General features: G+C 48.7%; 1 protein-coding gene and 2 long non-coding RNA genes across 4 annotated transcripts; 2 read left to right on the top strand and 1 right to left on the bottom strand.

Annotated features, from left to right (window-relative positions):
• Positions 1 to 2,849: 2,849 nt before the first annotated feature.
• MAP1B (microtubule associated protein 1B) lies at positions 2,850 to 86,040 on the bottom strand. Its single transcript, XM_025446907.3, has 7 exons — positions 85,793 to 86,040; positions 77,842 to 77,943; positions 26,387 to 26,469; positions 24,241 to 24,381; positions 11,756 to 18,263; positions 8,596 to 8,834; positions 2,850 to 7,389 (listed from the first exon to the last, which is right to left on the bottom strand). Exons 1-7 carry the CDS (start codon positions 85,974 to 85,976, stop codon positions 7,234 to 7,236), a joined length of 7,413 nt encoding a protein of 2,470 aa, XP_025302692.3. The 5' UTR covers positions 85,977 to 86,040; the 3' UTR covers positions 2,850 to 7,233.
• LOC112659804 (uncharacterized) lies at positions 7,388 to 10,946 on the top strand. The gene is made up of 2 exons (XR_003136512.3): positions 7,388 to 7,702; positions 9,916 to 10,946. It is a non-coding gene; the product is annotated as an uncharacterized LOC112659804 (long non-coding RNA).
• LOC112659803 (uncharacterized) lies at positions 28,422 to 46,298 on the top strand. Of its 2 annotated transcripts, XR_007407026.1 has the most exons (7): positions 28,422 to 30,488; positions 31,666 to 31,806; positions 37,219 to 38,199; positions 38,391 to 38,575; positions 39,032 to 39,107; positions 45,364 to 45,629; positions 46,058 to 46,298. It is a non-coding gene; the product is annotated as an uncharacterized LOC112659803 (long non-coding RNA). The 2 variants fall into 2 exon arrangements; XR_003136508.3 differs by lacking the exons at positions 45,364 to 45,629; positions 46,058 to 46,298 and adding an exon at positions 40,582 to 45,326.
• Positions 86,041 to 121,978: the final 35,938 nt, after the last annotated feature.

Genomic DNA, 121,978 nt, shown 5'->3' with positions numbered 1-121,978 from the left:
GCTGGAACCCAAGGTACACCCGATTCCAAACCCACTTTTCAACAACCGCACCATGTGGCCACTGTGCCAACCTAAGAGAAGTACGTTCGTTCATTCAACAAACACTGAACGCCGATTATGCGTCAGGCACTGTAAAAGCAGTCGCCGAGGCTACAGCAAGGAACAAAGTAGACAAGGATCCGTTCCCTCGTGGTATTTACATTCTGTGGAAGGAGACTGTTCCTTCATGAGCACCCAATATGTCATGTGAAGAGGGAAAGCGGAGGCTGGCTAGGTGCTGGAGGTTGCAAGTTAAACCAGGTTGCTGAGGGACGCCTTCCCGGGAAGAGAACTTTCTACCAGAGACCAGTGAGGGTGAGGGTGAGCAGCATGGCGCTACCCGTGGAGAAGTGTGACCAACAGAGGAACCAGGCCCAAAGGCCCAGGTGCAAGCCTGCCTAGAGCGCCGGAGGTAGGCTGGGAGGCCAGTGTGGCTGCAGCAGGAAGTAGAAGGTGGAGGGTAGCAGGGGATGAGGCCAGACGGTGTTAGTAAGGACGCTGGCCCTCACTCTGGGATGAGAACCCGTCGGAAGTTCCCATGGCGTGCTCCGACCTAATATTTTCGGGGGCTCGCTAGTCTAGCTGCTGCTATGTGGTGAACGACCGTGGAGAGCAGAGTTGGGACACGGCACAGTCAGGAGGCTACCACGAGAATCCAGGGGAGAAACGATGGGCTTCGACAGAGGTGGTCACAGTAAGTGTGACGGGAAGGGGCCAGACTGGGTGTATTTGGAAAGAAGAGCCAGCAGGCCTGCTGACAGGCCAAGCACTTTTATCTGAGCAGCTGGAGTAACGTGCTTGCCATTCAGTGAGATGGGAAAGCCCTGGGACAGAAGTAGTTTGGGGAGCTCAGGGGACATGTTAAATTTGATTTGGGTTTTAAAGATCCTTATTCACTGCATGGGGCTCTTAATAGACAGCTGGATGTGAATTTGGAGATCAGAGAAGAGGTTCGGACTGGAGACCCCAGTTGCAAAAGTCAGCTTAAACCCACGGGAGTGCATTACAGTGACTGCAGTTTGGATTTGAGTAGAGACTTGGAGGGGGAAATGGAGCGATGCCTACTTTTTATGGCGAGATCATCCCATGAAGCCATCCTCATTGTGATGCTCCATCATCTGTGAAAATGTGGCCAGTAACACCACCCGAACCACCCAGGACACCTGCTTGTCTTCTGGGAACTGGGTGTGACCAGGTCAGTCTGCACGTATGACTCCATGACTTTTCAAGACACACGGTGTAACATGAGAGAGGAGATGCTGACCTGGCATTAGGCAAGAGAGCAGCAATTCCCGAGTGAGGAGTTTGTTGAAAGATCATTGTGGGGACACAGAGAAACATCTAGAATGAGCAAGGCAAGTATAAAGAGAAGGTGGAGTCGGTACTTCAGCAGACCTTTGTTGATTTACCCGGAAGACAGGAAAAAATGAACCCAAGAAAGCCACCTCCAGGGTCTAGAAAAGGACCAGCTGGAAGCGCATGACGTCCCTCCCCGCTCCTGCTGTGCCCGAGTCCCAAGGGAGGGGGATAGGAAATCCAGGGAAGGGTCTGGTTAGGGTGAACAACTGGCAGGGCTTCCCGGGAGCCCACAGCCTCCTGAGACCCAGGACTCACAGGGCCAGGATGGGGCCGTGCTGGCCCCGCACCCTCTGTTCCAGCCAGGACTTCTGGCACCGAGCAGTTTGGCGGTGGGATAGGAGGAGATGTACTTGGGCAGGTAGGATGGATGTACACAGATGTACATCTGGCGTGAGGCCTTGCCGGCCTGACTGCTCCCGTGCTTGACCCCTCAGGTCCCGGAGGCAGCCCCAAACCCCTTCTGCCAAACAGCAACTTCCGTCGGGACCAGTCGGGGAGTCACAGTGTTCTGAGGCACAATCGAAGACAGAAAGGAGCGCGTATCACAAAGGGACATCCCCAGGACTCGGGACAGGCTGCAGGAGCCCTTCAAGGCCAAAGCATCCCCTCTGCAGACAGACAGGGCCAGGGCTGGAGGGCTCTGTTGAGCCCGGCGTGGGCAAACGTCCTGTGGCCCCTGGGGGGACTGAGATGCCAGGGCCCCCCCACCTAACCCTCTGAGCTGAGTGCCCCACCCCCGACGTAACTGCTCCTGCTCCATTCGCCTGAGCTGTTGCCCCTGCCCAGAGTGTGCTTTCTGCCCGACACCGCGTGCGTGACACACACCCAGCAGGCCTCAGCTTAGTCCTCGCTTGTGGTGCTTTTCCCACGTCCCCAGAGCCCACCCTTGAGTTCTGGGAGCCCTGGCACCCCAGTGGAGGGCAGCCCTTAGGCTTTGTTTGCCTCCACAGGTCCCCACAGGACTAGCCACTGCGGGTGTAGAGCGAAGGTCGTGGGTGCGGGGAGCCCAGAAAGTCCGTCTTGGGAGGGATCACCTGGCTTGACCATCGTGCCGAGTCTCTCATGTTACAGGGAAGTAAAGGAGCTTCCGATGGATAGAGGGAGGTCAGGCAGCCGGCTGTGGCCGAGCGAGGGTTGAGGCTGGTTTTTGCTTTATGTAAGAAACCCCCCCTACCCTCCTTCATCTACACTGCTGTGCTTACTCGTTCCGGTCTCCTTCACCTCCCAGTTTCTGCCCTTAGACTCCCCACATGCTCTAGGGGTGGGTTAGAGATGGTAACGACGCAGCAGTCATCGGAGGAACACAAGGCCCTCTGCCAAAAGCCAGGGAGCCACTGAAAAAAAACACAATCAGCCCTCATGGACTCGTTCCCCCGCCGTGGGGGGCAAATCCCAACTCCCCATGAGCCCAACTCAGTGCAGAAAACAAGGGACGGCACAGCACACACGGGAACTTTTGCCACTTTTGTATTTTATTGTGGAACTGAGTTTTTTTTTCTTTTACATCAAATATCCTCAATGGAAGAGGGGATATTGCACACAAATATCATAAAAGCACTACATATTACTTTCACTGAAAACTAATTTTCTACATTAGATATGACTGGATAGGATAGAAGTGATGCAGGATTATAAGACATAATACCATACACAGCTGCAGACTGACACAAACACCATTCAGAACAAGAGAGAGGAGTGGAGGTGCTTCTCAACCGGGCTCAAGACCACTTCTTTCCGGGGCCGGAAAGAGAAGGGCTGCATGCAGCGCGGGTAAGCACGACTCAGAACGGCTGCACGGTGTTCTGGAAAGGGCAGCCCGGTCTTGATGCCTCATCTTGATGGCTCCTGTTTGGGGAGCTCCAAACGAGTGCAGAGAAGCTAATTATTTTTCCCTTCCTTTTCAGTTTTTGATGCTGCCTTTTAAATTAATAAAGTCAGATTTTTTTTAATAGTCAATAGTTTTAATACCAGGTGAATAACCTAATTGCTTTCAAAGAAATGCTCATCCCTAGGCTGCTTTTGGTGTGTTGTTCAGTTGGTTAGAAGATAAAAGCTTACAGTTCCTTTCAAATGGAAACAAATCTTTTCTTCTAAAATCCGAAGCACAAAAAAAAAAAAAAGTCATTAATCTAACTCACAATATCATTACCGAGCAAGAACCTCCTGTGACAGGTGACTAAAGAGAGGCAAGAAAAGCAATTTCAGAATTGTAGAGCAGCTCCTGAGAGCTGAAATTTGGTAATAGAGAGAAAAATGGAAGGTGGTAGATTTTCATTAGCAAATGATTGAATCTTATTAAATGAGTATTGAAAAGCTCCTAAACTGCATAAGCTATTGGAGACACTTAAAACATTCATATACACTGGGGAAACCATTCACTAGGATATGTAAGGTCTTAAAAAAAAAAAAAAAAAAAGAATTTTTTTTTTTTTTGAACTCCATGGAAAATGGTGTTGGGGGTGGGGGAGGGGGTCAGTCATTGTATCCAGTCCCACCACAAGACTGAGAAAGCATGCATGGGGGTTGGGTTTTGAGAAAGGGGATAGAATTCATTAAAATTGAAAGTGGAGGATCACCTCTAACATTTAGTCTCTGTAGAATTTTTGCTTAAGAATACTACCAAAAGTTCATGATCATGAGTGCCCTCTCGATGGAATCTCATCATTGAAACAGAGCGTAAATTCCTTTCACTCGAATATTCAATCTGTACAACTGGATTAAGTAATCAGTATGAATAAAGCTCCTAGAAGTCTGTGTCCATCTTTAGCCCTCACCATGAATGTACACGGTACATTGTCATGGCTGTTACTAAACCAATTGTGTACTTATGGAACTAGCAAAATTAGGTTAGTCACACAGGTAGGAAAGGTGTCTGGAAGGACAGGAGGAACCTGCAATGCAAATCTCGACTTTCCTGGTATATTCCAGCTCTGTGGTCATCACTGAGAACAATGGATGGAAAAAGGTACTGATACATTTCATAGGAAAAAGAGCCAGCTGACCGGTGTCAGCTTTTGTATATTTGTCCCATTAAATCCCATAGCAAAAAGAAAAGAAAAAATAAAGGAGTAGGATAGAATGGTTCTAATTGAAGACTGGCTATAATTCTCCAAGATGTTTGTTGGTTTAAAGGCAAAATAATGCACATTAAGTAAATTGAATTTGGGAAATTGGAAAATAATTCCTTCTTCTATCAAAGAGAAATCAAGCAGAGGTCTGGATTTGGCAAGAAGGCTGGAAATCAGTTTCTCTTCCCATGTATTACGTGGACACAACCAACTCAGCTTAATAACTAATCAGTAAATAATTATCATGAGTTCTCTTAGGTTGTCTCATGAAAGAAGTCTGAAGTAGGTAGTTTATACTCAATAAAATCCATTTTTGTCACCTTGAGTTTTCCATTTTCTGTTAATTTTTTGTACCCTTTATCAATGTGTTGTTCTTAAGGACTCTAAAGAAATGGGGTAATAAATAAAAGCTGCATTTCTAGAGAAGCCTAAAAAAAATAGAATATTAATTAAAAAAAATTAAAACATTTGAAAAATGTAATTCACAGCATTAAGTAGACTGCAGAGGTCCTCCGCGAGGGGACCCTGAAGAAGCATTGTTTAAACCCTCATAGTCGTTAGCAGTGCAAAACACACACTTACCAGACAAAAATCAACTAAAATGTTAATCTTGAAATAAATAACTAACATAGAAAATAAAATGAGGTCACTGTTCACTACTCCGTGGATCTTAAGAGTCTGCAGGAAACACAACGTGACAGAGCACAGCACAGGTGTCACTGAGAAGTTTGCCACATCTGAACACTGGGCGCATCGATCTGCAACTTGGAACTGGACGTCCGCTTAGACATGATCTGGTTTCCGGATTCATAGTTCAATGACGACAACGATGGAAATGATCTCTGAACTCTACGGGATGAATCGTCGGAGATGGGAATTCATTTGCTTTCAATGAATTATTTCTCTTACTTCCCTCCCCCCCAAAAAAAAGAAAAAAAAGAAAATCCCAAAGCAAATTTTTGCTAGGGTTCTTTGAACTTGCCTTGGCTCTTCTACCTCATGGTTCAAGATCCTGAAAGAAGTATGTGGAATACCACAGGGTGACGTTAAAGGCCTGGAAAAGTAGCCTACCATGCCATTCTCCCCCACTCTCAAATAACACGTACTCAGATTTTTACGTTAGGGGGGACCAGGGGGTGGGATGTATCACTATTCCTGGTAGTTATGGGTTTTAATAAATATTATTACTGCGATATCAGACTTCAATCTCACCAGAACTTCAAAAAACATTTTTTTCTTTTTTTTTTTTTTTGTCTTACGAAGGACTTGGGGGAAAAGAAAAAGGCTATCACTTGAAATTTTCTTTGCATTTTCCTGTAAATGAAAACATTTGTTAAAAAGTTCATCTATGAAAAGTTCTCACATATCTAAAAAAAAAATTCTTCTGTACACTTGTTCCCATGATGCTGAAATTAATGAAAAATTAAAAAGAAAAAGAAAAAGAAAAAGCCAATGTAAGACAAAGGAAGGTAAATACTGTACACTTGCCGAGAAACCTCTTCCACCATAAGATTCACTGTTTTCCCAGTTCTGATCATAGAAGCCATTTCAATCTTGGAACTTGCCATAGTAAAGAAGCTACGAAAGGCTCAACTTGTTTGGCTGAGGGGCCATGGGCGCACGGAGGTGGTATTCAACACGCATGACTCAGCATCAAACCGCTGCACCGATCAGATCAGCTTCTAGGACCCCCACACGCGCACACACTTGCTCCGTGAACTGGAGTATCTATAATCCTACACGGATGTTTTATAAACTTGCGGTCTCACGTTAAAAAATAAGTGCATCAAGTATCTTTTGTACATTCAAGTCACTTTCTAAGGCAAATTGTCTACCGTATGTACTCCCAACCGCTTTGGTATTTGCTTGTTAATCGGGGTGGACTTGGGTGTTTCCGCATGCAGGTTAAGTGACTCCGAGTGGACTAACTGGGTGGACAAATGCTGGGAGCATGCCTTAGATCAATCTACTCGTGTGTCTGAAGAGTCTGAGAGTTCCGAATGGGGTTCAAACCACTCGCTCTTCCAGTCTGCGCTCTCTACATCATGTCGGTGCGCAGCCTTCAAACTGAAGGAGCTTAATTAAGGCGTGAAAAATCTCACATGCCCTCAGAACAAGTTCTGTTCCCTTCTTTGTTTCCTTTCGGCTAACTCGTTCTAGAAAATTGAGACCCTTTTTGATGCCTCAGACTGACACAAGTTGAAAACTTTGCCTATGTAGACTATAGAATACAGGCTGCGTGAGAAAACGCGGCCCTAAGTGCTGGTTATTCCCTCCTCCTTACCCCACCTCGCTCTGTCTCCCTCTCTCTGGGTATCTCACCAGCACTCTCTACCATTACCTCTCCTTCTCTTGCATCCTTTTCCTTTCTCATTCTCCCTCCCTCCTGTGTTCTCTCTCATTGTGCGTGCGCGCTCTCTCTCTCTCTTTCTTTCTCTCTCTCTCTCTAAGACAAATGCCTCTACCTAGCGGAAGTCAGTTGGGTTTGCTAGTGCATGGTTTCCAAATGTTGAGCAGAGATGAACTGGGGTGGGTATTTTTGCAGTAACTTGAACCCTACTGTGGGAATACTGTTACTTCCCTTAGCAAATCAGCGAAAACTAAGAAATATTAGTGACTTGCATCACCATGACACAGTATAGCGTTTGGCAGGTAACAGTTCAGTGACTTATTTAGACGAATTGACTCTTTAGAAAAGGTGGCGTTTCAAATTGAAGAATTTCTGGAAACAAAGTTCAAATCCTGTGGTGTGGCTGGTCTTGGTTTTTTACAGTTCAATCTTGCATGCAGGAAAGGATTCATCTTGCATAACCACTGTGCTGCTGCTTGCTAAGACCATGATGTTGAGGTCCTGTTGTTTCTCATGGGTCTCTTGGTACCATTCCCTCATCACTTCTGAGTCATGAGTAGGGATCAGGGTTACCTGCAGGGAGACAGAAAATAGTTGGTCAAGAGCAGAGCCAGAAACCAGAGGGGAAAAAAATAGAACAATAATAAGGCTATGAGTCAGACCATTCAAAGGAGGGTGAGGAGTGGGCAATTTCCTACTTTTTATCCAATATGAAGGATTTTTCAACTTACATTTTCTAGGAATCAAAGCAGCAATGAATTAAGGTTTTCTGGGAGACTTGAAGACTGGGACCAAAAAAGACCTCATGACCAGTCAATCAGTTCATCTACATTCACCATCAGGTGTTCAAATATTCAGTGTTAAGAGAAGAAGGGTTTCCGTGCAGGTGAGATCACTTATATTTCCTATCACCCAGCTGAGCAATTTTGCATGAAAGATACTGTGTATTGAATCCAAAGAGCTTTAGTATCATTGCTGCTCCATTGTGCGTAACTGATACTTCATCCTGAGATTAAAGATTTGTATCTTTGTGTGTGTGGCTGGGGGTGGTGGAGTGGCTGGCTGGTGGCTGGCTGGTGGCTGGCTGGCTGGGTACTGGCTGGAATGGTAAAAATTCCATCTACTATTTATTAGGAGGCCACCAGGTGTTTCTCATGAGATGTAATATGCTTAACTAGCAAATAATTCTATTTAATATTATGCAAACAGTTTACTAGGTGACTGCAAAACCAAAGGTAAAACTGAGATAAGCAAAGATTCACAGCCAAAATAAGAGAGTGGTTCATAGCCCGTTTATGATGTTTGGGAGCTAGGAGGGGTCCTGTTGGGGACCATCCTCAGCAATGCTCCTGCGGGATTTCACATCGACAGGTGATTTTCTAAATGGCTATATCTCTTGGTTTGGTCACATCCATGAAACACAAAGGAGAAAAGACAATTCCTTTGTAGCTCTCACATGGAAATATCATTTTGATTCATACATAAATATCCTTGGTATATTAGGGGGAAGGGCAAAGCATCTTGGGCCCGTTTTGTAGATAAGTGAATTATGCCTTAGGATGGTAAGGCTATGATTATTGGTGGTGCCAGGAATAATATTCTAGACTTATTTTGTGTGTGTGAATCCACTTTGTCCTCAAGATATTTCACGTGTAAGAGACCCATGGGGTACCCCATGCGGATCCATAATCACACCGGTGGTTCTTTAAACATGTTTCCTTCCCTCTGCCTCTGGACACAGCTCCATGTGTGGTGTAGACACTGTCCCGGGGCTCTTACCTGCATGTTGCTGCCCCACTGGGCTTTCCCTTCCAACAAGGCATCCAGGACAGCCCGGCTGGGCTCCTCAGCAGCAGGGTCATTCCCACTCACCACGTAGTAGGATGACCTCACTCTCTTGAAAAACTCGACATCAACATTCTTACTATTGCTGTGATTGGGAATATAGCACAGGTCCAAATACACAGGGGGGCCTGGAGGCACAGCTGAGGGCTTGGAGGGCTTGGTGGTTCCCGGTCCTTTGGCAAATAAAGAGAAAAGCCAGGGTCACAGAAATGCGAAGAGACCCACTAATCTGGTACTCCTTCCCTACTTATCCCCAAAAAGGTACTGCAGGACATGCAGAGAGTGTACTGGGCATTTCCCTCTCTCTCTTGTAAGGGCAACTGGAGAAAACAGAACATGGCTGTTTACCAGCTTAGCAGGAGAAACAAAGAATGGGATCGTTTCCCTCTGTGGACAACCCATTAGAAAGAAAAAAGAATTCCAAGGCCTTCCTAAACTATGGAACTAGAGAGCCATACTCCTCCTAAAAGAGCTGCCAACGTGCATCCTAATTTGAAAAGCGATCTAAGAAACATTTTCTTTTTTTTTTTTTTTTTTTTGAAAGTCAGAAGGAAGACTCTGCGTGTGGTAAACCACAGTGGAGCAACGTTAGCCATCCATGTTAGGATCTCATGTGATAACAGTTCTGCCGATAGCAGAATATTATACCCCAACATTTGACTTAGCAAATGGCTCAGATATAAACTTCCTCTGACCTCCAAGGCCCCCAGAACTTGGCCTTGTTCATAAAGTGATGAAACACTGCATTCTGTCCTAGCACGGTGCTCTGGAAAGGCAGACATCTCTCCCGAGGCAAGCTGGCTACCAACCTTGGACGAGAAGATGGTTCGGAAAGGCAGCTTTGGCTAACCACTCAAGACCTATCAGACCAGGGAAAGGGGCATCTGGCCGCCGACATTCCCGGTCTAAATCAGAAAGCCCAGGCCAAGTCAAGATTCGGATTAACTCAGAACTTTCCTGGCACCTTGTCTGCTGAGTTGGCTTTCTGAGTTGTCCTGGCTAGAGGGTTTAAACTTTTTGGAACATTCTTAGAACTTGCATTCTAAGGCAGTGGTGCTCCAACCTAGCTGGGTAGTTAGCATCACCTAGCAAGCCTGATACTGATGCCCCAGTCCCACACCCCAGGGTCCAGCTTCACTGCTTTAAAAGCATCCCAAATAATGCTAATGTGCAGTCGGTTGAGACTGCTGCTGTAAAGTCATTTAAAATATCAGCTGGATCCTATGTACTTAATCCTCTTTCCTTTCTCCATAGGATAAAGGCTGTCACCACAGAGTCAAACCACCAGCGAATTCCACAACTGTCCAGCTTTACTTTTAGGAGTGGGGGAGTCACAAGAATCAGCCAAACTGCTCTTTGGATACACTAACTCATTTTAATGAATAACCAGCCATTTTAATGAATCTGAGCTACAAGGACTCAAAATGTCCATATTTGGGCCTACCAAACCAATTCTGACTAATCGGAGGAGTCCATGAACTACTGTCCTAACAATTAAAAATGGCCACGGCTTTGCCTGGCACGCTCCATGGCGACCATCAACACCGAATGAACGTTGCTCGGACGTAGTAGAGAACTGACAGCCGTTGGCAAAGGTTGGTTTTAAAAATCACTTGATAATGCGGTTTTGTTGTTTTAGAAATCTATTGGAAAAGTACCTTCAACATAAATTCAAATTAACTCCTCTTTATTTGTTTCTTGGCCTTAAAATTAATCTCTTTAAAGGACACCAAAAAGAGAAAAATGTCTTAAAAACCCCCATTATGTGGGCTAGAGTGGCTATATTTGGCAAGTTTGGTAGCAAATTTCAGTTGGTTTTTATCTGTTTGAAAGGATTTCATGTTTTCTCCCAAGTGCGGGTCAGTTGCCAACTCTTTCAGACCAAGAGATTCATTATCTGGTGGTTTTCCATTAATTCTAAGCATGAATAAAATCAGTTTGTTTTCTGCATGCATGTACAAAGGAAATGTGATGAGAACGCAGGCTGGAAATTGATCTTCCATGTTGCTCAAAGTAAGACTTTGCAGCTATAAGTGATAGTTCCTAAAATGCACTGAATTTGAGAGTCCCAAGTTTCATCAATCAGATTTTTCCCCAAATAAATGAGAAATGTTATTCAAATTATTTTTTGCTGTACATGTTTGGGTCAATTAATATTACTCTGTGAACTGCGGTCTGAAATCCCTGACTACTTAAAGCAAATAAAATGTATTAATGGAAATCCCTGTGATTGGTTTGAAGCAAAGAAATAAAGCCGGGCCATTAAAGACCTGTTCCATCAAAAACCCAAGTCATTGCTGAGAACCTAATGAATAAGGGAATTAGGATCAAAACAGAAATGATCAGAAGTCAGGGATATCTCCTCCTAAGTGAATTTCAACCCTTAGGTTGAAAAGGGGGGCGGGGAGAATAAGAAGAGCCTTTGACGCTTTTCTCTCAATTTGAACTGGGGACTGGTCAACTGAAATTATGATAGTCATTGGCCAATAAGAAAACAGAGCACTGCCTTTAATGTGGACGTAGCTCTAGCCTAGCAAGTTTTTTAATTTTTCTGATTCTTAATTTTAAATGTTCTAACTTCAAATTTGAAAATGTTATAATTTTACTTTAAAAAATTTTTTATAAAAAACTCGAATCTAAATCTTGGGCCTACACTGGTCACGCCAAGCTTGGCTTGGCACTCTGGTTCTCCCTAAGCCTTTGGGAGCTCCCAGACTGTCACCTTGGCTTGGTTCTGAGGCCAGGGTGCCTGAGGCTAGAGCCAACACAGTCCTCCGGGGGAGCCTGAAACACACATCCTTGGTTCTGAAGGTTTAGAACAAGGCTGTGGTTGCTGTGTTGCAGGATGGAGCAAAGCCAGGAAATCGTGCCTGGTGAACCCAAGCTGCTCCGGGCCACATGCCGCACCAGCCTCAAGCCTACGTCTACGCCACGTCTAGGCTGAGATCCACGCCTTCGGCAGAAGAGAACAGTTAAAGGGACGGGATTGTGGTACTCTCTCATCTTCCCAGTATCAAGCCACATGGAAATTCAGAGGCTCCAAGCAAAGTGGAATAGTTGTGGCCCACATCAGGGTGTCAGCCCTTCTACCTACCTGCAGCTGCAGTCTTTACCGATTTAGATGTGGAGGCATTGGCGGCATTCTTGGTGTCCTTGTCTTTCTCCTCCCCACGTGCAGCTTTGACCTCAGGAGTGGTAGTGGTTTTTGTTGCCTTTTCCACGGATTCCTTCTTCTTAGGAGAAGCCACTCTGGACACCTTATCTGAGGATTCTTTCAAGCCCCCTGGTTTGGGGGAAGCTGCAGAGGGCTTAGACTTCCCATCACCCTTTTTGACAGGTGACGACGACTTGGTCTTTGTACCTGGCTTTTTGGTTTTGGTCTTCTCTTTCAGGTCTTTCTTCAGGGCTTTGCCCAGGTTCTGCTCAATAGCCAAGGCCTCCGGGTCCATCATGGACACGTCAGGGTGGCGTGGAGAAGGGCTTCGGTCCTGCATGGGGGCAGGAGGTGGGTCCATGTGTTTGTATGTGACGGTTTTGTCCGTGGGGATGGTTTCGGATTCATCTTCAGAGTCGATATTTGCATCTGCCGTGATGGAAGGGCACTCTTCGGTCTCCGGGGGGACATCAGAATCGGTCTGGGATGGAGCCGACTCGCTGACTGAGGTGGGAGGGGTTTCGTCACACTGTCGCCCCTGTGGCTTTCCTCCTGGAGGCGGTGGGGCACCCCCTGCTTGGGTGAGGGGCTTCTCGGATTCTTCAGTTGGCTCCTCACTGGCAAACCACTCGAGAGGATTGGGATTAATGAAGGAGGGCGAAAGTTCTGTCTTGGGATGCTTGTATTCACAGGAGGACACGAGGCATAAGTCGACATCCTGGCGGGCCTCTGAGGGGGACTTCTTTTCTGCAGTGTAGCACTGGTCTGAAGTCTCATAGGAATACGTCGCCGCTTGGGGGGTTCTGGTGATCTTCTCTGCCGTCTCGTAACAGTACGTGGAAGCATCAGGGGCTCGTGTAGCTGTCGTAGACGCCTCATAGGAGTAGCTCTCGGGCTCAGGGTAACTGGCAATCTTCTCAGTGGTCTTGTAAGAGTAGCCGGAATCCCCAAGTGCGTGGCCAACATCTTCAGAGTCATCGTAGCCATTGCTGATGTCATCCAGGAGCCTCCTAGACCTCTCAGTCTTTTCATAGCTGAAACCACTCACTTCAGGGGTCCTCATGGTCTTCTCACTTGTTTCATAGCTGTACTCCGCCTCTTCAGGGGTCCGGGTGGTTTTCTCGGCAATGTCATAGGCATAGCCACCATCTTCAGGAGTCTTGGTGGTCTTCTCAGTGGTCTCGTAAGGGTAGCTGCTGTCACACGGCGATTTTGTGGTCCTCTCTGTCTTCTCATAGTAATAGTCACTCACGTCTGGGGGCCGGGTGGCTTTCTCATAAGACTCATAGTCGTAAACTTCTTCATCTGGGGACCTGGTTGTCTTCTCGGGCTTTTGATAGGCATAGCTGAAGTCACCAGGCGTTTTCCCTCCACTGTCCTCCACACCAGACGAGGTCAGATCTCTGTTCAAGGCTAGCTGGTGTTGCATCGTATCGAATAACATCGAGGCACGGAAGCCGTAGGGCTCTGCGGATGCGGCATCCATCGGTGGAGGAGAGGAAGTGTGGCAAACTGCTATGTTCTCTTTAACGGCAGAGGTAGAATCTGAAAAGCTGGGTGAATACAAAGGAGAGGACTCTCTTGGGGTCAGTGGAGAGATATCAGATTTTGGTGAGAGCTTCTCTCCTTCTAGACTTTGCACTTTTTCTGAGGTGAGTGAGGCATATAAGGATATATCTCTGGGAGGAACGACATCGGATAGGGTGTCTTCTTGGAGAGGAGATGCTATCTGAGAGGGGGTGTGTGCTGAAGAGGTGGAAGGGGAGGCCTCAACCTGAGACACTGAGATGAGCTCCGAAAGGTCATTGTCTTGGGTGTAGGAGGGCTCCTCCATCGGTGGTATCTTATGTGATAAACTCGAGTCCTGCATGTCGGAAGGACTGTAATCTACTTCGGTTGGCCCATTTTCAGTGATGTGAAGCATACCTGCACCCACTGTAGGGTGATCTGGGGACTGTCGACTAAAGTCCATAGCCAGGGAGTGCTCAGGGGACTCCTGGCCAAATTCAATAGACATTGAGGACTGTTCCGACCTGTGATCTTGGACTGGTGTCCTGGATTTGGCGGTTTTAGGGGAGAAATCCGGTGGAGAAATTGACATTGGTCTTGGACATTCCTCTTTAGATGGAGACATCTCTGTCTCCTGGAAAGTAGTCGGCGTTTGCACAACAGACACTGAAAGGGAGTCATCGACCTCTGTGGAATGTGGGGAGCCAACCTCGGCGTGCAGAGAAGGGGACACGTCATCTGTAGTGGGCTCTGGAAACGAGCTAGTAGCCACGGAGGCTGTGGAGACCGAGGCCACGCCCTCCATGTGAGAATACGTATCCTCTGCCACACCTTCATCCACCGGCGTAGCTGACTTGTCGGAGACCGTGCCTTCAGAAATGGACATCTTCGTGTCTTCCTTAAAAGACCCAAACTGGCTGACATCTATCTGTGTAGGAGACACCTCTCCCCCTAACTTCCTTTCATCCAAAGCCAGTCCAGATTGCGAACTCGTGACGTCGACATCATCGGTTTTCTTTTCTTGACCAAAGTCTTCCTTTATCGGTATAAAGTCTGTGCTTTTCCTTTCCTCTTTGTCTTGGAAAAGACCAGTAGAAGTCATGTCAGAAACTGGACTTATTTCATCAGCAAAGCCTTGTTTTCCATCCTTTCCCTCAAAGGGGCTCTCGGCGCCTCTGCCAGAAGCCTGGTCATCGGCACTCAGAAAGCCTTCGTAGGCAGATTCGGATCCAATGAGGGGAGGGCTCCGTAAGGGAGACAAAACTTTTTCAATAGGAGATTCCGAGTCGGGCACAGGTTCATCCATGGGGCTTATGGAAGCCCTTTCGTTCTCATCTTTGGCATCACTGAATTCAAAACTCACGGGAACTGCTTGTGGCTTTTCGATTACCTCTGTGGGGAGGTGCCCAGATTTCTCTTCAGTGGGAGACTGGTAGTAAGGTGTATGGCCAGCACTGCCGGTCGCAGACTGAGACGGAGACACCACCTCCAGGGTCTTCTCCTCGGGACTAGCACAATGCTCTTCGACTACTTGGGTCACCTCGGGAGACACGGGGGCTGCTTCCGCCTCTGCGGAGACCTGGATCTCATTGGGGGTCAGAGAAAAGTTCACGCTGCGTTCACCCAGCGGGGTCTTTTCTACGGGTGATGGAGGAGATGGACTCGGGGACGGGCTCTTGGGTGGACTAAGTTTTTCTTCTGAAACTGCTGAGATGGTGTCTCTGATCGCCAGCGTGGCACCGGCCTTCAGGTCTTTCTCGTCGGCGCAGTAAGCATCCCGCAGGGCAGACTTGCTAAACTTGTCCTCCTCCATAGACGACGGTGGGGAGATGGTAGAGGCTGATGCGTTGTAGTCCTTCCCATCCGTGGCATCGGTTTTCGACCCTTCAGATAATCCGTTGAGGGATGCGACAGCGGGTTTGCCGTATTCCTGAGAATACAGCGAGGACTCGTATTTGGTGATGTTTACAAATTCTTGAGACGGGGACTCCGTCTCCTCGTTGTTGATTTCATCGCTCATCACGTCCCGAGGAGTAGACATCTCGTCCATCGGGGTGGGCTCACTGGAAATCTCGATGGTAGACTGCGTGTAGCCGGAGGTGGCAGTGAACTCCTCAGGCTGATCTTCTCGGTTCTCCTCGTCAGAAGCGGTGGCCTCGCTCTCCGAGCCGCCAGGTAGAGTCTCATCGTGAATTGAGGATGCGGGTTCTCGGGCAGGCGACTGGGCTCCCGGTTGCTTGATGGCCGAGGCGAGGAACCCATACTGGTCCTCGACGCCGCTCGCCTCCGCGGCCTTGTCCACCACGGCCATCACATAATCTTCAGCCTCCGCTTTTTCCGGCTCGTATTCTTCTTCCCTGGCATCCTCAGCTCTGTCCTCCTCCTCACCCTCCTCCTCTGATTGTTCGGCTTCTCCTTTCTCCACCGCCTCGTCCATGTCTTCTTCCGCTCGGTCATCTCCGCTGGCCAGAGACTCCCTCTTCTCCTTGACGTGCACATCGGCCTCAGCCTTGGCACTTTCCTCCTCCTCGGTGAGGCTGTGCTTGGAGGTGCTCACGCACACGGTTTCTTCCACGTCCTCTTCCGGCTCCTCGGCCTCCTCGGTCTCGGCCTTCTCTTCATAGTCTCCGGTCTCTGAGGATTCCTCAAAGCCCGCTCCTTCGTCTTCAAACTTTTCAGTGTCCTCCACCCCCTGCTTCTCGACTGGCTCCAGCTCCTCGGGGGTCTGTTCACACTCGCCCTCGCCTTCGGTGGTGGTGATTCCCTCGTCGGGAGACTCGGCGGGCCCTTTGATGACTTCGGTCTCTTTCTGGAGGACATAGGCTTCGACGGGCTCGGCGTCCTTCAGCTTCTCCTCGTCCTCGATCAGCTCCAGCTGAGGCTTCATGTCTTTCGCTACGTCGACCTCTTCGGCCTTTAACTCTTCAAAGTCCTTGGTCAGATCCTCAGGGGAGGACATGAGGGACCTCTCGGCCTCGAGCTCTTTGGCCGAGCCGGCGCCTGCTGCTCCAGCTGCTGCCACGGCCGCGGCGCCAGCCACCGAGCCAAGGGCGGCGGCCGCAGCTTCCGCCGTCTTGCCCTCCTTCTTGACGACCTTAACCTTCCCCTTCTCCTTTGGCTTCCCAGCAGCAACAGACTCTTTTTTGACCGGCTCTTCCTTCTTGGGTACTTTTGGTTTTAATGCAGCTGGTTTTTTGGCTTCAGAGAGAGGAGTAGTTGATTTCTTTGTGTCTTTAGGAAGTTTCTTAATTTCCTTTTTGGGTTCCTTTTCTTCTTTTTTAATCTCCTTCTTCTCCTCCTTCTTAACCTCCTTCTTGGCTTCCTTCAGTGGGGTTTCTTTCTTAACCTCTTTCTTGGGTTCTTTTTTCTCTTCTTTCTTGACTTCTTTTTTCACTTCCTTTTTCACCTCTTCCTTTTTTGGTTTTTCTTCCTTCTTGATGGGTGTTTTGTCCTCCTTTTTAGCCACTTCTTTCTTTGGCTTTTCCTTCTCCTCTTTCTTTTCCTCAGATTTGGCCTTTGTTTCCTTTTTCACTGTCTTCTCCTTGGTGACTTTGGGTTTGACGTCTGTGGTGGGCTTTTCGGCCACCTCGGCCTTCACGGGAGGCAGCTCTTCTTTTTCTTTGCTGGGTACCTCCTTCTCAGTCACTGGGGGTTTGGTCTCTGTTTTTACCGGCTTGTCTTTTTTCACCGTTACCTTTTCTTTGCTTTCAACTTTGGGTGGCTTTTCCACATGATTGGCCTTGGTGACTTCAGGGGTTTCCTCTTTAGACTCCTTGCGTACAGATTTGCTCGGCAGTGGTTTTGCGGCTGGCTTCAGACTTTCTCGGCTGTCCGCTCTCTGTTTCAGCTTCACCTGTTTCACGGCTGGAGCCGCCACCTGGCCAGTTAGGTCCTTCTGGGTGGCCAGCGGCTGTTTCAGAAAGTCTAAATGTTTGAGCTTTTCCAGTCCTTCCAGGATATTGTACTGGGTGCTATTGCCAGGAAACAGGACTCGAATGATTTTCTCTGCAGGGTTTGCCGGATGCCACACGATCAAAGAGGAGACTGAAGTTAGGTAGGAAATTGGGATATCTATTTCTTGACCATTAGGCAGGATTAGTTCAGCCTTGTCTTTGTTGGTACCAGTCCACTGCTGCATAAAATACTGCATTTCCTTGCTGCTCTTGACTGGGTTAAGGACATACATCTCCAGTTTACCAACTCCCATTTTTTGGAAAAGAATGACAGGATCGATGGTATTGCCTACACTTCTGAAAAGAGGTTCTGGCTTCATGGACAACTTATTTAGGTATTGGAGAGTGAAGCAAGCTTCCTCTATGCTTCTCTTCATCTTGATGTTTGGCTCTGGATTTTTCAGATTTTCAGGTACATTGAGAAATACAACTCCTAAGTCAGGGGAGATGAGGTTTTTCATCCAGTCACTATTTGTGGTGGAGCCCTGGGACTGTTCTTCCTCGAGCTCTGCAATCTTCCGCTGTAGCATGCTGTTTATTCCAGGCAAATTGTCATCCCCAATGTGGGTGAGTAGGATGGAGTCCACTCGGTCCAAGTGTCGGATGAGCTTCCAGAAGCAGGATTTCCTTTCGGATCCTCCATTGATGAGCATATTGAATCCATTCACGGCAAACAATGCAGAATCACCCCTCCCTCCTGGAAAAATGTAACAACACGGCTTGGAGAGCTTTAGAAATCCCCCCGATGTGGGAGGTTCTAGGATATCAAAGGGAGATGGGACTTCCACTGATTCTGAGAGATACTCGGTAAACTCGGAAAGTCCTTCCATTTCCGGCAATATTGAAGCTGAGTTGAGTTTAATGTTGATGAAGTCTTGGAGATTGTGTCTGTCGAGATTGGAGTTCTTCCAATCCCCTTCTTCAGGACAGAACAGGGTTAAGCTGGCTTTGTTGGCAGGATGGGTGGTGCTCAGTAATTCCCCAATCTGGGATTTAAAAAAAAAAAACAGTAATAAGGGAAGAAAGAAAAGTTTTAAGTGACTGTCATCACCAATCCATTACTACACATCACAGGGTCAATGTGTGCACAAGGGCTGTCTTTAGAGAAGCTAGCTGGGTAAATGCAGAAATATTTCCATTGTGGTAGGTGATCAGCCTCCATCCTGACCTCTCCCACTACTCCCTTCTGCCTCAGCCACCACTCCCCAACCACCAGCACCTCCTCGGGGACCCCTCCAGCCTGCGTTCCTGCCCAGCAGGGAAACTCCACACCCCTGCTCCAGTTTGAGGGCCAGTGACCATCTGAATGGCTGGTTATGAAGTACTCTGGATAGCACCACTAGGTGCCTGCCATGCAAAAACAGCCTTTAAACAATCACAGAGGAGGTGCCCATGTGAGTCATTTCACCACTTTATAAAATGTTTTCTTTTATTCCACTAGGCTTGACACACTAAAGGAGTTTAGATGCAGTGTACTAGTTGTTGACCACTTTTAGAATTTGGTGGATACAAAAGAAAAAAGTTTGATGTGTTTTTCTTCCCCCGGGAGACAGGAGGTTCTAGATTGCAAATCACTACAAAAAAAAAAAACTACTGGCTCTGGCATCTTTAAAACACCAGTGAATCATTCAGTGGATTCTCTGCAAACCCATATACTTTGATTAAAGTCATGATGATTCAAACAAATGGATAATTTATCATGTGAGCAAGTGGCCATATTTGTCCCTTATTAGCCCATGTTTAAATCCACGGTGAAACATTCTACTTTCTCACACCTCCTGCTTTTCTCAGGGCAACTTGGGTGTGAGTAGCTAAGATCAAACTCGGCTCAAAACTCCTCCAACGCATAGGATGGGACCATAGGATGGGAAGGCAGAGGAGCAAATCATGATCAAAACAGAGACCACAGTTTAATGAAAATGCTATCTTCTTTCTCACTGTGCATGATGGCCATATGTTAAATGGTCTTGGCTTACTACACATAGTGCGGGAGAATCATGTCATCAACTCCAGTCTCCTGCCAGTTGCAGCACAGCTCATAAATCAGCCCAGAGTTCCAGTGAAAAGAGCTCTGAGTCTTTGATGGTTAACAGGGAAAGGGAAAGCAAAGACTTCGCTTGGCCCAGGCATCCCCAAGCCAGCAGGTCTGAACTCTGACCTTCCTGTATTAGAGTGGTTTCCTCCATCTCACACAACCTCCTGGACACTAACATCCCGAGGTGACTAGTGTGCATATGTGTAGGGGGCTAATTTATAGAATCTGGGTTTTCCTACATTAGATTGCAGTAACATAGCCACTTGTGCTTTGTTAGTATATCTGTCCTACATTTTGTTTGAAGGGTCACAAAAGAGCAAAATAATAAATCTTTGACTTTGCTGTTTTCCCCCGACTTGACAATTTCCTATAAAAGGGAGAAGAATCAACTGTTTCGGAAGGTAAGACAACTGAAAAAGCACATCTCGGGGGAGCCTCTGCTCAGAATATCTGCTGAGCAAAGCAAACAGGAGCACCAGATAGGGTCTGTCATCCAATGATTAGCACAGACCCTCATCACCCGTAGTGTAGCACAATTAGGGTTCTCTCCATCCTTATTTTCATACAGAGTATGTGCACACTATCCATGCTTTATAATACATCTTAGGGGAGGAGAAATCTAGGAAAACCCAAAATGCTGTCTTTAATAATGAAATTTTAAAATTTAGTTCATTTCAGTTTTTAAAATTCCACCCTGAGGGGTGTGGCAGCTAAGGGTATGATCCAGCTATGTGTAGAGGGTATTGAAACACCAAGTTCAAGGAGAAGGTAAAAAAAAAATAAATTAAAAATAAATTTAAAAAATCCTTGGGAATACCTCCCCATCTTTTCATTTCCAGCTGGGAAGTTCCTATGCAACGAAGGTAATGTGACCCCAAAAGAAAGCAAGTTTGCACAGAATTTTGAGGAAGTCAAGGATACTAAAAAACAGCAGAGAGCCTGGTGAATAGAAAACCATGGAATATAAGGGAAAGTGGAGAAGAAAGTCAGCACACGTTCTTTTTTGGAAAAGGAAAATCTGGTCTCTCTGGAGAAGCAGCAGCATACTGTGCACGATGAAGCAGAGAGCAGAGCTAGAGAGAGGCCTTCGGGAAGGAGACAGATGGACTAGGAGGCACAATCACCACAGTCTTGGAGCTACACCATGGAAACAGAGTCCCCGCTTCCCCCCATTCCCTGAGCCAGCTTCCAGGCCGGTGTACCCACATGCACGCTGGGATGAGCGCCTCAGGCCAAAGACTACGTCCTAAGAGAGCCCACTCAACCCACGCTTATGCAATGCACAGATGAGAGCAATGAGGAGCCAGCAATGTTAGCAGGGGCCGGGAAACTCGTAAATCTCAGACTTGGAGACAGAGCCTTCCTCTAAAAGAGTTTGGAAGCTGTCATCATAATAAATGGTAGTTAGCATAGCCCATTGTAGTAGAAGTTCCTCAATGGGAGGAAACACACCGTCTGTATCTCTGGATCGTTATGTGTGTTTCCCTGATACACCATCAGCTCCAGAGATGTTCATTAAACTGCACTGACACTGGCCACTTCGGTAGGTCCTGTCCTCCTGAGGTGGCTGCTCTGACCATGAACCTGTCAGTGCTTCTCAAGCACACGGATTGCTACCCTTCCCTTGTTCTTACAAATACAGATGAGACACATGACCGGAAGAACTATCGCCTGGGGGCAAAGACAGTCTTTTTTGTTAAATGTTAATGTCAAAATTCTAATTAAATGCAGGCATACTGGAAGAGGAAGGAAGATATGGGGAATAAATGACTTTACTACAGATAATGAAATAAGATTTGAATTTCTAAACCACAGCCTACTCTAACTAGATTACCTTTTTGATTAGGTTACTTGCTTGAGCAATGAGGAAATACAGTGGACATTGTATCTCTGGGTTTTAGCAAGACATTTAACAAGATCTCTGAATGGGGCGATAGCAGAATTAGGTGGATTTGTAGCCAGTCATATAAATCCCGCTGCTTAGTGTCAACCTGGACGGAAGTCAGCAATGGGATGCCTCAGGGCTCATGTGTGTCCTGTCGAGCACCGACTTGGATAAAAAATGGTAGAAACAGGCTTATCAAATCTGTGGGTGGCATGAAAAAGGGAGGGATAGCAAAATGTGGGATGGAAGCATTAAAACATTCACAGGGGCCCTTGACATTGGAATGATGAAGGCTGAGTCAACTCTAACAGGATGGCACACCAAAGGGACACATGTAAGGGCCACTAAACCAGGAGGGATAATGCAAAGGATTGGGAGATGCTGGCTTAACAGCAATATGCAGGGGGAAGACAGGGATTTTAGATGACAGTCAAATGGATTTATCATAAAGCTAAAGAAGCTTAAACTTCAAGGCTCCTCACTGGCAGGGTCCCCTCCCAAAGCCCTGTACTGAATCATTTTGTTTTCTTTTTCTGAAAGTGAGCCCCCCGATTTATATAAATTACAGCACTCCCCCAAGGTGGCATCCCCTCCCCACTGACATTTAATTATGGATGTTGATGGTCAAACCTACTTATTAGTAGGTTGTATTGAAAACTACAGGAGTCCCTACCACAGCATCCTAACCTGGTTAGAGACCCCTGGAGCATGGTGTCCGGTAGGAGTCATGACATTTTAAAGAAACTAGACCCAAACCAACCAACCAAACTGAAATTGCTGGCTCCATCTCCTTGGCCATGAACCTCTAAACGCTAGACCTGAGCCCCTTGCTCTTCGAATACACTTCTCCTCGTAGATCACTTCATGTGTTTTTTAACATGCTGACGGCTTCCACACGTCTCCAGCCCAGCTGTTCGTTCCCTGAGCCCCTGACTCATGCATCTAATTGTCAGATGAGGCCAAGGCCCTAAAACATGACCAAGACAACTCATGATTTTCCCCCCATCCCTTTCCTGCCAACAGGTTTGAAGGACAATGACCAAAGAACCTAAGAAACGTTGACTATTATCTTCTTTTATGAAGAACAGTGTGCAGAACTGAAAATAATTGATCTGAAGGAAATAAAAACAACAACTGGCAGTGTTGGTGAAGGGTGTCTGAGATATCAAGTGGAAAAGGGAACATATTCCTTCCTTAAAGATACAAAATGAGACACATAAGGAAAAAAACTCTCTTCCAGAGAGACTGAAAAATGTCCCAGGAGACGTGACTTCACTGTCCTCAGGTTTCAGGGAGGAATGGCTTAGCCAGATGACTCTTCTAGCTGTAAGTTCTGGTTTTGTAGTTGACCTCCGATGACAAAGATTCCTACAACCCGAAGCTCAAAATGCACTGGTAATTGTTATTTTTCAGTCCATTTATTTTTAGCTCTTTTCTTTTTTTTTTTTAATGTATCATTTTTGTGTTTCCTAAATGGTATTTCTGGTTTCTCTGGAGCGACTAGCAGATATCAAGGACTGGATAAAAGGAACAAAACTAAACACCAATGACCTTAAAGGTCCCTTTGTTCCTGAGTCATTCTGTACTCAAACCCTTTCTCCAAGGCCACACACCATAGGCAATGGCTCTAAACGGCTAGCGACCATGGTCTAGTCCAGTGACTTCCAGTCCTGTGGGCTGAATTCTAGAGGCCTTGGGGGGTAGGCAGATGACAAACTCTGGAGAAAGAGGGACAAAAGCCCTCGTTTTGAAGTGGTAAAGATGGCACCAGCCATGAGTGCGCCCTGGGGCCCCTTCCTGGGGGGGGGGGCGGTGGGCGGCAGGGCTGTCTGCCTCAGGCCCCAGCTGACATCACACCTTCTGAAAGTAGGGGCTTTAAACACTAAGTGAGTTGATCCTTTTCACTGTTTTTCATTCCCCCCTCCCCCAGGTGGGTGGAGAGTGAAAGGTTGTTAAGTCACCTGGCCCAGAGTTTGAGTTTTCGAGAAGCCTCCAGGCAAGCCAAACAAAGCCGGGAGGTTTACCGGTGATGACAGGTACCCAGAGACTTTCCTGTGAAACCCAGGGCTAAGGAAGCTTAGATGCAGAAAGACAGATGGCCTTTTGCAACACGGGAGACTGAGAGGCCACCAACTCAGCTGTCTTCCTGAGAACTTACTTCAAGTGGAACGTGGAGACTCCTCCTGGGCACGCATCCCTGAACCCCTCTGTGTAGAAACCGGTCATCCATCCACCGTGGGCGGACGGGCCCGACCCCTAAGCTGATGGCCCCGAAAGGCCTAACTACCACACGAACAAAATGAAAGAGGCATGTTGTTTTGGAAAGAGAACTTCCCCTGCCGGGATACACCCTCAAGCAGAGATCACCAAATTCAACCCTTCAGTCTGATTTTACCAAATACCACTGATGCCACATGATATTCAACACCTCACATGCATCATCTTCGAATAAGATCTGCTCATTAGAAATACTAATGACCCAGGTTCAATCTGGCTACTTTAACCGTCTTGTTCTTGGGGCATGGATGTGCCCCATTTGGCTACATGCCTTCCTTTCTTGAGCCTTCTGTTTGTTGGGCTGCTCAAGCAGCCCAAGTTCAAACACCGGGACCAGGCATTAAAAAGTAAGAGCAAGCAGACCAGGAAAAGTATGTACAAATGATGAAGGACATGGGGGCAGGGAGATCCTACCCAAGACGAAGAAATCTTCGGAGTATTCTTCCAGAGAAGGAGACCCCTGGGTTTTCTTTTGGGTTCTATCATCCCAAGTTTCTTTATTATTTTTGCCATCTGTGCAATACGGACTGTTCCAGTCCCCTCCACTTCATCCCCGGCACATTAAGAATGGCTCCAATTCATTATGGATGGGTGCCCCGAATCCTTTTGGTGCTCAGTCATAGAACTACCAAATGTTGGATCATGCAGCTCTGCATATTTCAAAAGACGTGTGACATCCCCTCCCCTCCAGCTCCATCCCCTGCTTTCAAAGTGGAGCCTAAGGCCACAACCAGAACAAAGCAACTGTGAAGCTTAGAGAGCCCACCTCTTGATCGGTGAAAATCTCTATGAAGTTCTGGAAGGAGAAAGAGCCGGACTGGAGAATGAGCTCTCCGGTATTCTCAAAGCACTGCCCGGTGAGCACGAGCAGCTTGTGTCGGGCAGCGTCCGTGATCATCAAGCGCACCTGAAACAAAGCACAGGGAACAGGACGTGAGCCACGCGCCCCGCCACCCACCACCCCACACTTCGTGCAGAGCTGGCCCTTGTCAGGCTCCACATCCGTTGCCCACCGAACCCATCCGTCCCCCCCGGGGAGGCGGACAGAGCCAAGGCTGTGGTCATGTGGTCAACTGGCCCACAAACGCCACGTTCCATGTTCACGACAACCAAGCCACGAGTGGGGCCTGACATCCTCCTAGATTCCTCGTCCTTCTCACAGCAGCCTGCACCGCTGAGTCACTGGCTCCACAGCCATGTCCGCTAGCAGCCCGCGGTCTGTGAGGCTCAGGGAGGTCCCACAGGCTGAGTCACCAAGCGCAGCCCCGCTCTCCCGGCTGCTGCCCCAGGAAGCAGAGGTTTCCACAAGGGTCCCCGGCCAGCCCCTCCCTCACAGGACCCCTTTCCTTCCACACCACCCAGCAAACTCGCAGCTCCAAACACCATCCCCAGTAGGATCAGCAAGGTGCCTGCCACTGAACACGAACAAAGGGCTCCCCCTAAATGGGAATCTTTCTTTTTTTTCTCCAAATGAGAATCTTTTAAATAGAAAGGTTTTGTAAATGGTTTGCACGAAAGGACTCTCTGTTCTTTGAGTGGCAGGAAGCCAGCCTGTCCTTCAGCAGAAACGCTGCTCCAAGCACCAAGGTACTGGTTCTGAGCACAGCTTGGCTCAGCACAGATCCACTGCCAGGCATCATGCTGACACCAAGGAAGGGGGACAAAAGTAAACAGGACATGACACATGGCACCCAAGGACCCCAAATTCCAGTCCAGGAAGCACCTGGCCCCAAGAGTCCCATCTGCTCCACAAGCAAGCCTGCATTCCCTTGAGGAAATCCTTTATTTTTCCTTTCCCACTTCAAGTTGTCTTTACTTTCTGATTCTGTGAATTAGACCCCCGTTGGCCTCAACCTTGCGCCTTCATGGATTATCAAAGAGGCCCTGCTGACCTTGGAGCCGATGGAGGTAGGATCACGACAGGCTCCGTAATGATCACCAGGAAGTGGAAGCGACCCACTCTCCATCAACCGATACATGAATGAACAAAATGTGGTGCATCCACATCATGGAATAGTACTCGGTGGTAACAAAGGAATGGTGTACGGATGGAGGCCACCGTGTGGATGACTCTTGAAAACATTATGCAGAATGGAGGAAAGCCAGACACAAAAGCCACCTCCCGTGTGATTCCATCATCCAGAGTACTCGGAAGGGCCAAACCCACAGGGGCACAAAGTTGATTGGAAGTTGCCAGCAACTGGGAGGAATGGGGCGTGTTGGCTGACGGGCTCGGGGGTTGTAAGGGGTGGTGGACACGCTGTGGGACAGACAGTGATGATGGGCACACAGCTTTGTGAGAATCCTAAGAACCGATGAATCACAAGCTTCAAAAGGTGCATTTTATGGTATGGGAATTAGAGCCGAATTTGTTGAAAGAGGTTCAGAGCAGGGGCGGCAGGGGAGATGGAGCTAACGGAGGCCCCGCGGGCCATGGCCCTTCCGTGTGCACGAGGCACGGCATCCCGAAGGTGCTCAGCCTGATCCAGAGCTAGGCAGAGGGAGCGGCTGTACTTGCTCCCGCCTGGGGGCCCGGGGCTCTGGGACTCGGCCCAGTTCCTAGCCTACCGTCCTCCCCGAGACCCCAGCCATTCTGGGCAATAATTCCAAACGCCAGTGACAATACATGAAGAAGAGCCACGGGCGGGTTTCAATGGTCACAGCCCCAGCCCCGTGGCGGGTGGGCCGTGGCGCTCCTCGGCACCCTGCGGGGGCTGTCGTGATCCCCGCTCCACGGAGGGCAGAGGGTGGAGGGTGGCCCGAGGGCACAGGACAATACACGACTTGCTGGAGGCCCCCAGCAGCCGGGTCCGGTGGGGAGGGGGTGCAGAGGGCTGCGCAGCAAGCCATTCTCCGGGCTACACCCCGCCCCGCACCCCCCCAGGCCCTGCGGGGAGACGGGCCCACCTTACCTCAGTGCTCACGGCCTCGTCCGAGGGGTTGATCAGGACCACGGTCTCCAGGACATCACTTCGGTGATGAAGGATCTTTTGTCCTGCGGACACAGGGGACAGACCGCAAGGGAGCCCTTAGCTTTCCCGAGGGAACGTGAGCTCCCGCCCCCCGTTCTCAGGCCGCCCCCCCTGCCGGGGCTTTCAGCCGAGACGGGCCCTGGACGCGGCCTTTGTCATGGTAATGGGGAGGCGCCCCCCACCGCCCTTCCCTGGAGATTAATTAGGAGCCGCTGCTGAATGGCAGCCGTCCCCGGGCTGTGGGGGACAGGCGATGGCGGTGCCCCAGGGCCTCCCTGAAGGGGTGGGCTTGAGCCTGCGGGCCTGGGGAGGACGTGGACAGACTCCCCCCTTCAGCACGGGACCCAAGGTGCTGCATAGGGGCGCGCGTGGCCAGGAGAGGCCTGCTGCCCGGACGCAGCGGGGACGACACCCGTGGAAGGGGACTGGAGGGCCAGGAGTGCGAGGCACAGGGCAGCTGGCGTCCCTCAGAGCTCGAGCGTGCGCCACGTGGCTGCTGCGTGGACTGAGCGCGGACTCGGGCGCCACGGGGAATGGGGCACTGGGCCGCCACTCAAGGACCCGCGGAGGCCGAGGGACGTGCGCCCCACCCAGAACGGGCCAGAGGGGTGGCTGGAGGGTGAGCGAGCAGCGGGGGGCCGGCAGCTGGGGCGGGGGCTCTGTGCGGGGTCACATCACCAGGCGAAAACCTAACTAGTGCCACCGAGTTGTGTGCGTGAAAATGGGTAAGGTGGCAAGTTCTGTGGGTGTTTTTCTCGATTTCCTCAGAACTTAAAGCAGAGTGATGACAGGCCCGAAGGGCGGCCCAGCACCTCTGGCTGGGTGGCCGGGGACACGTGAACGGCACCGCAGGCCCAGCTGGGGCCGCGCCAGGAAGGCCCCCGAGGGCCCAGAAAGCGCACGCCGACCTAGCCGGCCGCACCCGCGAGCCCGTCCTCCCCGCTGTCCCATGTCGCCCATGAGCCAGCAGGTGCCCACCGGCGATGGAAGCAGCCCCCGCGACACCTGAGCAGCATCGACCGCCCCCTGCCCCCCGTCAGCACGGACACCCGGGCCAGCGACCTCGGTGGGGGCGCTGTGGGGACACAGAGGCCGTGAGGGGCGGGGGCCAGCTCCAGGGCCACGCGGCCGGCACGTGTGTGGACCCGGTGCCCTGGGTCGGGGGGGGGGGCAGCCGCTGGGAGGGGGACGCGGCAGGGACGACGCCAGACCCACAGCGGCAGGGACGCGCTTACGAAGCAAGCCAGAAGGCATAACAAGGCTGTTGGCAAAAAAGCAAAAAGCAAAAGAAAGAAAAAAAAGGTCAAAGGTAGCAGCAAACCCACACGAGGGAGGGGACAGTAAGAGAAGGTGTGCAAGGTCTTACTCCGAACGCCTGGAAACCAGGAAAGCCGCAGACAGGACAAGGCCGCATGGCCCGAGCAGGCGGAGCCCCGAGCTCCCAGCAGGATGCCCGCGCTGGGCCGTGGAGGGCGCAGGCACCCCAAGAGCCACAGCCCCCGCCCGCCGGGCTCAGCTCTCAGGGCAAGCGTGCCCACACCCCGGACACGCAGCGGAGGGTGGCCCCGTTCTCCCGAGGGCCCCGGGGCGCCCCGCTCACCGCCGCTGCACCGCAAGCGCCGAGTCACGGCCGCGGGGCCCTCCTCCCCCACAGCCACCTGCAGACCCCGGCGGGCTCAGGGGTTCCACGGGCGCCGCTCCTTAGGCCCATGGCTGGAAATACTGGGAGCAGGGACAGGGACGGCCTCGCCACCACCGCAGCTCCTCCAACAAAAGCCTTTTTATAGGATTGGATTTAAATGAAGGAGGGGATTTAGGGGGGGTTGGGGGAGAGGAGCTTGAAGCCCTTGCCCCTGGCCAGCTGCTGGCAGAGGCCTTCCTGGCCGACTGGGCCTCCTGGCGCCCCGCCTGCCCCCCGCCAGCTCTCCGGGTCACCCGACGCCTGCGAAGCCGCATATTTGCGGAATGTCTCACGCCGGGCCGCCGGCCAGGCGTTCTGAGGGAGAGGCCACCACCCTCGCCTGCAAAGGTCTCGTTCAGCTGCTTCAGAGACGAGGTTCCCAGGAAAGAAAGACACTGGGCTGTGGCCTGCCCCCCCCCGCGCCCCGCTTCACGACCACAGGAGGCTGCCCGCACAACACGCGGCCCCGCTCAGCCTCGGTCTGCGGGAAGCAAACGCAGGGGCTCGGCTGATGGCACGGGCACCACTTTGATAAAAAAGCTCCCCCACCCCCCAAAAAAAAATAGAAGAGAAAAAGAAACCACCCTTTGATGGCTTCCCCACAGAACTCAGGGCAGCAGCGAGGGCCCGACCCTGGGGCGAGGGGCAGGTGCACAGCGGACAGAACAGAGTCCTGTCGCGCCCCAGCCCCGACGCGGCAGGTCCTTGAGGCCACAGACGTCCGTCTGCGTCCCGCCGGAGGCTCGGAGGCCCGAGCTAGTAATGGCTGAAACGCGGGGAGGGGTTTCCAGTCGTGCCAAGCCTGATCGATCATCTGAATCCGTGCGTCTTCCAGGATTGCGCGGTTTCGGGGCTCACAGGCTCGCGGCCCCCCCAGGGACCCTGAAATCTCGGGAGGCCAAGGGTCTTTGCCAGGCGATGCTTCTGGGGCCGCCCCCCGCGGAGCCGAACGGCCGTGTGCAGCACAGGCTCTGCCCAGGTTCTGAAGAGGCCACCAGGACTCGATCTGGGGACACCCGCCACTGAGGCACGGCCACCACCAACCCCCGTCAACCCTGGAACCTGCCGATCGCCCACAGCCGACCCTGCGGCCCACATGCCGGCCACGGGAGCCCAGGAGGTGACATGATCACAGGGGGGCCCAGCCCAAGGGAGGGGGCGCTGGATGCAAGTCCAGGATGCGCTGGTGGCCCCAAAGACACCCCCGGGCTGCAGGTCCCTGCAGACGCCGCACAGGACGGCAGTGACTCCGTGGGTCTCAGGATGGACACCGCATTCCCGCTCCCATGGGCAGCACCACCCGAACGTGCTACCTCCAGCTTCCCACGCAGCATGCCCTAGACACGGGAAGAGAAGGGACGAGGGGAGCCTCCGTGTCCGCTCAGGACAGGGTGCCGGCGCCGCTGGAACAGACGCCCCGGGGACCGGGAGGGGCGGTGGGGCCGAGGGCTCCCCGGCCCACCCCCGTGGCCCAGCCACACCTGCCCGCCCCTCCGGCCCCCCTCCCCAGCTGAAAACCAGACCCGATTCTTCACGGAAACGGAATCTGATCATCGTGATCAGCCCCACTAAAAAGTCCGATGCGAGGGAGCAGAAACTTGGAGAGGGTTAAAGAGGACTCTGGAGTTAGAGGCTTGGGATAAGGGACTGGGATTACTGGGATAAAAGCGAGGGCTGGAGGTGAAGCAAAGGCCACAGGCACAGACTGTTGTGGTTGGAGGGAGAAGAGAAAGGAGGAAGGGAGGGCAGCGGGCAGGGAGGGAGGAGACAGAAAATAAAGGCCGGGCATTGTCCAGCTCTCCCTCCACGCACCCAAGTGGATTTGCAAAGACGAAACCTCTTGCCTCCAACCTCCACGTCCATAAGAACACTTCCCAGGCCAAAGTTTAGCTAAATGGAGGAAATCAAGAAATGCAAGGAACTCTGTGCAGGGACTAAAAATTATTTACCAATAAGTCTGCCTGCAGCTTTTATTTTATTTATGTATTTTTAAAGATTGTATTTATTTACTCATGAGAGACCCAGAGAGAGAGGCAGAGACACAGGCCGAGGGAGAAGCAGGCTCCATGCAGGGAGCCCGACGCGGGACTCCATCCCGGGACCCCGGGGTCACGCCCTGGGCCCAAGGCAGACCCCTCAACCGCTGAGCCCCCCCAGGGGCCCCTACCTACAGCTTTTAATGACAGGTTTTTATTTGGAAGCTCGGACAGGCCTCGTTTCTGCAGGAACCCACGTGGTAACGAAGCAGACACGCTAAGCGAAGGAGGAGGCGTGCAGACAGCGGGCTGGCGTGGGGTGGGGGGCGCCCACAGCAGCAAAGCTCTCCGGAATCTTCTTACAACTCAGGGGCCCGGTGGGAAGGTAGGTCCTGGGCTCCCTGGGGGGGGGGGGGGGGCGGTTCATGCAGCAACCCTGTTTCCAACAGCCTCTGTTGGTTCTCCCCGACTCCCCCTCATCACTGCTAAGCCAGGAAAACCGAGGGCGGGGCCGGGGGTCACAGCTCCCTGGAGGCCACAGGAGCCCCCACCCAGCAGAGGCCTCCCTGCTCCCAGGAGGGCGCTCTCCCCACGGACGAGCTGTCAGCGACCTGGACCGTGATGCCACGGTCCCCAGGGGTGCACAGTGTGACCCAAGGTGGGTCCCCGCTGTGCCACAGACTGTCCCCCTGCCCCCCGCCCTGCTCCGAGGCGCACCCCAGTCCCCCCTACCCCGACTTTCCTGGCAACGGCGCTGCTTCTCTATGGCAAACAGGCTCGTTTGCTTCTGCCTCTGTTTCCCCTCTGGCGTCATCCCCGTGCCCGTCGCATGGCTCTCTAGCCCCGCGTGTGTTTAAGAGACAGAGAACCTGGATTCCACTGCAAACAAGCTCGGGAGCCTTCCTTCCTCAGTGATTCTTTTTCATTTAAACAAGTCGATCGTTGCTTAGGAATGAGACAGCTTCTCGAAGATTTTACCTTCAACACCTTCTGTGCAGCACAGAACTTAATCGCTACAGCATCTGAGTCCGTGACCATGTAGTTTAGTGTCTCGTGTGTCTGCCCATCCCTCCACCCCATCCTTCTCGGGTTCTGCGCCGCCTTCTCCGCTACGTTTCCCTGAGCACCAGACGCCCAGCTAAGCACGTAACCCAAAGGGCCCGGCCTGCCAAGGCTGCCCCCTTGCCCCAACCACACACACTGCGCACGGTACAGGCGGAGCCTTGCTCCTGGGGCAGAGGGAGCCCCACCTTGCCCTTCGCATCCCCTCCTGTTCTAAGCTCTGGGGGACAGCTTGCACTGGGCACAGACCCGACGGGGACCCTAGACTCCAGGTGGCGGCGGGTTCTTGTCATACCCTCCCTCTCAATCCCCTCTATGGGGTTGTTCTCCCGAATTCCATTCTCCTGGGGCCTCCTCTTCCCTCTTCTCTCCCCCACCCCGCCCCTTTTTCAAAAGCCTCAAGGCCGAGGAATGAGAATCCAGGCTACCAAGGGTTCGAAGCAGGAGAGAGTGAAAGAAGTTGGATTTTTTTTTTCTTTTGCCCCAATGTTCCGGCCCAGCTGAAAAAAGCAGAAAGAAATAGCATGGACGGTATTGATGACGGTCTGACTCCCTGGAGAACAGCTAAGGAGAAACTGCAACACCAACGTGGGCTCCAGCCAAGGGGGAGAAGACACCCTAAAAGTCGTTTCTTCAACAAGGTACAGATTTTAGAAGGCTGCCACTGGGGGTTGGGGCGGGGGGGGGGGGCGGGAGGCACACGGAGCCAAGGGCCCTGGGCTACCTGTCGGGAGACCAGCTGTCACCAAAACCAGATCCACATGTGTCTAGTGCTCTAGTATTCATTCCCACAGCACCTCCCTCCGGGTCTGTGCCCTGGAGCCCTGATGATGATGGTACTTGTCCAAGGGTGGAGCCGGGGCCTCTGGGCCACCACAAGCTGGGAGGTCCCAGTGCCTGTTCCCTAAGCAAAACCTGCTGCAGACAGACACACACACTGATGCCTCTCAGGCACAAGAAGGAAAGACCTTCTGCCTTGAAGATTCGAGGAGTCCAGCAGCCATGGGGAGAACCTCCTACCCCTGAGCCTGTGGGAACCTGTCACTCCTACAGCATAAGAAACCAGAATTGCCTCATCTCGTAGAATGGGGGGGACCTAAAGGAGCTCCAGCGACAGTCCCATGCCCCCCCCCCCCCCCCCGCTGTCTTTAAAGATGAAAAAGACAAGCCTCGGGGGTGAACAGTGGCCTGTCATAGGTAAGCGACTGTTCTACCTGTATGGCTGCCAGGGCAGATCCTATGCCCACTGCAGACAGTTCTACTTGGGAACAGGTGCTAAGCTACTAACAGCACTACCTTTCGTTTGTGCTGCACTTGACCATTTATAAAGTCTCTGCATGCAGGTTACCTCAGGGTATCACAAAGATTATTATCACCCCTTTTTTATTTTACAGATAGGGATAAAATAAGCTGTTAAAAAAATTAAAAACTAAAACCTAGTTTAAGATTTGATTTATCCATTCATGAGAGACACGGAGAGAGGCAGAGGCACAGGCAGAGGGAGAAGCAGGCTCCCTGTGGAGAGCCCGATGCAGGACTCAATCTCAGGACCCCGGGGTCACGCCCTGAGCCGAAGGCAAGCGCTCAACCCCTGAGCCACCCAGGCGTCCCTTAAACTAAGTTTTAAATCTAGCCCCTCTGACTCCTGATCTCTACTCTTGCCACCGACCCTCAACGCTTCTCAGACTATGTTAGGAGTTTACTTGGTCTAAATCTTTACTTTTTAAAAATAAGATTTGCCTGAGATACATTTTCCTCAGAATGTTATAGAGTACTCGCTGCATTTGGGATATGGGTCTGGGGAATTCTTTGTTTGGGGGATACCTGCCATGTGCCTGATGCCCTGCCAACTAGTAGGTTAAACCATGAGATTGCCAATCTCACCCTCATGTCAACGCAGAAATAGCACTTTCCTGTGGCTCAAGAAACAATTAGACTTCACCTTCTTGAGGTCAGAGCAGGTTTTTTAATTTTATTGGTCTTCTCCTGGCCTTTTAAGAGATGTCGTATTCCCTGTTTACTAAGAAAGTATAAATTAGGGATGCCTGGGTGGCTCAGCGGTTGGGCAGCTGCCCTCGGCTCAGAGTTGGGGATCGGGGTCCCGGATCGGGGTCCCTGCATGGAGCCTGCTTCTCCCTCTGCCTATGTCTCTGCCTCTCTCTCTCTCTCTCTCTCTGTGTGTGTGTGTGTGTGTCTCTCATGAATAAATAAATCTTTAAAAAAAAGTATGAATTATTTAGAGGACACAGTTTTCTAGAGACTAATTTAGGCAAATTAGTGTTACCCCTTCATAAACTACCACTGAAATGAAAACATGGCTGGGATGCCAGCCCTATCCTGATGGGGAGAGAGTTTAATGGGGGTGCTGGAGTTCTGACAGTGTCTCACTTGGAAAGCCTAAGTCAGAAGTGATGTCTGAGACACAGCAGGAGCTCAATCAATATTTGATAAGGGGATGAATAATAAAAATGGCTAAGATATACTGAATAACTGCTCTGGGTCAGCCACCAACCTAAGTTCTTTATGTAGGGTCATTGCATTCAATCTGCACATTCATCCTATGACGAAGGCCCTATTCCCATTTTATAGACAAGAAAAGTGAGACATTGGGCAATTCAGCAACAGCCCTAGGGAATAAACAGTGACACGAGGCTGGAAGCCCAGGAAGTCACCATCCAGAGCCAGGCTCTTAGCTCATGAAACACTTTAGTTTAGTTTAGTTTTTAAAGATTTTATTTTTAAGTAATCTCCACACCTACTGTGGGGCCTAAACTCACCACCTCAAGACCAAGAGTCACATGGTCCACAGCCAGGCGCCACCCCCACCACCACAAAAAGGCATTTTAAAGGGACAAAGGAAGACAGATGACAGCTGGTTTGATTTGGGGTCTGTTGAGTTTGAGGTTCCCATGGGAGAACCGGGTGGCCCTGTCCAACACGCCAGCAGAAACGTGGACGCGGGGCTGAGGCAACATGTTGGACCAGATCTGGGAGCCATCAGTGTATTTTTAGGTGATGCTCTTGGAGCGAGAGCAAAGGGTGAGTACAAGAAACAGAAAGCCCCCAGAGGTGATGGAGAAAGAGCACCAGAGAGGTGATGGCACCACCGCCTTCTCTGCTCGCCTCCTCCCCAGTCCCCGAGGTGACCTGTGACTGTGGTGCCTTCTTGATTTGTAAACTTAATCCACCTCCACAGAGAAGAGAGTTGAGGCTGACTATTCCAAAGACTTTAAATAATCCAATAATAACTCGCATCTGCTTTTCAAATCCAACCTCAAACATAGTACTTGGACCCGCACATCACTGCCACGTTACACTGCTTAGCCCTGTGGGCATGGCCTTAATTTCTGTCTGGGACACATCTGCCTGGTGGACAACAGACGGCCGGCTGGCACTTCCGGGGGTGTAAGATGCCCCATGGTCATCTGGGGAACTCAGTACATGCACAGCCCACTCGCAGTCTGATTCAGAGGCCGGGGGTAGGGCCTGGGGCTCCGCATTTCTGCAATCTTTCAGATAATTCTGATCGTCCTGAGGCCCCTTCTTTGAGAATCAAGACAACATAGGCCAAAAAATACGCTACTGATCAGCAACAACATAGCAAGTGATCTTTTTTCAAGTCACCCTCACGCTGGTCTTCATGTGTTACTAGCCCAGTGTCCCAACACACTGCCAGGATTATTTCCCTTGGGAGCCCGTGTGCTCATTAAAGACTCCAACAACTTTCCCCAGTAAGGGCTGATGCGAGGAATCACCTGACACTTTTATCCGACACTTAATTTGCCATCAAACTCCGGCCGCTGATCGAATCCAGGGAAACTGCTGACCTTTCACCCCCGTCTGTTACCGTTTAGAACCAAATCATCAGAGTCTTCGCGCTCCAAGCCGGATCCCCTAAACACAGAAATGAAACGAGGCCTTCTGGTGCCGGCTTTCGAAAAGGTGACAGAAAAAGCGGAATGTGAACAGCTGCCCTAAGAGACGTCACACCTGCATCAGACCCCTCGGACACCTTAGCTCTAAGCCGAGGCCAGAGGTGGCGGGGGGGGTGGCCCCGGCGGGGGGTGCCCAGCGCGGCCAGACCCACTCCTGCCCCGGGCTGGGGGCCAGGAGCCCCCGCGAGGACTTGCCCTCGGAGCCGCCCAGGGGCGCTCACGGCCACGCTCGGCCGCGTGTGTGGTGGCTCCCGCTCCGCCCGGTAGAGCGCAGGGCAGGAGGTTCTCGGGACTTTCTCCGGCGAAACCCTTCACCGGCCACCGGGCCCCCCTCGGCCCAGTGCAGACCCTGGCGCTTGGCAGGGGACGCCGAGCGGAGGGAGCGGGCACGCGACCTGCCTCAGCCTTCAGCGGCCCTCAGCGGCCCTCAGCAGCCTCCTCAGGACGCCCTCGCGCTGCGCCTCCACCCAGCCCGCCAGGCCTCAGGCGGGGGCTCCTCGGCTTCGTCCTCCCCCCTCACGGCATCTCGTTTCCCGGCCCTACTATTAACGCGCCCGCGAGGTGCCCCGGCCTTCACCAAGCCGCCGCGTCCATTCAGTTGACGCCAAGTAACGGACACTTTCAGCAAATCGGGTGCTCGTGCTAACGGGTCGCCGCATCGGCCTCCATCCCCGGGGCACAGCTGGCTTCAAGGGTGCTAGCGGATGACCCCGACCACCTTGGCCCCACCTAAGGCCTCAATCCTACTTACACCTCACAATCCATGCCCTACAGACCCGGTTGGCCTGTTGTCCCTCTGGGAACATCTCCTGTCCCCTTCGGCTCCCAGAACCGTCTCCGTGGCAACATTCTGAGGCTGCTGGATGGTCCCCGTACCCTAGAACCCACTTAGAGGAAGCGTATGAAACCGTGCACGAGCCCTCGGCTCCGACTGAACGAGGCCGCCTCAGCTAACAGAACGCTGTCGCGGCCTGCGCACGTCTCGGGGCAGCCCGCCTGGACTTCCCGGGAGGTGGGCGCTTGCCCTGTAACCCTCACAGGACCCAGGCCAGGCGTTCCACCCACAGGCATTCAGGTACGGACGGCCTTTTGCACAACAGGACAACTAAAGATACAGACCGCCGTCTACCGCGCACGCCACCCACGTCATTTCGGAATTGGGATTTAACACAATCGTGCAGATTGAAATCCAGCCTTTAGGAAAAGGAGTAAATCAAGAGATGGACCTTCCAGAACCTGGAAAACATACCCCTGAGTCACCACTAGCAGAAAGCTCGCCACCATATGTAATTAAGAAGGAAACAGGGTCTATCTAGTTCCTTTTATGTGATCAGGGCCACGAAAACATCCCCAAGGGTCAAGAGTTGTTTGCCTTTTTTTCACAAGTAAACAATTCTGCCTCTGGTCACCAGCCACCACTTATGGTTCCTAAAAGAATTAAAATAGGGCATCGTTGGGAAGATTTCGTTTTGATTTTATAGTCAACTATGAGGTCACTGCCAATGGGGTGCCACCGCATGTCCCCACACCACACTTGACCTTCTCGGAAGATTGTTGCCAAACAACTGTATCTGCAGACCTAGGATAATTTGATGTAGGAAACGGAATAAATTCAGGGTCACGTATTTAGTTAATATTCACTCGACAGGCAGAGATTTGTTTCTGACACGGGTCAACCTAATCTGGCTGAGGGGCATTTTCAAGGCATCGATAAATGTATTCTGAACCAGCAGACATAGCTTCCCTGAAGACAAAGGCGCAAAACCTACCGTGCGGACGGGACTCCGACAACAAGTAAATACTACCCTCTTCCATCTTCTTTTAAGAAAGACTGAAATTCCAGAATGACTTCAGAATGAGTTCAGGGAGGAAGGCTAATAAACTGGGGACTAGGGCAAAAACTAGCTTTTCAGAAAAATCTCCAGATTTCAATTTCCATGAGAAATAACAGGTTTTCCTAAGAAAATTGCCGTGCAGAAAATGACTTCCTACATTCCTATCTTGCGTTATCCTCTGTTGGTTGCTCTTTATGTATTGACACCCTTGGAAATAGATGCAATTACGGATAAGCATGCTAAGCACAGTTCTTATGAGGCACCACTCTCCGTTCTTTCACAGGAAAGCGTACCCTGGGAGCACATCCTGTCCCAGGAGAAATGCTGACGGGTAAGCCAGCCCCGCGGAAGAACAGACTGACTCGGACTCCGCGGCGTGTCCCCTGCTGGAGCTCCCGAGTATCACCCGAAGAGAGCATCTGCTTCTGCTCCCAAGAGCAGCACCGAGCACTTCCCCACCTATTCTGGAGTCGAGGCTGGCTGTCAGAATGAAGGGTTGGAGAAGCAGAAGCCAGAGCACACCTGAGCCCTTGGGGCTCAGGACCCGGAGGGTAGCCCGGGCTGCACAGGGATGGGGGCCCCAAGGGGGGTGAACAGTGCCTGCCTGACCTGCTCCCTGAGGTCAGCAGCCCAAAGAGGGGAGGACCTAACCTGTTCCTGGTCACCAGCCCCTGGAAGGACAAAAGGGCCCCCCAAGCCCAGGAAATCGTGATGTAAATCCCGGGTCAGGTTTAAGGCTTCGGCATTCTTTTTCTAAGAGATTAGAATGGCCCGCTACTTTCCCAACTGCAAGGCTGGAGTGCAGAAGGCCAGAACCTGGTGTGCTGGTCACAGTCGGGGATCGCACTAGAAGGGTCCGGCACTCTCCCCAATCTGGGTTTTGCAATTCAGTACAGGCTGATATGGAGAGGCAGGTACCGGTGGGCTCACCGCACTCCAGGTAGGGGCAAAGCACACGGTTTAAGAAAAGGGACCGTTTTCCATCCTCCCTCCAGGCAAATGAACGTGACCCTTCCATGGAAGCCTCGCCTTTTTCAATGAACAGGTACCAGGCCCTGAAATGCCTCCCCTCTTGCAGAGGACAATTCCGGATTGGGCTGCGGATGCGGCTCTGGAAGCAGCTTCCTAATTGAAATCAGACCAGCACACCAGTTCCAGGTGAGGAGGATGCGCTATCTTTTGCGACGTTAGGCCTCGAGAAAAGGAATCTGCCCTCAGACAACAAGGACAGAAAATGGAAAAGAAATGAAGTTTCATATATAAGGTAGGTCCCCTCCCCACCACACACACACACACACACACACACACACACACACACACACACACAGGCATTTGACTACATATTGTGTAGCTTCAGGGTACTGCGGCTAAATAGCGAATCTTTAAAGTTTCATAGGAATTTCAAAACATCTGGGGAAGCAGCTCAAATTTATGTCCCTTTTTTTCCCCTAAAAGGATCTGAGCTGCTGCTCTCAGGTGTCTTCTGTACCATTCTGGAAGATCTCTGCACTGCCTTTCTTTCAGAGCCAGTAAAATGCATGATGAAATTTTCTAAATGTCTCATGTCTACAAAACCGCTTTGAAGATCAAGTTACATCTTTTTCTTATTATGAAAAAAATCAAGGGTTCTTGCAGCAAAGGTAAGAAGTCCACTGACCAATACTATGACCTCTGGACTTCTGATGTCAGATGTGGAAAAAAAATATTTCTCTTCCCTAGTCCATTTTTTTTTCCAACATGAAAAGCCTGTGCATTTTGATAAGCCTCCATTAGAGAAACCATTATTTTCGTGTGCTGGTCTGTTTTTATTTGATTTAAAGAATGACAGCCACCCAAGGGTATCTAATCGGACACTAGAGTTACATGGTTGGACGAGCTTAAAAAAATATTCTGAGTATCTCCTATTAATAGATATTAATTTAAGTGGGCTCGATCGTGTGCCCTCTCGAGCTTGCATCTGAGTCTTACGATCTACAGAGAGAGGTGGCTTGTCCAGGGAAGTCGCAGAGAGAGAACCACCTCATCCTTTATTAACATTTTCTGGAAGTTATGATGACTACTCTGGGATTTCGTCTTACTTTCTATTCTCCCCATAGGTGAAATTTTTGCCATGGTTGAAAAAAACTCAATGAATTTCAGACTATGGAACAGATGCTGCGGAAAACATCACAGGTAGGAAAGCATACCCTTCTGCTCATGTGTTTCCTATAAAAACTTGTAAATCCTTATAAATTTGCATCCTCTGTTCCCCTCTGTTCTCTCTCTCTCTCTCTCTCTCTCTCTCTCTCTCTCTCTCGTTTGTTTTTGGCAATATCAGCACTTTGGCCTTTTCTGCGTTGCCTCTTTGGTTTCCAAGCTTTCCAACTCGCAGAAGGCTGTGCGTGGCCACGGAGGCCAGGACCCTGGGACACGCCATGGGGGAAGCGTCCTGGGGCTGAGCACCCGAGCTATGCCCCACAGGTGGTTCCATCTCTAGGTCAGCTGCGCCAACCACAGCCGGGGGCCGGAGCCTCGGGTGCCTGGTCTGGAGCCTTCGCACATGCCGTTCCCGCTGCCTGGGGTACCTGTCACCTCTCGTTTACTTGACTGCCTCCGATTATTCCCCAGGTCTTAGAGACACGGCACGACCGTTTGGCAGGTCCTAGAGTGCCCCATCCCAGGGCACCAGCGCTCCCGTCCTGTGCCCACGAGCACAGCTCGGGGCTTCGGTGCACGGTTAGCGCGGAGGCCCACTGTGACGTCAGGGGTCAGACTGCACGACGGACTCTGGGAGGCGCGGCCAGGGCCTCACTCACCAGTGGAGAGGGCCGCGTGGAAAAGCCTCCCGACCTGAAACTCTAGTTCAAAATTTCTGAAAAGAATACGGTAATATTGGCTGAAGTACGGATGGAGAATAGTTGAAAAGAGGCTTTGCCAATGAGGCAGATGGAAGAACAGAGAGGCTGATTTAGGCTGAAAGTCAGAGTTAGAGATTTTTAAATCACTGCACAAAATGTATCCGGCACAAGCTATGAGCCCACCTATTTGTGAATACCCAGGAACTGGCTGTTAAAATAGGTCACTGACTGAACTTAGTCATTAAATAAATGACTATTTTGCTTACATATACGGGCCCTAAACCCAATCGACTGGCCATTTAAAGGATCTTAGAGCCAACGAGGCACATTCCCACAGACTGGCTGAGGGGCTGGTTATCTTAGAGGGCGTCCGGCAGCCGCCGTGGAGAGGGCTATGAAGCGGCAAGCTAACGGCTCGCCGAGAACCAGCAGGCCTAGGACGGTGGCTCATGACGCTGCTGACATCACAAACACGCGTGGTGCTCATGAAAATGACACAGGACGAGGCCCGATGGAGACCGAGTAAATCAGGATCCGTAGAGTCAGGGCTGACACCTGGAGGTTGGCCAGGTGGGGATTCCGATCACCAGGCAGCTTTGGGAGGGTTTCGAAGGGCTTGCATATAAGACGGCCCCTGGATGGGCCCGAAGAGGGGAGAGAGAGATGAGGCAGGACGGCAAGCAGACAGCAGGGAAGCTCCAAGCCCTTGGGGATGAGGCCGCACGGTCCAACTGGGGGCGTGGAGCCAGTAACCCAGGTTTATAGAAATGTCCGTCTGCACAAATCTATTCCAAATCCTTGTTTTTCAGACACAGACATGAAGTCTCAGAAAGGCTAAGGGACTCGTCCAGAGTCAGAGAGCAAGATCACAGCCAAGCCGGGAGTCAAGTATGCGTATCCTGACGTCCAAGCCTTTTCTTTCCAAAAGGACGACTGCAGAAGCCAAGGAGGCTACCACAGGGCCTCCTGACCCCAGAGCTGTGTGATCTAGGCGCTTCCCTCCTACACCTATACCCACGCAGCAAACGGAAACTGTGTTTTTATCATCCATTAAGTGGTGTCATCTCAAGTGACCTAAAGGGTCTCTGATTCTTAATCCAGATGTTGCTCAGATTCCGGAAGCCAAGGATGGGCTGCAAGAGAAGCAATGTAAGCCCAAGGTCTCAGGTTACCTGTTCGGGGCAGTGACGGCAGAAATATGGACTCCCATCCACTCAGGCTAATACTGCTGATGGTTCATCCTCTCTTAGAGAAAGAGCGGAGCGGCAAGCCTGTCTTACCTACAGAACGCTGTAGAGCGGCCGCAGGGATCTCCAACACAGAGCGTCCGGCGAATGTCCTCTCCTTGGCTCCTCTGGTTTGCCCCTCGTGGGAAACTCCAAAGGATGGATGAGATGAAAACCCTCGCACACTACCCTGGAAGTCTTCGCACCGGGTGGCATCACCACCCCGAGCAACCCTTGCTGCGCTGTAACCAGTAGTCCCCCGTGCACGTGCAGAGAACGTGCAGAGAACGGTCTCCAAGTGGAGGGTACACAATTTTTTTTTTAAATGACAGTGATTTCATATTTACTAAGTCCCTACTATGCTGGGTCCCTCACGATGCATGGAAACAGCACAGCCCCTGGGCTCCACTGTAATGGAATCCGAGGTCAGAAACAAACATTTCGTGACCATCCTTGTATTTCTTCAGAACTGCTGCACCGGCATAAGCATGCAGTAACGCACGTAACTACCAGCAGTAAGGTAGTGAGCTGTTTATACAGAGCTCCTTCCTTCTGTTCTAGATTAACACCCTTGTTTAAAAAAGAAAAAAATGCTTTCCTTTTCCTTAGAACCATTTTCTTTTCATCTCTCCTCCGAGAAGTGAGATAAAAAGGGAGAAGAAGAAGATGCCCTTCCCATCATGTCACATCAGAGATCGCTCAAGGTGGTAACTTTGAGAAGACGTCAGAGGAAATGAAGGGGCCTTGAAGCTGTCCCAGCACCAAGGACTTGAATGGGGGGTAAAAAAAAAAAAAAAAAAAACCACTTCTGCCTCTGTGTTCGGCTCTTCCCTTTCTCCCCAGCTCAGACACCTGTCAATCACCCCGGGTTTGCCCAAGTGACGCACCACATCCTTGATCACAGAACGTCAGCCCTCAAGCACCGCCACATCAGCCGAGTGCCTGGGCACCTAGCGTGGAGTGAGGCTGCCTACGGCGCTGCCTCAGACTTAAGAGCCCATCAGGACTCCCAAGGGGCTGTCAGTTCTGGCTCCTTCAACACCCGTTTCTCCCGCGCCGTCAAGAGAGCCGAGTGTGAGCAGACAGTGCAGAAGCCCCAGGGGTAGGAAAGAAGGGCAAGAGGAGGTCAAGAACATTACCAACTGTGCCAACGGCAACTGTCCCGGTCCATCCATCTGCCAGATTTCTTCCTGGCTACAGGGGCAGGAGGCCCTTTGGGTTGAAAAGAGTCTTGGACAGAAGCACTCCCAGTTCACTCATCCCTCCGCTGCAACGCCGGCGCTAGGACTAAGATCCGTGCAAACCAGACAGCCACCATCTACTGACTGCTCAGATATGCTCCTTGCATATTGTAACATTAATTCTGATCGTCAACAAGAGCTACATGATGAAATTCACTGGTTACGTTGAGACACGAAGTACAGAGAATTTAAGTCACTGGGCCAAAGCCATGGCTGGTGAGTGGCAAAGTGGACATTCAAACCCAGGTGCACCTGGAATCCAAGTTCATCTTCTCGGCCCCCAAGGACCACCAAGTCAAACACCCTGGCCAACTCAAGCTTATCCTCTTCTTGTCATCCGACTCAGACCTGGGATTCTTGTGGGTGGAGCTACCAAAATCTAAAGGAGAAGTGGTATGTTCCTACTAGGGCCAGCGTGTGGCCGAGGTCTGGGAGCACCATGGCTCTTCACGTGATGTAAACAGTGTGCTCTGCAGTTAAACAACCATGGGTACGTGTCCTGCAGCCTTCCTGGCACATGAAACCTCCCTTTCTCTAGGCCTAAGGCTAGACCTCACCTATCTCAGTAATACCCCAAGGCCCAGGACCAGTGAGCACTTAAATTCTGCGGTCTGTGTAGCTTTTTCTTGAAGATCTCCAAGGACAAAGACTGTCCAATGGCCTCTAGCAAGTCACACGGAGGATTCTGGTCCCTGAGATGGAAAGTGTGCAATCCCTTCCATTTGCCTTTTTTCTACTTGCTGCGGATGGAGAGAGGTCTTACCAGTCCGAGGTCGCCTCTACACCCATCTCAAGGAATACAGACCAGCCCTGTCACTCTCTGACTGACCTACAATAATATACATTCTAGCATAAAATGGTTGCAGCCCAGGCCACTGAAATGATAAAAGGTGGCACCACGAAACGATTAACCACAGGCACATTTATCAACCCTTCCCACAGAAAGAGGCTCATTTCTAAACAGTGCCGTCAGCCAGACTATTTCCAACCTATACTCAATTCCTAGACAACAGTCATGGTTGCTGAAATAACTGCAGCTATTTCTAGCCGGGCAAAATAAATACAGGCTGAAAGAAAAGTATAACTTGTAGTAAAAGATCTAACACTATTGCTCTTGATTAAGGATGCTCTTTGCTCTTCAGCATCTTCTCCAGAACAGCTGGGGAGTGGCTCTCAGAAGCGGGTTGTTTTGCTTTTTGCTTTCAGGGCTTGTGTTTGTACGTCCTCCACACGCAGGACAGTTGCCCACACGGCCCATTCTCTCGTTCCCTCATCGACACGATCTTTCCTCCTGCTTCCGGATTCTCATCCCAAGCTCAAAGGGAACATGGAAACACAAAACCAAAGCAGTGGCGGCACTCCTTCCCTTGCTCGGTCCCAAACCATGTTTCTGCCTTGCTCCACAAAAACCGAAGTGGCCATGTGTTTTAGCGCCAGCAGACCCCACGGACAGATACAGCGAGGATCAGGGGCTGGTCAGGTGCTGTTCCACCCTGTTCAAAGTCGGACTTTACGTGAACAGAGCTGCAGGCACCACCACCCCCCCTCAGGGTCAACCAACCACAAGAAAGGTCTGGATCCCACACTGCCCACAGAAGACGTTTCCTCTTAATATTGGGCTCAGACTCAGATAGGAATTTGGTATGAAACTTGAGTTCTTGGGGTGCCTGGGCGGCTCGGTAGGTGAAGCGTCTGCCTCTGGCTCGGGTCATGACCCCAGGACCCTGGGATGGAGCCTGCATCAAGCTCCCTGCTCCTCGAGGAGCCGGCTTCTCCCTCTCCCTCCCACTCCCCCTGCTTGTGCTCACTCTCTCGCTCTCTGTCAAATAAATAAATAAAATCTTAAAAAAAAAACTAAAGTTCCTGTAAGGCCCCCAAGACCCATCTGCAATCTTTACAGACATTCCTTTCTTGGCTTTTGTCATTCCATGCCTAGGCGGCTCCCTCTAAAATCCATCAACACCAGCCTTTAATGAACAGTAAGAGAGTCTAGAGGGCCCCTCTTCCTCCAGGGCGTAAGGATGTTTCTCTACAATGCAAAATAGCACCCGAAACACAGAATTTCATACACAAAGCCAGGCTGGAAGATAGCCAGCCCTTGGGAAGCAGCCCATAGTGATACTTTTCCTTGTGGTAACGTATCCTATTTGCCTTTCCAGAGTGATAATAACTAGCATCGAGTGCTTTCCACTTTCCACTTCCCAGGAGCTTTCCAGACCCTGGAACATTTCTGTTCCCTCCAAAGACACAGAGAGTTGTTGCTGCTTCTAAGGATTCCTATGAAATGACTCTAAATGTAGGCATAATGGGGTGTGATCTGTTGTCCTCGTGTATTAAGTGTATCATGTCAGAGGTTTGTCGTTTTCATAGATCAGGCCTACATTTAAGATATTTAATGTACTCTCACATAGGAATACCATGGCTGACCCCTACATAGCCGCCTTCAAGGAAGCACCTCCGGTCATGGTCTCACAGGTGATAGGCTCGTTCCGTTTTGCTTTGTTTCGGTCTAGACCACACACAGCACCTTCTCTCCCAGAGGCAACAATGAAAGAAGCCAGGGAGACGAGTTCAGGTCCAGACATTGCGGTTTGCCGGCCACAACCCCGGGGAGATGATTTAATCTCTCTCACCCTCAGGCTCCTCATCAGTAAGCGAGACTCTCTGCACACACACTCCATAGAGCTCTCGTGAGGGTGAGATGAGGTCTTGGGGATGGCAGCCGGGCACGGTCGCGGCCCTAGTCACTGCACTAACCCAACTGGATGTATGGCCCACGTCCTAGACTCCGCCCCTGGGCTCAGAGTCCTCCTGTGTGTCCCAGAGATGCCCCGATCACCTCCGCTGGGCACCCTCCGCCCCACAGCCTCAGTGCCTTGGACTGCTTCCACCTTGCCTCACATCTCATCCTCCTCTTTCACTTCCACCAACCACAGGTCTTGCATCTCGCTAGGAAATGACCCAAGCTGCCCTTGCTCTACCAAAGAACACGCTGGTGATGCTCTTCGACTTGGTCCTCCTAAAATCACAAGGCCCAAACACCGTCGAAAACGTCCCCTGCTGTGTTCAAGGGAACCCAGCCACATTTTGCAGACACCTCTCTCCTTCTCTCCAATTGCTTTAGGTTTCAGGGCCAGTCAGGACTGCACCCGTATGATCCATCTCATTGTAAGGAGCCCAACAGGCACCAGGGGACAGAGAATGATAATAACTAGCATCTAGGAAGAGCTTTCCACTTTCCACGTGCAAGGCAGTGTCGAGAGCATGTTGCCCGTGTTGTCTCCTCCACTCCTGTCATCCCCCAGGGTCCAAGAGCAATGGCTGGAAGCCTTGGACTCGGCTTCCCCGGCGGTGACCCATCAGCCGAAGGCCCTGAATCTTCTCGGGCAGGTATGGGCCATCTAGTCATTCTTTCTACTTCCAGGGGCCGAAATCAAGAACTCCTTCTCAATTCTGCTGCTCACTTGCCCCCAGACTCCCCTGCCCCCCCCCCCCCCCCCCGGTAACGGGAGACGTCCTCTCAGGCCACCCGGGGGGGGGGGGGGGCGGGGAACGGGGGCCGTGGCCAGCCTCTGGATCCCACGGCTGCTACTCCCAGCTGCAGCTGCTGACCTAGGTTTCGCTGCTCTTTGCGTTTCAAATAAGTTAATAAAAGCAACAAACTCAATAATAAATTGGAAATTTGTGCTTAAATCAACGATGACAAAGGCCTTTGCCTAACCCAGCATGCCCGGGCCAGCAGGTCAGTGATGCCCCTGACCATGCGGGACTCCCAGGGGTCACCCCGGGTTCTCACCAACGCCGCCCTCTCCACGCAGGGGGAAGAACGACACCTCCGGCAGGAGAGCGAGGTGGCGACAGACAGGAAGGCACCGTGCTGCCCTGTGACAGACACAGCGAGTGAGCTCGGAAGAGCAGACCAGGAATAAAGAAAAGAACCCCGGGCCCCTGCGTGGAGCCTGCTTCCCCCTCCGCCTGGCTCTCTGCCTCTCTCTGTGTCCCTCATGAATAAATAAAATAAATAAATAAATAAATAAAATCTTTAAAAAAAAAAAAAAAGAACAGAACCTCCCCAGGGAAATAGAAGCAAAATAGTAGAAGTAGTAGTAAAGCTTTTTGCTTTCAGGGCTTGTGTTTGTACGTCCTCCACACGCAGGACAGTTGCCCACACGGCCCATTCTCTCGTTCCCTCATCGACACGATCTTTCCTCTTGCTTCCGGATTCTCATCCCAAGCTCAAAGGGAACATGGAAACACAAAACCAAAGCAGTGGCGGCACTCCTTCCCTTGCTCGGTCCCAAACCACGTTTCTGCCTTGCTCCACAAAAACCGAAGTGGCCATGTGTTTTAGCGCCAGCAGACCCCACGGACAGATACGGCGAAGATCAGGGCTGGTCAGGTGCTGTTCCACCCGGGGCTGCTCACGGACGCCTCGTCCCAGGAAACGCTGTGGGAAGCAGCAGCACCCTGCAGTTGCCGTGGCCCCCCCTTCCATCCCCTCCTCACTCAGAAGGGATGTGGAGGTCAGCAGCGTGGGGGGCGGCGAGGGGGGCAGTCGAGCCCAGCCTGTGGGCTGGAGCCCAGTCCCGGTGAGTCCCCAGGTCCACGATGCCCTGTGGCAGAGCCCCGAGTACCCGCGTCTGTCCTGATGGTCCCGCCGACTCTCCGGGTTCCTTCTGCCGATCGTCCCACCAGGAGACAGGGCTCCCCACCTTTGGGGAGGGACGGTGGGTCTGCCCGTGAGAGCAGAAGTGCCCGGGGCGCCCCGAGCCCCGGCCGCGACTCCATGGCCAGCGTGCTGCCCACGCCTCTTCCCACAGCCTGAGCCACGGCGTTTGCGTCCACCTGGACACCGGGGCCCGTGCACGATGCTTCGGACACGAGGCCAGTTGCCAGTTACCACCAGAGAGAAATCTCAGCCCATGAGCAAAGGAGACGCCAACCCCGTGCCCCGCGGGCCGTGGGCGCGGAAAACCCGAAGTGGGGTCGGTAGTTGGTGTATAGTAACATCCTCTAGGAAAAGCAGACACGGGCCCTGGCAAGCTGAGGCGTTGGTTTAAATGGGCCAGTCTGCTTGTGTTGCACACGAAGCCGATACATTCGTGTTTGTAAAAACCAAGTGAGAATGAGCATCCACCCAATTTTAAGGAACAGATGAAAACTTAAGCACGTAAAAGATGTGGAAACAGCCAGGCCCCGGTCCTATTAGGAAAGTGGGATCCTGTGGGATCCCCACACACACCACGCGCAGCCAGATCCTGAAACAAGCCTAATCCCGCAGAGATGGTCCCCCCCCCTCCCCACCCGTGGTGCATGCAAGTGGCTACACGAATAGTCAGGAAGGAAAAGCCAACAATCCCAGAGACGCTGGCTTTGAGGAATAAATTTAAATTCCTATTTTGAATTTCATTTGTCTCACTTCCTCTGGCTACGGGGTGTATCTAGAGGTTCAAGAGAAGACCGTCTGGGAGCCCGGGGGGCTCAGTGGGTGAAGCGTCTGCCTTGGGCTCAGGTCATGATCTCGGGGTCCCGGGGTCGAGCCCCCCGTCGGGCTCCCTGCTCAGCGCGGAGCCTGCTTCTCCCTCTCCCTCTGCCCTCCTCCCTGCTTGTGAGCTCGCGCTCTAAGTAAAATCTTTAAAAAAGAGAGAGAGGACACTTCCCTTGTGCTCCCACCTCCTGCCCCACCGCCACCCGTTGTCCGCCACCCTGCTCAGCTCCATGGCTCTGAATGCAGCCCGGACAGAGGAGGGACACAGGAGGACAGAGGCCTCCCCACTGAGCGGGCTCCACCCGGGGGCGTCCAGGGGAGCTCCAACAACCTGTCTGCAAACTCAAGCTCTGCAATCCCAGGAAGCGGGACCCTAGGAAGCTCACCAAGGACCTAACCATCTTTTTAGCCCAGGCAGCAAATCGCCACCATGTCCTGTCGAACATAGGGACTCACCAGGTGTATGCTGAGGATCCGCGGAGAAACAGGCCAGTTCTGAAGACGGGGAGGTTAGATTCTGCTTACCGCCCCTCCCAGGTCTAGTACATTTTTCCAAGGGGAGATAAATCGTTGGGGTAGAAAAAGGAAAGGTCTCCCAAGGTAGTGTGAAGGAACAGTGTTGCCTAAGACCTCGGGGCGGGGGGGGGGGGGGGGCGGGTGGGCTCAATTCTCAACCGCGCAGCTTCCAGAAGACTACAAAGGGCAGAAACCATGTTGGGTTGGACATGAGAATATCCGTTAAAATAAATACACACATTTTTATATGTGAAAGTTGCTCTTGTGTTTACAGAGAATGACCACTTTCCAAATTGGCTGATTTACCCAAAAGAAGTTTTGGGAAACCACAGTCCTGAACGCTTCTCTGCACAGGCCCTCTACTTCTCACACTGACTTTTTATTTGGGTTTGGGTAAGAAGGCCTTGTTTTTCAGTCTATAAATCTGTCAGCGATGACCCCAAACTGGATCCTCCTTGGGCTCACTTTGTCATCGGTAGGGTTTCCCAGGCAACAGCCTCCAACCCCAGTCCATCTAATAGCCACCAATTTCCTCCCTTGACATCTCTTCCAAGGCCTCCCCGCTCCCAGCTGGCCACCCCCATCACCCCACTAATCCTCCGGCTGTACCCGGAGGAGGGCATGGGCAGTGCTGGGGAGGCCCTGTGAACACCAGCCAATTAGTCATTGGGCAGGGGGTCCTCTGTGGGCCTCCCTCTGGGCTTCCTGGGGCTGTGCAGCTATGTCAGGGCTGTCAGGGCTCCCGCATTATCTCCACCCTCTTCTTTTTTTAACGACTACAAAAGCATCTTCCAGTAATTTCTAGAATCTGGAATATCCATAGTGATGGGGGCAAGTGATAAGCACAGGTATTCTTCAAGATGTTGGCTCGGTGACAAAGACAGGCCTTTCTGATATAGCGGTGTTGATGGTAAGCTTTGCTCTTTTTTCATTTCTTTTTTTTTTTAAAAAGAGGATTTTGATAAAATAGATCCTTCCGACAGCGGTGTATAAGAGAATATCCTGTAGCATATCCCACTGCCAATTAGGCTCTGCTTTAAAAAAAAAAAAAAAAAAAATAAGGGCAGCCCGGGTGGCTCAGCGGTTTAGCACCACCTGCAGCCCAGGGCATGATCCTGGAGGCCTGGGATCGAGTCCCACGTCAGGCTCCCTGCATGGAGCCTGCATCTCCCTCTGCCTGTGTCTCTGCCTCGCTTTCTGTGTCTCTCATGAATAAACAAAAATCTTTTTAAATAATACATAAATAAAAAAAAAAGGGTTTAGGGACCCTAGATAGAGGCTGATGCCGTATGTCAAGAGCATGTGCTTCTTATGCTTGGAATCCAGTTGCCCCAGACCTACCAGGTCCTCAGATTCTCTGCCCGGGGATACGGGAGTTCTTTACCTATTGAAGGCTTTACCTATTGGTCTTCAAGGGGATTCAAAATTGAGTAGTGGGCTCTGGAGCCAGATTGCTAGTCTTAGCCCCATCTCCATCATCCGCTGGCTGTGAGGCCTCAGGCAGGCTACTGAACCATTCTGTGCCCATCTCGTCAGGGCTAATGGGGAATAGTAACAGTGCCCTTCCTCTCGGGAGTCTACGCAGAACGCACCTCAACCGGTGCCTGGCACACGGTGAGCGTTCGGCAACTGCCATTTACTATTCACATTCGCTGTCATCCAGAACGAAGATCAAGGCCGGCAGGCGTCATGGAAGAAAAGGGAACAAACCCAGACTCAAGAGCCACCAGCTCTCTAAGAAACGCAAGGATTCTTGCCTAGAATATGATTCACCATAGAAATCCCTAGAAAGGTGGCCTGCCTGAAATTATTTTTAGATTTAATGAAAAAAGCAATCTAGTCCAAATTAGATGAGCTGGGTAGCGGCGAGATCCAGCCCCGGGGCACTCCTCGGGTTTTTGGTTCTGGTGTCACACTGGGCTGAAATAAATGGATTTCAATAAGTTAATAATAATAAAAAAAAATCAGTGTCCCTCTTTGCAAGGGTTTCTGAAAGAGCTCGACTGAACAAACTCCTTCCTTCTAAAAGAGACGCTCTCCATCCAGAAGAAGCGTGTGCATTTAACCTGCGTAGCTTTTCTCATGTCACTCCCAGTGAGTCCCTGACTTGGCCTCTCTCTGTATCCAGTTCCAGCCCTTCAGGTAGGATTCCCAGGAAACTGCCCACGTCCCCAGGTGGTACTTTCCTCCTAAAAGGAACCTAACGGATCTGGCTGGTTGTTCATCATCCCTGGACCCACGGAACAACACACCATGCCTCACACCTAATAAAGACGTGGCATTTCTAAAACAATGGTGAGGACTGCGCCTGCGACCTAGGGCAAGGGCCCTAAATGCACCCCGGGCGTTATCGTGATTAGGCAGCGGTTTAGAGACTCAGTTTCCTCCCTGCCACTGCCTTGTGCCTTAAGGAAACCCACCAGCACTTCACTGCTTCTTGGAGAGGATGCTTGGCATCTGAATGGAAAATCAGGTGAAATCAGGCCACTTCGGAGTTGTGCAACATTCCCCTTCAAACTCTTGCTGATTAAGCAAACATCGGATAATCACACCGATTCGCGCATTACACTCCATCAGAATGACAGAGCATTCGCACTGGCACCCCATTTCGCTTTGCTAATGAAAACCAGCAAGCTTTTAAGACCACCATCCATCAAGAGAGAACTCATTCAGAGTAATGACAGGTGCACGACAATGAAAACGGGATTTTTTTTTTTTTTGAGTATGTAGGCTGCTGCCAAAGATTAAAATCACTCTGTGTTTAATATCATTCCCTTTCTTTGTGTTCCTCTGAGGTTTAGTATTTTCTTTCAGCAAAGACGTAAAAAAAAGGTTGATGCAAAAGATCTCAAATTCCCAGGAGGATCTTTCTACAATTTCATACTGTGTCGATGAACGTCTTCCATTGGGGCTTTCTATCTAGAGGCCAAAGCCCTTCCCGCCCACCGGGTAAATCTGCACAAGGATGGTTCTCAAAAATATTAATAAATTGAGTGGAGGAGGGAGTGTGTGCCCCCCACAGCTGTGCAGAATGTGATCTGTGCCGATACAGAGGGTAATTCACGGGCAGCTCTAGAGACAGGCAGGGATGGGGCCCTTCTCTAAAATCACGCACAAGTGGCAACAGTCTCCAGCAACTCACATGGCCAAGAGAAGAGAGGGATTTGTGTTTTAGTCGTAAAAAGGAATTTATTCTGGGATTTTCCCCCCTTGCCGCCTCCTCGCCCACATTTCTAGTTATGGCTTAGACTGCACCTCAGAGGCATTACTTGGCTCACTTTGTCCCCAGCACCCTGAAGGCACTCAAGAAGATCCAAGCATAACAGTTCGTGTGCTCAAAAGCTCTTCATCCAGCAGTCTCCACTGCGAGACATTCAGCCTAGAATCCAAGAAAAACAAGCGGGGGCTGGAGGGGAATGTTCTAAAATAGATCCCACGAAGTTAAAACACTATAAAGTTCACAGACCTTATTCCAGGGAGATCCCTCAAGGTTTATCACACAGAATAAATCTGTATCTCTCTCTCTCTCTCTCTCTCTCTAAGATGGGTTTAATAGTCTACACATAGTAAAAGATTTGAAGGAATAAAATTGATGGAAGGTCCTGGGTGGAACACGGTCACGTCCACCTGGAACCTCAGAATGTGACCTTATTTGGAAACAGGGTCTTTGCAGACATAAATAGTGATGGTGAGGTCATATCAGATTAGGGTGGGCCCTAATCCAATGACTGATGTCATTATAAGAAGAGAAAATCAAGACTGAGATACAAGAACACACCACGTTGCGACACAGGCAGATACGGGAGTGACGGGTCTACAAGCCGAGGATGCCAAGGATGGCCGGCAACCCCCAGGAGCCCGGAGAGAGGTGCGGAATCGTCCTCCCTCACAACCTCCAGAAGCAACCAGCCTCCCTGACATCTTGATCTCGGACTTCTGGCCTCCAGAAGTGCGAAAGAATGAGCTTTGGTTGTCAAAACCACCCGGCCTGGGATTCCTTGCTATGGCAGCCCTAGGAAAGCAATCCAGAAGGAACAACTGAAGGTGATTCGGAAAGAGACACCCCACAGTATGATACCAAGGGAGGACACCAAGGCGGACAGCATGTCTTCTAAAGGACGCATGTATTCCAAAACCCCAGCTAGGACCATTTCACGCGAGGGCAAACCCACAGATCTGCTCCAACAGGACACTGAAGGCACAACGACATCACTCAACTGTGGACATTCGTGACCATCACCTTCCATTGGTTTTCCATTGCGTTGTGCTTCGGGTGTTCAGACAAGGCCTCACTGCACCGCCTCAGCCCACAGCCCTAAGAAGGACTCCTCGTTTGCTCCTTGAATTGCACTAATCCTGCTCTTTTATGTGTAGTAGCTCAACACGGCGGCGTAGTCTTTCATTACTGAATTCTTGAGACTAGTATTTCGTGTTTTCTTTTCTGGGAATCCTGGTCCAACTCTCCAGCTCATCTATGGCATGTGTAAAGATTTTTCCATGCTTGGCCAATACCTGTATCCTCCTCTAGCAACTGCTCACACACACCTTAAGAACACAACAGAAAAGTCCTTTACGAGACCTCCCACCTGGTGACACCAAGGCAATCACACTTTCTTCCGTGGATTTCACACAAGAACCAGAAAATCTTACATGTGAAAGACGGACTGTGAAGTGAGGCTTTGAATGATTCCATCTTGTCTTCAAACCACTGGAAAGCTCTATGCCTCAATTCGCTGCCACCTCCCCTGTCTATTAAGTAAGACACGGAAGATAAAAGCCAGAAGCTAAAAAACATGTGTGAATATAGGCGATGGCCCCTATAAAAAAATGGCTCATCCCAGTTCTGGTTTAGCCCCTGATTCTTTTTGCAAGAGCACCACGCGCCCTGAAGTCAGTTTACCAGCCCTTTGTTGTCCTTGGAACCTCCACTGGGGAATTTCCCTTCCTCCACGGGAGGAGCATTTCTTTCCCTGAGAATTTTAATTTTAAGCCTCTTTAACTTGAAAAGCCCTAGGTCTCCTCAGATCATCTTTGGAATTGAGAAGCACACAACTTTATGTAATTACTTTTAGAGGGATCTTTTTGGGGCCCCGATAGTGTCCGTGCGTCTGCAGGTCACAATTTCTCAGCGGCTCCAGAGCCCCGGGGCTTTGACACCTCTGGGCAGCTTCCGGCCTCACCACACAGTGGCGGTGCAGGGAGCCCAGCCCCCCTCTTGCCTAATGAGAGCCCAGGGTGCGGAAAGGGGGGCCCCCCCGCGCACAGGTGGGCAGGCCTCCTGTGGATCCCGCTGCACCCCGAGCCGCGCCCCCACCCACCCAGGAACCTCCTCACTCCCTAAACCGTGCCTGGCTTTACAGCAGCTCAGATCTGGCCCCAACCCCGGTCCCTAGTCCCCAGCCTCCAGTCCCCGGCCCCCAATCCCCAGCCCCAGCCCCCAGCCCCCCACATAAGGCGGGACACGGGGAGGCGCACGGTGGGCGCAGGACAGCCCAGACCCGGCGGGGCCCCTGCTGCCGGTGCTCGGGGGCCGGGGGCGGCAGGCTGTCACCAGGGAAGCTCCCCGGGTGGCCCAGTGTCTGCCTCAGCACCTCAGGAGAGAGGCTGTGTGTCCCTGTGCAGGAGCCCGTGGCAGCGCGCGGGGGTGCGGCGGGAGGTTGGGGCAGTCGGGGCGCCAGCGCCCAGGGGTGCGGCCTCCCTGGGCCCGGCGGTCACGGTGCGGGCGAGGCCAGTCCCCGGGCCACCACGGGCCGCTGTCACCCCACGAGGCACAATCAGGGCGGAAACAAAGGAAGCTCTCTCTCTCTCTCTCTCTCTCTCTCCTGAAACCCTGACCCCATACTAACCAGAAGGCACAGCCCCGCTGGTCCCGGTATAAGGAGCGGGCGCGGCCCCCGCCTGCTCCGGCTCGTGGGCAGCGCGATGCTGGGACCGGGTGGGCCTCCGCAGGTGGGGATGGGGCTGGGGCGCTGGGGCCGGGTCGCCGGGACGGGGTGGCCTCCACAGGCCCCAGGCCGGGCGGTGCTCTCGGGGACCCGCCACTCTGCCCCACTTGCCCCAGCGAGGCTGAAGTCGGCTCTGCCGTCGGTTCCCCCCGGGGCAGCCGAGGCCGCGGAAAGCCTGCTGGCGACGGGACAGCTCGAGGCTCCCGAGCCGGTCAGACACCACTTCGCTGGTGACCAGGGCCCCTGCAGCCCAAGGGCAGAAGCGGGGGGACAACAGGAAGGGGGGACCCAGGACGGAAGACAGAGCACAGACCCGGTGTGTTGCACGAGCAAAGGTCTGGGCGATGCTCAAGACAGACGGACACACAGACACTAGAAGAGCGCGAGGCCGAGCAGAGCAGAGGCTGAGGGCGCCGCCAGAAGGGCCCAGAAGGCCGGCAGCCCCCCCACCCCCAGCTGCTGCCCGAGCCTCTCTCTAGCACAAGGAGCCCCGCGCTCGAACCTGGAGCGAGACACAAAGGGCAAAAGCCACAAGGGACACTGCAGACCCCCCGGGGCCCGGCCCTAGGCAACACAGGGATCCAGGTCGGAACGCACGCGACTGCTTCCGTAGCACGACCGTCGCTGTCCCAGGTGCCCCCAGGGAAGGTGCGTGGACAGGTGCAGACCCCACCCTTCCTCCCGCAGCGAGTGTGCGCGTGTGTGCACGTGTGCACGCGCGCGCGGTTCCCGTTTCTGTCGCAAGGAGCTTAACGCACAAAGGATGCTTCTCCTGCCGGCTCCCCCGCGAGGACACCTGGCACCTCCTCGGAAGCTCTCCCCGCTCACCGTCCCCACGGGCCGCGCCACTTCCGTGTGGCAGGAAATCACGTTAGTAATTCGCAACCGGTATTTTTCAAAAGAATAGAACGAAGGAGAAAGAACAGAATAACATCTGGACGCAGTGTGGGTGAGTAAGGGCAGGTTCTGTGCGACCTTTGCCCCGATTCTGGACGTAGGCACCGGTCACCAGATCCCTTTTGGTAACGCGGTTAAGGTAAAAGTTTACAAAACATTCCTACACAACGTTTCTGAACAAAAGCCTGCTGTTAGGCCCGACGGCGACCCCCCGGACGGGCCCTCCTCTGTGCCCTATGCCAGGTGCAGGCCTACCTGCTGCCCCTTTAGTCTCAACCCTAAACCGCCTCGGCCACTGACGAGATCAACGCTAACTTGAGAATAATGAACTTGAATTCTTATGTAGGAAAAAATATATTGTAAAAGTATACGCCGGTCCTGTTCCTCTTCTGTAACATGTCCCTCCTTCCATTTCGTGACCTCCACGCGAGAACTAAACTGCCTTCCTTACCCTCGACTGCAGCCTTTTTCGATGACTTAGGTCAGGGTGACTTATTATTCATACATGCCAGGACCAGCATGATGTCAGATGCATCTGAGCCAAGGGTGCGACCCAGAAGCAGCCTCGCTCTTCCTCAGCCTTGGTCAGACACCACAGGAGACCCACCCCCGCTCACCTCATGGGGCTCAAGAATGCATCAGAATGCCACGTTGCAAAAAAAGAGAAACATTAAAAATTAATGTCCAACACTGGAAGAAAGCTCAGAATCCAGAGATCTCGGTGACTCACCCAAGGTGACGTGCAAAATGTATTATTACAGCAGCCAGAACGAGAATCCAGGCTTTTGAGTCCAACCCCAGTGGGAAGCACTTTGATGTGAATTAAATAAGGAAGCACGGGATGGCCCCAGAGGTTACGAGGGCGGGAGATGAGGGAGGAGTGGAGCTTGGCCGCAACCGGCTGTTCCGTGTATCCACCCGAACCTCCTTAACTCAAACTGACATCTGCGGCTTTTTGTGCCGTGTCATTACTCCACTACAGGCTGGTCTGAGGTTCCTGAGGTTAGGATTCAGAAGAGCTTTCCAACCTCTGACTCGAACGAGCTCTATTTTCCCCAGACATGTAACTTACTATTGAATCTCGTTTTCATGAGAAATACAAAAGCAATCGTGATTCATGTCTCCCATGCTAGCGAGGCTCATATTTCTGAAAATGTGTACGCGTTTCTGATTGTAAAACGACATCTACCGCCTGTGCAAAGTGTAAAAAAAATAAATAAATAAGAAAAAGGAAGAAGATTAAAACAACTTGTTGACCTACTCCTCAGGGGTAACCCATATTAAAATGTGGGTGCATCTAGTTGATCAGAATGCAAAAATTCCCTTGGAACCCAAGTGGGATTACGTTATTTCACATATCCTGCCTTTTCCACTCAATATTACACATCAGTAAAGATTCTTTAAATATATCCTTTATAATGTGGCCAAATATTACATCCTACTGATGAATTTCTACTCATTACACCATTCATTATTACTGAAAATGTTAGATTTTTTCCCACTTTTTCATAGATACAAATAATGTGGCAGTAAGCATCTTTTTATACAGTTTTTTTGTGAGTATCTCCGCTTCTTTGTATAGAATAAATTCCCAACAGGGAATTACTGTGTCCATGTGTGAGCAGTATTGAGATTCTATAGATGGAAAAAGTCCATTCCAGAAAGGCTGCTTAAATCCAAATAGCAGAATATGAAGGTACCTATCCTCTTTCCCCTGCCAATAATGACTGGTATCATCTTTCAAAGCCTTGAAACTTCTAGGTAAAAAATTTGTATCTTGTTCTGTTCATTTGTATTTCTTAATTTATGGTTAGAATATTATTTATGTTTTGGCTAATTCGTCATTTTTATCTCTATCTCTCCCAAACCCCCTTCCTTCCTCCAGTGTGTGTGCACGTGCATGCACATGTGCGTGTAAATCAAATGTTCATGTCTGTACCCATGCCTCTACTGAAATGACAAGGTTTTACTTATTTATTTGCAAGAGCTCTTTATATAATAAAGATATTAGACTTTTAACTGGGGTGAAAACTTTGGGAATCAATTTTAAATATACAAAATTTAAAGTGACGAGACGCATTCGTTTTTATAACGTCACTAGCATAGCAATAACTCATGCCACCTGCTGGTAACAAAACTAAACAAAATGGACTAATGCTTCATATTTCCAAGATGGGATGCAGAGTTAATACTTTTTCCATGCGGATTTATAGTAAAGTGTTGGGAACAAAAGATGAATGGTTAATTGAAGTCATTTATGATATTTCATACACGTGGATCTTATGACTAAGAATCTTTGTTCATATTTAAATTTTTTTAAGGTTACTTCATTTAAATGGACAATTAAGGCATCTTAGACACTATTAAGAGAAAGCAAAGTTTAGCTCTGCGTCATTTCAAAGCCATTTCTGGACACAGGTATATGTGCCTTATTTGAAGGAATTAAAATCATTGAAAACCCAAGTTTTAGAGTTAGATGAATGGAGAGAGGCAGCCTTATTATTTATTTCTACAAAAGGCATTTTTTAGAAAGATGCCTCTTCAAACCAGAGCTACTCCTACACGCTGATACGTTCTGGTTGTAGATCATTTAAAATCAACACAGACTTGATTCAGCCAGACACATTAGGAAAGCTGCTGCTACTTAATCTGCGATGAAGATGGGTCTTACCAGTTAAAGTTCAGAAGGTCTGCATGTAATTCAACTGGAAAATATGGTTTAATGTGTGGCTTACAGAAAGTAACAGCTATGGAACACATTTGCTGCATGTATGCCCCAGTCAACTGATCTAGAGAACGCTATCCACTCAAAGGTTCTGCAGAAAGAGGCTGTCAAGATGATCAACTAAGTACAGCAACAAGGCCAAGAGGTCACTGATTTCACTCATATCCACGGAGGTCAACAGCCAAGCTACAGGATCTATCACCAAATGGTCTGACATCCCCAGGAAGACAAATGGAAGAGCCGCCTTGTAAAAAGCCGTCCTGATAAATGAACTGGACTGACTTTTGGTACCATGACTCATTACTCAGCCCTTGAGAGTTCGGATATAAACAAAAACGTCAATCACTCCAAGAAGCCCACTGATTTGGTGAGCCATAACCATAGCCTTCCCTAACAATGAAGGCGCTCAGTCCGCTGGGTAAAAAAAGATGCAAAAATCTGGATCTCTCTACAGCTTGTAAGGACCAAATGTAAAAACACTCAAAAACTGAGTTCGTGTATTTTTATAAAATAAACTGTATATTGTCCTTGTCCAAAAAAAGATTCATATGTTAGTCATTCATCTTAACGACCTCTGAACAAGATTTTTTTTTGTGTAGGCTGACTTGGATTTAGTTGACAAAATTTACAAGTTTGTAGTTTATAATCAGAGCAGAAGGCAAAATAATTCCAGAACACGCTCTAATTGTAAGGGAAGGGAGTGGCTGGCCAACACTCAAGTAGAGAGAATAAAACGTTCTAAATAAAACGTTAGGCCAGGTCTCATCTGGGCAGAATCTGACAGAGACTAGGAATAAAAGGAATAAAATGATTATGTCCCCCAGTGAAAAGCAACTGAGACTATCTCCCTTTTCCTACCATCTAGGCTACCCAGGTTTCCTTCTCATCAGACAACTGAACACAATGACCTTGAAGAGTTCCAACTGGAGACTTCTGTGGTCAAATCCAGTTGTGCTACACCCCAAAACCAAGGGTGACTCAGAATTTTTTTCTGAAATATCGTTTTTTAAATGTTTTATTTAAATTCAATGTAATTAACACATAGTGTATTATTAGTTTCACAGGGAGAATTTAGAGATTCATCAGTTGCATATCACACCCAGTGCTCATTCCATCAACTCGCCCCTCCTCAGTCCCCATCCCTCCACTACCCTATCCCCCACCCCCCTCCCTTCCAGCAACTCTCAATTAGTTCCTTATAGTTAAGAGCCTCTTAAGGTTTTTCTCCCTGTTTCCATCTTATTTTTTTCTTCCCTTCCCCTACATTCATCAGTTTCATTTCCTGATGAAATATCATTCTAATGAGCAACAATTGGCTAGGTAACTGGACCTGAAGAGTCAGGTGAGGAAAGAGAAGTGGCTCACCAGCTGCTGCCTTTCAAGGCAAAACAAAAATGAAAATAGAAAGGCCTCAGGGCAATTTAAATGGAAAATTATCACCTGGCAAGAGGGCCAGATTTGGATTGGATTCATACTTCTTCACAGGACAACTCTGTTCCAAAGAAACTGGATGCTAAGAAAATTCTAATGTCCAAATATAGAAAAGTGAGAAACATTATAAGAGTTTGAAAATCTCCCAAGAAAATCTGCGGGAACTCTTAAGAATTCTTCCAATGCTTTGGCAAAGTTCAAAAAGACTGAAATTCCAGAGCCTATCTACTCCAGGTACCCTCAGTCTCGGAGCTCCCAGTTCCCTCCCCAGGGAGGGACTCTCGACTAGCAAGGGTCTGCAAAACACTGAAGGGAAACGGGGGAGACAAACACAACGAGGAGGTTGCCACCTTTACCAATGGAGTAGTAAGGTCACCTCAGAAAACTATCCTGTTTTCTTAACATTTATTTATTAGAGAGAGAGAGAGAAAATCTTAAGCAGGCTCCCCGTTCAGTGCAGAGCCCGACTCACCACTGTGAGAGCATGACCTGAGCTGAAATCAAGAGTTAGATGCCACCCAGGTGCCCCACTATCCTGTTTTCTAAAAGGAAATCATTTTTGGAGATGCAAAACAAACACCAGTGGGTAGTGGGCACAACCTAGGTGCAGGCACTATCTAGTTAACTCCACTGTAGGGATGAACACTGAACATTGACTCAGAGCAATCCAGTTGCCCAGAGGCACATGGCTAAGTAAATGCCAGGGCTGGCATTTGAACCCAATTTTTCTGATGCAGTTATTGGTATGGACTGTTCCAAAAGAAGACATGACTCCTGTTCCTCAAGTCTATGATTTTCTGTTAATTTTTGTTGAAGGACTTAATTGATAAATGACTGATAAAAATTATGTTCTTTCAGGGACTCAGCTCTGGGCTCAAAGTGTATCTTTTAAGTCTGGTCTCTTTCCCTGAATTTTTCTTTTTCTTTTCATACAGAAAGGAAACTAAGAGCTTTACCCTGGGATGGAAGGAATGAAACTTTAAAACATACTTGATGAATGCCATCATGAAAAAGGGAAACATTTCAGAGTCGATGGGACCCACCGCCTGCGAACCCTTTCTACCCAGCCATGGCCAGGCTTTGCTTTCCTTTTTTCAGGGACATTTTCTGCAGCAGGGCCCAGGCCATTAAGGGCTTTGAGAAGAATGATATTCTGCTTTTGTAAGAAAAGAAGCAGATTTCCCAGGCATGCTTTGTGTCCCAGACTCTTTCACTAATTGACAGAGTGGTGCTACAGAGCACATTTCCATTTATGCAGTCAGTACATGTCTGCTTCTACATTCTTAAGTTTTTCCTGTTCTTTTTTTTCCCCTCCTTAAAAATTTCTCCTATGAAGTAAGACAACAGTCCCAGTTAACAAAATGAAGTAAAACCAGATTCTTCTTGATGAAAATGAAAATGTCAGTAAGACTTCTCTCTTCATGCTAATCCCCTGTTTGACATGCATGCAATGACATCATTCCACAGAAGCCGGAGACAAATGCAATGTCTGCTGTAATCACAGGCTTAATATGCAGGATAAGGGATGTGGCTGTGGGTATGGGCAAGCCCTCCCCACTGGGCCCTTTCTGGGATACAATGGGACCCTCTAAATGCAGTGGTGGAGTCTTGCTGAGACAATACAACAGAATCAGGAATCAAAGGGCTACCTTGGCCATGGATTCAGCCTCAATTTTCTGATGCAAACGTTGGGTCTCCAAGGGACCATTCAAATAAAATTGCATGTTTTGCATTCAACCAAGTCAAACTGTAGGGTAAATGTGTAAACACGTAAAACTTTCGCTCACAAACATGCAGAAACCAAAGGAAAAAACAAAGCTGTAATTCATCAGGTTTTCATATGGTGACAAGAATCAACGCGGCACTTCTTTGAGCAGAAGTGAGAGGTGGCAGGAAGGGATTTTCTACAATTCCATTGAGGGATTTATATAAACTTGAAATATCTAAAGTCCTTATTAGATAAAGAGAAATGGAAATATTTAGCTCTAGGGAACTTCAAGTAGAGAGAACTAATAACGTGATAAAGAGACCAAAAGTCCGAACAAATCACAGTTGAATACTACTGTAGATTTTATAGAGTCCCGAATGTTACTGGTCATTTGAACATTACATCAAGATGAATCAGCTTTTCCCACTTGGCTAACGTTTCTTATTCATTTCCTTGAATAGCAGGTTAATAGCATCAATCACTGACAAAGATTTTCTCCCCCCCCCCTTTTTTTTTATTAAGCACTTTTATCTACAAATCTGTTTTTAAAAAGACAGCATATTTGGTAAACTATTCGTGTATAGTACAAAATATCTGCACATTATTTAGAGTAAATGTGGTATGTTGTTGCCCATGGAACCCATCAAGCGGACGGGAGAATTTGTTTTGGAGAAATGACCTGTAATTCTCTCTTAAAAATATAAGTTGGAAGGGTTTTCAAGATGTCAAGATGATACTACATTCTGCAAGCATTACAGACTTTTACAAACTAAGATCATATCACTTAATTACTATTTTAGGGATGCCTGGGTGGCTCAGCGGCTGAGTGTCTGCCTTGGGCCCAGGGCGTGACCCCAGGGTCCCAGGATCGAGTCCCGCATTGGGCTCCCCGCAGGGAGCCTGCTTCTCCCCCTGCCTGGGTCTCTGCCTCTCTCTGGGTCTTGTGAATAAATAAATAAAATCTTTAAAAAAAAATATATGACTTTGGGTTGGAATTAGGAAGGCCGGTGGGCTAATGCGCTGGGAGAAGGAGGAGCCGAATCTATGCTTACCCAGATTTGTGAATTTCTGAAATATTCATGAAAACACACAAAACCAGAGAAACTGGCCATGGCGACCTAAAACACAGAGGTGCCCCCTGGGACGCACCCCTCCAGCTAAGGCTGCCAGCACCCGCTGGGCTGGAGGCGCCGCGACACTTCCCAGGAGCGCCACCCAGGTGTCGCGGTCGCCTGGCTCTAGGCTCACAGAGGGGACAGGGGCCAAGAACGAGCGGGAGGCCGGGCCCAGGCTTCACCTGCCGCGCCGCTGGACCCCCTTCCCAAGCCCCTTCGACAGGACAGCTGCCCCCCCCCCCATCCTGGGGGACCCGGTGGAGCCTGACCCTACACAGAACCTGCCCCCACGGCGCCATCTGAGCCCCGTGGCGCCGGTAAACAGAGGCAGAGGGAGGCCCGGGAGGGCCACAGGCCGGTGCCATCCTCCCCGCATCTCTTCTGTACGGGGGAGCCCCAAGGGGCCTTCTCGCTCTCTGTCAAACGCAGAAGCTCTCAGTGGCCACAGCAAACTAGTGCCTGCCGGACCACAGGGCACAGGCTGGGGATGTGCCCCCAGTCGGATGCACAGGCCTTAGGCATGGAAGCCTGAAGCCGTCAGGGCCCAAGTGGGCAGTGACAATCGCACGGGGCCCCCACAAGCCTCTCCGTTGGCAAATGCTGACTCCGGGCAGACCTCTCCCTGTAGAACAAGGAGAACACAAATAGAAAAAAATCTCTGAAAAGATTTCACACCACGAGAAAAAAATGAGCATCATCTTATGGCTTCATGGAAAATCCTCTTAGAATCAAGAGATGGTTCTATAGGGAACACAATCAAATTTTTCAAAAATGATACTTGGTGTCTACAGAAAATGGTAGACACCATCTCTCCAAGAGGACAGAGAACCAACATAGACTGAGCTGATTCACAGGCAGACGTTTAAAAAGAAGCCAGTGGCATCAACAAAAGGATTGCAGGAAAAACAAAATGCACCTGTAGGATTTAAATCTGCAGCCAAGGACATGGGGAGTAGAACGGCCACTGCAGAACACGGACAGCGACGTACAGGGCAAATGCGGGGCAAAGATCAAAGAGAAAATGATGAGACACAGGATGAGTATGAAGACAAGTTCTAGCATAGGAACTACACATATTCTTAAAGTTGAGCTCAAGACGTACAGAGACAGAAGCAGCGACGTACAGGGCAAATGCGGGGCAAAGATCAAAGAGAAAATGATGAGACACAGGATGAGTATGAAGACAAGTTCTAGCATAGGAACTACACATATTCTTAAAGTTGAGCTCAAGACGTACAGAGACAGAAGCAACGGAAAGGATAAATGGAAAAGAGCTTGGCTACTTGACAAACGGTGGAGTCTGCAGACTGAGAGTTCAGGCCACTTTGGGAAAAAAATTTCACGAAAAAAACAACTTGTATCTCAACATTTCTTTACAATATATTTTAATTTCAGAGTCAGGAGAGTAGCCAAGATCTGGGAGGGAGCTACTAACTGAGAAAGTTAATCTGTCTGCAACTGGATTTTTACCACCTCCACAATAACCCCTGCAAAGGGAAGAAAGTCTGCTCCATGTCAGACTTACGGAAAAGGCAGGTTTTATTTTTGTTTTCCCATTAAGGGGCACTGGTTTCATCCAATACATGGACCATCTGCTTCAGTCACATCCTACACGGCACAGCAGAAGTCATTTTATATGCAAAAGTAGAGGTGTTAGATATGTCCTCCGTAGGACGAGAGATACCAACTGCCACGGAGGAGGAGGAGGAGACACTTAAACCAGAAGGTCAATGACAAACAGCAGAGATGTGATGACATGAGAAGCCACTTAGAAATGGGCTGGATAAAGGAAACAGCAGTTCAGAGGGCTGGCCTGACAGAGCCCTGACAGTCACCCGGCGTCGCTGAAGCAGGCACATGGGACGCGCCGCAGGACAGGTTCGGAACCTCGAGGACCACGTGCGTAAGGTGTGGTCCAGAGGGACCCGGGAACCCTAACCAGGTCACAGCACCAACCTTTGACTTCCGACCTAGACACTTTGCCTCGCTTCTCTATCATCCGGATTTTTGCAGTGTACACAGGTGTGATTAGTCCCAGGCTTAGAAAGGCCGACGAACATGCAGACAGGCCTCTCTCACTCCCAGTCTCCCCTCAGAGCAAAGTGGCAGAATCTTTACAGGAATGCTCGTATCGTCCAAGAAATATTTTTAAATCGTGTCGGTGCAAGTGCTCCTGTTTCCTACAACATACACCAACGTAGCCCCACTCTGATCTCCATGAAATTCAAGACACAGCTGTGCACCCTAGCACTGTAACCTAGGCAGGGCCGTGAATGCTGCAGGAGCAGGGAACCACGAACACCGTGTACCACATCTCCCATAGAAAAGGAAGCGCATCCACCACAAATCTCAACTCTGCAGCTCTCTCACCCACCCCTTGCTAGAGGCCCTTCCTCCTTTACATTGTCAGAGAGCACCGGAGGTCTTCCCGGGTGCTTACCACAGATCGTGCTCCACAGTGTAGGCCTACACAGCTGACGTCTACCCCCTGACCTACCTTGAGCTCTTCCGAGACCAGGTGGGAAGCACGGATATATTTCGTTTGTGTATAGGATGCCAGAGCAGATCCCATAAGATAAGCAATATGCATTTATAGAAAGAATAGACTGAGCGTATGTGTTTCCATTCACTGTGCAGCCAAGCACGTGACTGTATCCCAAGAATTCCAAGAAACTTCACATAAATAAATAACACATCTTGGCTTTACATACTCGCCACACTTATCAACCTGACATACAAACCACTCTTTAAATACTTGAATGGCCTTGTTTCACTAGACATTAATATTCTATCATGGAACATTAACTATAATATAAAAGAAACAGACAATAAAACCTAAATTCATAAGTGCTAAGTAATTTGTCCGTAAGAGCCCAAATCTACTTAGCAGCAGCAGAAGGGATTAGAACATGGATTTCCTACCCCCACCTCCACCCTATTGTTTCTCAAGACGCTGGCTCTTAACCAGAGCCTCTAGGTTGCCAAGACTTTGAAAGTAATTGATAGCTTATAAATAAACATTTTGCCACACCTCGATGTTTGAAGGAAATCTATAATAAAGAAATTATTCGCAATATAAATAATCAGTGCAAATTTTCAGGCTTCTGGTGCAGCTTATTTTTCAAACCAAGGAGCTAATTATAGTTTCTCACACCCATACCACCTCATCACCCGTTGTCATACAAGTTCTAAACCAGTGCTCTATGCCAGACACTGTTCTCACGCCTCCTTAGTTCTATGGTTAAGAGATAGTTATGTTCCCTTTATCACTCAATTGCAATTGGGAGAAAGTCATTTCTGGAAAGTAGAGTCCTGAAAGATGGGAAAAAATCTAGCCCTATGATTACCTGATTCAAGCTCTTTGGTCTCCATGTTTCTCATTCTCCAACCTACTCAAAGTAAGTTTTTGTTTGATTGGTTGTTTTTCTTTTCGATCCTTTCAAGTTCTTAAAGTTGTAACTTGGTGGGGGCGCGGGCAAATATCTAATGTTATATTTTTGATGAGTCTGCTTACCAAGCATAGAAAATTCATTTGTTCGTTAAAGGATTCCAGCAACAGAGATTTCTATCTGATGATGGAATCCTATTTCTAAATGACCTCGGAGTGAGTCAATTTGCCAAATTATTTCCCATATATTTATATGCTGGAATGTTATTCCAAAGGCTCCAAATAGTCTATGTTCTGCGTATAAAGTAATAAAAATAAGGCACAGAATAACAATGTGTGTAACTAATAGATAATGCAATGCTCCTTTTAAAAAGCAGACAACTATCTCCCCAGATACTTTAAAATAACCCAAACCACCATTATGTGTAGAAAAGAAGACCGTCATTGGAGAATGCAGAGCGAAAACCGGGGGAAAGGGAAAGACAGAGAGAAGAGAAACTGGAGGGAAATCAGTGACATGAAGTGGGGGAAAGGCATGAGCGACGCAGGTGAGAAACCAATGAAAGGACAGGAGGTGAGCCCACATGAAATGTCTTTTTCATCAACAGAGATTAATGTGGATGTTCTAACGCTTCTTTAAGATGAAATTATGGTTTTGAAATAATATAAAAGCAAAAGCATCCTCACACACACATATAATTACACGTGTACCTACACACATCCACACAATTTTAGCCCTAAAACCAGTCAGGTCCTAGGATCTACAGGTACTCTGGGCAGTCCGAAAGCACGGGCAACAGGCCTTTTAAAATAATGTCACTTCTCATTTCTCTCATCACTTGGTCAGGTGTTGTGTTTATTAGCTCATCAGGAGGGAGATGGTGAAATGGAGAAGACAATTATCTATTTAAAAACTAAGTTTTCATATACAAGAGCATAGGAACTAGGAAGGAAAAATGTTGGGATTTATGAGTGGGGTATGCTGGTTGTACCTTAAAAGACAATGTAAAACCTATCAGGCTAATGCATATGTTGCAAACAGCCTTTTTTTTTTTTAGCTGCCTGGAAAATTGCCATCATCTGTTTCTCTAGAGCAGTTCTGGGTCCTGTTGCAATATCTAGAACCAACTGCTAGAACTGCTTTTTCTAAAGCAGTGTAACAGCCAGGGATATGTGTTCTTCTCTATAGAGTTATATCCGTAGTGACATGACATTTGGCCAACTCTATAATATAAATGGTTTGCTCATTAAGGTCTCAGGATTAAGAACTCACTTCTAAACAACACACCCCCACATGCACAGAGCAGTTACCACTAGTGTTCACTGTGAGGACCTGAGACACACAGGACTTTCTTCCTGAATCAATCATCCAAGGAAAGCTCAGTTAGATTACTCTATGGTTGGGTTCCATGGAGGGAGCAAAGTGCATTCTTTTGTGAGAGTGAGTCTCTCTTGGCTAAGCTTCAATACCACGTCAATATCTGCCTGATGAGTGCCATGAGTTTTAAAAGCCATCTTTGAAAATACCACTTTATTTTGGAAGAAAAATGAGTAACATATTCCTAGGGGAGGTTTTCTAGCTCACGTACATCAGGGGCTATCATATAAATTTGGCATAGAACTCTAAGTACATTCTAGATAAATCTGAGTCGGGCATGTAACAGAAAGGAATATATTACTGGACTCTATATTCTCAAAAAGGTAATAATAACACAAGGAATTATTGGCAACCTTCTATTAACCAGAATATTGGATGAGCCGAACCACCATTCTTCTCATCCATAGAGAGAACATCATTAATGTTGTACCTATTTTACTTCATTCAGGTTTTTAGAACAAGCTGTAAGGTTTGCTCTAAAAATAGTAATGGTTCTAGTAGGCATATTAAACCTTTTTTTTTTTGCAAACATGATCATTTTAGGAATAAGACAAATTGAAAACATTACCTTAAAGGTACTAGTTACCAACAGTCAATCGTATGATGCATTACCATAAAAATCACATCTCCTTCTGTATAATCATGGCTTTCTAATAACGATTACCTGCATGCAAGATGTACACTGTCAGTAATGATTTGGTTTGAGCTTTGCCTCCCAAGGGCATTCATTTCTACATGTAGTGACTTGTTAGATTACACTGTGCTAATTTGGTGGTTCGCATGACAAGACATGCATAGCTGATCATGCTTATTAAAATGCAGGCCAATTGTCCATAACAAATGATGTCCCTGGCACTTTTAACACACTCAACCGAGAGATGAACTCATGAGGTTCAATCTTTAGCCTCCTTGCAAAGGTCTGTGAATAAGGAGCTCATCTAAAGCTGAATGCAGTACCAAACATCAATGTGGAAATTCTAATTTTAATGGAGAAAAAAATGTAGCTATTTCCTGTTTGTCATTATGTAGATGAAACACTCATGCATTTGACTTTTGAAATACTTGCCATGCAGGTGTTTGGCATTGTGCAAACAGGATTAAGTTTTGTCTTGTTTGATGTGTCCCCAAGGTGAAGACAGATGTGAAAAGCCCCAAAGGCCAAGAATCCCACTGAGAAATTGCTTAAGTGTCAAAAAGCTGTGCACCTCCCCCTAAAATTAATCCTAGCAGATGGGACAGACAGATTTTCTAAACTAAATTCTTTCATCGATATTTTAAAACCTGGATTAAAAACCATTTTAAGCTCAACAGGGAACAGGACAAAATCTCTTCTGCACGTCAGTGATGAGGCAATTTAGTAAAACTTCAAGGAACCATAGAACATAAAAACTGGAAGGGACTCAGATCACTTAGTCTACCCTCTCCCAAATTGTGTTCTACAGAAATCTAGATCCCGGGGAAAGAATGAGGGTAAAGGTGACTAGTCAGAGAGGTTAGGGAAACATACAGTTATACGACATTAAACAGGCCCAGTCACCTGCAGTTACATACTTTACGGTGCGTGGGCCATAGTTCCCAGACTCACACTGTGGACTTCTTCTCCACCACCGTCTATCATTTCACTGAGCAGCTAGCAGGAATTCCAGATACCCCCACCTAGTCTAACCCCTTTATGCTGCAAACCAAGAAAGGCCTCACAGCTCAGGGGGCTACAGAGGCAATAACAGTCTTGGGTGGCCCAAGCTGCTACATGGAGTCAGGCTTCCAGAACTCTCTGGAGACGGGCAGCAGCTCACAACAGATGTTCCTTCCCTGCTTCCCTGGCCAGAGGAACAATGGAATCAGGTACTTTCTATCTCCAAAGTGCCCGTTTTAGCCTTGGGACACTGAACAACTTACTGCAGCTTTATTTTCATAAAATCTTTCCCTGGGAACCCTGGGTGGCGCAGCGGTTTAGCGCCTGCCTTTGGCCCAGGGCGCGATCCTGGAGACCCGGGATCGAATCCCACGTCGGGCTCCCGGTGCATGGAGCCTGCTTCTCCCTCTGCCTGTGTCTCTGCCTCTCTCTCTCTCTATCTGATGTGACTATCATAAATAAATAAATAAATTTAAAAAAAAATAAAATAAAATCTTTCCCTTTCACCATCTCTCCCAAGTGTCTTCAGAGTCGACCAATGGACAACTTTTCAGCACTCAAAGATGAAGACAAACTTGAAATCAAGCCTATACATGGAGTCGAGCAGTTTTGTTTTCACATGCTTTCAGTGGGGGGTGAATCCTTAAAAAGGCAATTCAATCTTTTCAGAATTAAAGGGCTTAACTAAAATGTAGCCCTGTACTAGGAAATGATTCGGTTTGGAGCCAATATTCCTTGGTCACAAAGAGAACCCAGCACATTAGATCTGTTGTATGTATGCCCCAAATCTGTATAGGTTAATACAATTTCAGGGCATATTTTTAATGCATGTGTATTTTTTAAAATAACCTGAACAAACAGAATGTACAGAAGGGCCCTCCTGCAAAATCCCCACTGGACGCATAGTATACACTCCCTCCTGTTCGTTATCTTATTTCCACATTCAACTGTAAGTACCTCTCAGGCCAGGATTACTCACACATCTTCTCGTGGCCTGCAGGCCCAGGCACTCAAACTGTGTCTTTACTGCAGGAACGACTTACATAACTATTTAATGACAGACTGGCTCATAATAGGGCACCTTCTAAAAAGACATACCATACACTGTGAAAAGATCATCTTCTCTCCCCTGGATCAGAGTATGATAAGGGATCCCTCCCTGTCCCCTTCCCTTCCCTTCCCACGCCCCTCTCATGCTTGGTCACAAACATCAGAAAGGGAAGAGTTCCAGCAAGCAGTTTTCACCCATTTCACTGGTCTTTTATGGGCGGACATCAAACCCCAGGAGAGTTTCGAAGGCCAAACACAACTGCTCCCGATGGCTGCAGAGCTCTGCACCAAGAGAATGTTGTTGGCTTGGGCTACAGAATCCATTTCGTCTCCAGCTTTACTGCTATCAAGTTAGCTGCCCCAGATGAGACATTTCCATCGACTGACATCTTGGGAACCAAAGAACAACATCTATACGGTGCAGTGTCCTTGGGGCACGGTGTGCTAGATAAGTGGGGTCCCCCTGGGGAGCAGCAGTTCCTTCCCCAGACTCTCCATGTGAGATGCAAACAAGGAATCTGTGAATTTGGTCCCAAATCCTCAACTGTGGCTCATCTACGGATAGCCTCCAATGACCACCTGCTTGATTAAGGCAGCGCTGGTAAAGGGCAGGTTGAGAGAATGTTCCAGACCAAGGCAGACTCCGGGTAGCTCCTACTTTATCTGAGCCCCTCGGGCAATTAACCCCACAGGGCAATTTTTAGAGCCAGCCTCAGTTGGAGTCTTTAAAATGAGGTGCGGTCTAAGAGAGGGGAGACACATCCAATAAAACACCACCTGCCCTAGGCTTGTAGTGTTTATTTTTAATTAGGAAATTTTATGCTTAAATCATCTGTAGCCTCTGGTTGCATTTTCTGTAAGCAGACCTCTCGGCAGTCCTCACTGCAGGCAGGTCTTTAACATAGGCTGGGATGCTTTATAAAAACAACGTAATTTTTGTCTTGTGTTTATGCTAATTCCTGCAGTGCCTGTGGTCCGTTTTTTAAGTGTGCTTCCCCCAGGGGCACTTCTTACTTTCTCACATTTCTCTAGGACCAAGGAAATCTGACTTCACACGCAATAGAAATTACCCTTAGACCAGAGAGAGAAAACAAAAGGCGTAAGCCCTGGAGTATGATGTTTGAGGATACTTGATGGTTGCCTGGGTAGCGTTTAATTAGCCCCGGGTTGTGGCTGGGGGTGGGGGTGCTGGTACCTGGGTAACCTTTGTCATTAGGACTAAATCTGCACTTGGACAATCAAAATGCAATGCTTGTTATGATCTCCATTCTTACCCCTTGTCTCTGCAGGGATTTGAGTAAATCTGCTTCTCTCTCTCTTTCTCCCGCCCCACCCCCCCACCCCGTGTGTCTGTCTCACACACGCACTTTGTAAATAAAGAAAACACTCTTTGTTAGTGTTTTTTAAAGCTGTGAATGACTTATTTTCCCGAGTAAACTGTCAACAGTGGGATACCTCATTCCTCCATACATCCCTGTACAATTCCTCACTCAATAATAAGCACTAAAAAAAAAAAAAAATTACTATCGCCTTTTATTTTAAAAAATCTGTTAGTTCATACTTTGTTCCTCATCTTCCACCCTTATTTCCAGCATGGCTTCCATAGATGCTCAACAAAGTGCCCCAGAAAGAACATGCAAAATCAGGCAAGAAAAAAGGAAAGGCACTAGAGTCACTTGGTGTGGTTTGCTGACACGGCTGCTTTAAAAAAATAATAATAAATTTTTTAAAAAGTAGAAAAACAAAACGACAACAATAAATCTCTACCAGCAAAAAAAAAAACAGGGGCGGGCAGCCTGGGGAGGGCTCAGTGATTGAGCGTCTGCCTTCAGCCCGGGGTGTGATCTTGGGGACCAGGGATCGAGTCCCATGTCAGGCTCCCTGCATGGAGCCTGCTTCTCCCTCTGCCTGTGTCTCTGCCTCTGTGTGTGTGTGTGTCTCTCATGAATAAATAAAATTAAAAAAAAAAAAAAAAATCTAGGGGCTTTCTTTGCTGTCTGGAAATGAAGACCAAAGTGCCAACATTCCACATGAGACGCAGTCCTTGGCTGGCGATGTTAACAGCTGTTCTGAAATCCACTAGGTTGGATTTAATGGCCAGGTTACTGTCATTCCCCCAAATGGCTACTGGGCCCTGGGAGCTACTTTTCTGCCTTCCTGCCCATGTCTATCTGTTGAGTGGTTTCACGGTGCCCATTAGGAACCATTACGGTCGGCAGAGTAAAATATTTTTTTTTTTACTCTTTAAAAAAAAAAAAAACGAGATGAATAGGTATTTCCAGGGCAGTCTGAAGGAACCATCGTTAATGATGGCAATGAAGGCACATGAACGTGGCAATGAAACACCATTTTATTCCTCCCTGTTGGCCACACCTACCCCAGGGGAAAAAAACATCACACTCGTGTGTGAGGATAAAATAACATACAGATCCCCAAATTTCAAAGTTGAGCAAAATATAAACCTCGCAGGAGTTACGCCTTGTGTTGCATATACACTACAAAATTCTGATTCTTCACCACAGAAAGTTCGACCTTTTCACGGTTTCAAATAACCGCAGGTGGGGGTGACCAAGCAGTGCCAGGCTCTGCGCTCAGGCTGCGACATGTGAATGGGAGCAGTGGAGCGGGAGGGGCCACCAATTCTCCAGCAGCCAACCACGGCTGGGTGGGAGGCCAAGGGCAGGGGGCAAGTGGGGGAGAGGCCCATGGTTTGCATGAAAATGGGAGTCCCCTTCCCAGGCACACACATTGACCTCAATGGATGTCCAACAGGGGCCTGGTGGCTTCCACAAAATAAGACTCTGTTTGTGGTTTGCCTCTCCTACCAGGGTTCCTCCCATAACCTTGGGTGATGGTGCCGTGAGAAAAGATGAATCCTGTGGGCATGTGGGCAAGCGTCTGTACCTATGCATGTGCAACCCCAGAGGGAGAGGGAGAGGGAGAGAGGGAGAAAGGGAGAGAGGGAGAGAAAACGAAGATAACGTATTTGCTTTCCCTCTGAAATCACAGGTTCTCTGAGGGTCAAGTCAACCTCCCGAACACAACTAAATGTGCATTTGTGTGCTTTCTGGTTTAAAGGTTGGGAGCAGGGCTGAAAACACACTCATTACTCCCTGTCATAGAGCAGGTGACGCATCCTAGGCACATACAATTAAGCTATCATTCCGCACGACAGACTAAACAGACAAGTCTAGACTGATAGAGAGGGCAACTAAAAATACTCTTGGACCTCTTCTAAGAGCACTTTGGCATTTTCTTATCATTCTACTGGCAAATGTTGTGAAACTTTGCCTCATTGATGTCAGGGGGAGTAGAGGATCCGCATGACTTAAATTCAAAGGGCTCCATTTTAATTCTCCATCAAAAACCCATCTAGAGGCCAGATATTTTTAGCAGTCACGTAGCACAAATCTAAGGATGCTCGGCGGTGGTTTGTGTCTCCTGCAGAGGAGAGGTATGGCTTCCTAAGCAGAACCACCCATACACACTACAAAACCCATCACATTGCAGGAAGATCTCTACAATTGCGATGAATCCTAAACTCTAAAACCATTGGCAAAATGCAAATCAGCCAAGGTCTTACCGTTGATTCCACTAAGAAAATAAACCACCAGAAATCTCGGCTTCTTAAAATTGGCAAGGTCTATGGCCACTTGTTGCCTAGACAGAGAACCACCTAGGAGAACGGAGGGGAAGCTGTCCCCCACGGGTGGATACCCCATGCAGCACCCTCACCAACATCAGCATCTGGGTCCAGCAGGACCGCATGACGGACCGTCTCCAGCCCCGCCTGGAGGTCCTGCTATACCAGCACCTGAACGCATCACCTCCTTTTCACTCTCATGCTCAAGGGACCTTCCTAAATTCGGTCACACCGCATGGCCGCCTCCTACCCATGACCGGAGGCTACGTGTCTTCTGATAATACCCAGGCAATTGTTTCTCTGAAAAACATCTTTGATAAAAATTTTAATAAAATTGCCAAAAGGAAGCCAGCCAACATCCAAGCCAGTATTTCCCACAGATGATAATAATCAGCAAATGCACAACTCAGATAGGCTCTCAGCAAAATAGCCAATTTGAATGCTAACCTACGTTGACTGGTTTAACCATGTGACAAGGCACTGTTTCAAGATTTTACTCGATCCTCACCCAAGTGCTGTGAGATAGATGCAACTGTCCCTGTTTTACAGGCTCTAAAACCAAGGCATAGAATGATTAAGTTGCCCCAAGATCCTATAGCAAAAAAAAAAAGTCAGAGCTAGGATCAAAACTCAAGTAGGTTAGCTCCATGATCTCGCACTCTTAATAATTGTGGTATGTTGATGAGGAGGATTTGGGTGTTCACCAAATCATAATAAGTATTTTAATAGGCAGATAGCAGCGGCAAATGAAGGAAAAAAGAAAACAGAAGTGAATTTTCACTCCGGCATCCCATGCCCTGGGATTGATTTGTACTTATTTTGCTGTTATGAACTGATGCCTAACACAGATGAACATGGGGTGCTACCCTCCCTGGGACATATCCTCCTCCACTGTTATGATAATAGACCTAAAGTTATATTAGGGAGAAAGGCAGATAAGAGAGAATGAAATAAATGCTCTACCGCAAGGTAACCCCAGCTCTATCCTTGTAGTGAAACTTATGACAATATCCTCAGCCAACGTGATGAAGGTACAAAACACGTGCTATGACGTATAAAGAAAGACCTTGATAGTAGTGGGATTCATCAACCCCATCAAGTGGAATTCCTTATATTCATCAATATAAGGAAACAAAAGGATGGCTCTATTTTGAAAAGACTCAAGTATTGGGTTCTCCTTGAGTGAAAGACTGGAGAGTATTCTCAGTGGAGGGTCTAACCTTGTCTCTCAAGGTAACGAGTCTTGTGGGACCCCAGTTTAGACGGGGCCAAGAATGGTTCTATACAATGGGGCAAAGCAGCAGACCTGCCCTGGGCACAAACCAGATGTTTGTTGAGTGATCTTTAGGCAAGTCAACCTGCAACAGGTTCCAGACTATAAAAGATGGTCCAGATGACTGATCGTTCCAAAAATTACAGTCTGCCAGAGTCGGGGGGGAGGCACTTAGTGATCCCAGGACTCAGCTCCAGGGAACTCGGGGAACCACTACCTCACCACTCACCCTAAATGGCCCCCACCTTGCATGGAGAAAACACTTGTGTTCCAGATTCCTGCTCAAAGCAGATTTTTGTTCAAGATGACTAAATCTTCCAGAGGGGTCTTGAATGAGGCCTTTAATTCTGAAGAAATAGCCACATCAAATCTCAAAATTATATTTAAGAATAAATACAAGAGGGGCACCTGAGTGGCTCAGTTGGTTAAGCATCTGCCCTTGGCTTGGGTCATGACCCCGGGGTCCTGGGATCGAGTCCTGCATAGGGCTCCCCTGTTCAGTGGTGAGTGGCTTCTCCCTCTCCCTCTGTGATTTCTCTGGCTCTCACTCTTTTGCAAATAAACAAAATAAATAAAATAAAACAAATAAAACCTTTAAAAAAATAAATAGAAGGGAATGCAAGAGGTAAACTCGTACCAGACAACACATGAGCTTACAGCACCAGCACGATGTCTTTCTTGGCTGCCTTGGAAGCTACCGCCCGTCTTTTGTAAGTGATCTCCAGTTCTTGAAAACAACAAACGCATAATAACATGAATGTCAAGCAGATGAAACAGCAACCCTAGCTCCTTATCTATTTGTGTCAGGGAAGACAATGAATATTTTACTGCCACTCTGCTAGCCTAAAAACAAATAAATAAATAAATAACCCAACCGAACACAAAGGGTGTAGACTTGACACAGGGCACCGGAGTTGATGCAAGTCTGCTCATGACGGCTGGATGCCCTCTCACAGGCAAAACAGTGACCATGTTGGTTTTGTTCATCACTGTGTGGTCACCCACCCTCATTCCATAGTGCCTGGGACATGGGAGGTGCTATTTAAGTATTTTCTAACAGACTGACTGAATGGCTTTACTTTTTTAATGAACCCATCCTGCGCCTCGTCCCCCTGCCTCTAGGCTAACTCGCAATCCTGAATGTCTGAAGGCAGAGGTTCAGCCGGCTCCACTTGAGGGGGCTGGAAGTGCACGCATTACTTCCTACAGAATTTCGGGGAGTGCGGAAGAGACCACTAGACTGGGACTCACTCAGAAACAGATTTTGAATTTCCCCTAAAACCTTTCCCAGTTTGTTCAGGAAAAGCGAACGAACAGCTTCCTCGGGTCTACGCCAGTGACCATCCCATGATGTCCACTCACCGCCATGCTGCATCATGTCCTCTAACAAAACTTCTCTCTAAAACACATGTACTTACCTGAAACTGAATCTGACATGTGCTTCCCTCATCTATGGTAGCCTTGGTTAGAAACCTGCACGCCACGCTGGACGCTCCCCACAGGGGCAATCCTCCCAGGGGGCCTATTCTCCACGCTCAGGCCTCAGCAGGGAGGCCCAGGCCTACGCAGTGCACTCGTAGGCTTCAAAGGGAAGCTCCTACCACCACCACCCCCTTCGTGCCATCACCAGGAACGGGATGGCTGCCGCATGTCCAGATGTAGCATCTAGCACTGCATGGATCCAGCTAGGTGGGAAGCCAACCCTCACCACAGGGAGAGCAGAAAAAGGAGGGAGCACGCAGTACGCCGGGCTAACGTGCTGGGTGGGGCACCCAACCTCCCTGGTCCACAACAGTCATCTCAGGTCTTTTGGCCCAAAAACGGTAAAGTCTTCAGCAGTCCCTGTAGCCTTTCATTTTGCAATACACAGCTGTCATTCCGCAACACCAGCGCAAGGATGAATGAACACAAGAGGAATCACGATTTGTATACCAAAAAAAAAAAAAAAAAAAGTAGCTTTACAAACAGTCTTGGTAAGAAAGTCAGAACAAGCCACAGAGAGAGGATAAAAACTTGCCTTTTGCACAAGTGTTGGAAAAGGGTACTTCCCTTGTTTTTATTTTTGCGAGATGGTTTTAAAAGTCACGGAGACGTGCAGGACATACAGATACAACACAATAACCCCGGCACAATCATATACTGTACCTTTACTTCAGCAAATCGTGTGCTGACAGCCTCTGGATCTCTCTTTTTTTCCTCAAAGTTACTTAAAAGCTGACTTTTCACAGGGCTTTGCAGCAAGTTAAACTTTTACGGAACCAGTTCCTGCTCTGTGTTCCTTAGCACATTTACTCAATTCCGTGCTTGAAAGCAACAATTCATTTGGACAACTGAAACGTGTGGGATTTCACTGTCATAACAAACCCGAAGAGAAGAACGAGGAACGAGGATGGTCTCGGGGGCACAGTGCTGTGGCCAAGCGTGATCTGTGAAGCGACGACCGTCCATAAGCAGTTTCAAATCTCAGTATGTATAAGGCCAATGGGACAGGATGGAATCGATCAAAAAAAATAAAAAAGGCTGACCACCCTCCCCCTCCTGGTTTGATACCAATGCCAATAAAGTCACAATCATATAACAGAACCAGGTAGACAGGAAAGAATGTTTCTCCATTTCACATAAAATGTCAGTGATATGCAAGAAATAAAATGCAATACAGCTGTCCGTGGCAGATCAAAGGCAGAGCTTTGGAGAAACACAGGTCTGGAGTCTTTATGGGCGAGCCCCTCTGCTCATAATCCTCAGAGGTGACCAAGAGGGAGAACCACCCGCCCCAGCTCGCACAAGGAAGGCAACGTGGACCAGGCCCAGTACAGTCTCGCTACACCCCCAGGCCTAGCATTTCCCCAGGTAACAAGTTTTGTGTCCTTACCTTTACTCTGCAGTATTCTTTTCCACCTCTGAAAGAAAGGCTATTTTAATAGCAATTTGCAATGTCAGGCTCTTTTACCCACACCGAGAAAAGTGGGTGGTCATGCGATGGCGAAAAAGGATGGAGTAGGTAAATGGAGACGTTTCCTCTCTCTAGGGAGGGTAGGAGGTTGTGGTGTTCGGGGTGGAGGGCACCCAATTTGTATTCATAGCTTTATTTGAATAAAATTAATATTTAAATAGCCTACAGTCGCTGGAAGCCAGAGAGTACAGTGAGATGGGGGGGGGCGGGGAACACTGTCCCCCAGACCTTTAAAACTTTTCACTAAGAATCCACGAAACAGATAACCCACGCGGAGATAAATTACAATCGACTTTCGTGAAATGCTGCTTCGGGCCAACCTCACCGATAAGCACAACTACAAAGAAGTTTTTGGCAATAAAAGGAAATTCCTCTTGGTGCCCCCGGGGGGAGGGGGGGACAAGGCTCTGCAGGCCACGGGCTCTTAGGGGACCTACACGGAGAGCAAGGCCTCACCTGGGACTTCAGGAGAGAATCTGGCGGAGTGTCGAGACACAAAAAGTTTCAGTTCTTGATCCAGGTTGCACTCAATCAGGTTGGTGTCCCATGATCGGATTCCTAGGGAGGGGCAGGAAGAGAAGGGACAGCGGTCCAGTTAGTCATTTCGGAGCGGTTTGGCCAACGTCGCCGTGACATTTCTCAGGCTTTCGGGGAGGATGTGCAGACTTCTCAAGTGATGAGCCCGCAGAGGGGGAGGGCTAGGAGGTCCCCGCCGCAGGCCGCGACACAGGGGATGGGCAGGGGGACCAGGCCTCTGCCCTCGTAAGACGCACATGCGGCTTTTCTGGGAGCGCAAGGAAAGCGGCTACTGGGGAAATGACAGGCTTTTCTCCATGGAGGGAGTGGGAAGGACAGGAGGCGGTCAGGTTCCAGGTGGACAGGCCATCACACAGGCCCGGCTGTCCCGAGCAGCGCTGGCGGGGCCGCTCCCGACGGGGGCGCCGAGGCACCTGCGGGCCTTGGTCTCTACGCCTTGGGACCTGGGCGGCTCAGCGGCCAGCTGTCGGGCGCCCCGCTGCGCCACCTGCATGAGAAGACTGGACCTCAGCCCTAAAGTCGCAGCCTCTCTGCCCCCACCCCCCATTTATCCGATCAGCCTTGCAGATGCTCCTTTTGATCGCGCGCGCCAGCGGTGCTCAGTGTTCTTACCGGGAGGCACCGAGTGTGGCAACAGCTTTAAAAAATCGTACAGAGTCAGTGGCCATGAACCGCCTTCCGCTCACCAGGCCCGAGGCTGGGGCAGAAGGAGCTCGGATGCCCTGCCTCAGTCCCCCCGCCCCTGTCCTTCCAAAGGAGGGTGGCCAGAGGGAACCCAGAGGACATCGAAGAAGCAAGAACTGGGGAGCAAGCCAGGGAGAACTGAGAAACCACAACACTCTGCAATGTGTTTGTTTTCTATGGATTTTTATACTTTTCCAAATAGGTAGCTTCTGGGGGAGCCATCGGTAGGACCCATGACCGCACCCTTGCACGGAGCATCCTCAGTTGCCAGGAAGAACCTCTGCAACAGCAGCCGTTTACTGCCTGGCTCCTAGGAGCCGGGCCTTGAAACTCGGCAAAACAGCCGAGGAGCCATCTCCACACACGCCCCGGGTCATCTCACCAGCTTTGTGGCTCCGTAGTCGCTCCCACAGACTCGGGAGTATAAATGGCAGCACATTATTTAAACACACCCATAAATCCTGAACGCCTGTCTGTATTTACCCCCCATTTATATCTTGTTCGGTCTTCTTATCTTGCAAAGAAACAAGATACGGTGTGGGTGTGCGTGTGCTTCTACGTGTGTGTGTCGTCTATACGCACAAAAGTACGACACAGAGATTCTGGAAACTCACTTGACTGCACATCTATCTAGACTCTTCAGATTATACACCAAACACCCTTGGACTGCGAGGAGTATTTTCAAACAGGTGCACGTCCACCCAGGAGAGGCAGAGAATTGATCGCACAATGCACAGGAAGATTTCAGGTGTGGAAGAGTTAACGGCCCTAAAGAGAGGCTAAATCCTAAGGGGGAATATTATGGGTCTCCCTGGAAACATCAACAGCCTCAGCTTGCATTTGTGCTAATGGAGTATTTAAATTTTAACAAGAAAGGCATGTTGCGATTTTGCAGATCTTTTTAGCGCAGAAATGATAAATGGGTTCTTTTTGTTCCACAGAAGGCTTGACAGGTTGAGAGGTCTGAATTCATTAGAATATTTTACTTCGACGTATACGCTATATGCGAGGCCAGCATGAAAAAACCGTCAAGCTCCTGTCTGAGCCGCTTAATTGGTAATTGTTAACTGGTTTCTCTGTGCTCCAGGTCTGAGCTCCACTTTGTCTCCGGGCTTGTCACGTTGGGTCACTAAGTTAATAATGAGACATATGTATTTAAATTAAATTCATAGGGTTCTTCTGCCTTTGTTCTTCGCTATGTCCAAATTGCTACATCATTTGAATGACTTCATCTAGGGTTATACGGAGACTTGCTCTTACACTGTTGTTTACCATTTTCTCCTTGGCTTCAATTAACTTGTCATGACACATGCAATTAAACGTTTGCTTTATATTTCAAAAACTCCTGGCTGTATGATTTGTGAGTTAGCAAGGGGAGGAAAGTACAAAACAGAAAAGCTCATTTGGAAATTAATTTTTAAATTATACTAGTAAACGGCCGATAGAAATAATATTTCTCAGTTTCATACTGCCAACGACACTAAAAATCTAGGGTTCTCTTTCCAAGGGGGCAATTTCCAGCCAAATTATGTCTTAACAATGCCTACCTCACTACTACCACTTATAAAATCAAGGTCACAAAGGACTCACTGGTTATTTTAGTTGGAAAGGAAAACTTGGGAATGAGGCCACTTTCTATATCAATTTTAGAAATGACAATTTTGTGATTACATTGTACCTTCTACTGGGTAATACTAGCAAAGAGAAATAGTATTTCTCAATGAAGGCTCCTACTGCATTTAGTAGGTTTATATATCTTCCCTCCGTGCCTAACAGGAAGCCAGCCATAAGCCCTCTGAAGCTTAAAGGGCAGAAAAGGATCTTCTTTGTCTTGCCACATTCTCCTCTCTCGAGGGCCTGACTGGGGGCCCGTAGGGTGCTGATAAACAGATTCTGAGGAGGCTTTCAGAAGCAGATCATCCTGGTCTCTCATGGATACTGGAGAATGTCAAGATAAATTCCCAGCCCTTTTTCTGATGCTCCACCCCAATATACGCCAGGTCAAACTCTGTCTTAAGCCATTGCTTCTCCAGCACACTGCTAAGACTGTGCCCCTTACTGGCTGACCTAGGTCAGGGCAGAACAGAACTCTACCAATGGGAGGTCAACCCCCGCATTTATTAAATTTCTGGGCCCAGGGGGCATCTGTCACCGCTGGGAATGTGACCTGTGGCTGGGCACCCTGAGGACTCCCCCACATAATCTGGGGCTGGTGCCCAGCCACAGAACGGGCACCATCACTGTCTGCAGGCCAGTGCTCCAGCCAAGAATTCCATTCTCTGAATCCAGGGGAAAGCAGGGCACAAAGGGGAAGCTAAAGTGCACATGAAGTTTGCAGATGGAAACAGGAGAAATAAAATGGGTGTGTGTGTGTGTGGGGGGGGCAGGGTCATTATAGGACAAGTCAGAGTGACCGGTGAGCAGCCACTTTCCCTCACTTTATACAGGTTATATCTTGCCAAGGTTACCAATCATGCAAACATTTTGCAGGATTATTGAATAAAACCAACAATTTTTTTTAAAAGCACCTCCCATTGAAAGCTAAAATCTATATTCCTAAAAGAGATTATAAACTGGAAAAACCAACAAAGTGATCATTCATTACATGTTGCAATGGCACATGGGTTCTACTCAACAGTATTTGGGCCTTTCAAAGTTGTTTTTTTTTTTTTTTTTTTTTTCCTATAAACTTTCTCATTGATCCCTCGGATCCATAAGCTTTTGAATATTTTTTGCTGGTACCTAAACGGTTAACCTATGAACTGTAAGATTCCATTTGTAAAACTATGCTAAAAAGTGACTGGGAGGCAGATTAGAATCATAAATTAAAGAAACAGAATTAAAACAAAAAAGAGCTAAATTCAAGGTTCATTTCTCAAAGAAGTTTTCTTATTTTTTTTCCTTGTCCAAACTTTCAATTGGCTTTTTTAATCCAAATACTTGATGTTCATAATGTATATGTGCAATGCATTGATGATAAATAATTTAGGTTTTTGGATAGCTTCCCACATTGAAAACAAAAGAAGTGATTTATAGTTATTATTGGTCAAAAAGAGCTTATTTTAAAAGTAAGCCTTTATAGAAGATTAAGAATGAATCATCAGGGGCGCCTGGGTGGCTCAGTCGGTTAGGCGTCTGCCTTAAGCTCAGGTCACGATCCCTGGTCCTGGCATCAAGCCCAGTCGGGCTTCCTGCTCAGCCAGGAGTCTGCTTCTCGCTCTACCCCTCACTCTGCCCATGCGCACGCTTTCTCTCTCTCTCACGCTCTCTCTCTCAAATAGGTAAATAAAATCTTAAAAAAAAAAAAAAAAAAAAAGAATGTGAATCATCAATTTAATGACCTTCCATTTGGGAACTGGCTTGGGTTCCGGCACGGCTCACAGAACCCTTACCAGATAATACCAATTAAGCAACACAAGTAGAAATCCATCTACCTTTTGACTTTGCAAAGTATAAAGATGAACACAATATATTTATCATTCTCCAACATTTCTTCTAACCTCCACCATGTGTTGGCTTTTTTTCCTATTAAAATGAGAACCAAACCCCACCTCTTCCCTATGTTCTTAATTCCCTTAGCCATCTTGAAGACAATCAATAAAGTACCATCAGAAGGTTACAATGCAATCGGCTAAGCTTACATTTCAAAATCCAGGGCACTAGATGTTACACACATCTATCTTTTTATAAACGAATCTTGCTGCTTCCCAGTGTTAGCCTTGCTGCTTCCCAGTGTTAGCCAGAGAAAAGCTACATTCTTTATCAGTAACTGAAAGCACGGACCTGACAGTTAATATTCCTAATAAGTCTTAATTCCTATAAAGCAATAAAATAAAGCAATGAAAACTTTCATAAGGCTCTAGAATTCAGTTTACAAGGCATGGATTTATGTAGTCTATGTCCTACAATAAACGGGAGGAGTAGAGGCTCTGCTAAAAATGGGGATGGCTATTAGGTCTAAGGTGGGGCCTAATTGGGATGAGGGTGAAAAGAGATGCCCAGGAGTGGTATTTGATGGGAGCGACAGTGGTTTGGCATCCAGTGCTGCATAACTAACAAAGCTAGACCAGTCCACGGGAGGAAGACCATTGTTTCAACCTTGAGAAGGTATGATCAAACCTTACATTAGACATTTTGAATACAGCTGAGAAAATGAGGGCGCATCTCTCTTCCGCGGTTGCAGAAAGCTTTCCTAAGCATCCACGCCGGGATGTTCCAGGCCTGTGGATTTATTGTATTACCACCATCTTCCTACAGGTTTATCTTCGAGGCTTCCCAAAGAACCCTCGGTAATCAGATGGCAAAATTCCAAATCACCAGGGTCCCCGAACCCACAGGAGGTCAGTGAACATGGGAGGGGAAATAGGAAGCAAGCCTAACACATGAAGCACTGCATTCCCAGCCTGCAGGACTCAGTCGGAGCCGCCCCAATCCCCACCCCCCAGGAGCATCTCCATCCCCGTCACACGCTGCGGCCCACAGGCACCAGCAGTAGCAGCGATGGTGCCAGAGTGACCTCTGGAGGAGGCCCAGCTGGGACCTGCAGGCTGAGGCAGCAGCGCGCCAGCCACAGGGACACAGAGGAACACGGAGCCAGGCTGCCCTGTTGCTAAGTCATCTCAGACTGTCTGAAAAGCCAGGGGAGCAATTGTGCTTCGTCCTTGAGGGGCCCTGGAGCTTCAGCTGCATCTGAGACCCCAGGACCCAGGAGAGCAATCTCCAGAGGAAAAGCAGCATCTGCTACTGTGCGTGAGGAAGTGGCTGTGCTCGCTCACTTGATTGATTGTTAACGGGATCAATACAGCAATTTGGGAGTTCTGTGCAAAAACCTGACCAAATTAGCGAACCAAAAAAATCAGGAAGGCCTGGTGATTGAAACGGGAACGTGAAGGGGCTTCTGGGATTCCAGTAATGTCTGCTCCTTGAGCGACGTGGCCCAGGTGTGTCCACCTTGTGGAAATTCACCGAGCTCCCCGTCTGTGATCTGTGCTTTCTTCCTTTCTCTATATTATCTCAATCCATTAAAAAGAAAAATATTTTTTGACGTCCAAAACGCACATCTGAACTGTATTACTGCAAGCTAATGGTGTGAAAAGGAGTGAAGACAGAGAGCCCTTCACAGCAGCACTTGGATGCATCTATTCTTTTCCTCAAAGAGAAGCGGACTGAATAAAGGCCCTGAGGGATGGGGTTCAGAAAGGATGATCCGCAGAGTAACAAAGCAGGACGATGATTAGGGTAGGAAGGTGAGGGCCAGGCCCCCTCCCTGCGCAGGGTGCTGCCCACCAGTGGATGGCCATACAAAGGCAAGCTCTGCAAACTGCCGCCTTGGACCCCGCACGGACATGATGACAGGGCCAGAGAATCGGGGTGGGTGCAGGGGGCACTCCTGTCCCTTAGGGCCGATGTGACCTTGAGCAGGCCCCGGATCCTTCCTGCCCCCCCCCCCCCGGGCCCCCGTCTCTAACACGGGGCGAGGGCCCCTTTGCCGGCCCCACCTGGGCGGGTCACGAAAATCAGAGATGCCTAAGCCCCTCTGCAGCTATTAGGACTCCCCGGCAATAACTGCTTTTAATCCAGAATCATCGATTCCTATGGCAGCCACACCCAGAGTCAGTAGGGCTGAAATTTTCCAAGGAGAAAAACGTGCAAACTAAAGACAGACCAGACTTAAGGCCTCTAGTTTGAAAACGAAGGGTTTCTGAGATGCTCAAATAAGGCATCTCCCTATTGCAATCTCTTTCTCTTGGTTTTTTTTATTCAAATAAAACTACACGACTGCATTCTGGGTTTTTTTTTGTTTTTGTTTTTGTTTTTTTAAGCTGAAAGGGGAAGAAAAAAAAATCAGTGCTTTAAAGTTAAACAAAAGAACCAGGTTTGCGAGTCCAATCCCCACCCTGCAGCCTTTTGTTCTGGGGACAAGGGGCCGTTTCCAAATGCAGAGTCAGAAAGCAAGCTTTCATTTTTTTTTTTCTTTCATGGAAAATCAGGGTTCCCCTAGGTCTCCGGTGGGGGTGGGCGGGGGGCCCCGGGGCCCGGGAGCGAGGCGGGCGTGCACGCCCTTTGTCCGCCCGGGGCTGCCGTAGAGACCGCAGTGCGGGCACCACGCCCACCAGCCGGTGTCTCCGGGAGCCTGGAGCGCGGGCCGGGCGGGGGGCCTGCGGCGGGGCCCAGGGCAGGGCCGGGGCGCCCGGGGCGAGGGCGAGGGTGCAGACCTGAGCTGCCCCTGGGGGCCGGGGGCGCTTGGGGCGCAACAAAGCCGGGCCCGGGGACGGGTGGGCGCGCGCAGCTCCGAGCCCGGGCCCGGCGGGGGCGCCGCAGTGCGGGGGGCAGGTGCGGTGAGCCGACGGGAGCACTGCGGCAGCCCGGGTGGGGCCGGGGGCGGGCCGGGCCGCGCGCCCGAGGCTGCGCCCGCCCGCCCGGCCCTCCCGGCGCTCCCGGCCCCGCCCCGGCTTCCCGGCGAACCGCTATTCGGCCTCCGCAGAGCGCGCTCCTAGTGCGCGCACCGGGCGCGGCGCTGGCCCTGCCCGCCGACACCCCCCACCTCCCCTAAGCCCACGCCACCGAGGCTGAGACTTCCCAAAGCAGAAGCCCCACCCCGCAACTTGGGGTCCCATTGTCCTTTCTGGAGGCTGCCACCGGGGTCCCAGGGGCGGTGGCGAGGCGGGCGCAGGCGGTTCTCCATCCCTGCGTCCCGGGGAGGGGACGGGAGGGGGGGCGGGCGTGGCCCCAGGACTAGCCTAGTCATTGCGGGGTGGGGGGTGGGGGAGAGCACATCGGGAGGTTTTACGCCAGAAAAGGCATTTCTCGGGGGCCGAGGTGGCTGCGGGGAGGCCGATTCCCACGCGGGCCCTGGCGCATGCCGGGGGTCCCAGCCCTGGGGGAGCCGTTGGGGGGGAGGCAAGAGGACTAAATAGGGCGTCTGCGCCAAGCGCCCCCGCCCCCCGCTCCCGGGGCTCGGCTCTATTGTGGCCACCTGCAGTTCCCGGGGCGGCGGGGCGGCGGCCCGCGGGGGGGCTGCGGACCTGTGACAGGTCCCTGCGGGAGGCGGAGGCCGTGCCCACCGGGCCCCGCACCCGAGCATCCGCGGGATGCCCGTCGGCGAGCGCAGCCCCGCGGGTGCGGGTGCGGGTGCGGGGCGCGCCCTGGGCGGGGCGGGCGGGGGGGGGGGCGCGGGGCCGCTTACCGAGCTCGATGTTGCCGATGGCGCGCCGCAGGTGCTCCTCGGTCACGATCTCGCCGACGACCACCAGCAGGTAGAACTTGCTGTCGAGGAAGCGATGCGACAGGCTGGGCGACGTGGACGCCGCGGGGTTGGCGATGCCGCCGGCGGGCTCGGGCTCGGCGGCCTCCAGCACCACGGTCGCCATCCTGCCGGCGCGCTGCGCTGCGCGAGCTGCCCGGCGCCCGGCTCGTCTGCTGCAGGAGAGGCTCGGCCGCCGAGGTGCAGCCCGCGCTCCGCCCCCCGCGCCCCTCCCGGCGCCGCGCCGCCTCCCCTCCGCCCTCCCCGGAGCGCGCGGCGGAGCGGAGCGGGCACTGCGAGCGGGCGGGGACGCGGCGCCGCTTTTATACGGAGCCCGGGCCGCGAGCCGGGAGGAGGAGGAAGAGGAGGAGGCAGGGACCACCCGGCACATCCTCACGCGGCGGCTGCCTCCGCGCCTGCAGCCGGCGGCCCGGGCTGATGTCATCTGCAGCAAATCATCTCGCCCGCGGCCCGGAAGCCGGAGGAAGAGGTGTGCGGACAATGGTCGGGGCAGCGCCCGCAGCCGGGGCCGTGCCCGTGGGGACCCCGCCGCAGCCGGGCCGGGGGCGCACGCCGCGCCCCCCGCACCCCCCCCGCCGCGGGGCGGACCTCGCCCAGGTGCCCGGTGCAGGCCCGGGCCTCGCGCCCCGCCCGCGACCTCGAGGGCCGAGGCTCAGGTGCCGTGACCCCGGGCCCCCCGGCTCCGGGGACGCGCACCCCGCCTTCGCTCTGACCTTGTGGGCTCAGCGAGACACGCGCCTAACCAGTACGGCCCACCCACCCCCTGATGCGCCAAAAAATGCAAACCCGGGGTCCAACGTTGTTCAGGCTTTGGGCCCCCAGTCTGCAATTCCCAGTGCAAAGGAAAGAGCACTGGCTTTGTGGTGCTTATGGGAAAGGGGTGCGGGGGGACTAGGTGACGGGCACTGAGGGGGCACTTGATGGGATGAGCACTGGGTGTGATGCTGTATGTCGGCAAATTGAACACCAATAACAAATAAATGTGTAAAAAAAAGGAAATGAGAGGACTACAGATGCGGTTTTCCAGATACAGATTTCTTCCCCTAATGATATGCTGAACAGCTAGCATCGGGCCTAACAAAGAATAAAAAGAGAAGGCACCCTCTCTATCCGAGCAGGATTACAGGGACTACAATATGCTTCTCGGTCCCCTGAGGAACACACCAGCAAAATGATTTCGTGTGATGGTGATATCTTTTAAAAAATATACGTAGCATCGGGGATTGTTGTTGCCTTTGTGTTTAGAACACAGAAAAAAGTGTTTAAAGGCAGCCCACCTACAACCATGTCTCACAGATCTCCTGAATATAGCTTCTGCCCCAGGAAAGGGCTGGTGGGGATGAAGAAGGAAGAAAATGGGAGGGCTCAGCGGTTGAGCATCTGCCTTGGGCTCAGGGCATGTGTGATCCCTGGTCCTGGGATCGAGTCCCACATCGGGCTCCCCGCAGGGAGCCTGCTTCTGCCTCTGCCTGTGTCTCTGCCTCTCTCTCTCCCTCTCTGTGTGTCCCTCATGAATAAATAAAATCTTTAAAAAAAAAAAAAAGGAACAAAATGTGCAAACATGGTACTATCATAAAAGATAGAATTAAGATTAGAAGCTTAAGAAAGAGGCCTGCATGGAAATTAGTCAATAGAGTTTTAACACTAGAATGCATATTAGGGACAAAACAAATCGCCTGGATAGGTAGGCTAAGATTTCCAAGTCAGCCCATTGTCTTACCCATTTACCACCATGATTTATTGGTGATTCGCGCTTTGCGCTTAGCTCTTTCCTGAAACCCTGGCATGGGAGACATGGTAGGAAGCCAACGGCCATGATGCCTTCCTACATGCCAGTCTGGTCAACGGGGAATAAGGTAACCATCTGGCCCACAGCAGTTGAGGTCTGTGACAGGCTCACTGGTGAGCCACATTCGCCAGTGAACAGTGACAAAGAGTTCCCAAGTGAGATAGTAACAGATCATTTCTTGGTCGTAGAAGGCCCTCAATTCCTCTTAGAGAGGTAAGGGTAGCACCAGCGCCCATAAGTGGGGGAGGAGGTTTGGTCAGGAGCCTCGTTTTCCAGAGCGAAGCCATCGGAGCCCACTGTCACATACTGATTGTCCTTCATTTCTCTGAACCACCATTACTTTTATTTATGTAATAATTTTCTTTTGCTCCATTTTTTTTTACTTAAGATTCATTTTTCATGAAATTCTTTACTGCTGTGCAAGTGGAAACACTAACGTCACTTTGAAAGGGAAGGTATCCCTAAGATAAACACAATGAGAATAAGATCATACAGTTCACCTCCTGCCACACACCGCTATTTGCTCAAGACTCTGACCCTCGGGATTCCTGGATGACGCAGCAGTTTAGCGCCTGCCTTTGGCCCAGGGCGCGATCCTGGAGACCCGGGATCGAATCCCACGTCGGGCTCCCGGTGCATAGAGCCTGCTTCTCCCTCTGCCTATGTCTCTGCGTCTCTCTCTCTCTCTCTCTCTCTGTGACTATCATAAATAAATAAAAATTTAAAAAAAAGAACTCATATTAAAAAAACAGAGATTAGCAAGTGTTGGAGAGGCATTAAGACACACTACCACCGAACTGAGTTGTTTTCCATGTCATCGCAGAAGGTTGGATGAAAATAACACAAGAGCTCTCTTACTGTGTGAGTCAGTACAGTGAAATGCCATGACCATGAACCACCTAAGTCACCACCCAGACTTTGCAAAACACAGACATAATGACAGAAAACTGATGAGAGATGCAGACTGCTATCGTACAGCTTTGTAACTCTGGCCAAGTGATTCTTCTTCTTGATCTTTAGTCTCTTCATTACTATCCTGGAGACAATAAGATCTTTATAAACGCACGAGTAACTTTGTAAGAAAGGCGTAAACCATAGAAAGTGTAGGTACCTAACACAGTGATTGGAATCCTGGGCCCTTGAGGAGTGGTTGATGGATACACCTGTTTGGTCCCAGTTTGCTGGACAATGCAGTAAAAACATCCTTACAAAAATGTGCAGGTGACATCGAGTCAGGCATAACTACCAAGACCTCTGAAACAATATTAAGTGACACTGCAAACTAGAAAAGTAGTCGTCACCTATCCGCACCTCAAAAAAAAAAAAGAAAAAAGAAAAAAGAAAAAAACAAACAAATCTAGCTCTAAGGAGGTAGAAGGGGAAAACTAACATCGAAGAGTGCCTGTGTGGCCTGCTGCCACCTGACATCACCTGGATGTCCCAAAGATACCTCAGACTCAACATGCTCCAAACCAAAATCATCTTTGCCCCCCAAACCTGATCTCACTATTCGTAGTTGAATGAGCAGTCTCACCACGTACCCTATGATGCCTCCCTTGGTGTCTCCACTCCTCCCTGAGCCCTGGCCCCGTCCATGTACACCTGAGCATGGAGTCTGGTCAGTTTGACCTAAGTATCTCCTCAATCCATCCACTTCTCTCTACTATCGACACCCTACTCTGACCTACTATCACCATGACAGGCAACAGTGTACAGTTTAGAAATTGGTTTCCGAAGTCATTCATACATAATACTCTCAGAATAACAATAAAAATGTTAAAAGCGGTTTAGGATTTTTTTTTCAGTTTTCTTTGTTATTAGATAGATCCCAAAGGGGTGCAGTTTTAAAGTCACTTCAATCAACCCATTCTTATATGATCATGCCATTAACTCGATACATAGTTGGGCTCATCTGTTTCATTTTGGTTTTTGGTTTTTATGAGTTGATATTTTTATACTTTATAACTAGATAAAATATTTGCTCCCCAAATCAAATCTACAGAATAATTTGTATTCAGAGAACTTTAGCCTCTTTCTCCTCCCTTTCCCTCTCTAACTCTTTTGCCCAGGTTTAGCCTTCCATTTAAAAAAATATGTATATATAATACACATTTATATATATTTATATATAATTTATTTATATAACATAAATATATGTCTCATATATACATTTATATAACATATATATGTTTAATTATATATACCTTTCCCTACCTCTTTTAGATAAACAGCACATATACACACAATTTTCCCATTTTGTTTTTTTTACTCAACAATATAGCATGGAGATATCTCCATAACAGCACAGATGAATATTTCTATATTCCTCATTCCTTATAGCTGCATGGTAACCCATCGTCTTTATTTACTATAATTTATTTAACCCGTCCATTATTGATTGGCATTACGACGTCATTTCCAACTTAATTTATATTATAAACAAGAGTTATATTGTTTTGGCCTGTGCAGTAGCAATGGTCACCTGACTGGCATCAGTATTTCCAACGGGATGTTCATCCAATCCATGCTTCACACTACATGGAGGGTGATCTTTTCTGATCTGGTCTTGTTACCCACTCATACCTGAAACTCTTAACTGGCTCCATATTGTTTTTAGGATAAAGATCAAACTCCTTAGCATGGCCTACAAGGTCCTACAAGTCTCCTTGGCTCTATCTAGCCACCTCCTCATCCTTACTTTCCAGCTTCCGCCACACTGATGTAACATCAGAGCATGCTTCTTCCAAACACAGGACCCTTCCCGCTTCTCTTTGGCCTGGCAAAAGCTCTTACTAGTTAACTTCACCTAGTTGATGTCTGCTTGCCCTGCAGATGGCATCTCAGCTATCACCTCCTCAAGGAGGCCTTCCCTGACTGAGCCTCCTTACGAGGTCCGTTAGCTTTTTTACGTGCACTCATAGACACTCAGCTCCATGCGCCACTTCTTATTTGTAGCCCTTGCCATCAATGTAATTTCACATTTTTATATGTAATTTTAAAAATTTGTCGTTTCGCTACTGGACTCTCTGCTCCATGGAAGCCAGAGCTACGTTTATCCTTGCACACTCACACCTGACCACCAACTTGCCTGAGGATTCCCAGGGCCCAGCACAGACCGTGTGCTCGATCAAGTGCATCAACAACGTGAATAGCTTCCAGAAGCCACGTTACTGAGTCTGGTGCTTTAAGTATATGGTTTCAGTGAATTCTCACTAAGAGAAATTGATATCGTTACTTATCATTTTAATGGCCCTCAGGTCTCTTCTGCATTTCCGATTTTGGTAATCCAAAATGACCTTAGCTAGCTTAGAGCTAGATTTGGTTGTGTTTTGTTTTGTTTTGTTTTGTTAATCTGTATTTTCTCTTTTTTTCTTGTTCGTTCCTGCTAGGGCTTTATCAGTCTTGATTATCTTTACTATATTTGATGTTACTGATCATTTTCTACTCTATGTATGGGCATATATTTTCATTAATTCCATTCTTAGCTATACTATTTCACTCCTTATGATTTATTTAGGTTTTATCTTCCCTTTTAGCTCCTTGGGAAGCTCAGACAATTGATTTCAGGGTTTTTTTTTTTCTGATATATGTAAGAAAGACGATAACATTTCCAAGTCCTGCCTTAGCTGCATCCCACGCATTGATATGTTCTTTCATTTTATTCCCTTCGTATTTTCTAATTTCATTGTGATTTCTTTTTTGCCGTGAGTTATTATTATTGCCAGTTGACCGATGAAAAACTGGCATGCAGAAAAGTTTTCTCCAAATCACAGTAAACCTATGAAAACAGGTACGTCAGACTTCAAAGTCCATGACCTTCCCTATCTAATGCTCTTCCTCCATGCTATAGGAATTAAAGCAAATGAAAGGAAACCAAGTGCAGCAAATTATTGGTTAGGAAGAGGAATAAGAGAGAAGGACCTAAAAGTCAGACTAAATTTCACATCGAATGAGCCTCTAATATTATGTTACTGTTTAAAATGACTCTAGAATGTCATTTAAGGCAATGTGTCAGGTAAGGGTTAAGGAATAGTCTTTATTTATTCAGGGTTGGTTAGTCCTTTCTTTCTAAATTTTAAGTTAGCCGTAGAAAAATTAACAGAATCAGAGGAAAGGAAAATGAAAAGTTAAGGAACAGATTTACAATGTATGGGGTATTTAAGATTTTTAAAGTATGATCTATATGCTATATCATGGTAGGTGCAGCTATATCCTCTGCGCATAAAATCAATGGGTCTTGCTTTCAACAATGGCTATTTAGGTTAGTTGTAAGAGGAAAGGGTCTGAAGATTCAACGGTGTCCTGGAAAGCCGGGAAAATGTCTCATATTTATTTCTACTTAATCATCCTTGACTCAGGAAATGCCTCTTCTTTTCTTTTGGGGAACAGTGGGGGAAAAAATATCACACTGGGAGGCCGACTAACTGAGATCAAATCCCTTCTCCAACTTGTGTGAACTGAGTCCTTTTCATCACCAACTTTCAACAACAAACAATAAAACCTCGTAAAGAGATAGAGCACAAAATCAAAGCCCCTCCTTCCGCACTAAGTCTATTCCCCTCCCTAGAGGTAATGTAGTTATTAAGCTAAACTGTTTATATATATACTTTTTCACATCTATGTATGTGTGTACACAGTTACGTAGATTCCGTGTATATGCACAGACACATTCCTATCCCCCTACACACAAACATTCATACGTATAGCTTTACTGCCCATAAACAGAGTAATATTCCATTTTATTATATTGGCTTAAAACAGTGTTTATTATTTCCATTTCTCTTGGTCAGGAGTCCAGGTACAGCTTAGATGAGCTGCCTGCTTCAGGGTCGCTCAGAGGGCTGCCAAGTGTTGGCTGGGGCTGTGGCTGTGACCATCTGAAGGCCTGCCTGGAGAAGGATCTGCTCCTGAGCTCAGGCATGCGGTTGTTGGCAGGATTCAATGCCTCACTAGCTGTCGGCTGCCCTCAGTTTCTTACTACAGGGCCATACACAGAATAGTATTTTACATACTAACTTTCAGTGCCATTTCCCCTTGGGGTTCTTTCCATGCAAATAGGAAGAAATCTACTTTATTTTTTAAATTACTGCACCATAACCACAGAACAATTTTATCCTGGTTCATGTGTACTTTCCCCTATCGGTGGTCCTTGAGAGATCTTTGTTTTTTCCTATTACAAATAATGTTACAATGATGATGTTTGTAAATGCTTCTTTGTGCATATAAGCATCTCTGAGCACAGATGCCTAGAAGTCCAATGGATGGTGATACATATATTTAACATTTAATGACTCCTGCCAAATTACTCTACAAAGAGAATTTAACAATTTGTACCCCCACCACATCCTTGACTGTTTCCCCACATCATAGTAAAAATCTGTTTTACTCAACAAAAGGAGAAAAATATTTATTTAAAATTGAACACTTTTTTTTAACAAACTGCATTTGTCCTTAAAATATGCCCTTTTTTTCTATTGGACTGTTGGTTTTGTCTTTGTCGGTTTGTAGGAGCTATTTATATAATCCGGATGCCTCTGTCATCAATATATGATGCTCAGTCTGTTAGTTTTTTTTTGTAAGTCCATTTATGATGTCTTTGACCATATAAAATATTAAATGTCTTATAAAATTAAATCAGTCTTCTCCCTTTATAAATGTTGTCTTCCTTAAGAAGTACCCCTCACCCAAAATCTTAAAACTATTCTCTTAATAATTTTTGTTCAATCAAGAAAGCATTTAATCCAGGAGATCAATAAAGGTTCATAAAGGAAGAAATATTTGAAATTGTCCTGGAAGAATAAATATTTTTCAATGGGCAGAAATGGAGAAAGCACAATTTACAGGAAGAGAATAGCATGAGCAAAAACACCCATAATATTGAGCTTATTCTTGAAAACAGCCAGTTGTTTACTCCTCCCTTCTTTTATGCTAAAATGCAGCTCACTGAACGCACTGTTCTGTGCCTTGCTTAACGTATCTTCAAAATATTTCCATAATAGCCATAAAGAGCATGCCCATTTCTTCTGAGAAAAGTACAGAACCCCATTGTATCATAATTTATCACTCTCCTGGTTTGTTTTTTTAATCATTCATCTATTGATGATTACTTCCAATCTTTGGGTAATAGAAATAGTACTGTAGAGAACAGTCCTGCATCTATAAAATCAGGTCTTATAGATGTCATTTTTAATAGGTCAGAGGCTGTCCATAGGATAAATCCCTAGCAAAATCACTGAGTTATAGGGTTTGCAGGTCTATAATTGTGATAGATGTTGAAAATATGCCTGCTGTTGGTGTGGTACCAATAGGTGCTCCGACCAGTAGCATTAATGGGCTGCTGATTCCTTGCAACAGAAGTATTTTCCAACTTTTGTAATTTTGCCAATTTTTAAGAAGTACATCTCTCTGAATTTTAGTTGCATTTTTGTTAAAGTGACACAGAGCATCTTATGTGTAAGGGCCATCGGCATTTCCTTTTCTATGAAGTGTCTGCTCATATCCTTTGCCTGTTTGCCTATTGGGATGGTTGGTGTTTTCTTATTGATTTATATGCATCCTTCATACTTTAGAGAACTTAGTCTTGTCATGTAATATGACTTACAAATACTTTTTCTCAGTTTGGCAATTGTTTAGTTTTATGTATTATAGATTTTGCTGTGGGAAATTTTTTTTAATGTAGTCAAATTTAACTCTTGTTTGATTTGCAGCTTATGAGTCCTATTCATATTTAGAAAGGCCTTTGCCTATTCTGAGATCATATAAGAAAAATTCTCCCACGGTTTTCTCTAGTATTTATAAGATCTCATGTTTAATATTTTGGATTTATCCAGATGAAGACTGTGAGATAGAAACCACTTATGTTTCTCCTCGCCTCCCAGCACTTACCTGATAGGAGATTTTGCAGAATTTTGTAATGGCTTGGTGACTTATCTCTCTCCCCAGGTGATTGTGAAATGTGTCACAGCAGCAACTTTGATTTCATGGCTTTATTTCCTCACCCACCCTACCCTTTTTAATCCACTTCTACCCCCATTCCAAGCTTCACCTAGTGCCTGACAATTAAACAGCTCATACTTCTACATTTCTTGGCTGCTCGGGAGGTTAAGAGTCCACCTGGGTCAAGGTGAGGCCTTCCCAGGGAGTGGCTGAAAATAAGACTGGGACGTTCTCAACCAGTGCCTTTTCACCAAGCTCAAGCTCTTACCAAGTGCAAGTGCCAAGTGAGTCATTCCGACACATGTAGAGGATGGCATCCTGAGGGGAAGAGAATTATACCGGAAATAGCCAAGCTTGCTTAGAGATGGAGCTTCTCAGCCAGCACTGCAGACAAGCAGCCCCTTCCACTACAAACGGCTAAGCCGTAAGAAGCCTGGCTTGTGCAAGGTGGAAAGCTGGAGATATTAATGCAGTCTCCCTCCCCCGGGCACCAGCAGCCCCCAGGGACGAGGTATTCTAAACAGATAGTGAATGTGGATTCAACCAGTTCACAGGCAGGGGAGCCTCACTTGCTAGCAATGGTGCTCTAGGGTTTCCCCATCTCTGGATGAAACCTCTGGAAGGCACCAGGCCCAGGGAGAAGTGGCTCACTTGTCCTCTGCTGAGAACTAGCAGCGACAGCTGAGTCCCTGCCATCTGCCACACTGTTCTGAGCCCCAGGAGGGCACGGAGTTGGCTTCTGGCTCACGCTGGTCAGGAAAAATAATACACACATGCATGAATATGGTGCAAGGAACAAGAAAGGAATGCCCTGAGAAGGTTCAGGTTGCTCAAAGGAGTATTCAGGAAGAAACAGGTGCATCCAGCTGGGATGACCAAGGAAAACTCAGAAGGAGGAAGTGATACGGAAGCTTCTAGCAGCCGGTGAATGTGCTTGGCCCTGGGAGATGGGAGGACCTGAATGCCACTTTATGAGGCCATTAGGAAGAAAGGGGGGGGGGAGTGGGGGGGGGGCAGAATTATTGCCCCTGGAGGGGTTCACGCCATAATCCCTGGAATTTGTGAATATGTTACTTTATCTGGCAAAAGAGACTTTGCAGTTATGGTTAATAAGGATTTTTTAAATGGGGAGATTATCCTGGATTACCTGGGTGGGCCCAATGGAACCCCAGAAGTCTTTATGAGAGGGACATAGGAGTGTCTGAGTTAGAGATGTGCAGGAAGAGAGATGTGATGAGTGGAAAGACAGAGATGGAGATTGGAAGTACACAGGTTGCTTTGAAAGTGAAGGAAGGGCCATGAGCCAAGGACTGTGGGCAGTCTCTAGAAGCCAGAAAAGGCAAGGAAATGGATTCTCCCCTAGGGCCTCCAGAAGGAACGAAACTGCTGACACCTTGATGTTAGGACTTGCAGTCCCTAGAACTGTAAAATATTAATTTTATGCTGTTTTAAAGCCCCAAAGTGGTGGCAGTTTATTGCAGCAGCAGGTAGGAAACCAACACAGGTGTTGGGCACTTTGGGAGGTAGATTCCTTGTGTAATTCCTTCTGGAAAGCTCCTACAGGGCCTGGTGTCTTAGATGACTGTGCCCCAATTCCATCCCACATTATGGGAGGGGTGATGACGATTGAGAACAGGCCAAGGACTGGGACAGCCTCCCGAGCTGCCTGATTCAGCACTTCTCACCTCTGTGCTTCCCAAGAGCACAGTCAGGGTACGTGGTATTCCTTCTCTAAATAGGTTGAAGCTGGATCAGGAACATCTGAAATCCACTGGGATTTCCATTAGCAATAAAGAAAACTATGGGCACCTTCTCTCAATTCCTACGGTCAGCAAGTATCTGATTTCGAGTTCTACCATTTTTATTTTAAGTTTTTACTTATTCATGAGAAACACAGAGAGAGGCAGAGACCCAGGCAGAGGGAGGAGCAGGCTCCCTGCAGGGAGCCTGATGCAGGACTTGATCCCAGGACCTCGGGGTCAAGCCCTGAGCCCAAGGCAGACGCTCACCCTCTGAGCCACCAGGCGCCCCAAGTTCCACCATTTCTGAAAGGAGCTTGGTTTTGTTTAGAATCCCACAGCTGCTTATGGATTAGCTGCTTTGAGACGGATTCTTTCTGTGAGAGAGCACTTTTTAAAGAGGATCGGGAAAAACAGCAATCATCTCCAGATAATAAGATTGAAAGAAAACAACTCCAGCTGTGATATCAGCACACACACCAAAAAAAAAAAAAAAAAAAAAAAGAGGTCATTTATTTGGTTACTCATCCCATCATTTAGTCCATGACCCTTTAACAAGCACCCGCCGCATACCAGGTCCTAGTGCAGTTCCTAAGCGACAGTGCTGAGAAACACAAGCTTGGTCTCTAACCCGCATAAAGCTTACTTTCCAGGGAGGAGAAGGGCAGATAGGAAAGAGCAGGGAAAATGGAGAAATGGGCATTTTAAACATTCTTTAGCCAGGTCCACTGGACAGAAAGCCGCTGAGAGAATGGTGAGGCCGCACAGATGGCACGTGGAAGGAAGCAGCAGCCCGAGGGCCCTGAACACCCTTCCCCCATCCGCAGCGGGGAGTGAGAAGCTGGCCACCCGAGAGGACACGGCCCGAGAAGTTTCGAGGGACAACAGAGTGTGGGATGAGGCCCCGACTGAGAACAGTCCCCGAGCACCAGGCATTTGTCGAGCCTTGGGGTCCGCAGCAGGCTTCGGGGACATCGTCCCCCGATGCCAGGCCTCCGCCCCCGGAGGGCAGGACCCATGCAGGAAGCTCTCTTGGACCACCACCGACACGTGTCATTGTGACCTTGAGGAAACCCAACCAAATCCTCATGTCCCAGCCCCTGAAGCCGCGTGCGCTCCTGCAGTAAACAGAAACCTCCACTGCCTGTTGAGCATTGGGGACTTCAGAAGGCATTGATCATGGAGGCCGTGGCACGGGGTATGGGGGGGGTGCAAGAAGGTGCTACCTGGGGGCTCATCCTAACACGAAACCCACCGAGCTAGTGTCTGAGCCCTGGCAATTTCCCCCGGGGACCCCGGCCACCCCCAGTGACATGATGCAGGGAGTGATTACTGACAGCCGGGAGGCCAGACCAGGGCTGTGCATCTGACTTCTTCTCACCCAACAAACAATCACTAAGTATTTAATCAACATATTGGATGGGAGGATGTCCCACTACCTAAATATAAATGATCCCTCAAACTTGGTTTATATACCATTAAAGTGTGGTGTAGACGTTAATCAAGTGAGCCTATGGTCGAAGCCCAGGCCCAGTGTTCTTTCACTCTGTGTCCGACAAGCGACCTCACCTCATTGTGTCTCGATTTCCTCATTTGAAAACTGTAGATATCTGTCGGTTCTGTGTGAGAGAGTTTAGTCATCTGTTCATTTACTCATACACCACTCATTATGAACACGTTGGTGTCAGACAGTTGCTAGGGATATGGCGTATTTACATGTCTAATTTATTTTAGAATCTTCTGGGAGATATAGGTGGTATCCATAGTTACAAAATCAATTCTAGTTTTAAATTAGTTTCACTGCGTTGACCTAGTTTTGCTGCTTTTCTGTTGTTTGTGATAGTGCCTTAAAATGTAATATACTGTAAAAAAAATGTCAAAGTATAATCCACCCGTGGTTGTATTATCTTGTCCTTCAGAGTTCTCAGGAGCCACAAAATAACTAACAACATATAATGCAAATGGCATACTGATAAAGCAACGTATATGCAGCGAACCGAAGTCAATAGATATGATCCCTGCCAAAAATGTGCTCCGGAGCGCCCTGCAAACATCTCCAAACTAAATAGGGCCACTTGGATAAAGTTCGTGAAGTACAGCAACATGACCTTGCCACTGCGTTCTCCTGACAGCGACTCCTAATTCTGTAACACGTAACAGTAGCCTGTCATCCGAAGGTTGCCATGACGTGATCGCGGGTGGCTTTCTACTCCCAGATACCAGTCGTACTAGGCCTGACCTCTAAGCTGTAAATATTTGTTTCTGCTTCTTCTGAACCCCTTCCAGAAAGAGAAAAAAATCATTCTCAGAAGGTCTATTCCAGCTCATGAATGCCCATGGGATAAACACAGGGGCTTTGACTAAAGACATACCTCTTAGAGTGGCTGATTACCTGCCCCGGCCTTCAGGACACATGCCTGCCTGCCTGGGCATCTGCCAACATCAAACTCCTGGGGGAGTTCTCCAGGGCATCGATTTAAAGGTTTTCTTTAGTGTTGTGGGAAGACACTAAAAAAGAAAAAAAAAAAAAAAAGGAAAATCAGGAAACCATGGCCATAAGGTAAACATGACAAAGAGGCCTTCAAGACAGGAAGAAATTCATATTACCATCTATGTCACTCGTAAAGAAAGATCACTGTTGGAGATAACCCAAGTTGGTGAGATAACTATCACTGATCTGGGTGGAAATCGAGTATTTATAAAGAATATAAGGCTTCAAACTGCAACTTGTATTGTTTCAAATTCAAATCAAACTTTAGACATCTCATTAGAATTGTTTTAAACATGAAAAAAGATCTTTCGGCTTAAGTCTAGAGATATCACGGAATATAGATTACAACTTGTAATCACATATTTGTGAAAACTTATTAAGGTGGTTTTTTTTCAGACTTCCTGTGAACAGGTACAGTATACCAGGCACCGTTTCCAGCTTGCCTGTCACCAGTCGTATCACGTATACTTGAGACCAGAGTCAATTTTTCACCCTTTACTAAGTTACCTTATTGAAATGATATATACTTATTTGATTGAGATGATTATAGAATCAGAACAACCTACATCATCACAAACTATTCTCTACCTCCCTCAAACGACTTTTATTTTCATGAACCAGCCATTAGGAAATTCCCAAAGTTCATAGTTACTGATTCCCTTAAAATAACAATACACATGCATTACGTGTCAACATCAAAGACACATTTTAATGAAAATGTATTTTTCAAAACAAAAATTTCAGAGAGAAAAGTAGCATTGGTTTACATTTTTGCAATGGACTCTCATATCTGCCTTTGCATTCAACATGTTGCAATAAATCGTTTTGGGTTGAAAGAGGAAAGTCCAGTCTCAGAGACTGTCAGAGAAGGAGGGATATTTTAATAGCCTTTTCAAGGATATTCTTCTTAATACTATGCTAAAACTTGACAAGTGGTAGATTCCTAAAGTTCATTTCCAATGTGTAATCTGAAAGAAATCAGTGAACTTTCTGTATTTTCTAACATTAAAACCCATTGGTCTATTTGTCCCTTCGAAAGGATCTTTTCTCAATGCATGACTTTGTGACATCATACAATCTGATAATTTGGGAAAGATTGATTTGCCTAGCTATGTATGTCATTCCAATTTGACAATTCACCGTATAATATCAAAAAGTAAATTTGTTAATATCACTATCCTCCTCACCAGAGAAGTCTTTAATTATTGGGAAGCTACAAGCTCTTGTTTTCCAAAACTCTAAGATTCATCTGAAAGCTCAAATTGTAGTATTGGCTCTAAATACTGTCGGTTGTTCTCCTTGAAAGGACAAGCTCACTTTGTTCTTTTTTTTTTTTTTTTTTTTGAGAAAACGTCTGCCAAATGACCACAATTTGTCAATCATTCTTTTAATAAAAAACTGCGTTCTGTGAAAAAAAGTGGCTAGTTCAGCTTGCAACTCAATCACACAAATGTTTTTCCTCTAGACAACCATCATACTTCAGTATGCAGCCCAAGTGCTTTATGTGTACCTATCTCATTACACAGAATATTAAAAAGATGTAAACTTCAGGTTGAAATTCAATAAAACTTAATCATTTTTCCTGCTTTCTCAAGGATGTCCTGCAGTCAAACTGGCATGCTCTTCTGTGCATGGGGGCGAACGATATAATGATCACTAGTAAGTTCGGGGCCACTGCCTTGATTAATGTTAAGGAATTCACACTAAGTTTTATCCATCATTACTTTTGTACCCGAAGTGCAAATGCCAATACAGTGGGGGCGGGGGGAAGGAAATGCCATCCTAATATTACAGAAAATGTAGTCTGACCATGAAGATCCCCTGGAAGGGTGTGTCATTGACCTTTAGGGCTTCCTTGACCACGCTTTGAAACCTCTGACTTAGAACACAAATTTCTTGAAAGCAGGAACTGCTGTCTCAGTATCCATGTGTCCCCAAGACCTGAGGACACAAGATGTCCCTACAGCATCTGCATGTAAATAAATACATTCAGTAAAGATTTGCTAGACAAATGAATAAATCCAAATAATTTAATTTTCTATTTGCCTAACATTTTCCTCCCCTCTTACAGACTGTTCTGAACCTAATTTACTTTCTTTGGTGACTCAGGGTCATTACTGTGAACATTGACTGAACTACAGTGACAGCTGTTGGGATCTTGTCCCTGTAATAAATTGTCAGTATGTACTTCATGTAGGGATTTTACTCCCTCATTCTTGGTTTGTTTGCCTCCTTCACTGCTGATGGACTGGAGGCCAATCACTCACTGATGCTGGTAATGTTATGACCTTGAAGACGTCTCTGTGGCCTCCTCCTTTTTTATGTAGTTTTTCACCTGTAAGTTTAGAATAGTAAGTGAAGTAGGCCAAAAACAGCTCCTGAGCTCTCTCTTGAATCAAGCGCATGAGCCTTGGGGTATGGATTTGCCAATATTTATTTGGTTAACCAGAGGCCTCTCTCAATTGTGTTTCTCATGCTGAGCTAACCCCTGTTTCTCTGAGACTTCAGGATAACTGAGTTTGGTATAGAGGAAGCTTTGCTATATGTGGCAATAAATAGCCCAAACACACCAATTTATAATTCGAGTCAAATAAAACCATATATCTACCGTTACAGATCTTCCTTGACGTAAGTGACGGGGTCATGCCCTGAAAAACCCATCATGGGTTGAAAATATTGTAAGCTGGAAATGCATGTAATATACCTACCCTACAGGGGCACCTGGGGGGCTCAGCAGTTGGGCACCTGCCTTTGGCTCAGGGTGTGACCCCGGGGTCCTGGGATCAAGTTCTGCATCGGGGTCCCTGCATGGGGCCTGCTTCTCCCTCTGCCTGTGTCTCTGCATCTCTCCCTGTATCTCTCATGAATAAATAAATAAAATCTTAAAAAAAAACAAACATACCTACCCTATAAAACATCATAGCTTAACCCGGCCTACCTTAAATTTGATCAGAACATTTACCTTAGCCTGCAACAGGGCAAAATCACATAGCACAAAGCCTATTTTATAATAAAGCTCTGAACATCTCATGTAAATTATCGAATACCGTACTGAGAGTGAAAAATAGAGCGGTTGTCAGTGTATTGGTCGTTTACCTTTGTGTTCACATGGCTGAGGGAGCTGAGCTCGCTCCATCATGAGTGAGTATCCACCGCATATCACCAGCCCAGAAAAAGATCAAAATTCAAAATCTGAAATACAGTGTCTACTGAACATGTATTGCTCTCGTACCATTGTAAAATAAAAAAAAATCATAAATTGAAATAACCTAGGCCAGGCACCACCTGTAGATTTTATGTTGAGAAATCTTTGAAATGCCATAATTAAGACAAATTCAAACAACTGGAATAGGGAAAGAGGAATTACAATAGGAGTTTCAGAAGTTTCTACTTAAAGAGAATTTGAACTTCACTACTTAATCTTCAAAAATTTAACTTCTGGGGGCACCTGGTGGCTCAGTTGGTTGAGAAACCAACTATTGATTTCAGCTCAGGTCGTCATCTCTGGGGTCGTGGGATTGGAGCCCTGTGATGGGCTCTGTGCTGGGGAAGGAGTCGGCTAGACATTGTCTCCCTTCCCCAGCCCCCATTCTTAGCTCTCTAAATAGACAAAATCTTTTTTAAAAATTAAAAAATAAAAATTTATTCTTGAACTTGTGAACTCGGCTTGTACTAGAGTTTATATCTAGCCCTATTGTTTTGTAAGGTGGTTACAAATGAATAACACCTTAAACCAATTTTATTTTTTTTAAACCAATTTTAAAAGGCTACTTCTAAAACTGTCATTCATGCTTTGTGTTCATTCTTTGGTTACATTTTCTGTTTTTGAATTCATTTTGTTATTATTTTTAAGATATTTCCAAAGAGAAGGTTGTTATTTGAGTTCTATCAGGCCCCAAGAATGTGTTCGCGGAATATGGAATGTTACGTCTAAGTGTTTAGATGGCAAACAGCCACGAACATTTCTTTTCAGATGAAATAAATGTATGTAACAGCATTTTCATGGTTGGTGATTGCAACATTTCTCACATCTTCTTACTTGCTCCCAGAAATAGAAACGTAATTCACCTCGCATCCTCCTTGGCAGTGGTAACCCCAGGACGGCACGCAAGTAGAAGGAATTGTTGGGGTTTTGGGTTTGAGCAAGGAGAAAACTTTTGAGGCAAAGCTATAATAATTAGCCAATGTGACAAGGACTGAAAGGCAGCTGGGTGCTGGCCTTCGCTTTAGGCCACGGGGGCCCACCTGCGAGGGGCCAGCCAGTCCTTCCCCGGAGCCCTGAGGTCTCTGGATGGTGACGGGCAGGGGAGGGCCAGCCTCTGGCCTTTGGGTCTGGATTCCAGAAGAATGCAGCAGTCTCGCTTTCTCTGCAGTCTGGCCTTTCCCGTGTCAGTCACCTGTGCCAACCATGTTCAGAAGCAGGTGAGCCCCGTTGGCTCCGATCATCAGGAGGTCACAAGTGGGCTGACCCCAGGTCACGGCCCATTTCCTCGCCTCGCATCTGCAGGAGTGGTGAGTACCTAGGAAAGGTTCCCAGAACCTTGTTACAGTATATTATTGCAATGGTTCTATTTAGCTATTAGCTACTGTCATGAATCCCTTAGTCTGATTAATTTATGAATTAAACTTCATCTCAGTCCGGCAAGTGCCGTCCGGGCCTCGGGGTCCACGAAGGTCTTGGAAGGTGGTCCCACGGTCAGCGGGGCACTGCCGCAGGGGGGCTCCGTCCCTTCCCGGCCATCCCCCGGGCAGCAGCGGGCCGGCCAGGGTGCCCACGTGGCTCCCTCGTGTTTTCCAAGCTCCACAGGGCGCTGTGCGTGGCGCCGGGCCGGCTGCAGGCAGCCTGCGGGGAGCTGGGCCTGGCCCTGGGCTCGAGAGGGGCCGCGGCCGGGGGAATAGGACCACGGGCAGCCCATGAGCTCCGGGGTTTGGCATGCACCGACAGCTCGATGGGCCCTTTGAGGTCCCGACAAGTACTTTTATTTAAAAGATTTTTATTTACGGGACACCCGGGGGGCTCAGTGGTGGGGCGTCTGCTTTCAGCTCAGGGCGTCCCCCGGGGTCCCAGGATCAAGTCCCATGTCGGGCTCCCTGCATGGAGCCTGCTTCTCCCTCTGCCTGGGTCTCTCTCTCTCTGTGTCTCTCATGAAAAAAAAAAAAATTATTGAGAGGGAGAGAGAGCGCACTACTGGGGAGACAGGCAGAGGGAGAAGCACACTCCCCGCTAAGCAGGGACCACCCCCCACCCCCATGTGGGGCTCAATCCCAGGACACTGGGGTCATGACCTGAGCCCAAGGCAGACGCTCAACCACCCAGGTGCCCCCCAACAAATACTTAAAACTCAGCTGAAAGGTGGTTTTCAAAGGCTGCCACGCCCACTTTACCTCCATTATAGGGTCATCAAATCGTTAAACTCCCTTTTGGGATACACTGTGTCTATTGTATCAGAAAAGTTTCCTAAACTGGAGGCTGAGCCCTGGAACATGGCCTTCAGACCTCAAGGAACATCCTGCACAACCGTGACCCAGAAGGACACTACGCCTGAACCCGGGCTTTGTCTCCTCTGAGAAAGTCCTGCACACCCTGCCTGCGGCTGTGGGCCCTCCTGCAGGCCGCCTTCCCCGCTGCGGGCAGTCCCTGCAAACACGTAGCCCTTCCCTGCAACCAAACCCCCGGCAGGTAGAAACGGGTGGCAAACACCATCCGAAAACCCGAGTGTGTCTAACACGAGTACATTCCTGCTGGATATGTCCCGAACTGAAAGCCAGTCGCGTTCCTAAGGGATAAGGGGCTTCTGGCTGGTTCAAGACGCTCAAACCTGGACACTAACCTTGACGGTCACCTAATCATAAGCACTTGTCAGCTGAGCCTGGTTGACTCAACGAAAAGTTTTGTGTTTTTTTTGGGGGGGGGAGCTTTTGTTTTTTTGTTTTGTGTTTTTTTCCACGAAAGACTAATAAAGAGAGTTTTTCCTAAACCAGGATGAAGTCTGAGGGCCCCATCCCCGCCCAAACCTAGTGAGCCAGAAGCAGATGCAACCTCTCAGGGCACAAATATGAGGAGCCCCTGGCTCTGAAAGATGCTCAAGAAAGCACGAAGGGTTGTTCAGGCCCTGTGCCAGAAGCGCAACTTCTAGTAGTGATTTATATCTGAATTTTTACCCAACCCCTACTATGTGCATGGCACTTATGCCAAGTTTATGAGGATGCTCTCATTTTACTCTTCACATACCTCTATAAGGGAGGTGCCGCTCATGCGCCCAGCAGATACTTCTCAGGTGCCGTTGTATAATTATCGCTGAGATGCAACAGGAAACTGGGTGAGGATGAAGTGCCTGGGGGTGCATCCCTTCCAGGGAGACAGAGCTGAACAGACAAATTTTTCCATGCAATAAATGTCATTGATCACCTATTATGTGCCAGGCGTGTGCTAGGAATGCAGCAGTGACCCAGACAAGCAAAAATACCTGCCCCCGCAGAGCGACGTTGTAGTGGGGAAGAGACGATAAACTAAAGAAATAAGTAAATTATACAGTGCGTTATGCCATAGATACCAAGGAAAGGGGGCGAGGGGAGGTCTAGGGTGCAAGTTCAGACACGGAGATAAGGAACATTCTTACTGAGCCGGTGCAAAAAAAATGGGTGAACAAGGGGACTTGGAAGGGCAGCGAATTTTGTGACAATAATAGATCAGAGTAAAGAAGGAAACTTGATTTGGGGGGAGAAGGTACCCGTGACCATCTGGCCAAGATGACCTTTCCCCGGGGTCCTGGTTGGGAGAGATGTGCGGCGCACCAGGGAGCCAGCCTGTGGCATCCCTGGGAGGAGAGGCTTCCCGGAGCTCCCGAGGCGACAGGAGCTTGGTGCGCTGGAGAAGCGGAGAGAAGGGCCGCTGCCCTGCGTCTGAGGAACACGGAGGGGGAGCCCGATGTGAAGTAAGGCGAGGCAGTAGGCGGCGGTGGAATGGTGCAGTGGATGCTCTCGTTGATCCATCCTCCAAATGGGAAAACGGAGGCTGGGGGGCAGTGACATCGCGGCCACACGGATTGGGATTCGACGGGCTCCAGAGCTCATGCTTCTCACTGTTATCCACACTGGCTCACCCGATCCAGGCAGCGCACAGCTGATACACAGGGACCAGAGGAGAGATGTGGGCGCACACATTACAGGCAGTCCAGTGGTCCCGGGGGAGTCTGGAGCATAAACACACCAGGTCAGTGATGCTCCTGCAGGCTTACCTAGGGGACGGGGTCAGGGAGGCCCGGGTGCTACTCAGGGCCTAGAACAGGGCCCCTCGGTGTTAATCTGCCTCCTGGCATCCGGAGCCCCAACCAGGAGGAACCATCCCTGCAGATGCACCCGCTGGTCTCTAACCCTCGGCCTGGAGCCCTCTAGCTCTTCCTCCAGTGAAACCCCCTACGTGGTATCAATGACAGGTGCGAGCAGGACACCATGCTGCCCCAGTTCCCTACCTGCCCCCCACGTGGGACTGCCCCGGGAATGTATGTTAGAGGAGAATGAAGGCAAGGGCGGTGAGAGGAACCACCTTTTGGATACTAACCTTGACCAATCCCTATGCCTTCTCAGAGCTTTCCAATGAAAGTATCTTTTTTTTTAAAGATTGTATTTTTTTATTTGATAGAGTGCACACATGCATGTGGGTGAGAGGAGCAAGGGGAGTGAAGGGGAGGGGCAGAGGGAGAAGCAGCCTCCCCTAAAAGCTGAGGGGCCCGATGTGGGGTTCGATCCTAGGACCCAGAGATCATGACCTGAGCTGAATGCGGAGCCTTAGCCGCCTGAGCCACCCAGGCGCTCTGGAAAAAGTCCCTTTATAGATATAGGGTAACAACAGCAATAAGTTGCCCAAAAATAGGAGTTTGGGTTAGCCGGGAGCCGGGCTATGGGATCGGGCTGGAGGGAGGCTGGCCTACCTGCACAGTGCTGGCCGACGTGTTCTCGGACTCTGGTTGTGCCCCGTCCTTTCTGCGTCTCCAGCCTCTTGGCCCTGAAGTCACGTTGTACCTCGTTCTCCCCAACCTTGGCCCCTGAGCACATTTCCTCAGCATCCCCTGTGACCCCGTAATTCCAAGGTCAGCCCGGGTCCTCCTGCCCTCTACCCCCACGTTAGGCTCCCGGGCTGGGCGTCAAGCCGGCTGGGGGCCGAACCCTGCTCCTCCGACGCCGGCTGCCTCTGCCCGGGTTTTTGTTCCTCTTTGGTTTGGCTTCTGATCCACCTTCCTCACCTGCTTCTTCCAGCTGTGGCTCTACTTTGGGAGGGAGAATTGATTAATTTTTTTTCCCACACGGTATTTCAAGCACATTGATGACCTGATCACAGAGAAGTCCAAGTGGGTAGCGCGAGTGGCCGGATGGGCGTGGAGGCAGTGCCTCTTTCATCCCTCCGTGGGCGATGTACCCTCGGAAGGGACCGCGGCTCCCTGCAGCTCAGAGGTTACAGAGGTCCTGAGCCTATTCAGGTTCTTGGACTCGGCCGCTAACATGCCCCTGGGCCGGTTCTCTAACCTTGCTGTGCAATCCCTAAAACGGGGTGATCATAGTACCCACTTCATAATGAGCAGTGAATAACATGAAAAACCAGGTACGGGGAATCCCTGGGTGGCTCAGCGGTTTAGCGCCTGCCTTTGGCCTAGGGCACGATCCTGGAGTCCCGGGATCGAGTCCCGTGTCAGGCTCCCGGCATGGAGCCTGCTTCTCCCTCTGCCTGTGTCTCTGCCTCCCTCTCTCTCTCTCTTTCTAGGTCTATCATAAATAAATAAATCTTTAAAAAAAAAAAAACAACAACAGGCACTTAGCACAGCATCGAGCACGTAGTAGGCGCTTCAGAGATGTCATCTGTAGTTCCAGGGGATACGGAGAGCATCTCACCTGCTACCAACTCGACGCCTTCTGCAAGCCTTGGGCAGTGGGGCTTGTTTCTCTTAACCTCATTTTTCACTAGACAGGATCCAGCGCTGGATGTGACCAAGTCCCCGGTACGCCTTGGTGATGAGGTTGTCATGGAAGTTAGTGCCGTTTCCCTGCCAGCCAGCCCATATTGGAAAATTATTTCTAGAATGTGGGTCACAGCCCGCTGGCAGAGAGAGTAAGCAAGGTACACAGTTCCAGGCTCCCGTGCGGGCCACGGTTCTGCAGAACCGGGCCGACTCCGTACATTTCAAGCCACCCTAGAGAGTTCCTGCGGGCTCTGTGTTTGGATCTTGCCTTAAGCCCAGCACATGTGGTCATCGCTGATTTTTCTCCCTGAAATAAACCTTGACTTATCCTTGCTCCACTTTTCCACAACCCCATTTTTTGACCTTCAGTGTTGCTCGTCTTTACTTTCTTGGCATGGTGTTCAAGAGTATCCAGGGGTCCACTCCAAAGGATTGGCTATTTTTCAGGGTCAGTTTGTAGCCCACATGAGAGCAAAAGGTATCTTTTGCCTCTAGGGTTCATTTGCGCTCTAAATAAACTTGAGCCTATTTCCTCTGACGTAACCTCACCTACTGCTAATTCTTCTATGTTCCTGAAAACTGTATAAAAAGCCATTTCAGGGATCCCTGGGTGGCGCAGCGGTTGAGCGCCTGCCTTTGGCCCAGGGCGCGATCCTGGAGACCCAGGATCGAATCCCACGTCGGGCTCCTGGTGCATGGAGCCTGCTTCTCCCTCTGCCTGTGTCTCTGCCTCTCTCTTTCTCTCTGTGACTATCATAAATAATAAAAAAAAAAAAAAAAGCCATTTCATGGTCTCCCCTCGTTAGTACATTAACTTCAGGAGACGGGTCCAGGAATGATATCTGGCTAAGACAGTTTGTATCCTTGCTGTTTGTGTACAATCTGGCCCATAGGAACCCTCAGTAAATGTCTGTTAAATGAATAGGTCTATATTATTTTTAAAGATTTTATTTATTTATTCATGAGAGACAGAGGGGGGGGGGGCAGAGACACAAGCAGAGGGAGAAGCAGGCTCCATGCAGGGAGCCCAACGTGGGACTCGATCCCAGGTCTCCAGGATCACACCCTGGGCTGAAGGTGGCACTAAACCACTGGGCCACCCCAACAGGTGCGATTTTAAAGACCTCTATTTATTTCAAAATAACCAATATTTGAACATTTTGTGTTATTTAGTCCTCTGGCAACCCTACAAGCTAAGAATCCACAGGAAGCTTTTTTAGGTAATGTGGCTGTCCCAGCGTCCCGGGTTGGCCAGAGCTAGTCGGTACTTCTGCTGGGGGCTTCGGGCCTGTCTGATTTGTTAAGTTCCAGATGCATATTCACTCACTGGGGAAGTTACTTGGTGCAGAAATGTTAGAAGCTATAAATATATAGACTCTAATCAAGTCCAGGGGAATTGAAATCTAACACTGAGTAAATAAAGCCCTCACTGGAAAGCCAATAGGTTGATTAGGAAAAATTTATAAGAAGCAAGAAAAGATGATTACATCTGAGCTAATAATACATTTGGCATTTTTATAGAAATAGTCTGTGTACATGGCAAAGGAGTTCACCGGTTTTATTAACCTCATTATTCAGTGTGTTGAGTTTACAAAAATCTGGGAAGTTGATAACAGTAATTAAGCAGGGAAATGTGATAAACCCGAGAATCCAGGTGAGCTGCAAGGCCTTGGGCCAAGTGCTCTTAACCACTTGGCAGAAATATTCGTCTGCAGAAAGAAGGTAGGAAGGGAGAAGGAAAATGAGAAGAAATAATATGATTTGCCTCTAGTCATAGATTTATCCCTTTTCACCCATCATGTCTCCAACCTGTGGCCTTAATGACCAGATTGAGTTTTATCACATTGAAAGCCATCTTGGCCCGGCTGTTTCCTTGGACTTGGTGATCAGCCTGGTGGACTGGAGCATGACCATGGCCAGTGGCCTGCGTTGGGGACTCACCCCCTGCCTCACAGTCTACACAGGCCTCCTAGATTCACCCTGCCAGAAAGCAAAGCTCACGCCACAGTGACATGGATGTGGGTGAACCCACCTAGGATCTGGTTCCGTTGCTTCCCGTTGTCTTTCCTAAAGCGTAGTCTACAGAACAAGCATCCTGGAAGGTTCTACATGAAAGCAAGACTTCGGAGGGTTCTTGATCCTGTGCTGAGAAACAGACCGGTGCATGGAGTAATTATAGAGTCTTGGCAGGATTACAAAGTGGGGATTTTGAGATGGGAGGAGGCTCAGACAACTAGGAGTCTAAGGAAAGCCCTCACAGAGGAGGGGGCGTTGGGAAGAGCTCTGAAAGGTGTCCAGAACTCGAAAGACTGAGACAGGGCATTTAGGGAGGGTGCTGAAGGCACGGGGGCCCGTGGGAGCCACGTGTGGATGGATGCTGAGGTCATGGAGGGGATAGTGAAAGAGGAGGCTGGACAGGTACGCGGCAGCCCTAGCACGGTAGTGCTCTCATGCCACCGGGAGACAGTTGGCCGATCCTCTGAAGGCTTCTGGGTAAGAGAGAGGTCTGATGGAGGCCTGCTGAGGAACTACGGGAACCTGAGGCACCTACGTCCAGGGTTTGACAGAAAAGTAAAGGGGAAGCAGACGTGCCAAGTAATACTCTACTTGCATAGAAGTCAAGAGGAACAGGGGTGCCCGGGGGGGCCCAGCGGGGGTTACGTGTCTGGCTTTGGCTCAGGTCATGATCTTGGGGTTCTGGGATGGAGCCCCACCTCCGGCTTTGTGCTCCGTGGGGAGTCTGCTTGTCCCTCTTCCTCTCCCTTTGCCCCTCCCCCAACTCATGCTCTCTCCTTCTCTCAAATAAATAAATAGATAGATAGATAGATAGATAGATAAATAAATTCTAAAAAATAAGGAAGTCAAGAAGAATAGGAGTGAGACCCAAAGTTAGGTAGGAGGTGGAAGACACTGAAGATCAGTCAGCAGCCCTTGCACGGCCAACAATCCCCATGGTCTGCCCCTTGCCTGTCCCTCCCACCCGGTAGCTCACCATCCTAGCGCCTCTCAAAAGTTCCTTAAGGTCCTTGAACGTAAAAAAAAAAAAAAAAAAGGTCCTTGAACGTGCCATACTCTCTCTGACCCCAAACCATTGCATTTTCTGCCCATTTGCTTAGAATAATGATGAAGAACATGATCATGATGACGACGGTGGTCGCTACTTACAGGATGCTTAATATGTGCTCATCACGTCTGAAGTGTTTTCCAGAAGAACCCTCATTTTTTGACTGGTGTTATGCTTTCTCTCATTTTCTGTTGGGGCCTGGTATCGATGCTAGGGAGTACTCGATTGAGGTTGTAGGTCAAGGTGTCCAGCCATGCTAATATTTTTGAGGCATACACCTAATTGTAACTGAGCTTCCATTAGAAAGTTTTTTAAAAAACTATATTTTGGAGTGTATGTTTCTGTGTATTCCTGTTTTGTTTTGTTTTTTTTAAGATTTAATTTATTTAGTCATGAGAGTCGCAGAGAGAGGTGGAGACCCAGGCAGAGGGAGAAGCAGGCTCCGTGCAAGGAGCCCGATGTGGGACTCGATCCCGGGACCCCAGGATCACTCCCAGGTCTGAAGGCAGGTGCTAAACCACTGAGCCACCTAGGGATCCCCTGTGTCTTCCTGTTTTTAGAATAATTATAACTATACTAAAAATGATCGGAAAATTATCTCACCGTATTGTGAATGCCCAAACACAGTGTTATTTTCTGTTCACCTTTGTTGGTATCCACGGCCTATGAAATAGTTCTTGGCACATAACAAGACGATGATCTACATCTACTGAATGCTTGAAAAATTGAATGAGGGAGAGAATAAATAGTGAAGTTTGTAGAGAGATATGCTGTGATTCCCCCGATCAGCTCCTTGTTTTCTCTTCTAGTCAAACCCACCAGAAGCACAGTCATCCACTTGCAGCGGGGTCTTTTATTCCTTTGATCTTCTTGGAGGGTCACAAGAACATGGCAGGGCAAACATAGTGAGCCCAGGACCACGTTTAGCATTCCTGCCTCCCCATGCCTGGCCCTCCAGGCTATGGGGGGCCACGTGAGAGTGTGAGTGAGGGAGAAAGAGCAGGGCTGGACACGCGTCACCAGCCCTTGCTGGTGAAAATAATTCTGAGATGATCTAATGGAGACTTGGACTCAGGGGACGCAGCCTCTGCTGTTCTGGGTTTTGTGGACACAGACCTAAAGGCCACCTGTCCTCTATAACCCCAGACTTCCAGATTTCAAGTTCCTTCCCAGGGGATGGTAAAAGGGGCGAGTCAGCTTGAATGAAGACAGTTGGGATGGAAGATAGAGGTTGACCATGAGGGTTTAGGGAAGGAACCACGGCATGTGGGAAAGAGAAGCTCTTGACTCTTTGATCAACTTCCTGCAAAAACCTGCCCAAAAAAAGCAGATGTGTGTCCTCCCGTGAATTTGAAGATTGTAACTCAAAGAGAGACAATTTTGCCCATGTGTTTTTACTTTTCTTCCCCACTTATTGTCAAGATTGCCAAGAACCAGGAAAGACCAGTTCATTTCCAGTGCTGGATGGGGAGAAACTTTGCCTGAAAGTAATAGTTAAAAAAAAGTTAGTGAGTTCAAAAGGATACTTCTTTATAAGGGAAGGAAAGGGTCCGTTTTTACATGGCATTAATTCACCTGTTATTCTAGTATCTAGAAAATAGCAAATAAATAATCACCTTCAGAGAAAACCAATTTTAACATTTTTTTATATATATCCTCCCTAACTCGTGTATGTGTATTGTGTATATATTTGTTATTCTTGGGCCTTCAGAGGAGCCATGCAAGTGAGAGGTCCCAAGGTTTAAGCTCCATTAGCTTCATAGTAAATCCTGCATTTTGTGCCCTGGTTCCTTTGTCTCTTTCTCCACCTGACAGTACATGATCAACATCCATGAACTTCGCTCCCCTGTCATGTCCACAGCGAGGCTGCTGGGAATGGCTCATTTCAGTAAGCATTCCTTGCACACTCCATGTGTGCCTGGCACTGGGCCCTACAACGAGAGGAAGTTAGGTGCCATCCATATCTGCTCTCATCCACAAAGGAATCCCAGCTCACAGGCAACTCGGCCTCTTGGCTGGCATCTCCAAACGGCTTCACTTACTTCATAGCCTCCTTCCTAAAACTGAGTCCTATAAGGAGTGCCACGTACCATGTTCTCACTGTGAACGTAACCCAGCAGTTCCTCCTGGTAACTTATTTCTAGTAAAACCCTCCAAACTGGATTTCAGGAAGATAAGTTGTGCCACCTGCTACCACTTCCCACAGTCACATTGTCTTTTTTTTTTTTTTTTTGGCCTGAGTACACATTCCAAGAGCCTTTGTTCTCACAACATGGCTGATGGAGGGTTGGCCCAAGATCTATGAAAGATAGATGTTATTATGTCAGTGATATAAATAATGTAGCTCCAAAAATGGGGGAAATGGATTTGAAGACTCTAATTAAGTAGAATTCAAATGTGGTTTAAAGTTAATCACGATAGCTTCAGTCTGAATCTTTAAATCTTCAAGTTAGAAAGCAATTAGTCCTTCTCTACTGCATTGGAAATGCCTACCATAAGGGAAAGGGCATGTTACCCCAGTGAAGTGCAATAGCAGAACAGACCAGATGTCAAGTGTGTTTTCTATTTCAATATATTAACTCTAATGCTCTAAAAGCAAATGTTGGGTTGCCCTCGTTTAAGCAAGTGTGGATATATATCTAAGTTATTATGAAATGCCATTTATTATTTTTCATTTATTTTTTAAAATGTTGCATAAGTGAGGGACTCTTTCTTAGAAACCACCCAGTGCCTTATGGCCTGATGTACAGGGTTCTGTGGGCTATAGTCTCTGCAGTCCTCAGCTGACACTATTCAGAAGGAATTCTTAGGGGACCTGTTGCATGGATACTATTCAAACTCCTATGTGATGAGAATTTACCTCATTTTTAAAGACCTCCGAATAGATTATCAACTGTTCACAGTGATAAGTCCAGATTTTAGTGGGAAACTAGTGGCCAACACATTATACATTAAAAAAAAAAAATAGTACAGTTTCTCAGTGGACTATTATGTGGCCACAAAAATGAGAAGGCTGCTTATGTACCGATAGCAAAAAATCTCTACTAGGTGTTGTAAAATGAAGAAAAGCGAAGTGAAGAACATAATATATACTAATGTTTGTGGAGAAGCATGAATAGATATGCATTTGTATGTGCATAAAATATCTCTGGAAGGATAAGAACACAACTGAGTGGCTAAGACACAGGTTAGGTGGACACTACATCTTTTAAAGCTTTGACCTATGTGAGACTGTATTACCTATTCAAAACTTAAATTAGAAAATAAAAATATTTGTAATCATTGCCTACAGAAGAACTACATTTTTTTTAAAGATTTTATTTATTTATTCATGAGAGAGAGAGAGAGGCAGAGACACAGGCAGGGGGAGAAGCAGGCTCCATACAGGGAGCCTGACATGGGACTCAATCCTGGGTCTCCAGGATCAGGCCCTGGGCTGAAGGCGGCGGCGCTAAACCACTGAGCCACACTGGCTGCCCAAAACCTACACTTTTTTATGCTAGAATTCAAATCTGGCTTCCGGGCCTAAACATCAGGTGCTTCTCCATCCCCTCTGTGCCTTTCCTTAGAAAAACTGACCATGAGGCAACACTGCATCTTGTTTGCCTCTTACAAGTATTGGCTTTGAGAAGTTTCTTCCTAGTAGCAACATGAATATTAAAGATTATACACGTTGTAACAAGTACAGGGGCTTTTGATCCTTGAACAAAGGACCTCTGTCTTCTGGATCATTTGTTCAGTTTTTCCTGGAGACGGCAAGATGGTCACTGATGGCTTTGCAGGAAGCTTCTCGAAGCACCAGCAAGGGAAGTCCAACTGGATCCCAAACCATCTTTCTGAATTGCTGCGATGACTGGGAGCCTCCCGTTGCCCCCAGGGGTGGCAGGGGCTGGAGTAGCCCTCAGGAAGTTACTGTGTGAGTTCCTCTAGCGGGAGCACAGGATTAACAGGGCCTCAACTTGAGACTACGGCTGGTCGGTCCTTCTGGGCAGAAATCCTTGGCCCCTGGGGGAGACCTGGCAGGAGGACATGTGGCTGCAGCAGCTCACAGAGCCCTGATGCTGAGCAAAATAGTTAAAAAATGTACATCTCTACCCAGCAGAGGCAAATGATGAGCTCTTTTTTCTTTTCCCCCAAATCTGAGATCTTTGTTATTGAAAAGTCCTACCAAAAAAAAAAAAAAAAAAATCAAAACAAGACTTGCAACCATCTTTTTTAGTTAAGAGTCTCATTGGGGATAAATCAAAGCGCTTTATAATTGTTCCCTTTCTGTGTTGTGGACTTATCAGTGAAGTTTTGTTCTCACGACGTCTTATCTACTGAAAATAAGTAGCAAATGATGACCTCGTCAATGGAAAATAAAAGGCGTTTCAGTTTATCAATAACTGGACAGTGATAAAAATAGGCCCTGAGAAGCCGCAGCTAAAATGTGCCCTGAGAGGTCCGTGCTTGTGGAGGAAATGGGTTCTTTGGCCCGTGTCTACAAGCTCCTCCAAGGCAGCTGTTCCCTAAGACCCCCTGCAGACCCCAGGCTCTTCTCCGCGTTCCTCGTCTCAGGGCATCCCGGGATTGCTGAGGAGCTCGAACGTGAGGCCTTTGCTGGGCAGGTACCACAAGCCCCTGCGCCCCTTTGGCAGCACGCACATCAGTGGCTGCCCACGACTTGCGACCCTCAGGTGTGGACACAAGTGTAGAAGCCAAAGCTCAAGGCCATTCCCTACTTGTCACTTCATACAGTGAGAATGTAAACACCAGCTTTGGAAATTTGAATTTGAGGGGGCTAACGATGAAGGCAAGGCCTTGGGGGAAGAAAAAGAATGCTAAATAAGAAAGGGGGAAAAAAAGAAAAGCTCCAAAGTTCTGCTGAATGTGAACATCAAGCATCCGTTTGTGTCTCAGCCACCTCTTGACCAAAGCACTCAATTTCTGCCCCTGAGACCCCTCGTGGGTAAAAGGGGATAAAAAATAGTTGGCTTTCGCTATTACGTGAGGTCATCGATGCCTGTAAAGCACGGGCACGTTGCATGGCACAAAGATTTTCAAAACTTGGAAGTACTTCTTAATGTGGGGAAATGGAGGAAGAAGCAAAGTATAAGGCTTGCCTTGGGAGAAGCCCAGGTTAGATCAGGGCTGGGGTCATGGTTCCAGGCACAGGCCTGGAAACCAAATGGATGCATCAGCAACAGGAGGACTGTAGGGCCCTCATTCCGTCCCCACAGCTCTGGGGAGGGCTGTCCCCACCCCAGGCCGTGGCCCTCGGGGAGTTCCCCGCCCCACCTCCTAGCCGTGCTGTCACCTGGGTTGATTGGCACAGTTATCCCACCGTAAAATCCAAGGTCACATCAAGGTCAAGATGGGCTAAGGAGTCTATGACGTTCAATGAAAATAATACAAATCATCTTGATTTTAAAAAAAAATGTTATAGGAAAACCCACAAACCCAAGCCATGCATCCCCTTCATATGTGACTTGATGCCTCGCTGGCCCTCCTCGCGGGACATGGGCCTCCGCGGAGCCGGGGCAGGACTCTCCTCCTTACGTCCTCCGTAACAACGCTTGAAAAGAGCTTTCCCTGGCCACTACCCGGGGATGCACAAGATGTAGAATGAGAATAAGGATGGGTTTCAGCTAAATAATTCCTTAGAAGGCACTTCAGGGGGCAAAATTGTTGCTGCCAGTTTTCGGGGCAGCAGATACCGTCCCCAGGGAAGCGAGGCCTGTGCCCAGTGCCGGGCGGCCGGCGGGTGGCGGTGCCCTTGCCCCCGTGCTCACAGGCACGGACCAGACTGGGAGCAGGTACTGGCGGGACGTTTGGAGGCCTGCTGATGGCTGGGCAGCGATGTGGGGGTCCCCGGCCTCCCCGCTACTGCTCTGCGTTTTGAGCAGGCCGCTTCGCCCAGCGCCGACGTGGCGGACACCATTTCAAGGTGTCTAACGAGTCTGCTAGTTCATTTAACAAGCGATTTGTTTATTTATTTATTTTTCTTTTTTAAGATTCTATTTATTTATTCATAAGAGACACAGAGAGAGAGAGAAGCTGAGACCCAGGCAGAGGGAGAAGCAGGCTCCCTGCGGGGAGCCCGACGTGGGACTCGATCCCATGACCCTGGGGTCACAGCCTGGGCCCCAGGCGGACGCCCAACCACTGAGCCCCCGGGAGCCCTGACAAGTGATTTGGAGCAGGTCCTGGCCGACCGCCCCCCAACCCTGGCAAGGGCGTGAAGGAGTGTGCGACCCCGCGTGAGCTGCACGGCCACGGCCACGGCCGCTGGGCAGTTGGGCTCCACACGGGCTCCTTGTAAGGGCCTGCGTCACCGCCTGCGTCCCTGAGCCCAGCCTGTTGGATCAAAGGTCTCCAGGCCCGGCCGGCCGCGTTGTTCAGCTTCCCAAGCCCTTAGGGACCCGCCTTGGTCCGCTGGCCTTTGTTTGTTGCTCTGCAGCTGGTTCGGGGCCTGGTTCCCGGGCGTCGGGAGGACTTGGGCAAGGCCGAGGGTTCTGGCCCTGCAGGAAGGCCGGTGAGGTGCCGAGGGCCGGGCAGTTGTGCCCGCAGCTGGAGGCTGACCGACCCGGGCTGTGCACCGGCATCTGCACGGAGCCTCCTGAACACACAATGTCTTTTAGGGGAGACCGAATGCGCGCCCTATACTATCGCTGTTACCTTTGTTTGAAAGGCCTCACCCACATTTGGGAAAATGCGGCTCATTTTGAGGACAGGCATTGCTAGAAATTTTCTGGCAGAAATAAAAGTATTCATTCTCCTTCTTCTGTGTTACTGAGCATGTCTCCTTGGTTTTGTTTTGGGTTTTTTTTTTTTTTTTCTTTTCATGGCTCTTAAAGGGCCACAGAAAATTTTTTTTAGCTTGAGAAGCAACCATGCCTTCCAGCACAATGTAGACGAGGAAGGCACCATCGGAAGGGAAAGGCGTTCCTGGCTGGGACCCCTACCTCTGCTTGCCGCCCTGCGGGGGCCCTTAAGGGAGGCGAGGTGGCACCAACACCAGGGACGGGGAATTGAAGTTTGCTTAAGTCATTAACTGCGACCGGGCTGCACCTTCATGTAAGAGAAAGATGACAAGCAAAAGACAAAAACCGATTTTGCAAGCACGCAGGCAAATATTACATCACCCGTGCAGTTTTTTTGTTTGTTTTTGCAGAAGAATTTGGCATCTGGGTACCTTACAGCACAATGGAAAAGGCACTGGATTTTTAGAACATGTTTCACGCACAGTATGATCAGAAAACATATTGTCCAAAACTCAATCATGTATTTATATATATAGTTTTATAGTTATATGTGTATATATATGTATGTTTTATGTTTATATTGATAGGATTTTTCTTTTTTATGGGCTACCTATGAAGCCTTATTACAAATGTTTCCGTAGCACATCGTTCATCTAAAGCCATACCGATGAAAAACAATAAAAATAAAAAAATAAAGCCGTACCGAGCGAGCGAGGCAGGAAAATATCCCACGTTCTAATAAGACAGACCTCCCGACATTAGACCAAAAAAAAAAAAAAATCTACTTAACCTCTAGACGGTGATTGACATACTGGATGTATCCGCGATGAGCATTAGTACCCCGCTAGCCGTGTCTTCGCACACAGTATTGATCTGCCGGGTTCCAGCTCAGGGACCCCAGCTGCTCCCAATGACAGGGAGAAGGTGCTGAATAAGCAGAGGGAAGCGGCGCAGGCCCAGGGCCTACTGGTCCTTTTCTGCTCACGCTCACTCGGTGGCCAGTTTACGGCGGTAGCAGGGCAGGCCTGCCTGGGGCAGAAGACTGGGAAAGTGAATGCCTGACACCACCTTGAGGGGCCACCCAGGGGCCCACAGTATCAGAGCTTGGTGCCGGCCCTGGGAGCCCAGGGGGAACTCTCCTGCCTTTGTTCACAAACCGATGGAAGGTGGGCCTTCTAGGGACTTCTGTGTGTCATCGTTCTGCTGTTTTCCCTCCTGGCACCTCCGTTTCTTCATCTCTATCCACCCCTCTGAGCTGTCGTGATGACTGAATGGGATCATGTGTGTAAGCGATCAGTAGAGGGCTTGGCACGAGGTGACCACTCATAACATGGGCCCTGCTGCTGCATTATTGGTCTCTCTGGGCTGGTGAAATCAGACTGCCTCCGGGCTGATGGGGACCCCAAGGAAGGGAAAAAATAAGACCCCCTCAGACAGGCTCGCTGGTGCGTCTCGGTTTCTCTCTCTCTCTTTTTTTTAAAGATTTATTTTTATTTATTTATGATAGAGAGAGAGAGAGGCAGAGACACAGGCAGAGGGAGAAGCAGGCTCCATGCAGGGAGCCCACACGGGACTCGATCCCGGGACTCCAGGATCGCACCCTGGGCCAAAGGCAGGCGTGAAACCGCTGAGCCACCCAGGGATCCCCTCTGTTTCTCTACCAAAGGATAGAAGAACGTGGAGCCTCCAAGGGCTGGAGTATCTGTTGGTTTCTTCAGGGCCCTGCGTTTGGAAATGCCATGTTAGGCCTTACGGTTTTATGTCTCCCAAATTGGAAAAAAGAAAAGAAAAGAAAAATGTTTTAAGCCGGGTATTTGTTCCTTGAGCAGTTCTATGTGGGACAGCATTGGGTGGGGGGAGAATGCATGAATATATATATATATATATATATATATTCAAGCAATTAAGTTGCTTGTGGAAATGGATACGAGCAAACCCAGAAATGCAATGCGTTTTCCCACTTAGAATGAGGAACTGATTTTGACTCAACATTGCAAATACTGCATTGTTGTCCAGTTACGGAGAAGCCTAGAAACGCGCATCTAAAAATAGGGCCAGTGTTTTTTTGGATGGTTACCATCTATATCCCGTCTAAATAGGAGCGTTTTTCTTTCCCTCCAAGTAGTTGTATGTGGAGAGATGCTGAGATAGGGGAGTTTCACGTCTAATTGATGTGACAATCTCTTGCTCGAGAGCCGTTTAATGCTGTGATAGATTAAGAGCACGCTTCTTTCAACGTTCACAGCAGATCCAACAACTGGCTTTCTTCAGGCTCCTTAAAAAAACGCAATACGTGCAGAGCTGAAGGCCTGATGGCCAAAGGCTGACGTGGATTCCTTCCCCACCTCCCTGTGGCTCCTGCCTCTGCCCGGGGTGGGAGATCTTCAGCTCTCTCCATTAGAAGCTGAAGTGGGGGGATGTTTCTCTTCTACCAACTGTGCTTCGAGGTTTCATGCGTTTCTTCTGTTCTTTTGTTACTTAGCACCCCTCCAGTCTCCCCCATCCTCTGTGGCCCAAAGTCATCTGGGAGCCGCAGTCTAACTTCCCTGCAGCAGGAGAGGATTGGGAGGTTAGAGCCTCCCGCGGCTCCTTTAGCTGGGCATCAGATGCCCCGCTTTCCGAACAAGGGTGTGTTCTGAGGCTGCAGCGATGTTTTAATTTGTAGTGGTGTTTGGGGGCATCTTCTTCAGTGGCAAAGGGTCAGGGGGGCCCAGCCTCCTGCGGTGCATGGACAGTCCACACAACGAAGGGCCCTCCCAATGCCAGGAGCATCCCCATTGCTTCTTGACTCTTTTAGATTGTTTTTTGTTTGTTTGTTTGTTTTTGGTTGAGAGGGGAGGCATGTAAGCAGGATGAAGGGGGGCAGAGGGAGAGGGAGAGAGAATCTTAAGCAGGCTCAGCGTGGAGCCCAACTCAGAGCTCCATCTTACAGCCCCGAGATCATGACCCGAGCTGAAATCAAGAGTCAGACGCTGAACCAACTGAGCTACCCAGGCAGGAGCCCCTCTTCTAGACTCTTCCTAAGTCACTCTGCTTTCAGTCATAGGGCTCTCTTTCCTACCTAAGACTGACCTGTAAGGCTCCAGGCCCCTCTCTGTAGACGTTCCCCCCGCACCCCCCAGCCCCATTTCCACTAGAGGCCTAGGTAAGCCCTCTGCCTGGTAGTGTTATCTGTCTGTATAATCCCAGCATCCAATTTGGGTAAGATCCAGCTATAACTGCTGACTTCTTGCTGATGACTTTATTTATGGGCACAGAAAAAAAAAAAAAAAAAAAAAAAAAAACAAGACTGAGGACAAATGTCTGACCCTATTATCCACACCCCCAAGTAATATCCACACCCCCAAGTCCCTCCTCCTGGCCCTGTTCTTTCTTTCCCCTGATCTCTCACCTCTGGCCCCAGCCCCACCACTTGACCAGCTGCTTCCTTCCTGCTTCTCCCTGCTTGCCCTGTTGGGGTGGCAGCCCTTTTCTCTGCTAGTGGAGACTTTTTCTGCCTGGACTCCAAATCCACTGTTGTGGGTTTGGATGAGATATGCTCCCCTGGTGTGGTGGATTACAGATGGTTTTTATTTTCTCCTAGTTACATGATTCTAACTTTGTTTTTTAACAACGGGCACACATAGACTTACACATTCTCCTCTCTTTGTCCTTCCTCTTTAATTACATAAGGAATATATAAATACATTTTTGTTATTGGGGAAAAAAAATCAATCAACAGAGGCATTTAGAGTAGAGGGCAACCCCCTGATTTATCTTCTCCAGAATCTGTTATCAGTTTGGTGTGTATCATTCCAGAAGTTTTCTATGCATTTACCTATCGATATAAGCATATATCAGTTATAGACTCGGAAAGAAATGAAGGTTAACAAATGGTCATTTCTGGGCAGCCATGTGGTCCACCATCTTGGTTAGTTTCTATCATAAGCTTTCCTGAGATTCCCTCGTAAATGCCTACTCTGCCTTCTAGGGCCTGATTGCCCTTCTCTGGAACTGTTATTCTGGCCACCTCCATCCTTCTTCAAAGCCACTGCTTTTCCCTAAAGTCTTAGCTTTTCACAAACTCATAACTCTGCTGTATCAACACAGTTGCGTGATCTTTTCCTATTCATGCCACTACCAGATTCCTTTCTAAGGAGGGAGTCAAGAGTCAGATGTTCAGATAGTACACAGTAACATACAGGTGGCCACCAACTTCCTCTGGGGGTCTCAGGATTTTGCCTCATATGCACCTAAAGCAGTTTGCATTCATCATATATTCTCTGTAGGGTGACACCTCAATCTTCACAAGGTTTAGGGGAAGATGAGAGACATGTTTAGCACCTTTTACAGTTTATAAATAACAAAACTGTATGGTCAGTGTTTCATCCCCAGGGCAGACGGTGTCCCCTT

This window comes from Canis lupus, chromosome 2 (genome assembly GCF_003254725.2).
Source record: "Canis lupus dingo isolate Sandy chromosome 2, ASM325472v2, whole genome shotgun sequence".
In the NCBI taxonomy this organism is placed as follows: Eukaryota; Metazoa; Chordata; class Mammalia; order Carnivora; family Canidae; genus Canis; species Canis lupus.
The sequence above is the reverse complement of the archived record's forward strand: the minus strand, read 5'-3'. Positions and strand labels throughout refer to the sequence as shown.

Bases quoted from the DNA above. Each gene is read 5' to 3' on its own strand.
- MAP1B (XM_025446907.3), bottom strand. From the start codon at position 85,976: ATGGCGACCGTGGTGCTGGAGGCCGCCGAGCCCGAGCCCGCCGGCGGC. The intron at 26,470-77,841 runs GTGAGGCCTTGC...CTGTGTCCGCAG, and splicing joins ATTCTCTCCTGAAGTCCCAG to GACAAAAGATCCTTCATCAC. The intron at 18,264-24,240 runs GTGGGCTCTCTA...TTTAAATCCCAG, and splicing joins AGATTTTCACCGATCAAGAG to ATTGGGGAATTACTGAGCAC.